Below are 121,896 nucleotides of genomic sequence, written 5' to 3' on the forward strand. Positions count from 1 at the left end.
GCTTGGGCTGACTTTCTGTGGTCAACAAGGACAGGGAGAACTTAGCCCAGGACAACCTGAAGCATCCCTGGCCCTGGGACCACTCACTCCCTCTGCAAGGATATCTCTGCTCTCCATCCACCAGCTGCTGGGAGTGGTGATGCAGAGTTTTAAACCAAAATCCGGAAAGATTCCCTTGCACATGGGGTGCTGCAAATGGCACGGATTCAGGGCCAGCATGGGTGGCGATCCCTTGCCTTTGGCATCTCCCTCTTTGCAGAGTTGAACCGAGGTGAACTTTCAATCAGTACCTCAAGTGTCCTCATTAGAGGCTACTTGAAGGCCCCGGGCTGGCGCTGCACAGCCATGCCAGCTCCCCACGGGAGACCTTTGCCAGGAAGAGGGCTGCGGGCTCAGTTTGTTTTGTCAGAACTGGTAAGTCTGGGAGATCAGCTTAAAGTGTTCCAGTTTGGAGGCCACTTTCTCATAAACTCTTAAGGAATCTTTTCTTCCAGCCTAACCCAATCCAACACATTTGTTACTAGGCTAAGATCCAGCAAAGAGTTTTATTTTGAATGCCAACCGCAAATTTTTATGACCACAAAATAAACCTTGAAATGTGGTATGTTTAGATAAGCAATGGGAATGCTAAGAGACTCTCAGCAAATTGAATCAAGAGGTGTGAACAGTTCTGCTTAAAGGACATTCAAAAATAATGGCACCAGGGCTGTGCTGTAACTTCCAGGAGGAAACATGCTGGAGGCAACAGTCAGCAGATCATAATGATGCTGGTTTGAATTATGGCTCTGCAAAGACAAGCTATACAGGACCAAGAGGAGGTGCATTATGATCAGCCCTGAAACAACGAGCTCCCAGGGAGTTCAGACCCCGAGGACACACCCCAAACTTCCTTCCCATGAGCTTCTTTAAAAACTACTGAGCAGCACAACTGGTTGTATCGTGGCTGCCTCCTGTTGAGCAGGGAGAGAAACCTTCTTCCCCTGCACATCCATGTCAAAGCAGCCTTACAGATCCCAGTGCATTTTTTTCTAAGCATTGTGCTGATTGGATTCCCACACTTCCAGATGAAACCCTCAACCTACTCCAGTGCTTGACCTGCTCACCACCACTGCCCATGTCACTACCACCAAGGTAGCCGGTGTTGGACCAGATTCTGTCCAAGCCTGTGTGAAGAACATCTGTCTGAAGGTAAAACTGAGGAGCAGAGATCATTTTGGTCCCTGGATAGCTACTAAGTCTGTGCGCTGTGTAGCCAGCTTGGAAGGGATATGACATACCTCAAACAGCGTGTGTGGATGGTGCATGTGGGCTATATCCACAGCTGTCCTACCCTCAAAAGCCTGGGCTGGCCACAGCATCACTCTTCTTCTCTAGGTGCTGCACTACCCAAGCATACCCAGACATGTCCAGGATTTCTGGACATAGATCAGCCCTCAACAAAACTGCTACTGTGGGTCCTCACTACTATTGCAAAACTCCACACATACTAAAGACTAAAGCTGAATAGTTAGAAATGCTCGAAATCTGCCCAGAATATATTTCCTGGTGGAAACGGAAGACATTTGCACCACATAGCCCTAGATGGAGCCGTTCCTGGGGAGGAAGAGCCTGCAGTTCTTTGCGCTGTCAGGATATCACAGGCTCTTGATTTTTGCTGCTGATGAACTCAGCCACCATGGCAGCACCCTGTGATGGTTCCCATCATCCTGATGAGCAGACAATGACCTGCCCTCAGGCAAACTTCTTGCCAGCTCGGGGCTGAACTGCAGCTGCGACACAGACCCAAGCCTGAGCCATCATCAATTTGGAATCCCCAGGGAGCTGGGGATGTTGTGGCTCATGTCCTCAATCTTGTCCTGTCCTCCCCTCTCAGTGCTTTCTTCCCTTGGGGATTCAGGGTAACCATCTTAATCTTTGAAGCACCCCATGGTCAGGCTCCAGACCAGCTGAACAAACCAGTAACAAGCTAAATTGGTTGTCAATGGTGTTGCTGTGAGAAGGGCAGAGCTCAGCTGTGCATTAGCAGTGCTTTCCCAGGGGAGTCGCTGGCGATGGGGATGAACTCCTCCAGGAACCATCACAGACCTCCCCATCGCGTGCAAAGGGCATTTAGCTTACCTCGGCAAGGCAAAACAACACAGTCTCAAATTAACAGAGACAAAACAACACAGGCGACTGCTCATCTCGCTCCCGGAGGAGAGGATAACACAACAAACACCCAGCAGATGCTGGCCACCTGGCTCCAATGTGGTGCACCGGCCTGCGAAACAAGACGTGGGCTTCTGACAGTCCAGTGTTTTCCCTTAACAATTATATTAGCAGAGGTGTTGGGGGAACAAGACTCAGTGTTGCTTACCCTCAAACTGAGGTGCAAGTCTCATCGTGGCTAATATATTAATTAAAGCACCAGGTTCTGGAGTCAATGTGATGATGGAGATGGCTCCACTCTTTAGATTTCAACCAAGTTTAGCCTCTGATGTCTGCTCTGAAACTGGAGACACAGTTTCTTAAATATTTTAACAAATCCATCTTTTGAAGTCAGGCCCAAGGGCAAGCTGGAAGCCACCCTAACGAGCTGTATTCAATCATCCGGGCCCCATGGACAGCTCCAAGACATATCAGGTATCCCGCTCTGGCAATGAGATTGCCTGGGTGTCCTGAGCCTTGTGTTAGCTTTCACTGTGAATTTTTCAGAAGAATTAACCTAAGCCTGGGACTCCTCTCTATTTTTATCATGTTCCATCACTCCCAGCAAGAACCAGACAAACAACCCCAAGAAATGCCTCGGAAAGTCTGGAGGACGAAAATAAATGCCCAGACTGTGGTTAGAGGGGCTGAGCTTGGCTGAGCCAGCTTGGGCTGGAAAACAAGCAAGCTGTTTTCTTTTAAAATAACACTGGTGCCCAGAGGGGCAGAAACGCCATCCCGCAGGATCAGGGCAGCATGGATCTGTGAGGCGGGAGAGAAGGACAGGTCTGGACAACCCCAGCCTCAGCGTGCCCGGAGAGTGAAACTGCTGAAATCCTGGTGTTACATTAAGCAGCTTCTTTCTCTCCCTTTCTGCCTCCTCCTTTCCCTCCACTTCTCAGCCAAGCCTACATCTGGATGAACCAAAAATAGTCTCAGAAATCCTGTTTTCACCCAACTTCAGCCACCCACGGGTAGAACTGGTAGCAGATGTGGGACACGGTGGCTTTGCAGTAATGTAACCCAGAGAAGACTTGGGCTTGGCTTTCTGCTTCTCTACAGAGTTTCTGTGCAACCCTGGGCAGGTGGGCATGACACGTCACCCTTTGGAGTCCCTCTTCCTTCACGTGGAGGTGGCAGCACCATTTCTTTGTCCACCTTATCACCCCAGTTGCTGAAACTCTACAGGTTGAAATAAATAAAATGAATATGAAAAAAACCAATAAAGTAAATGGAGTCAAAGAATTGCCACACAGATGTCCTACAAACAGATTCAGTTTTAGTTACAGAATTAAGCAGTCCACAGCCAGAGCTGGGCTCAGGGAAGAAAAGACACACGGACCTATGCTGGGCATAGGGAGCTCTCCAGAAATAGCTTGATCTTTTCAGGGTGAGAAACCCAGGTGCTGGGGTGGGATATAACCCTGGAGGAGCTTTTTAGAAACTGAGGTCACAAAACAGAGGAGAGAGGAGGCACCAACATCTCTTTACCGAGGAAAAAGGATCTCTAGGTTAGTAGGTACTAAAGTCCCTGCTAAATCCTCTGCTGAGCACAGGTTTGACCTAGAGCTGTTCTTGTGAATATGGAAAGTGCCTTGAACAAGGATGGGGATGGTTCTACCAAGTTTCTACCTACCCCCAAAATACTATCTTGTGTAGACCCTGAATCATTTGGAGATCTTAGTAAAGGATCCAGGATGCTGGCTCTGGGTCCAGGCTACATCTCCAGCTGGTCTTGCTGGCAAAGCAAAACCCTCCTGCTCTTTATCTACTATAAATAAAGACACAGCCTACCTGAAGTCTTCTGTATTCTTGGTGGTTCTTAAGAAATTCGTGCAATCCTTAGTAGTCAAAATAATGAGATTGTCTCCTAACGTGAGATTTCCTTTGCAGGATAAAGTACACCTAAGGGCTGCTGATGTAATTCTCTCATACTAAGCTGATTAAATGCTGAGGAGTTAGAGCCTTTTATAATTTTATTACATTAGATTCCAGAGATGAAATGAATAGAAATGACCAGACACTGAAGGAGGCACAAATCTGTGTCTGCAGATTTTAGAGACTATAAATTACATTCGGCCAATATAGCTAGGTGTCTGCAAGAACAAATCTAATAATAGAGTATCCGTCTGTTCGACAATATGGATAAACTTGGGCTATCAGTATTGTACAATACTAAAAGGAGAATTACAAGCAAGGCCACAGAGAACAAGTAAAGGTCGTTGTATCCCAAGGATTCATGCCATCCCTTTGAGGAAGATCAGCAGCCATTAGTACTGCTTAGCAACTGACTGCAGGATATTATTACCACTGCTAATTATTTGTAGTGAGAGATAAAGGTTTGCTGGGCTGGACAGAGGATGCGACATGATAAATCCATCAGCCCTGCCCAAAAGGTCTGAGCTGGACCCAGCTGGACCACATCTGTATGTGGAACCTAGTAAAGTCCTAGATTTGACTGACTTTGAAGAGAAATAAGGATTGAAGACTCCGCTGAAGAAGCCCACATAACTCTCAAAATCAAGGCAGAAACAGAAAAATGCTTCAAAGTGCAAATACAGATGTGGCGTTGACTTTGGGTGAATTGACTCATTTCAGCCATCCTGGCACAAAACCCTTCATTTCCCTAGACTCTGGCTTAAACAAGTCAGCTGGGGACAGAGATTACAAATGAGGCATCTGCTTATTGAGTTCCTTTCCATTTTCCTTCACTAGGAAAGCTGGATTTATAAGTAGCTTCCAACCAGGTCTTCATGCACACTCTTGGGTCATATTGGCCATATTGGCCACACGACCTGGTTTGCAGTTGCTCAACTGGGTGATTTATGCAACTCATCAACAAAGCAGCCAGTGTGAATCGGACGACCTGATGCACAATGTGAAATTCAAGGGATATTCATGCACCAATGCTTTACATTTTTCTCCGGGCACCGCCGTCAGCAAAATACTCCAGTATTCAGATGAGGGTCCTGTAAAAGGTCAAATTGAAATTTGCTTGCATATCTGAACAAATATTTGTGAACAATTTTCCCCATTATTCTCTAAGCTTTACATATGGCCCGTTCAGCTGAGAAGCGTGGCCCTTTTTCAAATATTGCTAGTGACTGCAATGACTTAAAAACTGCCTGAAAGAAATTAAGAAGCTGACTATTCAAATGTATTTTCTGCAAACAAAAGTTTATTTGCTATGTATAGATAAATGCTGTCAGTGGGCTAATTTGGAAGCATAGTTGATTACCCATTGTAATGAGGCCTATTACATAATTAAAAGAGTTTTCTCCTAACTGCGTTTTCCTGCTAATTAACATTTTATGCCATCTACAATGGACACTTTGGGCTGCATCAAAGACATTATTATGCAATTTTATCCTAAGAGCAGTCTATGAATTATTAATTAATATCAAATCTGTTGATTAAAGGGTAATTTGTAAGTAAGCCAGTCATAGCTAGGAATATGCTTTGCCCATAAGTATTCCCCTGAAACATAGTCCAAAATAATATGGACTAAACAAAAGATAGAAGATTGGGGGTGTGAAACATGGGAGACTGGAATAATTTATGAGAACCTCTGATGTTTTTCCAGAAATTCCAGTTGTTGGTGTTTTAATTAAATAACATCTTCTAAAACTTTCTGTCATGTCCCAGCAGGATTCATGAAGTGAAAATGATAGAGTCCTTGTTCTTTGTGAAAGTCAAACAGCAAGAGAAACCTTCTGGACAAATTCACCACAACCTGGAAATTTAGATCAAAAAATACCCGGGCTGGGGGTGGAAGCAGCAGATGTTGGCAGAGATTGGAGAACATCTACAGAAATGCATTGGCTGCAGCATCACCTTAAAAAAAATAATGTGGGCCAGACCAAGGCTGCAGTATAAACGTGGGGAGGGTTGCCTTCCTGCCGGTCACTTATTCAAGTGCATTTGTCTAAATATAAGTTCAGCTTGTTAAACCAAGTTGTCGAATGGTTACTGGGCAAATTCCTGGCTTACTGGGGTCAAGAGCAGTCTCCCTTCAACGTGACCCAATTCATCATCTGAATTGCCCACCACGGGCGATAATCAATGCACTTCAGGTCCCGCAACATTGCATCCAGCCCAGCTGCACCCCCTGCACCTCACCCGTGATGAATGGGGGGCTCTGGAGGACAACGTTACCCCCTGGGCTTGCCGAGCTGCCGGCTGGGAGCCACGGTCACCCTGAAAAGTCAAACCTTGGGGCTTCATCAAAGACCAGGCATCCCGCGGGACCAGAGCAGGAGGCTCGGCCGCCATGAAGTCAGGGCTCATTAATCACACACACGGGGACCGACATCATCTCGGGTCTCGGAGATGAAGGCGCAGCCCGATACACCCTCCCCCAGCCCCAGCATCTGCTAGCTGCTGCAGCAGCCCATTTATGCTCTGTGATCAGGCTTAAATTGGCTGCAGCTCATCCTGAGGTCAGGAGTGGTGGTAATATCATCATCGTTATTATTATTATTATTACCATCATCATCATCATCATCATTTTAATATGTATAATATACATTACTGTTGTTGTTGCTATTATAATTGCCGCCATTATTATTATTATTATCATCATTATTATTGTTATTATTATTAATCATCAGCCCGGTGATGTGCATGCTATAGCATAGCTGGAGCTACCCGAAATGCACTCCACATGCTGCACAGATTGTGTCTGGGCAGGGAGAGGCAACCAGACTGCTTTTCTCCAGCAAATGACTGCTGGGAAAAACAACTTGTAGCAGTCTTGTTTACCAACATGAGCAGGCTGCAAGAGTGCTGTGTGTTACCACGATGGGCATGCTGCAGTCAGGCTTCGTGCTTTAATTATAATAGGGGAAGGGGAGAGGGAAGCACTGGGGGTGATGGTGGTGTTTGCAGTGTGGTACAGCCCTGACTCTGTGCTCACGATGCGTCTCACACCCAATGTGATCAGAGTGGCACATGACTCGGGTGAGGAAAATAGTAAAGTGGGTCATAAATAGAAAAATAGGTCAGACAAACAGCCATGCTTCAGCTCTTGGACATCCGCAGATGTCTTGGATGGAAAGGGTGTTTCTGAAGGCTAAAGGGGGGATCCATGACATCTCTCCCTCAAGATCAACTCCAGCATATTCCCACCCCCAAAAATGTGAAAATCTCCCAGATTCCTGATTCAAGCAGATCCCCAACCCCAGAGGTGAAGGCCCTCTCCCTTCTCTTCACAACAGCCGCTTGTATGGACTCACCTTCTGCAAGCCTGTGCCCTCACACAGCCTGGCCAGAGGCACGTTGTTAACTCCTGAAGTACCCAGGAGCGCTAATGAAGCCCAGAACCAATTAGTCGTTGTCCTCCTCCCAAATGAAACACACAGAGAAAATAACTGTTGGAATTCATAAGCCCTTGGATACAGCGATGATTAATGAGAGCAGCTAACTATAGAGACCTGTAGGAAGATACAGCTATGTTTACATAAGCCGTTTTCATTATGTTTTTCTCATTTTGACTTCTCCCATTATTCTGGAAGGTGTGATGAAGAACTCCATGCAAAAATGAGGCCAGAGAGTTCCTGAAGTTTATGGCTTGTAGAGAGACTCTGGAAGGGTTTTCTTTACAAGACCGGGTAATTCTGAAGGCAGACTAAAGGAAAGGGGTGATCACATCATTTCTTTACAATGTGTGTAGTTGCCTCACCCTTAGCAGGAAGTTTTGCACTTTGAGTTAGCTGACAGGTCCTATCTCAAGTGAAAACCCCAGTGCAGAAAGTATCAGTGACAGCAGGTCTCCCAGGTTTGGGTCTTTTCCTTTGGTCCCCAGCACCTACAGCCCTGCTGTATCACAAAATCTAGGAGGTGCTCCCCCAGACTGAAGGGACATTCCTCTATACCCATCAGTGCCACACCAGCACTCGTGTTTTCTTTGTGGGCACTGCACCATTTGGGGCTGTGTGAAGAAGACATCTTTTCTAACACATTTCTGGCCATCAGGACTGCAGAGGGAAGCATGAAAACATTAACTGGATGTAAACAAAGGCTCAAACAGTGGAGAAAGAGCCCCTTCACTGCTATTTTTCTTAGATTTTAAAAGCAGTGTCTCACCTGGCTTATTTCTGCTTTTTGACTACGAGAAGGTGGAGAGTATCGGGGTTCCTCATTCACCACCCTGTGTAACTCTGGCCTCAGCATTTCCACTCCTCGCTGATCGTTCTCACAGTGAAACCAACCCATTCATTTTTAAAGCCATGAAAACGCAGACAACAGCTGCCTCTCCCATCCTGGTAAGCTCTCCGGGCAGTTAAAGCCATGCCATATTTCCTGCTTCTACCAGACTAGGCTGTGGACTTTTTGACCCTGGCTGTTGGCAGAAAGCCAGCCCATCCCATGGACTACAGCATTTTACTTTTTTCAAATAAATGTTTCACATATGAGACACTATAAATATTCAAGCAACTTACTGCAGATTTACCACTCTCTGTTTTTCTGATATCAGCACTGGTGCTCCAAGTTCAGCCCCAATCCAAATTAATACACAGCGGTAGCTTTGCATGTCAATTAGAGGGAGAAGGTTATTTTCTGACCCGACCTCTGAGATCAGGTGCTAATGCACTACAGAAAAACACAGTGATCTATCATCCCGACTCCAGCCAGGACCACTTTTTTTCTATGAGAAGGGCTTGCAATAACTTACTCGACACCATCAGTCATTTCTTGGCCGTTCTCTCAGGGGCATTCACAGCGTTACGTCCAAGTGCTGCAGCACCAGGAGTATTCAGCCCCAGACACTGATTGAACACAACACCTTATTATTCATTTTACGCTAGTAGCTTGGTACCCGGGTCATGGAGCAAGACCCAGCCGTGGAGAACAGCAGACCTCATGCCCTGAGACTTTGCGGTTTGAGCATATGCTGTGTTTTGATGGTGGTGCAATAAACGCTCCTCTCTATGGAGGGGTTGCTGGAAAGGGCAGCAGTAAAGGAAGGAAAAGTGAACTGGTAATGAATTATGTCTGGAAGCAGTCAAAAAGCAATGTTTCTGAGCCATTCCACTGCCTTGTGTCATGTATATTGGAAATCACAGTCTAATCTGTTCTCCTGCACAGATCAAGTGGGGAGGCAGCATCAAATGATCCCTGGGACTAAAGAGATGAAGCTGTGACCCCAAAGAATGAGCTACCCATAGGGACACAAGAAGAAGGGAGGAGGTATCCATCATTGCCATCTCCTCCTCTTTCTCCTGATCTCCTCCTCTTCCTCCCTAAGCCCCAAACCCTGCGCTGGCTCCACGTCTTAGCAAAGAACTGCGACTCTGCTCTCCTACGTTATTGCAGCCCCTTGTCTCGATGGTGAGCACAACCCTGTGCCCATGTGTGGTCAGAAGAGGCAGCATCTATCGCACAGAGCAAGAGATGCTGCCGTCAGCCTCCCCTGAGACATAAAACAATCCCTGCCCTGGTCCCACGCCAAGCTGTCTGCACAGTCCAGGCTGCAATAGCAGCATGCGTCGGGGATTTGTCCCTGCCTTCACGGGTCCTGAGCTGGCTTGCTGGCAAGATGTGGCTGGGCTCACTAGAGGCCAGGATGAGCACCGCTGGGCATAGCTGCAAGGATAAGCTTCCAAAAGACCTGCTGGAGCCCGTCGCAGCTCACAATATCCTTTCAGTGGGAATATTTGATGGCGAAAAGGAAAAAAAAAAAAATCTTAGTTTTCCCCCATAATACCTTCATACTTGCCTCATTTCCCTCATACTTGCCTGCTCTTTCCCTCCTTCCCTGCTCCTTTTTCAGAGTACCCAACACTGAGAATCGATGGCAGCCTGTCCCTGTGGGTAACATGACCTGGGAAGGACACCAAAGGCCTGGGAAATATTTCCAAATACCGGCCGCACCGTGTGGTCTGTGCCTCCCCGTAGTAAAACAAATCTGCTCATCCGAGATGCTCCAGAGAAAACAGCGGTGGGAGATGGTTTATGGGGGAGGAAGGACCTCTCTGGACAGAATGGTCACTAACACCACTGCAGCTGAGGGAAAACAGTGTGTGCCTCTTTGCTTCCAGGAGCAAAGCACCATCCCAAGTGCCCTTCAGGGTGGCTCAGAGCCTTGTTTGCCTTCTTTCCCCAATTGCATATTCATCTGATTAGTTTGTAAATCCCTGGAGCCTCGTTTGTCCAATTAGTGCTTGCTGAGTCTCTTGCTACTGGCAAATAATAGGCTCTTCCATGCGCTATTGCATTATCCAAAAGAAAATTACTTGGCAGCTGAGAACCGAGGAGTCTTAGTGCCATGAGGAATTGAAGGGAGGAGATGCGGCTCCTGCACCTTAACTGGCCCCGACATAAGCCCTGAATGGATGGAAGGGCTCAGCCTCAGCCCTTGCAGGGACGTGAGGTCGTTTTGGTTCTGACTTGGTGTTCTGAGAACTGGGATTTGAGAAAAACCTGCCCGATCCATCCATACCCAACAGCTTTGCAAACAAACCAGTTAACTTCATGCCTCTTAGCCTTCACATTACAGGTGCTGTAGTATCCCACAGCTCCTTAACGGCATTTCTTGCTTTGCTCCCCATTGCAGCTTACTGTTGCTGAAAGTTAATCTGGGAGCCTCCCCTCTGGTCAGACCTTTTGCAGAAGAATAAATCATTTGAGTGGGTTAAAAAAGATTCCCAAGCATTTGAAGAATGAGAACTTATTTTTATGGAAAAAAAAAAAAGCTCTTTTTTTCCTCCCCCTTCCTTCTACTGGTGCAGTTAATCACTCAGTGAGAAGGCTGTTAACACCACCAAAAACCAGTACCCTCCAGCCCACCAAACAGGTGGCTGTTCCCTGTCTGCTGAGTGTAATATTAGCATGAGACCAGTGAAAATTGAATTAAACCCTAACAGACTGCCCCGTCTCACCTTGAGCAAATCATCCTACTTTATTTACCTAAACCTCACCAAATCTGGTCCATGCATTTCTGGGTACCCCTTGGGGCAGAACTGAATGTACCAACATCAATGTTGGAAACACGGGTGGAAATTAAGCAGCAGACCTTGACAATTTGGGGCTGGGGCACCTAACATGGCAGCAGGGCATCTTGCTGGAGACCCATCACTTGATATGTTAGGGGGGAAAAAGCAGGGACAAAAATGTAGCATCCAGAAGCAAGAGCAAAGAGGGACATAACCAATGAAATCACCCATGCTGGGATGTAGCAGGACCACAGAGCTCAGGTTTTCTTTCCTCTAGCCTGACATTTAAGCTAGACATATATATTCCTTGACAGAGGTTTGTGAGCAATTTGACCTGTGCTAATTCTTCGCCCCCAGCTGGGAGAGAGCCACACACCAGAAATCAATCTGCCTTGCCTCGATTTCTTGTCCGGCTGTGTGCAGTTCCTTAGGAAGAGGCAAACGTGTCCTTCTCTGATTTATCATACAACTTTAATAAGCGCATTTTATAGTTTAGGTCATATCCTTTCATGAGTCTCATTATTTTAGACTGGTTTTATAGCAACAAAAATGTGCCATAAAAGTGTCTTTCTCCAGTGAAGTCAACTAGCCCTTCAGTTTAAGCTCCCCTCGTGACTTGGAAAGAAGGAATTTTGTTTACCGGTGTTGACTAAGACACCAGGATGACAATATAAGTGCCTAAAAAGGTGTGTAAAGTAATTGCAGCTGCAGTTGGAGTCTATTGAGTGTGGCTGTAACATCGCTCATTCTCCCAGGAGGGCTTTGGATGTGCTGTCTATTTACAGCTTGCCAAATCCTGTCCCTGGAGAAGGCTCTGTGCTCACAAGTCTGTTTTTCCCTTGGCTAAATTTTGGCTTTACAGAGGCATAAAGGAGAGCAGAATTGGGCTTGGATCTGCTGGAAGACTGTTCATCCACAGACCAGCTTGATATCAAGCGAATTCAAAGCTTCATCAGGCATCAGTGGGCATTGGGTCAGACCCTTAGTTCTTCTCCGACTAAAACCAACATTAGAATTGGAAATAAGCCAGAACCAGAAATACTTGCCCAAATTTCAGAACAGGCTGAGTCTGAACCCAGTTCCTGAAACCTGGAGTTTAAACTAAAGCAAGGGACTGATCTGAGTATAAACTCTGGATCAAACCCACTTGGATTTAAGGACAGCTTGGCACATAAGTTAACCCCACCACGTGGCCTCCTTGCTAGATAAAAACAAGACCAAAAGTCAAACCATCCATACTTGGCTTTCACAGAGGGTCAATGACTTCCTTTTCCCCACATCACTCCCTTAGCTGTCCCGCTCCAAACAGATGAAGTACCTCAGCCTGAAACCAAAACCAAACTGAAATTCGCACCTCTGCAGACCTAGGGGAGAAATTAGCAAATCCTTGGCCTGTGGTGCCTCACAAAGTCTAGATATTTGGACTCAGACTTCCACCTTATTTCTGTTAAAATCTGTGTATCCCCAGTGTTTCTCTACCTGTATGACCATGCTTTGTGCTCTCCAGGTGAGTTTAGTAAGCCCTACTGCCTAACCTTAAACTAAATCAGTTTAAATATGGACTTCCAAATTTGCGGGTTCTCATTAAGAGGACTTTGATTTGGGACACTATTTGGGACAGCAAAGTTTGGGTACGATAGAGGTTCCCCATCACTTTTTGCTCTCCACCAAGGCAGGGGATCAGCCCTGACCACTTTTTAGCACTAGTGGAAGAAGCACATCATTGCACAGAAGATATTTGACCCTACATCTCTTAAAATGGGTGGAACGCTAATGAAGGGAGGGAGGAAAAAACCACATACCACCTTGGAGCAAGATTAGGAAGCTGCAGAGGACTGGAGGACACAGAGAGGTGAGCCAAAACCTCCAGAAGAACAAACCTACAGGAGGTCCATGGGTGCAGCCCCCAGGCCTCCAGCACCAAGCCCCCTCCTCCTGCATCCTGGACACCACCACAGCTGACCAGGATATCACAGACATTTCAGGAGACCTTTCTGCCACGATGCAGAATTGCACCCTGAGGCAGCCAAGGAGAGACACGGGACCTTTCAAGCAGGAGACCATGGTGCGAGATGGGGACAACCCCATCCTCTGACTTCTGAAACCATGTTTCCAGCTGGACAGACAGATAAGAAACAATGACTTTTATGAAATTAAAAATGAATTTTAAAATACATCCCAAATTAGCAAACCTGAACCAAGCCAGACTGAAGGATTAAATAAAATAAGACAAAGGGTGACATTGTCTGTCAACCTGCTCAGGGCAGAGTAAATATTTGCATGCTAAGTCTATTTTGCTCTTCCAGCACGCATCCCCCTGTCAGCACATAAACCAGGAAATTTCGCTGCTCAGGTGTGCTCAGAGGTCTGCCTTCACCATGAGAACTTCACATGGCTCCTGTTTCCCTCTTTTCTTTGCCTTACTCCAGAAAGAAATAGACACCCACCTGCAAAGGACACATTTCCTCAATTTTCTGCACCCCAGACTGAGGTGGGGTGTGGGGATCAGCATGGACAGGACGAGCTATGTATCACCCGTGTCAGCATGGCTGATGGGGCCATCGAGTCACAGGCTGAACCCTCCCCATCCATCCATGGATCTCTTTCAGCTAGGAAGTATTTGGTCTTCTCCATCCCACTCATTCAAAGATCCCTCTGCAAGAAGAAGATGAAACCCGCAGGAAGGGGTATTTGCTCCATTGTTTTTAAAGTTTCACATATTCTCTCTTTCTTGCAAGCACAAAAGCTGGAAATCTGCATTTCTAGTCAACCACCTCCCAAAACTGTCCAGCAAGTAGCTGAGGACATGGGCTCCTCTTTAATTAAAAAGTAGCTGAGCTCATAATAGACATAACTTTTACTTGAATTGTTCTACGTGAATTTCCTCACTGGAACTATAGCCACCGCTCCCAGGCTGCACCTACCTCAGAGAGGCTGCAGATGTTGTCCTCTCTCCTGGTTGAGTTTCCTTCACCTTCTGCAAGGGGAACTCTAGAGCAGAGATTGGAGAGGAGTTAAACAGGGATTCATGGACTGAATTTGCCTATTGAAGAGTCAGCTGGAGGAGTATCTGGCATTAATGCACTTTTAAAAGTACTAGATGTTTTTTTTTGGGATCCTGCTATGTTTGCTAGGAGCATCACTGGGAGTGACAGAGGTTGACCGAACTGACCCCTTGAGTGGGGTCTGGTTTGGCCATGCAGTGGCCACCCTGGCATGACACAGTGAACGCAGCAAACAGAAGCAATCTCTGGCCCCAGGGAACAAAAACATGGCTGTAGTGCCTGGATCTGGTCTGGGAACTGGTTTTGCAGATGCTGGGTGAAACATCATCCTTGATCTGACACAGATAAAGCTATCAATCAGAGATGGCCACTCACCCGTATTTAAGAGATGCTGCCTGTGACAACTATTGTTTAGGGGTCCTTGCTCTACAATGGGACTAAGACAACCTTTCCCAGGCAGTGGGAAATGCCCCACTATTGCTTTTGCAGACAGAAAGGAGATGCTCTGTTTTATTTCTATATTCACATAGTAGGGAAAACAGGCAATAAAAATTTCCCATATGAACTGATAGGTATACATGCATTCACTCCCAAATACTCTCCCTTCAGCAAAAAACAAGACATGTATCTGCCTTTGAACCACGCACTCAGCATCACACGGCGATTATTCCTTATGAGCCTAAAGAGGACCTGAGTGAGTCACAGCTCCATTGTGGAATCAGTTTTGTTCTGTTTTGTAAATACTTGCTCTTGAGCAATACAGTTACTTTTGTTGCGCCTGCAGACTGGCTCCTTTGTGGAAGGCGTCTCATTGTGTGCAAGGAGATAGCTGCTAAACTGAGAGACACAAAAGGCCTCAACAAGCAAACACACACCTATGGAGAGTGGTCCAGGCCATGCTGTGCTGGCCACTCTGCACTTGCAAATCACACGCTGCATCCCAGCACGAAGCACCGACGAGCAAACCTCCCGAGAGCCGCTGCTCTCCCTCCAGAGGTCTTCTTCCAGCTCAAGCTTTTAATTAGGTGGGTTAAACACTGTTGTCTCTGCAGCCATCGTTGCCATCAGCCTCTGTTTTGTCAGAGGAAGAGAGGCTGAGTCCACCCAACTTGGATCTAATTGTCAATTGATGTCATGAGCCCACTGCTGCCATCACAGACCCTCTGGCAGGGTTGGCCCAGGTGCACTGTGCACCAACATGTCCCCTGTCCGTGGCAAATTGCTTTAAGGAATAAAAAATTCACCTAGTTTGTGCTAAGAACAGAGAAAGCCTGTTCCTAATGCCGCATTAAAACACTTAGCTTAGGGTTGTAACAGGTTTTTCAAACATTTCTGGCTCCGGTAAAACATTTTAATAACACTGATAATATTTATCATGTGGTTGGGGATGTTTGGGCTAGAACAAGCCGTAACTCCAGCTGGCAGAAACCCCAGGAGCCAAGTAACTCCTCTCTCTTCACTGTGAGCTGATGTCCCTCGCACGTGCACTCCCCAGACCATCCCCAGTGATGGGAAATGGCACTAAGCCCTTTGGGAAAAGTTTTTTTAATGGCCTAAATGTCTTAGGCACATAATGCCACATAAAGCCACGGAGGCTTAAAGCCAGATGTTTTAATGCAATTCCAGCATGTACCAAAGCGAACAGGTTCCCGTGAGGGTTTGCACAGATCCCCAGGGAATTACCCACTAGGAAACGGTACAACAACTCCCAGGGCACCCCCAAAGCAGGCACTGAGCAGGATGGAGAGGAGGTGATGGGTCCAGAGAAGCCATCGAAGCCACCACCCCACTCTCCAAGAGTGGGTGCTCCTGCTCCAGGGGCTGCAGCGATTTCCTAGACCTCTTATCCTGCCAGTACCTTGCCAAAAAGCCTTACATTAATCAATTCTTTATTAAGACAACTATCTCAGCTCCCTAGGAGATGTCACTCAAATGGTAGCAGTGCTTGTTGGAACATGCGGCCTGATGGTGGGAAGTGGGGGTTTAAGTAAACAGGATATTCCCTGCGGACAGCACTTGCATCTACATCCCCCAGCAGGCAGGAAAGAGGCAGATTCCTGGAGCAGAGTATTTTCCACTCACTGATAGAAATAGGTGGACAGTCATGTTATTCTTTTCCTCTTTCGTAAGCAAAGTTTTAGGTGGGTTTCTCTTTTTTTTTTTTTTTTCATTTCTCTCAGACATTCCAGATTTATTTCGTTGATTTAATAAAACATCTGAGTGTGCCAGACCTATTTATTGGGGTTTTCACCCTGGCCTCAGGGTGCTTGATGTGTGTATGTCTGCTTGTGCATGTGCAACAGCCCAGGATGATTTTTACACTGCTTGAAAAGTGCTCACTGGTTAGAAAGGACTCCGAGCAAAGACATTAGTATAGCTCTGTGCGGTGGAGGAAATAACACCGAAGGGAAAACTGTCGGCTGAAAACCCAAGTCACATAAACAACTATGCATACGTCCCCCTTTTTCTTCTATACCATTAGTTAAGGATTCACTCACAGGGCATAAGCAGCATCAGGTAGCTGTGTGCAAATCCGTTCACTTGCCTTCTTCACCTGTATTTCTAATTTGTAATTTCTAACTGCTGCCAGGACCCTCAGCCTAAAACAGGAAGCTTGATACAAGCACAGAGCATCACCCAGGTTCCTGCTAGCACCATCACAGCCACCCCATCGCCAGCTCTCTGGACAATCAAGGCTCATGGTGCCATTCATGGGGTTGCAGGAGACAAGCCAAGGGTAGAGGTCAGGTCTACGATCAGGTCTCCTGCAAGGTGCTGCAGTGTCTTAACCATATTGTGCTACTCCCGGGACCGTGCAAGGTATAATTAAGCTGTAAGACAATCAGGAGAATGTGCTTATTAGGAGATGATCACACTCCCAGGATATCAGCGTTGTAGGCCTGCCCAGGGGGACCCAAAACCCTCAGGTAGGTGATTAGCAGCTGATAAACAGTCTGGCTGTGATTTACCATTTTGTGTGGTAACTGAACCAGGAGGGATTGGGCAGGGGATTTGGGGGACTGAAGGCAGAAGGATGGGATGCTTGCTATCCCATTTAGCCATGTGTGTGATGCACTTGAAACGACATCTCCTGGAGTAGCACACAGTGAAGTCTGGGTTAAGCTACTGACTTTTTTTTTTTTTAACTATAAAAGCAGGAACATTCCATGATGGATTATAGGACTTCTACAAGCAGGTATCCTACAGTGTCTATGGAGGGAATTAATTTAGCAGGAAGGGGAGGGATGGGAGGTTGAGTACTGGGAATTAGAGCCTCTGTTGGTGTAAAACTGGCTTTGGTGGAGCTGTGCTGATTTCACAGAATCACAGAATCATCTCGGTTGGAAAACCTTGAAGATCCTCCAGTCCAACCATGAACCTCACACTGACCATTCTCAACTCCACCAGATCCCTCAGCACTGGGTCAACCCGACTCTTCAACCCCTCCAGGGATGGGGACTCCCCCCCTGCCCTGGGCAGCCCATTCCAACGCCCAACAACCCCTTCTGCAAAGAAATACTTCCTAAGAGCCAGTCTGACCCTGCCCTGGCGCAGCTTGAGGCCATTCCCTCTTGTCCTGGCGCTTGTTCCTTGGCCCAAGAGACTCATCCCCCCTCTCTGCACCCTCCTTTCAGGGAGTTGTAGAGGGCCATGAGGTCTCCCCTCAGCCTCCTCTTCTCCAGACTAAACCCCCCCAGTTCCCTCAGCCGCTCCCCATCAGACCTCTGCTCCAGACCCTGCACCAGCTCCGTTGCCCTTCTCTGGACACGCTCGAGTCATTCAATGGCCTTTTTGGAGTGAGGGACCCAAAACTGAACCCAGGAATCGAGGTGTGGCCTCACCAATGCTGAGTACAGGGGTAAGATCCCTTCCCTGGAAAATTTATCACAGCTGAAAATCTGAGTTGAGGTAGGAAGGAGCAGCCAGCAGAAAGGCATGGAAAACTTCTCTGCTAGAGGGTGGCACAGCTTTGGAGCAAGGGCTCAGGATGGCATCTCCCTTTCCAGGGGTTTTCAGGGCTCAGCTGGACAACAGGAACCAGCAAAATCCCACTTTGAGGAGCAGGTTGGATAGGAGATCCCCCAAGTGTCCCTCCCCACCAACACTGGAGTGATCCATCACTCTGTGTGTGTGGATCGCTCTTGAAGGACACAACACCGTGTGACTTCTTCCCTATTAGTTTGTCCCCAGCTGTCCCACAGCACTAACCCAACGTGGTAGCACAGTCCTTATGCACATGCAAAAATCTTTACCGAGAATGGTCTGTCAACACATCTAGACCAGAAACCCATCCTGGGTCTCCCTTTTGTCAGGCCCAACCATGTCAGTTGTCCCCTTGTCAAAGCAGAGATCCCCATGGTCCTTCAGCAAGCCACTGACCCTTGAATCTGCTGCCACACAAATCACTATCAATAACAAACCCAACAACAGGCTTATGGGTGGTACAAAGCACACCAAGGGGCTTTCAATCCACTTCCAGTGGTGCAAGAAGTGGGGCTGGAGTCCTATGGGCTGAACACCAAAAAAGCTGGGTACAACCAGGGTTTGCAGGCACTCGGCCTCTGCAGCTGGGGAATAGCTTCAGAAAAGCTTGTGGCTCAGCAGATCCGCTCCATCTCTGCTGGCCGCCACACAGCAGCACTCCCCATCCTCGAGGCTGAGCTTTTTGGAAGGTGCAGCTCCCCAGCCAGCGCCCGAGGCTGCAATTTTGAAAGGAATCTGAAGCAGCATTGAATTTCACTGGGATCTGAGCCCCGGCCCCCTCAGGTCCCTTTCCAAACACCCAGCCAGCAGAAGCAAACATGGCTCTGGGAGAGCAGCATCACTTTATCAGCAGCAACACCTCTTATAGATTGCTGCTGGCCCTCCAGCTCCACGTACCTCAAATACTCTGCTCCCAGGGCAGCCAGGTCCAGCAGGACATCCTTCCACTCAGGATCCATGTACCAACCGACCTGCTGCTGCTAATTACGCTTGATATTAGTGCTGTCAAGAGCTCGTAAGCCTGTAATTAGGAGCAAAAAGAGGAGATGAATAGGTGGCAGAGGGAAGACTGGAAAGCATGAGACGCTGCAGGTCAGCAGGCAGGCTGGAGAACATGTGCAACGAGAGACCTCCATGGGCATCATTAACCTGGATCCTTTAATTGGGAGTTTGGAAGAAGCCTTTTCCATCTGTCTTTAAAGAAGGAGGGCCAGAGCTGCCCTGAGGAGGCTGGAGCAGGATGACTACCGGCCCCTGCGAGGCTGGCATCAGCTTGCGTGCAATGATTTCCATCTTCCCTCTCTGTGAGCAGCCTCCTGGACGAGGGACACACATCACAACATGTCCCTGGCCCCTTCCCTCTCCCGTGCTTGCTCAGCCCAGCAGCCCCAGGGGAGGATGAATTTCCATTACTGTTTTCAAGTCTTGCTGCTGGTTATTGCTTACCACTATATCAGCCATCAAAGTTCCCATGAAAACAGTGAATAGGACACAAATTGCAAATTAGGCTTTAATTAGAAGCTGGCACCTGCTTTCTGACCAAGAAATACAATGAAGACATCTATATGTTGCTATGGCAGTCCAGAAACATAGATTTCTGTTTCAGGACCCTTTGAAGACAAATTTACTCAGCACTATAAACTTGTATGCCAAAGTGATTAACACTTTAATGCTAATATCAAGCTGGACCAGTTACACACATTTTATTCATTAGAAGGCATCATTTTTCAACTGTGTCTTATCAGTATGTAAATGAGATTTTGAGTCAGTCGTTGTCTGCTCCCAAAAGCACAGCCAAAGTGAATTCAATTAATGCGATTTACATCCCAATGTGACACGCGAGGGTGTGCAGGGCTTGATAAGGCAGCCAGATGGGACCTGGGCTCCCAGCAGAGCCGTGCCATCGCCCTCCGCCTCCTCCCAGCTCCCCATCTTTGCTGGGCACCCCTGAAACAAAGACACCTGGACAACCCCAACCCAAATTTGATTCTTCCCCGCCTTGATGGTCCTACCGGCGTGGGACATCCCATCTCCTGTCACCGCCGCGCCGTTGGAGGCGTTGAGATGACACTGGAGCCACCAGTGCCAGCCCAGGGTCATGTCAGGGTAATTAAGGACAAACTCCAGCCTTTCTTCTCAGCTCAGGCAAACCCTGTAGATGTGCAAAACAGCAGTTAAGTGGCTTCCAGTGCAAGGACAGACCTTCATGAGATCCTGGCTTCCCCCTTAAAAATCCCTCTAGCTTTTCCCTGATTTGGGCCGAAATCCTGATGCTGCCTATGCCAGGGCTAGACTGGAGGACGCCTGCTGCTTTCAGTGCTGGCACTACACCAGCTACAGATTTTGGTGTAAACACCACCGTAGGATTGATGCACACAGGCTTGGGCACTGCTCAGCTAGCTAAGGGGAAGAAGGACACTTACTCTCCCCCACACACACACTGTACAGCATCTCTGCACATGGTCATTTTAGCCAGAAACGTGAACTTCATCTCATAGCTCAGGATTTTATTGCGGGCCCCACTGTTCTTGACACCTATTTGGCCAGAACTGGCTCAGAAGTAGGGAAAACACAAGCAATCCCCTCCTGGGAATGGCCTCATGGACATCTTGCCAGTGCCTGGTCAAAAAGGGATGTGGCTGGGTCTAAGAGTCATCCCAAAAAACCCTAGAAGTAAGGCTCAGTGCCTGCTCTTAATGCAAAACACAGCAATTTGCCCAAAAGTGTTACTGATATATATGGCATATGCAAGAACACGTAACCCAAGAGCCTGGGAGGGGGAAAAAAAAAAAAAAAAAAAGAGACTTTTCCTTAAGTGACTGAGCTTCATCTGAAAATTAAATAGGTGTTTCTGCCCCTGCTCGTGCCAGGACACTGGCCAGACGTCGCATGGAAGCACCTCCTTGGCTGGAGGTTTAGAGGGCTGGGTGCAAGGCTGAAAGCCATCATCGCGTTACTCGCCAGGCCAATTTCTGCACAGCATCGTAAATTTTCTTCTGAAGGAATGAGCCCTTGCTAACATTTCCGAAGCAGGCAGTATTTATGGCTTTGTTTATGCTGTGCTGCTTGTATCCAGGTAAATCACTGATGTCTCTCCCGATCCCAAAGTTTACCCCGACCCTGATCTGTTCTTTGCCCACTCAATTTGGATGCTCGTGTTTGAGCACAGGGTGAGTCTGCAATGTAAATGCAACACGTGGCTCTGAGCAGGCACCCATCCCAAGCCGGCAGCTCCGCATGGCTGGGAAACACAGCAGTTGAGCAAAGCCCACACGGCTGTGACAGCTAATTAATCCAGGGAACGTGCAGCCCTGCTGTCAGGGGGAAATGCAACGCCTGGCTGCACAGGAAGAGCCAGGAGAGCAAAGCGGTGCTTAGCTGATGCTGTCACCAAGAGCTGCCCACCCTCTGCTTGCAGTTCTGCAGGGAGATGAATTTGTCCCCAGCATCCCCAAGCTCACCCTGCCTGCTGCACCCTCCATCCCCTCAGGGATACCCTCCCTGCCTCTCCTCTCTCACTTCCAAAAAAGCCTCTCATTTTTTTTTGTGGTTGCATAGCTCATTTTCATGATTGAATTGTGCAAGGTGGGAAAGCTTTTCCAGGCACCTCCCTGTCCTCCCTGCTTCCCTTCAGCTCCCACCCAAGCATGGATGCTCATCCCCCACCTCCCAATACTCCCTGGCCCATTTCCACCTCCCGCATCCCTGCAGCCCCATCCCCACCACCACACCAATCCCACTGGCTCCCCCGCAGCAATCCCCCCACCAACAGGGATCCATCCCAGCTCAACTTGATTTCCAGCCATGGACTTTGTGGGGCAGACCCATTGGCCTGAGCTCCCAGGCAGGGAGCTACCACTAATTTGTTGTACGCCACTCTGCAGCCAGCCAGCAGTTTATCTCACCTGTGAGCAAGGTTAACATTTTTCCACAAATAAAACTTCCCACAATAATTATTCACCTTAACAGAGTGATTGTGGAGGGAGGCAAAAAGACATTTCTAGAGAGGCGAATTCTGCCTAGGAGCTGGAGCAATCCCCACGACCCCAAACACAAAGTCAATTGTTGCCCAAAATCTTTCTTTGTAGGGTTCAAAGGACAGGCAATAAGCAAGCTCAAATTATTGCTGGGCCTTAATGAAGTTGCATTCAGCCTGAGCAGAATTGCCTGCTTATTCATGCAAATTCACTGTAACCAGCTTATGCACATCATCCAGCGCGGGGACCTGTGGGAGATCGTAGTTGCCTGGGGGGAGATTAGGAGAGGAAACTCAGGACCTTGTATCACCATGAGCAGCTAAGGTGCTTCCAAATATCCCGATTAATTCCCAGATTGGTCCCACATTAAGACAATATAATAGGTCCTTATTGTCTGAGTGCATCTGACTGTTCATGATGGGCAAAGTCCCCGAGCACTTGGAACAGCCTCCAGCTGAGCAGCCCTACACATCCAGCCAAGGAAAAAGAGCATCACATTGATCAGCCAGTTCCTGGGCCTTAATCAATACTTGCTTTGACTACGTGGAAATGCTCGTTTATCTGTCGTGTGCAGATAATAACGAGATTGTCAAGGTGGCCGGCTGAATTAAATGCCAGAGGATGCTAACAACCCCCGCGGTGCTGGCATCAGCGGGAATTCTCATTTCTCATTCCTGCATGGCTGCAAATTTTAGCTACAAAACCTCGGTGGCTTGCGCTGGCTGGGGAAGGCATCCACAAGCCGCTGCTTGCCAGAGCACACAGGGGCAGGACTGTGTTTTGCACAAACCAGAGAGTCTCCCACGGTTTGCTTTAGAGAAATTTGGGCACCTGGTGCCAATGACCCTCACCCAAGTACCCTCCCACGCACAGCTGCAGCTCTGTCTTTGGGAGAAAACTTGCATGAATCTCATATCAGTGAGTCCAGAGCCCTCCCTCCAATCATTCAGGTGGGACTGACCTCATACAAGATGGACTTCTGCCCCAACATTGGTCACTAAGGCCATGCCTGCGCTGGAGGAAACGGGTGCTGGCAGCTCACCTTGTCCTAAAATAGAGGTGCAAAATGGGTCAGTGAACCCATCCAGGGTTCATCTTTCATCGATGGGATGAGCCGAACATGGAGATTTTGATGCAGGTACCCAGGGGGGCTCCTCCTCTGGTGGTTGGTGGCCATAAATCCAGAGACACCTGCAAGAGCAAAGGGTGTGACTCCAAGGGCCACAGTTTAGTGACAGTTTTTAGTTACTGTAGAGTAAATCCGGAGTGACCCAAGCACACACCATCACTCACGTGTGTCTGCAGTTTTCCAAGCGATGGCAGAGTATGGCCTTGATGATGGAGCCCTGTAGGAAGAAGCAGCTGGAGGAGCTGCCCAGGACTCATGGGATGGAGTGAACAACTTTGGGCTGGGAACCCCACAAATCTCATTAAACTTTACATCTGGTACAAAAAAAAAGCCAACAAAAAAAGGAGATCTAAGCGCATTTAGCTCAAGGATGGGGTGTGTGGTGAGCCCATTCACCAGGGAAAAGCCAAGTTCCTACAAAATAGATGAGCAACACTTACTCTTGCGTGGCAGGAGAAGAGGCAAACCAAGCGATTATTTTGTAGCTTCAGGAAAGAGGGGTACCTTTGGAAATGTGTTATTTTTCCGTTTGTTATTTTCCTATTTAATGAGGCTATTGCAGGGACACAAATACCAACTTCCTTTTCCTTATCAGCTAGGGGAAAAAAAAATAACAGGCTGCTGACCCCGGTTAACTCCTTCCCGCAGCCGCCAGTGGCCGGGTGCTTCATGCACGTTAGCTGCATCCCCTTGAGGTCAGTGGGTTACGGCTCTTCCCAAGGGTATCTGTTTCAAACAAAAAAAACCACCCCACTGCCACAAAACAACAGCTGAAGTGAACAAGAGGACTCGTTTTTAACTGAGACTGTTAAAAGTATTGAGTGCCGTGAAAGTGAGTAAGAGCCAGGAGCAGCTTTGTGGCCCTAATAACTAAAAACTGGCTCAGATTGAAGAGGCTAACATCTTCCTGCTGGTGATCTCATAACCAGCATGGGGAGCAGGATGGGCAAGGAAAAGTCTTGTTAGTGCCTTGTAAGAGAAAGTTAGAGAAATGTTAATCGCCTTGTGTCATCCCACCAGTTTTCTGCTGTTTCACTGGCATGTAGTACTGCCACAGCCCACCCAAAATCCACTCCCTTCCACTAGACACCTTCAAACACCCTGAAAACTGCAGGGCTGTGGTGTTGAATATCTAAATACATGAAGGACTACAGGTGAAGGAGATATTTAGTAGAAGCTGGACAGAAGATGGGTAGAACAGCCAGGGCTCAAACCAAGACCTTCCTTCACTACAGCACTGGTCCAGGCTGCCCAGGGGGTGGTGGGATCACCATCATTGGTGGTTTTCAAGACCCTAAAATACTCCATCCCCATTGCATTTATCCTTCCTACCCATGGAAATGCTTCAGTCACACGATTTGTATCTCTCCCATGAGCCCGATACCACCAGCCAAATGAAATACTGCCACGACCCAAGCAAGTCCCACAAGGAATTTCTTGCAGCCAGGGCCAAACTCCAGCTAATCTAACAGAACGACCCGGCTGCAAAACATACATGTGTGGGTATAACCCTAGAAAACCAGACTTAATTAAGCTTCTCACTGGCAAGAGTTTTTAATTGCATAGCAGCAGCCTGGCTAGAGGCTGGGTAATTTGTGAATAGCTGCAGGGAGACTTTCTGTGCTCACGCTGCTGCAGCACACAAGCCCATCCTTGGCTCAAGAAAGCCCAAAGCAGCAGAGGAGGTCATTGCTGTACAAACGTAGACCCAGAGCCAAGGGCCTGGCACCTCTCCCCAGCCAAATCCTCATCTCCAGCCCTTGGTTAAGGTGAAACCCTGGAAGGGTTTGCAACCTTGACTTCTCCCACTGGTCCTGAGCAACCTTCCTCTGGCCCCACATTGTTCCAAGGAGGGTAAGAGACCTCCTCTGTCCCTTCTCACCCCAAAATACTGCTCTGGGGAGCACTCCTACATGGTAGGCATCAAACCCATTGCTCTTCCCTCTTTGGGTATTTAGGACTGGACGCACAGAAAGGTTTCAGTCCACCCAGGATGGAAGTGTTGGGTGAGATCAAAGGTCTATGTGCGTACAGACCCAATCTCTGCTGGTGCTCAAAACCTCAACCCCAAAGGAAGAGTGTGTTAGCAGTATTCCTGCCCGTGTCATAAATCACTGTCCCACACTCTGCTGTGCCTAAATTCCCCACCTGCCCCCACCACAGAGCCGGGAACTGCTCTCACTCCGCTCTCAGGCCAGGACGCCCCATCTGCAGGTTTGCACAAACAAGATGCACTGAATCCTCACACTTTTTGTGTTAAAAGGAAATGCACAGTCCCTGTTCCTTTGCCCTCTCATTTTCAAGGGCTGGTTTGAAAATTAAGCCACATTAACCCCTAGCTATGTCTGGCTGCCGTGACCTCCCAGGCTCATTCCCACCATCCATTCCTAATTGCATCCCGGTGCCTGGACTTGTTCAGCTCAGCTCTCGCAGTGGCTTGTGGCTGTGGTTACCTGCAGCTCTTCTAAATCCCTGCAAGGCTTCAAGGTTGGTCCCTACCCAGAGAGAGGAGAGAGGAGCAGCTCCCTGAGCCGCAGGCGGCAAACACGACCTTGGCGTGGCATAATTATTAAGAAACGAGATGCTGGGGCTCATCATCTGGGAACAGGGAAAGGGAGATGCTCCAGTGATGGAGTTGAGGGAGAAGCAAGAACTGCTGGGTCAGCTGAAATCCTGAGGATCTCAGAGCCACTGGCCACCAGCTGCAGGCTCAGGTACCGACTGACCCTGTGCCAAAAGCCCTGCCCTATGGCTGCCGAGTCCAATGCTGCATCTGCACTGCTGCCCCCAAGACCCCCCCCTGCTCCTGAAACATGAACGATGGGAAAAACTCTGCTTTGCAGAGTCCACACAGAGGAAGAGGAGGTGTTGGCTCATCTGGGTGCTCTCCTCCCCATGAGGAGGGATGGGAGACACGGGGACTCATCTCTGGGAGACTGGGAGCACCAGCTACACCCAGAACCCCTCTCTGGGTACCAGTAGGGTCATCCCAGGACCCATTCTTCTAAACCAGGCGATGTGCATGGTGATCCCAACCTGCTCGGCCAAAACGAGCCACCAGTGCCCCGGCCCCACATCTCCTTTCACCACATGGTTTCAGGTCCCTTCCCCCAGCCCTGACGCTACGGGATGAAATTCAGTCCATGCCTGCCTCTGAGCTCCGGGAAGATTTCCAAATGGCACGACAGCATCACGCTGGGGGCCAGCTCCAATGTGCAGCTGCTTCTCACCCGAGACACTGCTCACCGCCCAGTTCCTCCAGGATAACACTATTATTCCTCCATCCCCGAAAAAAATGCAATCACATCTGATGCCCACTGCACTCCCCTGCCCTTAATAACCGATGCTGCGGCCAGTGGGGATGGTGCTGCTCCCCTGGGGCTGCCACCACCTCCCTGCTGCACCCTGGCTACATCACACACGGGCCAAAAATGGTCAATGTTAAGTTTGGCATCGGTCTGTAGTATCAAAGCCTTCCTGGGGTCACCATCGATTAGTGCATTGGCACAACAGGGAGATGGTGGGAGCAAAGATCTTTCGGCTCTGGTTTCTGCAAATAAGCAGAAATAACATCATTTATGGGAAACACCAAACCAGAGAGGAACATGTTTTTGCCTACAGGCTGACCCTGCCTGCTAATAAACCCATCACTGCACAACAATCTGCCTTTTCCAGCTCTTGGGGATTTTATTGTAGGCACAATCCAATGACAAATCCAATGGGAAGTGGGGCCAGGCAGCCAGGGGATGGGACACCACCCTGGTCCATCCACCCAGCCCAAGGGCAGATGCTGCCCAGGTCCCTTTGCAGAGGTTAGTTCTGAGCATCCCTAGGACAGGCAGCACCGTCACCCTTCACTTCCTTGGCCCCAATGATCCTCCCCTCCTGCCCCCCTCTTCAGGCACCCACCTCCAGCCCCAGCACACCATACATTCAGTTCTCCATCCCTCTGCAAATCCCACGAAGATTTTGCATCCTGAGGGGACAAAATACCTCTGTTAAAAAAAAAAAAAAAAATTAAAAAATTAAAAACTCCATGCTTACGTGACAGGTAAGAACACACCAAGCGCACAGCGCAAGCGTTTTGTCCAACATCGTTCCCTTCCAGTGTCTGGCCCTGATGCTCTGTTGAGGCTCCATCACAGCTTAAAGCTAAGGCAACTCAATGCCCCTCTGCATACAAAAACCAAAACCCACAAGCCAACGCAGGGTCCAGCACGGTGAGAAAAGCAACACAGAAACCCTGCAAACACCAAATGTGCAGCTGGTTGCTGCTGCAGGGCTCAGGCTCACATCAGCTCCTCTGCCCTGGGTATCAGCCTGGCAGCACCATCCTTACCCAGCAGAAACCTGTTGCTCTAGATAAATAAGCCAGCTCAGGTCCAACACTAAATAAATAAGCCAGTTCAGATCCATCAGGCACCATCCCTGGGGACAGTGAACCAGCCACAGTCCCACTGACCCAGCACTCGTGGCAGAGGACTCGGAGGGTTTGATCCCATCTAAAATGCCTGTTGCTAGGAGTTTGTTTTGGCTTTTTTTGGTTTAGGGTTTTGGTTTATTTTCCTTATTTCTTTCCATACTTTCCATTCAAAAACAAGAGCAACAGCAGACCTTTTTAGGAGCCGAGAACAAAATAGCTGTAAAATTAGGTGACTGCATCTGAAAAGATGCTGTCTGTGTTGTCTGGGCATTCGGCAGTGCCCCTGCTTCCCTTTTGAAGTGTTCTTGTAAAACTCCATTATTCCTCACTCAAACACACAAAACAACAGCAGTGAGGCCCCTGTTGAAGGAATAATATCTTTGCTTCCATGACAGCACTTTGCCACTAATGTTTTATTGCCTTTAAAGCTCTTCGCAGCCTCCCTTTCCCCGTGTCCCCCCACTTTTCATGTACCAAGGCATTTTGCAACTTCCAAAGGTGGGCACGTGGGCTTTGGCAAACCTGCTGTCCAGCCCTCAATCCTCCCCGGCCGGCGGGCTGAGCCTTCACAGGGCCTTAGCATGAAGTGAGACTGCTCAGCCCACCACAGGAGCAGGGCTTTAATAGATTAAAGACCAAAAGACAGCTCCTGGGGAAAATCATTCCTCTGATTTCTACCATTTCCTGGGTTGAATTTAGCTCTCCTGCTCTAAGCATCCAGCAGTAACAGAGTAAGCCCCTGCCTTGCTCTCCCCACCACTCTGGAGGTAGCAGGATGGCTTCATCCTGCATTTATTTCCCATCTATTTTCTGAGGTTTTCCAAAGGCAAGGAAATCTTCTCTCCCCAAGGGAGAGTCTGGGAGATTACCCAGGGAAATCTTGTGGCAGTTGGAGGCAGAGATCTACAGTGGGATGGGACAGGACGCCCACCCCCACCCACACACCTCCCAACGCTGCCTCCCCTTCCTGCATCACCCATCCAGATGAAAAGTCACCAGGGTTTCCCTTCTAATGGCAAAATAAAATTAAAATATTCCTTAATCAAGTAATAGCATTAACAAAAAAGACCATTAGCATGGGATAACGCTATCCCTGACTCCCCATAAATGCAGGGAGGAGGAAGGTATTTATTTCCAAAGGTGGAAGAAATGAATCCTCCAAACACTTCTATCATGGTGACATAATTTACATTACAGCCTGCAACCAGTGGAGATGTAATCATGTCACTTGATAGATGGCAGGTTGCCAATTGCGTTATTGACCCGCTGAGTCCAGGCTGTTCCCAAGCATCGCTTGCCTTGGCCAAGGAGGGATGGGAACATCTTATCCACCCAAGCACATTTTGCAGGCGCACAAGGCTCTTTCAAGCCTGTTTCTTTTCACGGCAGCATTCCTGCTGGCCGGGCCCCATCCATTTCAACACCCTGTTAAAACGCGCTGTTTCTGAAAGGACATGTGGCAGGCACAGAAATTGCAAATGAGGTTGTAGCCACCTGCTCCCACACAATGCAAACTGTATTAATGCAGGACAAGGGGGCACCTCCACCGCAGCCGGCTGCTGCCCACCTGCCAGCCACGCTGCCGGGAGCCCATCGGCCGAACCAGCGCAGCACCGATGCTCCCACAGTGCTTGGGGGAAGAGCCCTGCACTGAGGGGTGTTGGGTCCTGCTGGGATCACCTCGCAGATGGTCCTTCCGTGGGCTGCAGAATGACTGTCCCCTCGCCTGGGCGATAAAAACTCATTAGCCAAAAAAACCCCCCAACAAACGAGATATTTATATGTCAATGGTACTGCTCTTGTTGATGTCGGAGCAGGCGGCGTTGCCATCGCAGGGCTGGCTCTTCCAGGCATCAAGTAGCACAGTCGGCACCCAGCTGTCCTCCACCAAGCCCTACAATCAGGCAAAGCATTAGGATATATTTTAAACCCCTCGTTTATGACTGCTGCACGGTCAAGGAAATGCGGCAGGGGGTTGGCTATTTCCAGGGAAGGAAAGAAAGTCCCACACATTACGTGGGCAGTCCTGCAGACATCGCCTCCCAGCAGGGCTCAGCCTCCTCTCCTGCAAACCATCCATCCCTTAGCGCCTGGGGCTGCTGCCCAAATTTTTCAGGCTGGCCAAAGTTTGTCACCCAATTCTCTCATCCACCTCCTCCAAAAGGAGAAAGAGCTAACAGCGACCTGCATCCCCAGGACTGCACCAGTCACGTGGGGGGCAGAAAAATGCAAAGCACAGTAATTATCTGTTGCAGAGCCCTGTTAATGATTAAGTTTGGGAGACGCTAACAATCAAGCCTATTGAAAAGACTACAAGGGTTTCAAAGTGTTTCCTCCGAACCATGTGATGGCAAATTGTTCAGAGTAGACGGCTCTTAATTCAAATGCTCGTTGTCATGGGGACGGGATAACACCCTCCTATTCAAGGATGCCACACAAGAAGCCTACTATTTGCTACAATAGGCTTTTTAGTTCAAGCTACACTTTATAAATAGCCAAAAAAAAAAATCCTAGAGATTAATATCAGCGCTGACCTTTCCTAGCACAACAGAGCCACAAGGCCAGCGGGAGCCGGGGCCAGAGGAAGAGCTGTGAGTGCATCGATGGACGGGTGGACGCGGGAAGCGGATCGCTGTGGCCCATGCTCTCGTGGTGGTGATGGGGCTCAGCCACGCGCGCATGGGCGGGGAATTTCTTTTTAATCCCAAAATGTCACTGGCAAGGTCGCCTCCTCCTCACGCTGAAGCTGAAAAGCAGCCTGGACGCTGCCAGGCACCAGCAGACACCAGCTTCTGCAGACCTCGAGGAGGACAGGAGTCCAGCCCTGGCAGGGAAACCCAGTTGTCACCAAGGACCCCGGATTCGGAGCAACATCCCGTAAGAGTGTTTGTACCAGCACAGGCCATTTCACACATCAAAGTGGCATAGGTCCTGCTGATAAAACCTCTGCTCTCACCAGTGTTATGGGTGGGAGCAGAGGCCTGAAGGTGCAGGAAGGCAGCTCCATGGTACAAGAAGAGGACGAGGAGGAGGACAACAACTGGATGTCCCCAGCATCACCCACCTTGATGCACCAAAGCAGACACCCACCCCAGACATTGCTCCAGCCTCTCCGCAAGCACATCCCTTGCCTCAACCCTCTGTACACACCACGCGGCAGCAGGACTGAGATGCCCTATGCCCACTGTCTGCTGATTCCCCTCAATCTCACCTCACCCCATCCCCTCGCCCCACAAAACAGCAGGACATTCATCAGTTCCTGCTACCACCCACCATAAGCAGAGCCCCAGGAGGCCCCAGCAGCATCCATGGTAGGAGGAGGCACGTACCACCAAAACAAGGGCTGTGGGGGTAAAAGTGAGAGGCACCAGCTTATGTCGTGGGGAAGTTCAGGGCTAAGCTGAATGAGAGAGGCCATCACTGAGGGTAGAAATACCATCTTCACATGGAACTGGAGTTACGCCAAAGAAGTTCCTGAGAAAAATCAAAGAAAAACAACAGCCAAAAGCATCTCTTACAGTATCCTGAGCAAGGTGGCACCTGGCCTTGCTGGAGTTGTGTGTGACTCAGGTTTCTATCACACCACCTTCCAGCCCCAGTCCCTCCACAGAGCCCACCGTACCCCACACCTGCCCCTTCTGTCTCACATGGCTGAGATCTCTGCCATGGGTCACAGCCCGGCACCAACCACAAACCATGGCCAGTCAACATTTGAAGGACAGGCAATGTTCCTCCTCATTGCTCCCGTGTGTAGGAGGACAGAGACCCACCTTATTTCCCTTCCCTGAGTCCAAACCAGACTGTTGAACCACCTGAAACTGCCACCAGCCTCCCTTTCCCGCACTCTTTCATGCTCCCCCCACATGTACCTTTGGAGGGCTCTCCAATAGCTTACAAAAAGCCACCAGGCTTTGCTGCTTCACCCAACACCTATAATCACTGGGACAACGGACTGAAGCAGCACACGTGAGCCCTGAGAAGATGCTAAATCTGAGTTCTTAGTGTCTGCTAATAACAATAATGCTTCAAACTCCTGGGATCCAGACCGGTGTCTGAACCCAGCTCCTAACAAGAAAAAGAGCAGCAGCCATTCGCCCAAATCAAACCCTGCTGCAGGGGAGGGGGATTGCAAAGCTGAAGCCTTTGGGCAATCTCCGCTCATTTGCTTAGAGCTGCCGAATTTGGGGCTAAAATTAGCTGTGGCATCAGCAGCTGCCGCATGAGCCGTTCGCTCGCCTTCTGCGTACAGGGGCCGGGGAAACATTTGTACTAAATATGAAATCAGTTCCCAGGAGCTGCTAAAACACGTTAGGAATTTCTGGAACAAATCTTGCAGGCTTTAAGAGCTTTGTTCACATTTGGGGTTGCAAACACAGGACCGACAGTCACATAGGATTTAATGATGGATCCCTATCATGTGTTTAATCAGTGGATCTCCTTGCCTCAGGACACCAAAGTTAGGTGGGCTCTAAGGGGGACAGGATAAGCTCATGGATGGTTACTAAATACATGGAAACCACACGCGGCTCAGGATATCCCATGCTGCAGATCACCAACAGCTGGGAGAGCATCGCTACTACCCTGCCCAGCCCCTGCGCTCTGCCCTGTGCTGGTGGCTGTTGGAGATTGGGCAGGGGCTTGTAAGGTTTTGGTTCCCACCCTGCCTCAAAAACCTTTTTTTTTTTTTTTTTTCTCTTTCCCCTTGGGCGGAGCACAAAACCACAAATGCCCCCGGGGCTGGGAGGTGGGCAATAGCACTGAAGGGCCTCGGTGTCCCCACCAAAGGGTCCCAACCTGCTCCTGCTGAAGGCATCTCTGAAAGCAACCCGGGGCTTCACGCTGCAGGAGACAACGGGCTGCGACAGCTTTATTGTTTCCCCTGATGAGGAAGGAGGAGAACTACCACCTTCTCGCGTGGGAGCAGTGCTGAAGGGGGAGAAGCGACCTGCTAGACGGATGACTCATTTCCATCGCCACCTCCTCCTCCAGTGCTAAGAACAGGAGGCAATCCTTCCCCTTCAGGCTCCCTCTTTGCCTGCAAGGGGAGGAAAAAAAACCAGAGATGCAGCCAAACCCCCATCCCTGCAGCCACAAAGGATGCGTACTGCTCCCCAGATTCAGCAGTGATGGAGCAAAAGTTCTCAGAGCATCACCCTTGGGTGCAGACTCAGACATCAGCATCCACCCATGAACAGGATTTCCCAGCACAGGGTTTCCCTCACAGCAGCATCTCAAGCCAAGAGGATGGGGGGGACAAACCTTCTCATGAGTGGTAGCATGTCCCAGCCCTCCAAAATGAGTCCCAGTCCCCCAAAATGAGCTCCATGGAGGCACATGCTGTAGCAGCCCCTAATGCAGGCTCCGTGCTGTGATGCACCTCCAGCTGCTGCAAGTTGGCTGTTGATGAAGAAAATCTCTATCCTCATTACCAAAACAACTGGGAAAAGGCAAGAGGGAGCATCACACATCTCCCAGGGGCTCTACGACTCGCTCACACCTCGGCAGAGAGGCAAGAGACAGCTCACACCTCTCAAATTCCCTTCCAGGCTGCTGTAGATGAGCCAGGCTGATGCTTGTCTCATCTTGCAGCTCCAAGCCACCAAGAGTAGACCTGACGGCGCAGGCAGAAGGGTCCTGCAAAGCCAAAGCTGCCTTCACCACTTGCTCCTGCATCTGATAACCGAGCTACTTAAAGCCAGGTAGGAAGAGATGTGAATCATCCAAACCCACTTAAAACTGGCAAGACACACACCACTGCCCTTACCATTGCTCTGTGTAATGTGTAAATATTTCAGAAAATTAATTAAGATGCTCTTTGTTAAGCGTCTATGCTGCAGCTCTGGGAGACAGAGGTAGGAAATTGCACAATTGTGATGCTGCGTTTTTATCAACCAGCGCACAGGATCCATTGAGAGCCACCACAGAAAGGAAAACCGTGCGTACGGAGTTGGGAGTGTTTCCTTCTGTCAAGTACCAACCTGTTTTAAAAGTCTTCCTGTGTCATTCTCCCCATTCAGCAGCTACAAGGAAAGAGTCAGGGATTTCAGATAAAAGAGGGGTACTTCTGTGGGAGAAAAATGATGAAACTAGAAAAAAAAAAAGAGTGGAAAACATTGAATAAAATCAGGATGCAGCAGTTCTTTTGGTCTACGTAAGCTTAGCTGCTTTAATCTGAGCCCTCGTCTCCGTTTCATGAGATGCCCGTCGCTCTGCTCACAGTGTACACAGTGCGTTTATTATGCAGCTGGTGAGCAAATGGTAACGGAATATTTTAATCAGATTTTAACAAAATTAAAGTCCATGCAACCCGAGTGGGAGAGTAAGGTAAACACCAGGAAGGAAGGTTTAATGTACCTTCCCATCCCACTAACTTCAGGTTTGCTACACGAACGAGCGGCGCTCACTCTGCTCAGCTTGGACAGCAAAGCCACGTGGCCCCACGTCCTCGCCGCCGCATCCACCCCGGCACAGAGCGATGCTCGGCGCTAGAAGGGTTTCTGCCAAGCACAAGCCTTCATCGCCAGCTCCTCCCCATCATCCCACTCCCCATGCCGACCCGCTCCCACCGCTGCAGATCACCCCCAACACTTAATCCCCCTTCCTCTCACTATTATTCCATCCCAGCGAAGGCATTTGGCAACGGTGAACAGGGGGAAGCGGAGGAGGAGCCTCCCATTTCCAGAGGGACTGATTAATGAAAGGTTTTTCTATTATCAGGTTATTGCTCCCCATTTTTCTTAATTGAGGTGGTGCACCTCCATCCTCTAAACTTCAAGGATGACAATAATTAGCACAGCTAGTCTTTATTACTCTCATCATCTCTCCCCTTCAGGAAGTACAAGATCTAACGTACCAGCGATGAATATGAAAACCAGCTTTGCAAGGCCCACGCTTACAGACCTTGCAAGCCGCCCTGCGATCTTGTAATGAGCGGATTAGCACAGAATACATATGTGGTCCTTTAAAAGAGAATATTTATTAAAAATACATCAATATATCACTGCTGGGGTGCACATGCAGCTTATTAACAAGAGACCCCCCTCCCGAGCTGGCTTTTGTCAGCAGCAAACAGAGCTGCGGAGATAAACAGCAGCTCCTGTAATTAAGAGTAGCCCTCCCATTAATGCTGGTTGCTGTTACAGCAGCCTACTGCCGACCACAGGGCCAAGAGAGCCGAGACAACAGCAAAGGCTGATCCTGAAATGTGGATTTAAGTAGTAAAAGATGAGCCTCTAACACAGATCTTAAGTAAAATGTAAGAAAAAAATCCATGCTTGGATTTAGCCGTCCTTGGCCAACGTTAGCTGCAAATTAGGAACTAGTGCTCCTAGCCTCGTGGGTTAAATACATATATATGATGCATATGTGTGTGTCTGATGTATATGTGCATATATATCAGATCAGAGCCCCAGTTGGCACAAGACACGCTAAACACACAGTCACGGGGGGACCCTCTCCTGGTCCCAGTCCTGTAGGATTCACCCCTTTACTCAGCTACAAGGGGTGAAATTGCTTCAGCTTCCAAAAGGAGCTGAGACACTGGTTACACAACCCTGCAAACAGCGACTTGCCAAAAACTATCAAATACCACAAGATTTATGATAAACTCGCCCCAACCAGCAACAACAAGAATCCCAGAGCAAAGAAAACTTGGGGACAGTTTCTCTTTCTGCCTGTACAGCCCCTCCAGCCCCCGAGCGCCCGGCAGCAACGTGTATCTGTGTGTTTAAGAGACACTTGTGTGCTGCAAAGCTCTTCGAAGGGCACCTCTCATCAAGTAGGCAGAGAGACATGGTCACAAAGTCACACCCTGGCCCTGCATCCCCCCCAAATCAGCACAGAACCCACCTGTCCTCCCCAGTAAAATAAAGGGGAAGAGGAGGTGGGGTATGTGCATGTATATATGTAAAAGAAATAGATACAATATCTGAAATATAAAAATATATATAATATCTAAAGTATATATAATAGATCAAATATACACATATATACATGCATATATAGATGTTTCCATTCCCCAGGAGTCCCATTTTTAGGCTTTTTCCCCTACAAACACATATTAAAGAGAGGAGTTGGGTTCTCCTCCTGCACCAACAACAGCTTTCTCTTGCTGTTTTTTCTCATCAGGTTTCAAAAAGAGCTTTGAGAGAAGAGAGGTATCAGTTTCTCTGTATTTCAGCTGGGGAAAGGTGAAGCTTATGGTAACGAAATGCCTTGCTGGGTTGGGAACAGGGACTGATCCCGCTGCTGTCATTCAGCCAGGAGGTTGCACAGCCTCTTTAATCCAAGACTGTCACTCCATCGCAACAGCCCAAGAGCTGGAGATTTCGGACAAACATCCTATAGAGGACAACTTACTGTTGGGGAGTCAACGTCCTGCTGTACACAGCTTTATAAAACCAGGGACCAAGGATACAGACCCAGGTGTTTTTGCAAAACTATTTTTTTTGCAATGTCTAACAACTGGTTGAAAGCTGATGGTCCCGTTCAGATTTCCTGAAGATCCAGAAAACATCTCAGCTTCCTCAGCCAATTTACAACTGCATCCATTGAATTAATAATGACCGCCAGGACTGGCATTGCTGATACAAACCCGCTCCCTCTGCTCCTGAAATATTTATTGATTTTAAAGAATTATATCCCAACGCCTCATGCAGCTCAGGTCGTTTTCGACAGGGTTGGATTAGGACAAGCCTATTTGCTTAAGCAAGAGATCAGGACTTCAAGGATGGCCCCAGGCAGCATTAACACACCACAGAAACACTGCTGGCTCTGAAAACAAGCTTTGAAACGGTCTCAGGCTATTTCTTTTTTGTGCTTCAAGCACATTTTCCGCAACATGGAACAGGCCCTGCTCGAGGACCTGCGTTTCCCCCCAGTTTAATTAGCTCCTCAATGATGCAGAGCCAGCTTCCCCAGGAGCCTAAAGATGTATTTTTAGGTGCAACCACTTCAAAAATAGAAGCATCCCTGCAGGAAGCTGAAAACAGCCATTGAGGAGCCACGTGCAGGTTGCACTGTGGATGCAGGAGCCAAAAGCACAACCTGCCCCCATCCCAAGCACAGGGGAGGTCAAAACAAGCTCCCTTTGAGCAGGGACCTGAGCACCTTCCCAAACATATGCTAATAAAACCAGTCTTTTGTACAAATCCGTGTCACACCACACCTGAAGCAGAGGTGAAGGGCCCTGATGCCGCACGTCAGCGCGAACACACGACAGGCAGGAGCTGCCCAGTGAAGGCTGGGGGCAGCAGGACATCCCTCCTCTCGGCAAATGATGGAGACAGGCTTAAAGAAGAAAATGCTCATGGCCATCAGGTTCGGGTTGTTTGGCAAAATTGTGCTCAAGCTGTTAGAAATCGTCATTGCAGGTAGTTCAGAAGGAATTTTTTCTTTCCTAGAAAGAACATCAGACAGGAAGGAAAAAAATAAAACTGTTTTTCCTCTTCTTCCAACTGAAAAATGGAAATCCAATTTTTTGAAGGATTGGAGGTGCTTTAGGTGTTTTGGCAAAGTCATTTTTCACTTACAATAGTTTTCAATTGACTTTTCATTAAAAAAACAAACCTCACTCTGGAATAAAAAACACAAGAGCAAGTTCTCTGGCCCCAACTCTGGCTTTTGTTTCTTCCATGAAAAAGAAAAAATTGTTTTGGGGGAGAGAGTTTCAGGAAAAAAAAACACCATTCCTTCAGGCTGGATAATTTCTTTCCCAGCTGCTGAGACCAGGGATGCCGGCAACACCTGCCCCCTCACAAGGGTTTTGTCGGTGGTTTGGTGTGCTGGGAATGAGGAGAGGTGGGTTTTGGAAGGGGGCACCTCCCCCAGTGATCACCCAAGCAAGTCCTGGCGTTCCCATGGGTTGTCCCTGTACTCCCGGTCTCTCATGTAGACTTAGGAAACTCCTCAAGGCCTTTACTGACCTGCTTGCTGTGGTGGATTCTCGCAGAGGACAACACCCAGATGAAGAACCGACTGGCTGAGGCCACCTCTCGGGTCTCTAGTCCTGGCCCCACAACAGGCAGATCTCCCAGCAAAATCAACATAATCTGTACCTCCAGGAAGCTAGTCCAGGCTTATTTTAAGCAAATCTGGGAGAGAAAATGCCCTCCATGAAGATAGTTGGCTAAACCTCTCTCCAAGGAGCACCCCTCACCCATCGCTCCCCGCCAGCTGCCTCAGGACACTGCGGCAGGGGAGCCCAGCCAGACCCGGCATGGGATCCACAGGGATTTGTCAGAGCAAGCTAAATCTCCAAAAGGGGATGAAAGAAAACCACTACTTTTCCAGCATTCACACTATCTCCATTTTATTTTAAAGCTTTCTAAGACTTAGCATCCCACAGCATTACCAAAGACTTTCTCCCCAAGACCTTTCCTCTCCAGCCAGGGCACAGGCATGCTCTGGAGCCACAGGGAAGATGATGCTTAACCAAACAAATCTGAGTAAATCAAAAGGTCCAGGCGATGAGGGGAAGCTCCTGCATGGTGCTGTCCATTCTTACCTTGAAGTTAGACTGCCTTTGTTAGTTGCCTTGAAGTTAGTTGACTTTGCGTCCTGGTTAAGTTTAGCCAAGACACTGAAGTCAATAAGGCAGGCAGAAATGGTGTTTCTCACCTTCTGGATTCTTCCTTAGAAACTCCCACCCGGCCAGCAGCAGCTCTTCCCGCTCACAGCTTCCACCAGGATCTGCAGAAGAGCCCCCCAGTACCACCCCACTGCCCGACACAAAAGGCAGAGCCCTGACAAAACCAGCCTGGCAAGAGCCTCGGTGACCATGGAACGGCTCAGGAATATTCACAGCTGACTGCGAAGAGCACTGCAAGTGCTGCAGAAAAAGGCCAAGGTCACACACTAAGCAAGGGGGACACGGTGACATGGACCACCAGCATCCCCACAGCACCAGCAGTCCCGGGGAGAAAAACACAGCTGCGTCATTGCAAAGGGGTTTTATGGCAAAATCATTTGAATTAGAATTAAAGTTGCATGAGATTTCTTTTTTAATCACAATAATAAATAGCCAAGTGAGTCATTGCCTGAGAAAACCCGACAGCAGCTACTAGATGAACAACTTAGTGCTCGCGTCTGCTGGATACAGCTGGGAAAGGGTGGGAGGTTCGTGCTTAGGGACGAAGCAGCAGCACAACTTCAGTGAGAGTAAACAGACAGCTCAGAGCCTTCCCCTGCGTTTCTCATTTCCATTTTGAAGGGGCTGATAGAGAACAGAGAGCAAGAGAAGCCAGTTTTGTACACAAATCAGGCCCAGCACCACTCGATAGCCAGCACCACGGCGGAAGGCGCATCGCACGTGGCGCACGGTGCACAGCTTCTCCTAGTGCAAATCACCCCGGCCTTGTGATTAAAAAATAAATAAAAATCCATTGCCGGTATCTAAACATCCCTGTTTGGGCTTTTTCCAAGAAAAGCGTCTCTGTATCCATTAGCTATTGTCTCCCTCTAGCGCGGGCAGAGACCAACCTGCCTCCTGCCGTGGCTGCAGCTCCCAGCCTGGCTGGAAACCAAGGGCTGAAGCTCTGCAGAGAACTGGGGGCTTGCGGAGGGTTGGGAAAACATGCCAAGTACCAGCTCTACCTTTGCATTGATGAATCAGCTTCCCACACACTTTTTTTTTTTTTTTGGGTCTTTAGATTTTTATCTCAGCAGATGCTCAGAGCAGGAGGGATCTCGTAGTGACCAAATCGGAACGGTAAAGCCTTCCAAATTTGAGATGCAACTGCCAACAACCCCATTTTATCAAGGGCTGGAGAGGACACCAAGATGAAACAGCATCCATCCCCCTTCCCACTGCTCCTGGGGAACCATCCTGACCTCTGTTCACCCTTCACAGAGGGGATTAGGGTTTGCTCAGCTGGGCTTTTCAGGGGATCTTTTTACAGCTGCTTTTAACACCTCCACACACCTCCCAAACCAAAATAAAAACGTGTACTTAAATTACAAAACAAAAGGTCTTGCATCCTCTCCTGGGAGGATTTCTGCCAAGAGAGAAAAGGAATGACACTGCAAATCTCTCCCCCTTGAAACTAAAGCACTGCAGCAGCACCTTCACTCCCTGCTCTGCAGTTTAACCCAACAGAAAATCCAGATCCTGGAGACATGGCCACACCGCCTTTGCTCCTCCAAAGGCTCTCCAGGCACTGCCATCCCTTCTAGGAGCATTTCTTCCTTGAACAAGGCACCATCAGCATTTGCAAAACCACCTTTTTGAGGAAAAAGGGACATGACTTTACCTGGAAACCCCAGTTCTCACTGGGACATTACCTGTACCAAGCTCCAGCCGAGCTGTCGGAGGGGGAGGCAGGATGAACAGGGAAGCTCCTCAACCTGCTCTGCCTTCACGGCGCCACACTGGGGATAGATAGAAGTGAATCCACCCTGCTCCACTTGGTACCTGTGCAACCCGGGTCTCACCACCAGCTTTCCCAGGGTCTTGCAAAGCTACTGCCCCACCTGAACGCAGGGAAGGAGGCTCATGATGGAGGGAATTCACAGAATCATCTCGGTTGGAAAAAACCTTGAAGCTCCTCCAGTCCAACCATGAACCTCACACTGACCGTTCTCAACTCCACCAGATCCCTCAGCGCTGGGTCAACCCGACTCTTCAACCCCTCCAGGGATGGGGACTCCACCCCTGCCCAGGGCAGCCCATTCCAACGCCTAAAATTCACTGGTGCCCGTCTCTGTGTGCTCTCCAACCAGCAACGCCCGTGGCAAGACACACAGAAAGGCTCTGGGTACCCCCAGGCCAGTTACCCACATATACTGGGAGAACTGTTACCTGGTGAGCCCAAGGAGGATGTGAAACAGCTCCTCGTGAAGATTCCTGCCGTCCATTGCCCTTACTCCTAAGGGGAAAGGAGAGGAGCAAAACCACAGCTGAGACTCAGATTCACAGAGCAGACAAAGGAGAGTATCTGATCCAGGGGAAGGCTGAGTTTCCACTCAGCTGCATGCCACAACACAGCTACAATAGCAGAAACTCGGGGCTGCTCTCCCACACAACCGCCACAGCCAGCACCTGCCTCCGTGGCCATGTATTTTACTAAGTGAGAGCTCCAAAAGAAGAAGAGTTTCCCAGCTGGGGTGGCCATGAGGACTCTCCAGACAGGCAGGACCGTAATCAGAACACCACCACAACACCCCCAGCCCAAACTACCATCACCAAAGCTCGTGGGTTATGTTCAGAAATAGTTTCCAAACAGTCAAACCTGTATGGATCCGTTAAACTGCTACTTACCCCAAAAAATAGGTGCCTAGATGTCTGCCAAAGGATGAGCCTTTGATCATAACCTGGGCAAGTGTGGAGACCCTCCAGGGTTCAGGTTTTCCTTAGATCTAGTTGCAAGGGGTGTCTCTGGCACTAAGAAATACTTTCTACTTCAAACCTATAAAGCATTTGAGTTTTCACTCAATGAAGTAACAACTCAGAGGAACGTGACAGTTTAGTCAGTACAGTTGAAACCCAGGGGCAGCTTTTGTGAAGAAATACAGGTTTTTCAGTTTTCTCTCCCTCTTCTGAGCTATTTCTGAGCTCTCAACAGGACTTGCATCATCCAGGAAACCACTAGATCCATGTCAGGAAGTAACTTCTTCACCTCCTGTCTGGTCAAGGGGGGTTGGTGAGCAAGGACAAAAATATTAACAAAAAAATCCCACAAAGGCAAGAGCATGAAAAGCTCGGGGTGAGCAATTTGAACCACTTTACCTCTACAATTAATCCACTTTGTCCCCCTGTTCTGTTGCCTTCCCTCGGATAATCATGTTCTCAAGTGTTATCAAAAACTAACCAGCAACATCTCACTTCGCTTATTGAAGCACCTCCCATGGAGCTGAAGGGTTTCTCTAAGACACACTTAAAAACCCAAAGCAGAGCAGGGCCACCTGATCTCCCCATACCCCCAGAATCCCTGTCCCAAAGACCCTCCCCAGATGTGTTCCCAATGTAGCACCCAGTAACAGAGCATCCAACCCCCCCCAAAACTCCACCACAGACTCCCATCCAGGAGGCAGCTCCAGGGCAAAGGGAGATACTCCACACACCACTGGCAGCCTTGTCCAACACTCCCACCAAAGCTGGCTCTGCCATACAATCCGGTGTTTCCAACTGTTCCTCCCCCTTGTCCTCCCTGATTTTTCCCCAAAGAGGATATAGGACATGGAACCACAGTTCACATGATGGTTTGCTGGGACTTTTAGTACCTTTTCTTCAAAAGGAAGACTTGCTCTGAAGTTTGCAAGCACCCCAGTTTGCCTCTTCTCAAGCTTGTGCCTCGTCCTCTGACCAAAAACAAGTACCCCAAGTGCAGCCTGATGCTCATTTCAGGGAGGGGAGAGGTGGAAATGTCACCTGAGTCATTCACATTCAGTTAAAGAAGAGAGCAGGAACACCTTGAATAATAGCATCCCTTTATTTGCTGACACCATTACAAAAACTGATTACATTAGCAACCAAAAAAAAAAAAAAAAAGGAGTGTTTACTTGAGGTTGAAGTCAGAGGCAGCTAATCCCAAAAATGTAATTAAGTAAAACAGTGTACAACATCAGTATTAAAATGTTATATCCCATTGGTGACTTTACCACGTTGGAGTTTTCTGAACAAATTTTATTGAGCAAAATAAGATAAAAGATTATGAGTTTACTGTCTCTCCAGGAATGTAAAGGTCTAATTATCCAAACAGCTTTGTTTTTATTATAAAACTAAACTCTGGAGGTGTCTACAGAGTTGGGTTTTTTCTTTAAATCAGTAGTCTAACAAGGATTAGAAAAGACAAAACTCTGTTCAGTGTTTCTGACGAAGTAGAAAGGGTGAAAACATAAATAAGGCTTTAATTTGGCAAAATATAATACAATGCCTTCTGCTATCCTCAAATTAACGATTCCCCCGTGACTTCATTCTGCAAGAGAAACACAAAACACCACATCAGCCCAGCAGTTTCCAAAGGGCAGCGCTGAAGCAAACCTGCGGCTCGTGCAAGCCGCTTTGTTAGTGTCAGCCCATGATGAAACCCTGAGGAACAAGCCAGGGTGGTGGGGGCCAAGCAAGAACAGCCTCCCAGAGCAGGTACCACCTTCCTCCCACATGCACTGAGCCCATCCTAGAAGGCTGGGCTCACCCCACCAGCAACCTTACTGGCCCTTAAGACCAGCTCTGCCGCCCACACTGTATTACAGAGGTAGGAGCAGAAAAAAAAATACCTAAAGCAGGAAAAAACACAAGTCCCCATCCTCAGTAGATGAGAGGGAGTTCTGACACCTCTTGTAGCAGCTCATTCAGTGCCAAGGCTTTGCTGCCTCCCAAACCGAGCAGTTCACAACCCGCCTTCAGAGCCGGCTCAGAGCAGAGGCTTCCTGAGAAAGTTTAGTGTCTCGAGTTTACCTGACCATTAGCTAACTTTGGGTCATTCAAGAAGTCTACCAGCATGATGCAGTCAACCACAAAGGCCCAGGTTTCCAAGCTGGCCGTATATTAAAATAAAAGCCTTGTTCATGCATCTATAATCGGATGAAGAGTTCATGCCAGACTGATGCTTCAGATACTCGTATCCCCGTGACCACAGCAAGCCGCTGCTGCGAGCTCAGTGAAAGCCCAGTGGGTTACGTTATATCCTCCATCCCAAAGCAATCAGAGCACTGAAGTGTAAACATTTAGCTGGGATGAAGGAAATAAGGCACAGGCACCTGGAGAACAAAACTCTGGGAAAACCTGCTGCGTGAAGCAGCAGGTAGGGGAAGGGAGGGAGAGAGTTACATGCCAAGAGAGGGACGTGGGATGTAAGATCAGTCCCAGCTAACTGAAGTATGGATCCAGAAAGGAACAAATGCAGTGCCTACTAGAAGCTTTTTGTGATTTGCACATAGAAAGCCTCAGATTTTGACACCTGACTTGCCAAATCTGAACAGGGTCCCACCATCACAGAGCAGTGTCCTTCCTGACAGCTGCCCACCAGTTCAACTAGACGGTCACCAGCCGCACCTACCTACTAGCTGGTAGTGTTCTCGTCCCTTTGACAGCATTTGGCTTACTGACACGAGCAGCTTCTTGAGATGACCTACATCCTGGTTAAGATTCCCCGCCACATTTAGTCTTTTATCAGTCAATTCCTGGAAGAAGTAAAAAAAAAAAAATCATTAAAAACTCATTTACAATCTAATTACCAAGAAAGCCTAGAATTAGATCCTCCGTACAAAATTACAACTCCTTGTGCAGATGGGAACAATTCTTGTAAGTCAGAGGGTTATGGCCACATTTAAAGAGAACATGTTTCAAAGTCAAGAAACTGTTTCCTGTTCCAGGGAATTACCTGCACGCGCCGAACGCCGGCAAGAGCATCGCTGACCTCCAGCTCCAACCCTCCCTGCCCGGGACTCCACTTACTCACTGCTTCCCGGAATTGTGCTTGTAACCACGGCTGATCCAGCCTCAGAAGTTATTACCCCCCGAGCCTGCAAACCCCACGTGGATGAGAGCCCATGGTTTATAACACAGGCTGCTCAGCGCAGCGACGGTGCGCCCAGCGGGAGGGATGACTTCTGACCCCTGCAGCTGTGACAACAAGGCTGCTGGACCACCAAGGGCTTGGTCTGTAGCAGGGTTTGTGGGATGGTGTCCTCAGCGGTACGTAATACCCAAGCACAAGGCAGCTCCAAGCTGTGAAACCATTTGGAACAGCTGGCTGGAGATCCACACCTTTCCCCTCGCAGAGCGCAGTGCCGATGGTCCTGCCCAGGCCCAGGACGTGCTGCCTGCCAGCCAGCCCACAGGTTCACCCGCTGCTCCGAGCCCCGGGGAAATTCCTGCTTGCCAGTCACACCTGCACTTGGATGAGGGCTTCACAAAGCAGTCTAAGCACCAGTCAACACCAAAGGAAAAAAGAAAGCTACCAAGAGCTAGAAAACCGGCTTCCTGCACTGAAATTAAAATGCTGAACTTGCTTTTCTAAACAAAAGTGCTTTTTTTTTATAAGGAGTTCAACAGTTTATTAATAGGGAAGTGTCACAACTGGAAATGGACTCTTCCCCTCTTGCGTGCCCTCCTCCCCAAAGCCAGTCTTGCTGAGCTAACAGTGATATAATCCCTGTTTTATTACCTTTATTGATTAGCTCCTCCAGAGACATACAAAGAACTCCACACCTAAAACACACATTACTACTCCTTATTCAGCTCGTAATACGGACGTGAAGATAACCTGTAGGAGAGCTTTCCCTTCCAATTTTAACAGCTAAAAATAAGCAACTCTGCCTTGGTGTCAGCAATACAGAAGTACCCAATTCTCAAGCAAGCGCTCAGCATCGGCCAACCCCACTCCAACTGAAAGCGGTTTTACTAACAGAATGAGACTGATGCATAATGCTGTTGCAAATCTCTCCCTAGAGTTTCACGGAAATTAGAGCGAGTTCAGAGAAGGCCACTTTCCCAGCTCCCATTTGGCTGGAAACGCTGCTAGACTTGCTGTAACGCAGAGCGAGCAGTAAATCAAACTCAACCACCTGCACCATTACAGAAACTACTCTGGGCTCCGGCAAGAGAACAAAGTCATATATTACAAAGCTCTTACTTGAGTGCAACTGGTAAATATTTTTCTACTGTAGAAAATCATTGGGAATTTGTATTAGGGTAGCCTTAACCTATTTTACCCTTATTAAAGTAGAAAATCAAGACTGAGACTTCGCTTCGCAATCCTGTACAGATTAATCATAGAATGGTTTGGGTTGGAAGGGACCTTAAAGATCATGTAGTTCAACCCCCCCGTACCATGGGCAGGGACACCTTCCATTAGACCAGACTGCTGAAAGAATAAAGGCAAATGCAATTATCATCCCAGAAAACAGATGAATCACAGCACTGACCAACAGTGCCGGGTATGAAAGCGCATGTGCATTAGCACAGAAACCACCACACGAGCAGAAGCAACGAAGGAGCTTTTCAATTCACTCTCATCTCTGGGAAGAGCTCTTCTCTCCCTTATTTGCTTCCTCTCCCTTCTCTTTTGTGGCTTTACTAATCTCAGGCAGTTTACTCATGAAGTATAGACACATCCCCAACCCTCCTGGGGCCAATCCTGACCAGCTCCCGATGGATCTGGGCTCACTACAGTCATACTGCAGCTTCTGCTAACCCAGGAGCGCACGGTGACTCAGGGGAAAGCACATCTTTGGGACATGGGGATGAAGAGAGGAAGAGGATAGTAGTGGGGAACCCCCTGTGATCACAGACCTGGTAGCTAAGACGGGTGCTGAACTGACAGATTCCCCTCCATCATGCTCTATAGGTGCATCACTTCCCCTTTTCAGTGATGATTTTTACACAGCGATGATTTTTACACTGAGATTTGGGGTAGGGGGGAAAGCACATTCGATTTCATATAAGCCTCAAAGTAAGTTTACTGCCTAAGCAAGCTGCTGAATATAAATTACTTCCTTAAAGCATACTAAAAGGCACCCTTTAGTCATCATCTAGTCCCATAACTGACAAGGAAGCTGATTAGAAAAACTAAATGGTCTATTTTTAAACAGAAAGAAAAGGAGTCTAAAGAAAACACAGAGAATATGTTTGAGGGTTTACACAAGCATCATTTCTCAATTTTGTGGGTTGGTTCCAGTACGCAGAAGGAACAAATACGCTCATTTTCGAGCATGTGTTTTCAGGTCCTTCTTAAAAAAAGAGACACTGTTGCTAGGTGGAAGTGGCTGGAAGAGTTTCTTTTTTAATCTCAGAGCTATTTTAAGCCGGGTTTTTAGGCTTCTGGGGAGACAGCTTTTTTTTTTTTCCCCTAAAAAAAAAAGGCAGCAAAAAAGAGCTTGGGGAAGAAGATAAAGAAAACGTTCTAATTCTAGCCTCTGCCAATGGCTACCTGTCAAGAGAGCTGTTTAGACAATTAATGTATTTTTAACTAATGAAGGCTTAATTACAGGTTTATTAGAACTGTTTTTCCACACTCCTCTTCAGAATAAAACGACGGATATTCTGGAGGAAAGCTGGTTAGGGTTCCACAACGTGCCCACGCTGTTACAGCGGAGCGATGCATGAGCCAGAGGGGTTACGCAAGTTAAGGCTAAAGCAGTTAAAATCAAACCAGCACATTCGGGCCACCACAGGGCACATCTAATGACACCTGGCTCAGGAGGGCTCACCAGTGTCACCAGCCCCAAAATGACTGATGGTATCACCGTTCTGATGTACCACTTAGATAAGCCATGAAGGCATAGCAGAGAGGATGCAGTTTGGCATTGGTTTGAGGAGGGCTCTTCTCCTCCAGCCTGCTGCAGACAGGGACACAGAGCACCCGATTGTCACCATCACCGACCGGCCTCCGGCTGACAACACAGGAGAGGGCTGGACAGAGCTACCATCCCTCCCAGCTCCCAGGGTTGGGACACCCATGGTCTCGCAGGCCCAGCGGCATCTCTTGCTCAGACACAGCGAGCCCACACCACGAGGGCCCATCAGCGTCTGCGACTGATCGCTCTGGGAAAGCCATTTCACTTCGGCTGACAACTACAAAGGCAAAAGCTTTTCTACAGTACTCCTCAGAAGACTCCTTGCTTCCTCTCACAGTTGATGAAGCTGCTTACTTTCACAAGCTAAAAAGGAGTCGATATGAATTATTTGTCCTATCAGCAAGTGCTCCTCTCCCCCTCAAATGACAGCGTTTCCTTCCACTCTACTCACAAGAAGAAAATGGGTAATGAGTTCCATTGACACCACTTAGCTGTGTAAAACGTGCTGGGAAGGCATCTGCTTTAGCCATCCCCTTCCCAACTGCCTTCCAGAAAGCTGTGCTGAAGCTATTTTGAAGCTGGTGTGAAAGCTCTAGTTTCCGGAGATGGAGAAGCCCAGTTACTAAGCCACAACTCAACCACTTGTACACATGGTGTCTTTTTTAGGGCCAACACTCAGGAGTACGAGCTACACAAGCAGTTCAGCAATCATCTGTGCTAGCAGGAACCCACAGGCTCACATGAGTTACCTCCAAGCGTGAAAGCAGGCCACCCCAGACAGAACCCACCCAATTCCAGACCTTGTGAATGCAATGCCATTACTGAAGGATATAAAAACCCACCACTGATCTGGGGAGCCTCCCACCCACAGCACGAGGCAGTGCTCAAGTCTGTTGCTTACAGAAGCTCAAGCTAGCAAGATTTTGCTGCTGGACCACACCAAGGTCGGCACAAATTCCCAGGAGCCAGGACCAGCTGAAGTTGAATTCTGGCACCTACCAGTGGCTAACGACAGGCTCTTGCCCACAGCTACAGAGGCCCAGAGGGGTCAGTGTTCTGGCAAGAGACATTCTCTGCCTTGGTGTTACAGGACGTGCAAAACTGCCCACCACCTTTGGCGTTAGAGATGTCAGCAAGTGCCAACCCAACAGTTAGTGCTTTAAGCTCATTTAGTTATCAGCAGATTTATTTTTAGCTTCCCTTCTTGAAGGGACAAGTCTGGGGATCTTCCCGCTTTTGCCCAAACCAAACCCACTGGAATCTCAGATCTCATGTGCAGAATCTCTCCTCTTCCTCCTTGCAAATCTGAGCCATGGGAAGGAGGTCACGATCCAGATGACAGCACAACTCCCAATGCATCCTTGGGATACAGCTCCAGGACACCACCCTGACAAGCTGTAGGACAGGCAGTTTCATCAAGCCTTAATTTACCATCAGCAGCACAGATCCTGTTCCTGTGCTGGACCTCACTTCCCAAAGTTCATACTCTGCATGAGATTTGCATTGCCCCTGAGCATGGGCTCAAAAGAAACACTCACCGACTCTGTGCAAACGTCGCTGTTTTCAATAACATTGGCATCACCAACAACTTTTCCAATTTCTCTCTCAAGAGATGCCAAAGACTCCTGGGCCTGTAGGGGAGAAAAGCAACAAAACAAAACCCACACAAACAGGGGAGGCACAACAATTAGCAAAGGCTGAGAAGCAAACCCCCATCCCTGCAAGAGCACTAGAGACAGAGATAAAATACTGTTCAGAAGGAAATCTGTTTTATGCCAGATTTGCTCAGGGGACCACCACATTTGCCAAGATTGACATGTCTCCTTACAATCAGCATGTTGCATGTCAGCCTGCCTGCATTTGAGAGCAATTCTACAGGGAAGCTTTAATAGTCTCATGTCAAGTTATTAGGCAAAAACTGTGCAGGAAAAAATTTTGTGCAAGAGTAGCAGTGCTGACAGCTCTCCAAAAGCCTAATCATAGATCTGCATTTATACAGAATATACCATGAACCATGGACATCAGCACAGCTCACTTGATATGTCAACATCCAACAGAACTGTCCTGAGCAACTTGTTTTAAACACCTTACAGCAGGTCTCCTTTACCTTCTCACCTCCTGGCAGTGCTTTTGCGATCATCTGTCTCTGTTCCAGGACAAGACTTGCCCCACCAACAACTCCCCCCTCTCCAGCCCTGCAAGAATTCAGCCCAATTTCCTTACTATGCATCTACTGCAGAAGGAACAAGGTGTTATATACACAGTCTGGAGCCAGAACTCAGCCACTCTGCAGGCTATTCTTGTCTCCATTTATCAATTCTCCCGTGAGAGGTTTGTTTCTGGGGTGACAGACAGCACTGAGACCTCTCAGGCTTAAAGATTTCCCACTCTAATCTATCTTGCAAGAGCGGCCATTGAGGAAGAGCAGAGGTAACCCACCTGCTTGTCTCATCAAGCTTGCGCAGAGCTAACTTTAAAGATTTGCAGTCTCCTGGGTTATAGCCGATTTGTAACCACGTGCAAATGGGCAGATGGCTTGTAAACCACTTGTAACCACTGTCATTTGAGACTGGATTTAAAAGCTTCAGGCTGTGGTGTGGGTGCAGGGCTGTGGAATGGGCTTTTCATTAGGCTGGGTTTCTCTAAATAATTATTTGTCAGCCCCAAATAACCACTTGTTCCCACTGGCATAGAATTATCATGAAGAAGAGACTCTTCAAAGATTAAACAGAGCTGTTAGTTGCCTTTTTATCATTTCAGACATGCAGGTATCTTGCATGAGCTCTTACACCCACAGTCCCAGTCACTTGGAGAACCAGTGAGGGGAGCGAGACACCCCAGCAGGCAGGCAGCCTCCTCGAACTGCTCAAGTCACCAGGTTTTCCAGCACTGCAAAACTACAGATCTTGAGGGTTTTGATAATACCTAAATCTGCAACTGTTAAGGGTCTCTGCTTACCTTGGGCAAGTCACCAGCTACCTTCTGCCTCTCATTTTGATCAACTTTGAGTTTTGATAGTGTTTCATTTAGCTGCGTTTTCAGCTGCAAAATAGTAACAAAGAAAATCAGTTTTCCTCACACACACAGAGATTTCATTTGTCTGTCCCACGGATTAACCCGGTGCACACTGACTGCAAAGGGAGTGAGATTACTAACAATTATTGCGCACACTGGATTAGTCAACACATATGATGAGGTTTACAAGGACAGTCAAGGAAGAGAGACTTCATCTGTAAAGATAAATGTAAAGAATGGAAACTACAGAAGAAAAGACATCAGCTTCATTACAAGTGTTTTCAACTTCTAAACTATACTGCCAGCAGGAGTATTAGCAATACTGACAGTACATAAGTCTCTCCAGCACTCTTATCACAAAAGTCAGCCCAGACTTCAACTTAATTCACAGCAAATATGTAAAAATGTAGATTGTCATCTTCCTAATTCAGGCTAAACAGTCACTTTACTGCTGAATAAACTAAAAAGCTCTACTTGTCATCTTAATAAAGCACCACTTATTACAACTATGTTGACTCAACCAGTCTGTTAATGTCACATTAAGGCATGAATCACTGACAGGGGTGTATTAAGTTGTCGATTGTGTTTAGATTCAATCCTAAAAAGTGAAACTATTTCAGTCAAGAGGGATGAATACTTTGTACTGGCTGCCCTTAAACTACAGCCTTCCAGAGGATATAAACATTTTTTAAAGAATATTTCGATTGCTCTTCAACACAGCATACAGAACCAGACACAGCACTTAAGGCTTGAGCCTCAAATAGGAGTGCTAACAAGAAGCTCGAGTGCCAATTTTGTTGGATTTGTGCCTCTGAAGTGCACTGTGCTAATGTTCACTATTCCTGCTGTCAATCTTCTTGGGAGCCAGCAGGGGATTAAAGAAGTGAACAATAGGCTACTCAGAGCCCTGAATTCTCACTGATTCCAAACCTACACATTATATTTGTCTCACCCTTGGAAGATTCCCCCCCTTTGGAGCACCTGGACTGGCGGATGCTGGTTTTCTACATTTTGGGGAAGCACTGTTAAGCTCCTCTGCCGTTTCAGCTTCTCTCCTTGCTCGCCTTATAAATCAGTGGGAAACGTATTTTGAAATCCCACCATTTCTATTCCTCAGCCTCCTTCCTACTGCAAAAACCCCTCATACACACTGGACAGCATTCCTGAGCCATTTGCATGAAGGCAGCTGTTTACCACCTCCTCACGCTCCTACCAGCAAAGCATCATCAGACTGCAGAGTCAAGCTGCCCTAGCAGGGAGCTCAGCTTTTTAAGCTTTTGTTGTTACAGACATAATAGATTGTTGCCTCTTATATTCAAGAGGTTGGCGTTTACTGATTAACTCTAAGATATGCATTCAATTCCCATTTCCCTTGCTTTCAAAACGAGAGGCTTTGATTGCTGAGGCAGGATGCTAAGCAATGCTGTACTAGACTTGCCAAGCATACTATTAACTTAAGCAGATTGTTATTGTGGTGAGTTTTTTTAAAATCAACTATTTTAACCCAGTTACATTAGCGGCAGTATCCTGGTGAGATCAGCAGCTCAGCCTGTCGTGAGAGGTTGTTCCATCAACTACTCTAAAACCCCACAAAGACGTGGTGACAGAGACAACCTTCCTCGATTCTGGCTCAAAAGCAAGAAAGTTCAACACAAGCAGAGGAAGGATCTGACTGCTCCTGCAGCCTTAAAAAACGTGTCATTTAAACAAGTGAGAAGTGAAAGGGCTCAAACTGGAAAACCATGCATCTTTGGATCTGTATGTCTGGTTTCGGTTAATCCAACTCCTTCTTGAGAAAACCTGGTACAGGAGCTTGGCTGGAGAGCATTTCTAGACAAACACAGTGCATGCACCAAAGCCAGCACAGCTGTTCAGCCACATCAGGATGCCAGCTGCTGAGGCTGGATACTCTGAATTAATCTAACATTGGTTTTGGCCAATTTCTGTACATACAGAGGAGGATGGAAAAGGTTCTGCACAGTCAGAGCATGGATACCACAGCTGCACCCTCAAAAGCTTTGGAAAAAAACCACCAGAGAATAATCCTCAGGTTAAACCGATAAGAGCACAATTTCTGTTGCTTCAAGGACATTATATTTGCTGTTGCGTACATCTACACTGTAAAACATTGATTCTCAAGGAGTTTCAGGAATGAAAGTCTTATAGACTTTGGAAAAAGTCTTAAGAACCAGACATGCTATTGTTAGGAGCAGAGAAAGAGACAAATTGTAAAAGTCAAGACTACATAAATGATTGCAATGGACAAAAATATCAAGCTGAAGAGGTTAGCAGAACAGACAGGATTTGAAATAAGTCTCCGCTTCGTAAGTATGCTGGGAGCCTAGTTTGTGCCCAGCAGAGAACAAGCTTCTTACCAAATTTAACTCTTCATTCTGTCTTACTGCTTCAGAATATGAATCATCAAGTTTTTTCTGCAATTCAGTCAACAGATCTTTGAGCTGAAATGAAGTTTAGAGTTTTAGGATTTGTCTCCTTAGGATGCCCACTTTTCTTCTGCTCAGTTATTAGTGTGTCGCTCTACCCTAAGGTCACAAGCATATAAACTCCTCAGCCACAGGGGCTAAGCATTAGATTAGTTCGCCAGCCAACTGGTAACCAAAAGAAAAAGAACAGTTTGGTCAATGATGTTTACCTCTCTGACTTCTGAAACATAAGTAGATCGTTCTATTTCTGCCTTTTCTAGTTCACTTTCCAAATGTTCTCTCTCTTTTTTAAGCTAGAAAGAGAAAAACAGAGTTAAAACAGACGGTTTTAATGCTTTCTTGCAGTATCATTTTCTCAATTTATAATTAGCTATAAATTTCTGTCAAATATTTCATGACATTTAGAGAGCATTTCAAATCCAGTGATTGCACAGCACAGATTTAAACTGTCACACTTAAAAGATAAAAAAAGAAAAAGCATCAAGCCCAAGATCATCAACAAGCAGTAAACTGCTCAGTCTCACAAGAAGGAGCCCAGTGAGTGAGCACAGAAGTAAAAAAAAAGGACAATTCCCAGTACCCAGCTTCTCTGCTTCTCAAAAACACTGGCCAAAAGATTCAGTTTAAACTGCAGCACAGGCTGCATTACTTGCAGGAGAGAAGTCCTAGGAAGTTCAGACTTACAGCGTAAGTTTAAATCACGTTTAAGTAACAGAAAGCTTCAAAGACAAAAAAAAACCCCAACACCTGCACGTACAGTTTCAACTTCTTTGATTTCTTCCTTTAACCTCTCTACCTCGTGCTCCAAAGAAACGACTGAAGAACGCATCTGTGGTTTTCAAGAAAGAGAAATGTATCATTTAGTTGGGGTGGTTTAAGACAAACTCTCCATATACAGACAAGCTTGCTTCTACGATTTAAACATATTAAGGATGAAATCACAGCGATCAAATAAAATAAGATGCTCGCTCAAATAATTCAATATACTGAGTTTCCATTAGAACACCTCTCCTACTTCTCCCAACGTAAGAAGTTCTTTAACATCTAGAGCTTAGATGCCCAAAAGATTTGGAATATAAAGACTAAGCCAGCTGCCTGTTGGCGATGGTAAAAGAAATACCTTTCCTAGACAGGGAAGACCGTCTCCATCCATGTACGATACGTAACCAAACCCAGCATATTTAGCCTTATTAGAGGCTGCGTAAGTGCAGCAGATGGTAGCACATCTATAGTTCAAGATCTGACAGCCTTTTATAAGCTCCTCAAACAAGATGTTTATAAGTCATCTATCTGTTTGCTCCAGGCTCATGCTCTGGCACTCAAATTTACTAAGCAGAACCACTTTAGAAATAATTTCTTTCAAAAAAGCACTTTGACCTACTTTAATTCTAGATTAGGAAAGAAACATAAAAGGCTTTTTTCTTACCACTTTTGCTCGCAACAGAGCCTTCCTAAAAAGGAAAGCTTTACAGACAGTTTCAAGTGTAATTAGTTGACCATAATGGATTAAGCAGTATTTTAACATCTTCCAAAAAATTGTTGTGATTATATGATGCTTAAATTTTAGCATAAAGAGTCTGTATCTGCTCACAAATGGACTTTGAAAAAAAAAAAAAAAAAAGAGAGGTGCTTAACAGAAATATGGTCCGAGTTGCTAGGATCAGAAAAATATATATTCCTGGGCACATTAATGGGACACATATACATTCCTAAATCTTTGGCTTCTTATCCCATCAGCATTAATACTACTATTACTACGTGCTATTCGGCTGCCTCCTGCACCACCTGTGAAAGACTGTGACACAGGCTTGTCATAATGGTCAAAGACCTTATACCTGTGCTGTTCATTTGTTCTTGCTTCTCTAAAGATGGCAACAGGAATAGTTGATGTCTTTAGACTTATGCGACTATTCCTCCACTTTTTAGTTTAAATGGAAATACGTTCTTCGAAAAAATAAGAATTACTCTTAGCGTGAAACTAAGTGTCAGAGCACCAAAAATACTATTGTTATAAGAAGGGATTATTCCTATTATACTGGTTGCAGACTTCACCTTCCTCGTGCACTGGTCACGCACAGATCAAACCAGGCAGCCAGGGCTGTTCCACACCTGCCTTCACAGCGCTCAAACACACTCTGTGACTTCAGGCAGAAACTGCCTGGCTGCCGCAAAAAGCAGATCTTCAGAAATACCTGTTTAAGTTCCTTCTGTGATTCTTCAACTTTTATCTTCCATTTGCTTTCTTCCTCTTCCACACTCCTCTGTAGCCTTTGTAAAATCCCCTCCTAAGAAGAGAGTAGGGTTTGAAAGCATACAGCAGAAGAAAGGCAGCTTGCAACATCACAAGGCACAGGCAACCAGACATCCTGCTTACCGTCTCCGCCAGAACCGATTTGTATTTCTCACACTCCAGTTGCAGCAGTACGTGCATTTCCTCGGCCTCCTTCAACTTCTGCTCCATAGCCTGGCAAAGGAGAAAAGGGACCAGATGAGTCACGTCGCAGCTGGCGGATTTGAGTTCTATTATTTATCTTAGCTCAACAGGCACGATGGTACCATTCACACTGGCAGGTCTGTCTTTCCAACCCAAAGACATCAACGGCAAGTGCAATGTTCACCTACAGCTCTCAATACTCAATTGCAACCTTTATATGTGTTACTGCACTAACTCTGAGTTACCCGAAAACAAACGAATGACTTGCAAAAGAGAATTGAGATTTTGAGTTTCAACACACAATTCCACGAGGCCCTTTCCAAAGATGCAAATACACTTTTGATTTACAAGATGCAAACATCCATAAACCAGTTTTCTTGTCACCTGTTCACCGATTTGAACTTCACAATCCAGAGCACAATTTGCAAGATTTATACCAGAAAATGTCACGTGCCATACACAAGGAAGCTATCCACCATTTGTGCCTACCTTGACATCTTCAGATCCTGAAGCCTCTCTCAAGTATTCTTTAGCCATCTTTTCAAACCCACATATCCACTCACTGTGGCTCTGTTGGGAAACGCATTCGGTTAAAGCTGAGAATAACCTGAATAAATCTATCTTCAGGACATTTGCCTCCCAACTGCAGGCTTACAGAGTCGTGTTTCAGTCCCCTAACTCCCCGGAGCTAACGCAAAGCCTGACAGCAGTTGTTGAGCTAGTACTGCAGGCAGCCGAGCTGACAGTCGGCGGGCAGCAATCCAGGAGCGTGAGGTTGTGAGACACACACAGTTCACAGGGGCTTGGAAGTGCTGAAATACAACTGGGTGACAGAGGTCTCCCCACAAGCGTCAGGGCTCTACAAAAAGTATTTCAAGACTTAAGGGAATCTTTGTCAAAATCCCTGAGCAGTTAAAACAGACGCTTGCTATGTAATTCTATGGACCTCACTAAGAAGACTGTTTTATAACCTTATAGAAAGTCTTTTTTAAGACTATTTCTAGTTCATCAGAAGACTGACTTTAGCACATTAGAGAATAATTTTAAATATGGATATTCAAAACCTCTAGACATTACAAATGAAACAAAGATGCCATTTTTCCAGCCTCACTTCCCATCATTCACACAATACAAACCATATGAACCCAATGCACTTCCCTCGCGAACAACTGAAAGCCACCAAGAATATAAAAGTGGAAATTGGTGGTTTTCAATGGAACTTTGGGAACGAAACAAACCCTCCTGAACTGTATTAACTGGCACTGAGGCAGCACAGTCCCTTCAGAAAGGGGGGCCAGCCCTTATCTGCATAACTGCCAGGGAAGATATGGATCCCCATCACGCCAGACAGTGAGCAAACACGCAGACAACCTTAAAATTTATTATCTTGGTTAGACACAAGATAACACAGGCAGATGAATCAGATGCTGGGATGTTTAAAAAAAAAAAAAAAGATAGTAACTTGTTCCTTGTTTTAACACTTTTCTTGAAGTAACAGTCTGAAGCTTTGCCTCTCTGCTGTTGGCAAGGACAGGTATTACCAGCAGAAGACACTCATGTCCCACTGCAAAAGCCTTGGGGCAGAAGGGACTGTGGGGAACTGCTGCAGACTGCCCAGCACAGCAGGACTAGAGCTCCCCAGCCCCCAGCAGTAGGGTAGGAAAAGTCCCTTCTCTTACCACGTTAGAAGGAAGAGAGACTTTAGGGAACAGCTTCTGGAGTAGCTCACGCGTCTCCACCTCCGCAGCTTCCAAATGCTGCTGCTTCTCCTAAACCAAGAGAAGGGCTCATGTGAAACTGGGCAACATGCTCCACAGACCTGGCAAATAGCCTCTTCTATGCCTAGAGTAACTTATTTAACCCAGAAAGTCATTTTGTTTAAGTGAGAAAGGCACTATAGTCTCTAAAATTGCCAGTAAATTGCTTCAAAAATTGACACTGAATTGCTTCAGAATTTGGCCTTCACATTTGTTCGTGCTTAAGCTTTTGTTTTCTTCCTCCAATCTAGCCTGTTTGTACAGAAATTACACCATCATTCGCTTGATCACAACACAAACTACACTGTGCTGAGTAACTGCATCCACAGATCACACCAACCCTGCCACTGAAGTTGAGCGATCCCAAAACCAAGAAGTTTGGTCAATCAACAGTTTTTTAAAAATCTGTACTTATTTTAAACAGTTTTAGGTGGGAAAAACATCACCATAAGTTAACATCACCACATCAAAAACAGAGAATTAAAGTCAAAAGGAAACTTTGTGTTAATGCACATTTGAACCAGGCCAAGAAAGCAAGACTGTATCTTCTAAATATTACTGTTAAGTACTCAAGAGGGAGACCCTTACATCCTCCTTCCCCAAGCTTGGATGCAATGGGAAATAATTATTAGAGCTGTGTGACAATCTCGAGGTTTTCTTTGTCATTGCTCTGCAAATATACATACACAGAGCCAAAGGCACCACAGATCTATCGTTCCATTTATTTAACGTTAAAAGCAAACCAGCCACAGGCAATTTGCTTGCTGTGCTTGTGGCAGATTGGTTTAATTTAGCCATAGGACGCTCAGGCTCCCGTGTAAGTTTAAATGCGGAAAGCCTGAAACCCTGCGCAGAAGGCAGCTTTCAGCAAAAATCCTTTGCTAGTGTTTGGGTTTGTTTTTTCTCTTTGACATCAGTGTTACTGCGCCTTGCTGCTCTGAGTTCCTCTGCTGCAAGAGATCGGTGGCATTAGTGGGTTGAGATTCAGTGACAGAAACGGACAGGAGACATTAGGTTGTGAAGCTGCGCTAAGTGTGTTAGTTTTCAGCAATTTAGGAACCACCGAGAAGTGGCAAATGGCTGTTTGATGAAGTCTTCCGACTGCAAGAGAAAGCAAGCAAGCGTTAGCACACAGCAAAAGCAGGTACACGACTTCTCTGAACGCGGGGCCGAGCGGAGACATCTCCAAAACACAGACGCACAATCCCAAACCGGAGCTCCTCTGCTTCTAGCTACCTGACTTGTGGCTTTATTTTGATGCTTTTTTTAATAAAATCTGCATGGTGACAATTAACACCAGATCAGGCTCATAGCAAACCCAAGCTCCTTTCAGAGCAATTCACACCCTGTATCATTTTGAACATTACCTCTGACGGGACCTGTCGAGCTTCATATGCTTTCAAGGACAGTATTCACAGCTGTGGTGACACCGTTTTGCTGAGAAGTTCCCAGGTTTTTAAATAATAATCTAGTTCTAGTTCTTCACGGGTCCAATAAATTTATTCAAGCACAGTGAAAGCCCAGTAGATGAAAGCAGGTTGCTCACCAGCACAGTTTTTATTCTAGAGCTCCCCACAAAGAAAAAACGATTCACAACAGCTCTAACAATTATGCAAACAGAAATCAAAAATCAGCATGCCCACAAACTAAGGATAAAAAAAAAAAGAAACCTAAAGACAACAGGAAGAAGCAGAGGTGAGAGTATATGAATGATCACTCAGAACAGACTATTTAAATTGCAGTAAAAGTTAAATGCCTCCATTTCATTTAAAAAACCAGCTGCAGATCTGCTTCTAGCTTAACGCATCGTTTCTAGCAGTTAACATTACAACCTTGGCAGTCTTGTTCACTTTGTCCTGCAGCAATTTTTCAGTTGATGCCAATGCTTCCATTGCTTTCCAGTTTTTCTCCCGAAGGTCCTAATCATTTTTAGAAAGAATGATTTCAGTTCAGCCAATATTCAAACTGTTTCCGCTTTTACTTCAGAGATATATTTTGCATTACATTCCACCATTTGCATTTAAATGCTGGTTACTGCAAGATCATTTTGCTGGGTAAGATGACATACACTAGCAAAAACAAGTGTGATGTTCAAAGAGTTTGAATGAAAAGGGGAAAAAAAATGCCAATTTCTGCCCAACCTGCCCCCCTGTCCAAAACTGATCCAAGTGTTACTGCAGAGCGTATCGCTACAGCGATCCCACACTTTGACTGCACTTGTAAGAAGAAAGAGGGAAGTTTTCAAAAGTAGTGAGGAACACAGACACCAAACCACAGATTACACAACAGAGTGTTAGGCATGTCGCGGTGCAGAACCCAGCATGGACCCCAGTATACATGGAGGTGTACACATTGATGCTCCTGATCTTGCAACCAGATCTAGCTGCGTAGCTCCTTGGGCCTCAGCACAAACCTACTACGCCAGGGCTGATTTTATAAACACAAAGCTCAGAGCCTTGGTTTGCAGCATTTACCCAGGCAGCTCTCTCCACTGGACCCAAAGAAAACTGGTTTGCTGCTCACCAGCCCTCCTGGGAGGTTCTGGGATCTCACCAGTGGGGAGCACGCCCCAGATCCGCATGGAAACACCACCGCGCCGTGCTGCGCTCCTGCATCTTTCTTGGCGAGGTCATCAAACGTGTACTCCACAAGATGTCAACGTGCAAGCTCAGTTAGGAGGCTCAGAGCTCTTATAAAAAGAGCCTTGCAGCTCTTATCTAGGAAGGATGGTGGGCCTTGCAGGGAGATTACAGTGCTTGGGATTTAGATTTTTTTTTTTCCCCGACCCTCAAAGCAACCTTTCTGAAAGGTTGTATTTTTAATTCACCACACAAAGTGGCATCCAAATCCTAGCATGTACCTATGTTATTTTTACTTTACCACTTTCACTTGCCTGCTATCCTAAGGGTTGTTTCACAGGACATAAGAACAAGATTGGATAAAATTGTGATGTGGAAAGCTGGGATCTACAGGCACGGTCTGCCTTCAGCAGTAGCCAGATTTCTGCCTGCACCACAAAAGGGTACTTAGACCTTGCAATTCCCCAGGAAACAGGCATGCGTATGCTCTACCATTCCAGCTCATCTGTCTCCTGCGACTACTCAGCCACTTTCCCTCTACTTTATTTCAGCTCTTAAGCAACACTATTTGCTCAAAAGCTCACATCCTCAGTATTTTCCTGGTGCATCTTCCTTACACTGTCCCACTTTTAAGCAATAAAGCTTATTGCACAGTATTCACTGGACTTTATAGGCTATCAAGGAGAGATAGGTGAGCTAAAAACCCTGTATTTTAACAGCTTTCTTCCATACAACTTAGAAGATGTCATTCTCTTGCCCTGCACAGGTGATGTATAACAAGGAGGTAACTTCACAGCTCTGTGATGGAAGATACAATCTTTACTTCCACCAAACAACCCATACTGCAGCATCAGCAGCTGCTGTGAAGGAAGGCTCACTGTCCCTCACCTCCTCAGAAGATCAGGATTAGTTGCTCTTAGGAAGAGCCAGATCCGAGAGCCCTGAAGGTAATGCCTCCTCCCATGTCCACACACAGGGACCGTAACTCAGTCAGAGCACAGCACCTTTCATCCTCCCATCCTCCCTCCCCAAACTCCTCCTTCCTCCCCTGGCAAAGGACGTGTTTCTGAACAGGGCTAACAAAGCTTGAATCCAAGTCTGAGAACTTGCTACAGGATGTGTCCCCCACCAGCAAGTCTCCTCCCTCTCATCAAATCAGCAAGTTGTCCAAGAGCTCACAAAACCTGGAGCAGTAAAATGAGGTATGTTTAGTCACTCCCAAGAAGAGAGGAGTGTCCAGGGGACACAATACAGCAGACAACTGTCAGAAACATGTTCTCAGCAGAATGCCTTAGGCATTGACGAGTGCAGTGCACACAGGTTTGGCTGTTCTTTGGGGTTTAGGTTGTTGGGGTTTTTTGGGGCGTTGGGGAAGAATTTCCTTACGTTGTTCTTTTTCCTCTGTTGCTCAAAAGCATTTCTCTGAGAGGCGAGCTCATTTTGGAGACTGGCGATTTCCTTCTCTTTCCCTGCAACCCTGAATTAGCAAAAAGAACCATAAACAAGTCAGGAGACATTTAAAAAGTTTCAATTGAAGCACTGACACCCCTTCACATACACTAACGTGCCTTCCCTTCCAGCAACACACTCTTTGAAAAGCTGCTCTCACTGACTTGGCAGCACCGCTTGCTTCCTACTGCTCTGTGAACTGCGGGCTGCCAGAGCAAAGCCCGTTGTAAAGCTGTTGTTTGCCTACAACAGGCATCTGCACACATTTATCAAGGCCACGGAAAGGCAACGCATTAGATGAGGATAAGTCAGCCAGCCCACACTAGTACAATGCCACGGAACAGGCACTGCCTGCTGGATAAAAGCATTCTTTTTCAAGCACCTAGTCCACAATTTATAAGTCATTTAACTTAAAAGAAAAATAAATCAGGCAGCCAAAAATGCATGACAGTGGTAATTTATGTAGCACAATATAAGCCGGTATGGCATTAGCTTCCACATAGTTCTTTAGTGCGCTTCAGCTTTATGTTTCAACACATTTTTACCCCTGAGATTCTCCCTCGGAAGAGATTTCCACCAGATGATTTTATAATATGAACAACCCTCTACTAAGATGAAGTTCCAAGAAAAAAGCCTGTCACTTTTGCTTGAAACACCAACATTTAACTCTTCAGACATACAGCTGAGCTGGCATGCATTTAAAATTAAATCAATCATGACTTGCTTACATTGTGGGCACAACATATTGCAAGCACTGTCTGCAGAAGACTGCAGCTGAGAATTATTAGCGTGATCAGAACCTCTATGTTCAAGTTTTATTAGATAGTAAAGATCTGGTTTTACTGGCCACTTCTCACACATCAATATTGTACATTTGGCATTTATTTCATCTTTTAAATTTCCTGAGCGATAAGTGAAATGAAGCGCTTATTTATCACATGCAACTTCTGGCAGTACTCACACTTGCAGAAGCTCCTCGCTTTGGACAGCCAGAGATGCCTACAAACAGATCAGAAACTCATTAGGAGCAGATCAGCACCAAAGACTGGTGCAGAGGGCGTGATCTGCCTTGTTAACAGGCACTGCTGCAACACTAAGCAGCTGCACTCTTGGCCTCCAAGGGAGTCTTGTCCAGCCTCCTTCAGCCAGAAGCCAGGCTGTGATACAGTGTGTAAAGACAGGGGTGGAAAGCTAGATGAGAACACAGCAGGCGTAAGGAAGAGCACAAGGCTGCAAACTCACACGATAAAGGGAAGCAGAAAGAGATATGCAACCACCAGAAAAGCTGGCTTTGTGCAATCCGACCCCAAAGCTGCCCCTGGATTTCAATGGTCAATACAACTACCAGTTTTCCATGCCACCCATTCAAGCTACCACCACCCCCTTCCACTTCACTCAGTAATTGGAAGCTGTACCTGTTTGCAATTCTCCTGCTTTAGTTCTTGAAGTTGAACTTTAAAAGATTCGTTTTCCTTTTGCACATCCTGTTGAAAGAGGAGGCAATATATACACATGTATACATACAGATATACACTCACAAAACATACACACTCCTTACAACACAAGACACTTCTATCAAAACTTTACCTGCAGCTGTTGTACTTGGCTTGCAATTTCTCTCTCTTTTTCTTCCACCACAGCTTTCAACTTCTTCATTTGTTCTTCTTCCCCTTTCAACCTGCAGAGATGGTTTAGAAAGAAAGAAAAAAAGGGTAAGAATTTATGCTAAAAAGGGATGGACGCTCTAGCTGGGACAGTTTTCAGCAGCAGAAGATAAATGTCTTTTGTATGCTATATATAACAATCAGCCAAAAGGAGAGCACATGCACACACTGAGAAGAAACCATTACACTATGGCTCCAAACCAAGAAAGCTAACAAAAATACGTGCCAGCTACAACAACATGTATTGCAAACACTTACCTGCTAAGAACTGGCCTGAAGCAAGCTATTCATTTCATACATCAATCAGCAAACACATTTAGTCATAGCTGATCCCAACAGCGTTCAGAGCCAAAGTGGGAGAGAAGCAATTGATCACCTGAGCAAATCCTGCAAGCCAGCTGGGTGTGAAGGTGCCAGGGACAGTCTCCTAAAGGTGAGGCTGCCTTAGGTACCATGTTCTGGCTATACAGGAGCTCTGCTGGGAGGGCAGCACATTACAAGAGCTGGTTTGAAGACAGAGCCCTTTTTGGCACAGTTTCATACAACCTTCTTCTGACTTAGAGCAGCCAGACAAAGCAGAGTCAAAACAGAGGAAAGTCTGGCAGCATTTCTCCATAAAACAGGAGCTGGAGAATTGGCTATTGCATCTCAGACTGAAAATGGCAAACTGTATCTGTTCATTGCTTTTACCGACTCAGCCACAGGCACTTAAAATCCACACTCTTTTAAACATGCTAAACAGAAGGAGAAATTATCACTAGACACAAGAAGTAGCAGCAATTTCACTAGTTAGTAGAGCCCTGGGCGATCATTCACTTTCACAAAGTGTATGAGCACTACTACTTAGGCACGCCAGGCAGGGACGCCAGACGCTTGCTATTATACACAGCAGCAGACGCGCTGGCTGGTGTACGTCCATCAGCACTAACAGCTTATTTTAGCAAAGCCCATAAAATTCTTGAAACCAATTCATACATTCCAATTTAAGATAAGCGCCAGCACTGAATGCATATTATCAGCAGGCGCTTGAGAAACTGCTACTAAGCATACTCACAGGCTCTCCAGCTCCTGGACTTGGGATGCAGCAGGTAACTGAAAAACAAAATAATTCCCAACTTCATTTTGATGGCACAGTAAAGTTTTCAACTTAACAGCAACTCTTTGCACGAGCAGGGGCACCGCACGGCTTGCAAGATACTCGCCAAAAAAATACCAGGAATTTTGCATCAGACATTGCTCCAAGAATATCTAAATACAATGGATTTCAGGAGCGCAGCTTACACCAAGCATCCCAAACTTCACACCAGCCAATTTCTCTCCATTACACCTTTCCCCTGGGATAAATGCCTGTCTAGACATCCACCCAAAACAAAAGCACAACTCAGTTTCTCCCCTTTATCATTGATAAAAATCGCAACCGAGCTGGAATACCACGTCACTGGAAAAACCTCTTCCATTAAGTAACAACTGGCTTCAAGGATGTCCAGTTGCCTGTTCTCAAGTCCAGTGCAGGAACTAGAAAGCCAAAATATTCCACCCAGTTGCAACTTCTGCAACAGATAAAGGCAGGAAGAAATCACAGCAAAGTCTGACCACTTCAAGAGGAGCTGCTACGTTCAGTTACAGCAAGAGTTCCTCCATGACCATAGCCCTGGAGAGATGCTACTTAAGTCTGGCAAGGAGCTACCTACGACACAGCCATGATTCTGTCTATGAGCTTCAAAGTTTTCAGACCACCAAAGCTATTCATCACGCACAGTACCATTCAGGTTAAAGAAAAGCTCTCAGACCTTGTCATCTATGTAAAACCTGTTTTGGATGAACACAGTTGAACTAGTGGGCTCTGCACTGTAGACTACCAGTTTAGCCAAGCAGGATTTAAAATAGCTCTGTAGGTTGAAGCCAATGCAAACCCTTTGCGAGAGGTAGAGGACAAAACCAACATCTTCCAGTTCAGTGGAGTAGCACTCCCAAACCACATCCACTGTGGAGGCCGTACCTGCTGGAGCTGTTGCAGGTTCTGCTGTTCTAACTCCTGAACTTTACTGGTTAATTGTGCAATAGTATCCTTCTGACCCTTTGGACAAAAAAAACCCAAAAAAAACAAAAAAACAACAAGTTTAGAACTGTTAACATAACTTTTCCACAGCCAGAAATACTGCAACAGAACTTATTTCCCTTTAGAATACCAAGGAAGCCTACCTGCAGCCATTCTCCTTTCTTAACAATCTCTTTCTCCTTCTCTTCCAATAAGGCCTCCATGGTTTTCACCTGCTTCTCCTTTCCTTTCAACCTGTACAATTAAACACACACAGACACACAGCATAAACCCTTGCTCTTTTATCCATCTGGAAAAGAGACATCCTGTGCTTTGCAGCACATAACAAAAGCAGCATATGCGATCAATGGCACAAACACAATTCAGCCACTAAAAACCAACGTATGAACACTTCCACTTCAGTCTGGATTAGCAGGAGAAGCCCTTGATCAATGGTACTTCTCGTTAAGTGAAAGCAGACAAATTCTGCACTGACATATATTGCAGGAATTACACACACATGTGCTCTCCTCATCTAAAAATACTTTCTTCCCCCTTCCCATTGGGAACATAAGGGACTGATGACCATGGTGGCTAAATTCTCACTTACCCACCCAGCTATGGCACAGATATTTCCAAAGTTTGCCATAGTGACTTGCCTATATCTTTCCATCCTGTCTTGAATTTAATCCCTTGTAGTTTAATTGGGGCTCATGAAGCCATGCAGCACTTCAACTTGTTTGCTGCCTCAGACGGGACCAAGTATTTCTAATAAGGACACACGTCTGCTAAGGTCAGGGCTAACAGCCTGGATCATTTCAGTGAAGTGCAAACACAAGGCAAGACCATTTTAAGTTAAAATAGACTGGAGCAGGGAAGCAAGGGGTGCACAGGGCAGATCAGACATGTTAACAACTGTACTTACAGAGTCTGAAGTTCTTTGACTTGTGATGTAATCGACACCTAAAGAAAATAATCAGTACTTCAGTTCAATGCACATGGGAAAAAGACACATAAATGCTATAAACTGCTCTAGGGAGAAACAGGGGAAACTCATTAGACATTATTAAGACAAGCACTATTTGTTACAGTGATGTAAGCACAACCACACTTTTTTTTTGGTGGGAAAATAAATTATGAGAAGGCAAGTGTCTCCACTATTTACTTTCTCCACATATTTTAAATGTGACTTCCAGAGCAGAAAAGAAAATCGTGCAAATGGGAACACAAGCAGGCCCACTGGAGCACCCTTCCACCACGAGAGACAGAGGAAGAAGCAGACACTGATGATGACAACCATCTCACTAGCAACTGCAGCTCAAATCAGAGATCATCCCTGGTCAGTTCGACTTTTGCACAAGCAAGTGCTTTTTAGACGCTCTCTCCAATGTCAGCACTCCCTTAAATTCCAATTCTAAGGCTGAACATGGATTGAAGAAATGAGATTTAGTAGGAATACTTCCTTTGAATTTTGCATAAAAGCCTGACAGTGGCTGTGCAGATACTGGCTGTCCAGACAGCTTAGTTTAGTCCTCTACCACAACATGGCAGGAGTTTCAGACATTCCCAAAAAACTATTCTGCTTGCAGGAGACCAAAAGGTGCAAAATATACCACCTTTGGAGCAAGAATCCCTCACATGTAGCTCTCCAGAGACAGCAACTCTAAACTGCATTTTGTTCTGGGCTCTGTGTCAGTTCCAGGGAAGGAAACACACACAAGCAATTCCTCCAGTTCCTGGGAATTTGCTTTGGAGGAAAAGCCCAAGACGGAAACACAATCTCTGAAGCTTTGCCTAAAAAGGACAAAACTTTAACACTAGGGAAAGAAGAAAAGGGGGTGACATGTTGGAATGTAGCTAGAAAGACTGAAAAACAAACAAACAAAAAAAACACCACACAAAAAAAAAAGAGCATAGACCAAAAAAAACAACCCACACACCCCACACAAACAAGCAAGCAAACTTCCTGACAGCACGATGGATTAAGCTGCCTGCAGAATGGGCTCCCTAAGGAAACGTGGGTTCCCGCTGTTTTGGATGCTAGGCAGCAAACATGCCAAAAAAGCCAATACTCCTCCATTTCTGCATTCCTGATAGCTAGAGTAAAACTTACTCTGCCAAGACAGGCTTTCTTTGGACACTGGAAAGAAAATAGTCTGAGATTTACCTGGAAACCAGACACTCTTTGGGCCCGTAGTGTTGTTCTAGCAACACAGAAAAGGAGAAGCACCTTCAGCCCTTGAGATTTCTGAGTTGCCAGCCTCAAAGCATGTCCCAGGGTTTCATGTTTACCACAGGAACAGTATGCAATATGCCCAGCCAGAGCTACAATGCTTTAAGTTATAGCAATTCTTGCCAAATTTCATACTAAAAGTCCAAAAAGCTCAGGCATCCAGAGGAATGTGGTTTCTGAAGAACAGCAGTAGTTATACTACATATTTACAGCTTTATATTCAGGAATAGTGTAGCTCTACCATTGAAAAGTTCCCTTTCCCAATGACATTCACCAGTGAAAGAAAACACTAGAACAGAAATGAGTGAGCAGGCAAGGCTGTTTCACACTTCTGGCACTAAGGTATTTTACCTGTTTCTCCATCTCAAGCTGGGAATTTCCTACTTCTTCTTTCAGAGCCTCTATTTCCTGTGTCAAAGCCTTTTCAATGACAAAACAGACAGGATTGGACAATGGAAACACAAAAACGCCACAAAAATGGATGCTACAAATCCATCACTATAGAATGCCATGCAGTAACAAACAAATGGTAGTCGGTGGCATAGAGACACAAAGGCAGGCAGGTATTGCAGAGATAGATACCTGAACAGTCTTCTCCTTGTTTGCTACTTTAAGGATTTCAGCTTGTAGCAGTTCTTCCACTGATTTTATTTTTCCATCCTTCTCATGGATCCTTAAAAAGAGCAAAGGAGCAACATTAGCTGGCTGAACAAATGCGCTATTTGAGCAAATACACAAGCTTTGGTTCTGTTACCACATCACCAGCCTCTGGGATCACAGTGGGACCAAGCAGGAGAAACAAACAGGAGGAATAAGACTGGGAATAGTGCAGAACAAGCTGGCTTTATATAACCAGTAGTTCACATGCTAAATAGATACAATTACTGTCTAAAAATGCAAGTGAAGGTATCCATAGTCCCTGGAATGACACACACTTAACTTCAGCATTCACTGGACATTCCAGCCAAGTATTTATCAACTTCAAATATCCACACAGACAGTGAAGAAGCTCACTCCTTTCAGAGCGCCTACTGAAGAAAAACAATTATCTGACAATTCAGCGCAATGCCTCATCTAGTCAAAGTTAGGCTTATGAAGTTAATTGCTTAGCAGAGAAGCAACTGGATTTTCAAAAAGGTATTGACCTGACATGACGTGTTTCCAAAGTGATAATGCTTCCTGCCACACACACACATACACTTCACCCATTTAAAAGCAATTCATTTCAGAGAAGCAAAACACTTGTAATCATGGAATAAAGACAGACAGAAGTAACAATCAGAAATTAAATCCATGCAGTAACTTACACTTTCTGAAGTTCTTCCACCAGTGATTGGAAGGAAACCTGTTTCAAAAGAGCTTCAATTTAGAAAAACAGAAGAGAGTAAAACAATCTGCAAGTGTTGAGGGGTAAGGAGAGCTTGAGTACTCCGGCACTAGGTAAACTAAGTAGCAGCCTATTGGCTTCATCTATCTGGCTGCTCCTGAGAAAATTAGCTGTTGGTCTGCAGTTCCTGGCAAACCACTAATACCAAGTCTGCTGCAAGTTCCACAAAAACAAAAGCAAACCCACACCATCTTTACCAGGAAAGGCTGAGGTTCAGGACCAGCTAACCTTTTCATACTGGCACTACTGTACACCTCTCCATAGTTACTGTGCTTCTCCTTGCCCAGAAACGATTTACTAGAAATTAAGTGCCCTCCTGAGCTGTCCAAGCAAAGCTGGATGTCAAGGAAAGGCACTTCCCGATCAGCACCGAGTGCACATCAAAAATTATAATACTGTGACCGTGTCACTGAACAGAGACTTAAGCAGACGGGGACTAAATCACACCTGCACAAGTGTGGGTTAACACTAGAAAGCTCAAATAACCAGCAAAATGAAGCTGATACAGTATGAGCTGCCTACCAGCTAGGCTTGCTGCACGAGGCTGCTGGAAAAAAAAAAAAGCAACCCACACCCATATCAGCATGTGGCAAACTCAAATCAACCCAGAACCACCGCTGAATTGGAACCTTGACATCTGCACGTTTCTGACACTTACGCAAAGGAAATATTTGACCAAATATCAGTTCCAGACCAATGCTGGAAGAAAACAGGATGCTTTGCCAACAGGCTTCAAAGATATCTTCACCTTTTTCCCTTGACTTTTGCAACCACAGCAAGATTCTTTTAGATTTAGTTTAGGTGTAATAGAAGTTTTAGATGAAAAGTACTACCTGCTCCGATTGCTGGATTTGCAGACTTTGAAGTTCTTTTCTCAAGGATGAATTTTCCGTTCGCAATGCCTTTGAAAGCAGACACACAGATAATGAAAGACTCATTTGGTGGGGAAAAAGTGTTAAGCTTGACAGAAAAGTAATTTCTTTTAGAACAACTGAAATACTTTGAAACTCTGAAAGAGACCCCCTTCTGCAGCAGCTGGAGCCAAAGTATTCAATGGACTAATTATTCATTACGGACAACTCAGAGTGGGCTTCAATCTATAGGAATCCAGAGTCCAGGGAAACATCAAGGTGACGTGCTCACACCTTTGGCTGTTTAGTAACCTGACAGTCTGCTAGTGTGCAACCCCTCCCCAGTACAGGGGTGTCAGCGATGCACCTGGAATTTAGGGACATTAACAAAGTGAGCATTGTCTTGGCTATGTCTGGGTAGAGAGGACACAGCTTTCCAGCAAAACCCATCTGAAAACAGACAGGGATTTCTGTACTGGCTTTCCTGTCTTCTCATCACTAGCTTCCTTAAAAACAGAAGAGGAAGGAAATACCTTTAGCATCATTCCAGAACTGTCACTAGTTTACAGTCCATTTAACCCTTCCGATTACCACCTAAGCAAACACATGCAAGAGTCCCATACTGCCAAGTTTTCACAAAACACCCTTTCCTAAAAGACAGACTTGCTGCAGATTAGGCTAAACATACAGCTCTAGAGATGTATTCACTTTATTCCAAAAGACACCAGGTATGCATGCAAGCAAAATCTGCTCTAGACTAAGCAGAGAAGCACTTGCAGTCTGCCATCAATGCTCACACTTAGTCTATCTTACCAAGAAGGTTTTAACCTTGACTCCATGAGATGCTTTTCCTACTCAAAGGGAATTATCTCAGACTGCACTATGAGCACTCAAACATACACTTTGCACAGGAGCACTTAATCTTCACTTCCCCATAAAAAGATAATACAAGAGATTTTACCTTCAGCTCCTCCTCTTTATTAGCCACCTGTATGAGTCCTGCCTCAAGCAGCTCTTCAACTGTCTTGATTTTATCATCCCTCTCTCTCATGCTGAGAAATCAAAAGTGAGTATTAGGAAAAAAAGTTAACCTTTGAAGGCAGTTCATCTATCAACAGTAATCTTGTTGCCCACAAAACTAGATCTTTATTTTAGCCTCTGATTCAAAAGAAAAAAAGTTTCTTACCTTCTTTCCATCTGCTCTAACAAGTCTTTGTTTGCCTATAAAAAACACAATAGTGTAATCATTAATGGGATCAATAGCGGCTTGGGATTCTAAAAACACAAATAACTGGAGAACATCAACTTAACCAGAAGCTTAGTTACCACACCAATCCAAAAGGGAAAATAAAGTAGGGGGAGAATGTCCACAGGGCATGTGTGTCCACTATTGATGCTGGAAAGATGTCAGTCTCTCAGGGGAGGCACAGATCCAGCCCAAATGCCTTGGTAGTTTTACACTGACGGACTACAGGTGTTCTGGTGACAAGATGCCGTGGGACACGGGGTCCCAGTGATCATAGGGAGTATCAAGCATGCCAAGTACGGTATGCCATTTAATCCATAGCAGCCACCTCAGTACCTGAAAAATCTGCCTCTCAAGCATTTATCAAAACCACAAGCTTCACGTGAGGCTCACTCAGCAGAACATTGTGAGAGACACATGAGAAACATAAGCCAGCTACAAAGAAAAGTCAGCCCCACTATTTCAGACACCAAGTCAGCCAGACCCAGGAGAATAAGGCTGCAAAATCTGGTTCTCCACCAGAAGAAAGGGAGCTGCTCCAGACAGGGAGCTGCTGACTAGCAGACACTAGTGCAGAAGAAATAAGTTTCCTGTCCTGCAAGTCTTTTTCCAGTGTTTCAGGAAGTCTTCTCGTTCCACAATGGTACAAAGTCAGGGGTGTTCACAAGAGCTCTCCCAGGCAACACTCGCAAAGGAGATGGGGCTGAGCAACACGACAGCTTTGAACCTGCAGCATCCTGAGGGAGTACCAGTCCGGCTGGCTGCAGCAGGTGGGCCATGGGCAAAAATATACAAGAGGAGGGACAAAAGCCATCACAATGCAAGCTTTCCATTCCATGGGTCTGTTCTTTGGTTACTACTGGTTTGAGAATTCATTCCAGGATGGAGAACATGTAGGATAAAGATCTTACTCTGGTGTCTCCACAGCCCAGTAAGAGCCCTCTCTCCCCTGGAAGGGCTGGTTGTTCATGGGAATTCTTTATTCTAGAAAAATTGCCAATAAAACTGGGGGAGGATGCAGAAATAAGTTCTTGCTTGTGTTAAGCTACCATTCTTCAGGGGAGGAAAAAAATCCACATTTTGTTTGGACACTTGTGACTGGGTCTAGAAAACAGTCACAACTGCCTTAAATGAACCCTCCATGGAAGAGAAAATACCTAAAAAGCAACAGGCTTTGACACCACGCAGCTCAGCCTAGGGCCAGCTTAAGAAAAAAAAATACTTAAGAAGCTAAAAAGAACAGAAGATCTTTCACACAGCCTCAGCAAACACCGGCTATACCTGCTCAGACAGGAGAGTCTGCAGCTTCTGAACTTCAGCTTGTAAAGTTGTATTTTGATCCTTGAGAACCTGGAAAGAAATTTAATCATTCTATCAGTTCAGAACTGCAAACCCTAACTATGGCATTTTCATAACAGCAGTGAGGCAATTAAATAGCACAGAAGTCGTTAGAGTGAGTTCTTTGGAAGCTACAAGATTACAAAGAGGCCCTTCCCCTTCTTTCTTGCTTTTCTGTATTATTACTGTTGTCCTTATGTTCCCATGAGAAATTCAGCTGTTACCATCTTCATTCCCTTGGCAGAGAATCAGACAGTACCAAGTGTGAGAGGCAAGAGAAACTGCATTTTTCTCCTCAAGCAGTATCAGCATCATGTCAAGATTTGATAGCTTCCTCTTACAAAACACTCATCTGGCGAAGCAAATGGTCTGGGATCACCTCTAGTTCTCTTCAGCTGCCTTAACACAGAGGATGCACAGCAAGGAATTGGCAGTCCAGCAGCAGAGGTTTGCTTAGCTCCCACACTGCAGTCAACAACCATACCACAGACCTTGCCCCCCCTCCAGCATTTCTCCTCCATGCAGCAGTCACAGCAGTCCTTAACAGGCTGCCTGTCTGTATTTTAAAATCCTCTTCTATTTATTGCTTTTTGCTTTATAAAGTCTTTAAAAAGACTTGCTTGGTGTTTTACAGAAGTAAAAAGCAGGACACATGATTTGTGCTTCGGACCCAGAGCCTTACAGGGACAACCCAAGTGGGAAGGGACAGCAATGGCGAGGATTAAAGGAATTGCTCTGTTTTGAACATGGCTTCGCCCTCTTTCAGGCACATGGGAAAAAAGCAACACTTCCTCAGGTGGAAGCATTTAGTACAGAGCTGCTCTGGCTTATGTTTGGGATCAAAGACAGGAGGAAGAAGAGACTAGAAGGGCACATAATATTCATGCTGAGAGCACACTACGGATTTCCACAGTATCACTATGATGGCGATCTGTGTTCAGTTCTCTATTCACTCCCCAAGAACTGCTACCATTGCCTCCAGATGATTTTTGCCATTACTTAGCACTGAGTTGATCTCAGCACATAACCATCCACGCTTTTAAGGCCTTTTCCCTGGGTAACAGTTACTGCATAACCATCACACTAAAGGAAGTTCAGATTATTCCTCCTCCTTGTATTCATTGTCACCACTTCACCTGCCATTTTACAATGTTCCACCACTCTGAAAGCCCCGAGAGCGTCACAAACTTGAGACTTGCCGACTTACTGAAGCCTGTCATCTCCTCCCACTCCCCTTTGCAGACAGTTTATGCAGCCATTACCCAGTACACACTTCACTGAAGATTCAGTCAATAATTTTATTACAAAAATCAACAGAAGTTGTACTTTGTTTCCTATTCTCCTAATTGAGCAAACTTCTTCCCTCATTCTCTGACAGCTTAGAGAAACTACGGAGCCTTGCAAGGGACTCTCATCAAAACCTCTTTGAAAGTGACACTTTAATACACGGATCAAGTTTACCACCTGCTTGCTAACACCTTGAAGACTCCAGGAGACTCACGAGGCGTGGCTTCCCCTACAAAAGCCTGCTGCCTCTGCCACTCCCCACCAGCAAACCTACCAACTTGACATTATGAGATTCAGAGTGAGCGACCTTTCACCAGCAACATCAGAAGAGCAGCAGTACCAAACATGGGCTTTAAAGGAGTTAAAAGATGGAGTCATCACCTTTCCTGGGAAGCAGGTCTATTTCTAACAGCTAAAGTTCAGAAGAAAAAGGCTAAGGTGGCAGAGAGCAAGGAGGAGTTAAGTTGTTCTCTGCGCACACCATCTAGAAACAAGTACCAGCTTTGCTGTGCAGACCCCAGATGTCAGATCTAGAAGCTTCGGCAATTTAGCTGCAGCCTTATGAGAAACAATTTGGAAGACAGCAGAAGAAAAATAAGCATTTTTACACCTACCTTGACACGAAAAAAAAAAAGACCTGACAACATGATAATCCAAGCAACAAAGGCACATGTCAAGGCCTTGAAAGTCATATTAGAAGATGGGATGCAGGAAAACCATATAGCTTTTACCGAACACAACCTCCTCATGCAGATTTCATAAATCTCACTCTTCACAACTGCAGACGCCGCACTTCACTTGTGTTATCCCCTCTCTTGCTCTGCTGCACAGTCTGTTGCTACTACTGTGACAACTCACATTGCTCTTGCCTTGTGAGCAGAATACTGTAATTTACCTTAACACCCAAAAGTCAGTTCTATGTTACAAATCAACTTTCAGTTGTATGAACTGCTCCACCAACTCTGAAATCTTGAAAACTTAATGTAAATAAGCACAAGAACAGCTATTCTGTATCTTACCTTGAATTCTTCTTTTGTATTTGAAATCTGAGCAAGTTCTTCTCGAAGCTGATCTTCAAGAGTTCTTATTTTGTCATCTTTGATGTGAATGCTGAGACACAGCAGAACAGTTAAGTATGTTTCCTCATCCAATTCTTATAAAAAGCATCGATTCAAAAGAACGTAAGACTGACAAACATTGTTTATCAAATGCCAGAGCTATTTACCTTTTCTGCATCCTTTCCAGCTCATGTGCAGCAGCAGCCTAGATATAAAGAGGATTAACACAGACTTAGGATACATCACATGATTCAATCAACCTTTCATTCCACAATATTAAAAAGCTAGAACAAGTCATTTGGCCTCTCGGCACATGACTCACCAGCAAGAGTGAAAGGGGTTAAGCTTGTCTTCATGCCCTCTTAAAACACCAAAATATACCAAGCAAACATGCAGTTACTCAAAGGGAAGAAGATCTCCAAGAGGTTCATTTGACAGCCAGGATTATCTCTAATTAAACACTTCATTTTCACCTCTGTAATGAACAAACCACGTAGCAGTAACAGAGGGGCAGCATTTTGTTTGGTTCTAAAAAGATATGTGGTGAAAGAGAGAGGATTGTGTGCTTTTGGGGTTTTTAGACGGATGCTTGTGACCCTTGTATATAAATTCCAGGACTGCATATTCAAATGCAGTTGTGTTCACTCCTGCATGCATGCAAATCTAAACCAAGCAAATTGCTTCAGTAACGTGGATATCCAAGTAAGAAAGATTTTGCTGGTAAAGGAAGGGTAAGAAATAGGCCTCCCACCAGCTGCAGGAACTCCAGGGAATCACGTATTAGCCTGATTCGGTAGCCACACACCTTTAATGTGCTTAAGCACAGCTCGCTTAGAGCCAACCAACCTGCATTTGCATTTATGACAGAATAGGTAGTGGGAAGAGAGTAAAATTAAATATTTAATGAAACAATTATTTTACCTGTTCATTTGTCAGAGCCTGTAACTTCTGTACTTCTGATTTCAGGGATAGGTTCATATTCTGTAAGACCTGAAGGAAGGAGGAAAAGAAATATATTTGAATTTTGCATAGAGACAGTACTTCAGGTAAGTTCACTCTCCAGTGCAAAATATTTCAGTTTACTTTTAGAAGGACTCTAGAGATAATAGCAAGGAAAAACCTCAAGCTTTCTTATCAACAGTTTCCCAGCATCAAGCACTGGTCTTGCCTAGAAGAGCAAAATCAGCACACTTGTAGCGGAAAGAGCTGTTTCTAGACCCAAAGGCAGTTGCCTTGCAGGCTTCATTTTATACACACAGACAATAAGCCTCTCCCTGTATCAGCTGGCATTTACACGTGCTTTTATCATACCTTGAGCTCTTCCTCCTTGTTGGTTAAGTTGGCATGTTCATTGCCTAATGAGTCCTCCATCTGCTTTATCTGTTTGTCCTTTTCTGCAATCCTGCACAGATGAGAAATGACGTATCAGTACCAAAAGATCTTGGATGAAAGCAGCATGTGAAGCATCAGGCTAAACACAAAATACACGCTGGCCCTTAAGTCCAGCTCCTACCCTAAATCCTGCTTGACAGTACACTTTGGGTCCAAAAGCTTTTCCATCCGTTTTAAATGTTGCGTGCTTGCCAAAAACTTATGAGACATTCTCTAGCTCTGAAACACAACTACCACCCCATCTCCCAAAGGAAGAAGTCTCCTGGCACAGCCATATAGCCCAAATATTAAACAGTTCTCATGGTCACACACATTCCTGCACGCTGCACTGATCCCTGTACACAGGCAGCAGTAAACAAGAGAGGAGACATGGCTTTCTGTGTAGCATATAGAGCCACATACAACAGACTCCAAACCTGAGGCCAGACATGGAAGGGAAATCCGCAGGAAGCAGTTTCCCAGCTCCCAAGTCATTCCCATGGCGAGAAGTTAAGAGCACAGACAACAACATTTCCTTCACCAGTCCCTCCCATATGCACAGCACGTGCACAGAGGAAAGGTGGCATGCATTAATAGCCAGTAACACCTCCCAAATACCAGAGGAAATGAATGCTCACACTTTGTGTAGTTCTTCTGCCAGGACTGAAGCTGAGGTCTGCAGAAGGAAAAAAATAAAATAAAATAGCTGAAGGTAAAGCAAGTCAAAGTATCACCTACAGTGAGCCAGGAATAGCATCTGTAAAATTTGTCTAGTTATTTTAAACTCACACAGGATGCTTCCAACTATTCCCTGGCTAAGGAAGATTGAAGGAATACCAGCACATACCAGTGTCCCTTCCCCTTTGGCCTAAGGCAACAGAAAAAAAAACGAACCACCTTATTTGCCCTCTACCAGATTCAAACAAGCCACAGGGACCACCAGCACTTGTCTCCCAAGGATTAAGTGCATTACGGGACATTCTGCTGACAAATCACTCGAATTTAAAAAAAGGAAACCCTGCACAGTGCATCAGGACTTGTGTTAGGAACAGAAACAGCAGCAGCAAACCAGCAAGTGGCATTTTTTCACCCTGCAAAAAACCTCTTCTTATGTGGTCACCTAAAACAGGGCAGGAGAGACCCATCACACTGGTTATCAAGGCATCAAGGGACCTCTGCAGACTGTTTCACAGACAGTTTGGTAGCAGCTGTGGCAGAACTTCCATGTTCATTTTGTGCTTCGGGTACGTGATTCTCCTTATCCAGCCTCACCCTCCCCCAGAATCCTGGATCTCGCAGCGCTTGTGCCCAAGGGACCCTATCGCAGCTCCCATACTGCCTTACCCAGATCACACCACAGAGAACAGCATGGGGGGTGGGGGGGGAAATCAAAAGGGAACAAATAGTTTCAGTCCTCCTTAATGACCAAAACAGTTTCATCAACCCTGATGTCCAGAGTAGTATTCAGTCCAACCTCGCTTCCCCAAAGCGCTATTTTCACACCTACTGTCCACAGTGGAAAAATGGCCACACATTTTCCTGGCCAGTGGGGCTACCCAGGGAAAGCACACACCTCCTTCCAACAGCCCCTTTCTGTAACCCAGAGCTAAAAAGTAAAATTTTGCTAGGGATTTATTTTCAGAACCCTTTTAAAGGGCTGGAGATGAGAGGAGTAGGTCACGAAGATGCTGTAAATCCACAGTGCCTTCTCCTGCACTACTCGCCCCACCCAATGGATTAAAGCACCTCAAGCAAAGCCAGATGACAGATTTTCAGTCTGATGTCGTATTTAATCAAACTGCATCAAGCACATCCATGATTAAAAGAATGCAGCCCCCAACTGCACAGAAACAGTCTCCACTTGTGCCCACAGAAGTTACAGCCTTTGAGCTAATTCCTGTGACCTATATCTACACGGAAGCACCTTCAGCCACTCTGATGTTTTACACAGGGTTTACAATAGAAATCATTTCTCAAAGAAACTAGTCAAACAATTTTAGAAATGAAAAGAACTGAGAAAGGTATTGTGCAGATTTAGTGGTTTTTTGGGTTTTTTTCTTCTGCACAAAAATTATCACTGGAATGAACAAACAGCTTTATATGGGAGATACCAGAAGACTCTGTTTCAAACCCAATGTACAAGGGAAAAGCATGATCAGGTGATTTACAGGAGCACTGCAAAAAGACCAAAGAACCACAAGACAGAATTGTACACATGCAAAGCTACAGAAAAACAAACATTCAAAAAGGTATTCTACCCTTTGGTTACAATTGAAAGCCACTACAGGAGGAAATACGTGGATTTTCCCCCCCCAAAAGGACAGCAGAAGCTTAAGTTTTAAACCAGTTTTCGAATATGAGAAAAGAGGATGCTAAGATCTTTGCTTTCAGCATTACATAACTCATACTCAGCTACAAAAAAAAAAATATGACTTTTAATGAAAATTCACAATTCATGACTACAAAAGAAAGTCTGAGAACATGCTGTACCTGGGCTGCCATTTGTGAATGAAACTTCTGAAGCTGAGCATTCAAAGCATCATTCTGCTCTATCAGCTCCTTGTAAGAGAGCACAGAAAGAAAAGCAGGCTGAGATCTGCAGCTAGTCAACTTTTGCTAGGATTAGCTCTTAGCCATGATTACGTTAGTAAGAACAGTTTAGCATTTACATGTCAGACACTTTTCAAAGACGCTGTTTTTCTCCCCACTAAGATCAACCAGTTTGAGTGGAAACATAAGAACCTGTTCTGTATCAAAAGAAAAATATTCCCTGCCCCACTGTATGCCATTTGGTTTCCCTGAAGCCCTCAAGAGCTATGTCCACACTGCCTCTCACCACCTGATGCCAAGAGAGAGATCACTCCAGAAGAGCTCACGCAAACATCAAAGGTACACAGCCGCTCTTCCAGGGTGTTCCCCAGACCATAGCGTCATTTCACAGCTTGGGAAATTGCCTGGGTCAGCACGTTTTCCTGACTTGCCCGGAGTGCTTCTCAAGTCTGAGATGGCCCCAGACCTCCTCACAGCCCCACACACAAGGTCTCACACTTCATAAGCTGCCAGATGATAGACTGGCACAGTTTTCTAATTCTTTATTCAGTGGGGAAGCTTTACTAAAGTAGCATTTCAAGGATATTACTGTGTTTCCATAGGCACAAAGTGGGAGGAAAAAAACCAAACCCTTAAGGCATTTGAGCAATATTACCTGCACCTGCATTTGCATGGAGTCCTCCGCAGTAGCTCTCTTTTGCTCAGCCTCCATTAACTGCAACATCCTCTGCTCCAGCTGCTGTTTTGACACCATTGTATCAGTAAGTTTACTGTGCAAGCTCTGGATTTCATTGTCTTTGGCCACAAGCTTATTCTGCACATCTGTAGCAGAAATGTCAGGATTTTAATTCAGAAGTAAATATTTAACTTTGGGGGAAATAATTTTTACTGTAAACAGGGAGGCTGATTAGAAGCCTCATTCCAGCAAGCCAAGGTTCAGCTCTCAGCGGCATTCAAACTAAGTGGTATCACAACATACTATTTTCCCAGGGTGCTGAAGCAGTACTGACTTCACCTGAGCTTTAAGCCATTTACTCAAAAATGCCCTTTTTTTACAAATGGCAACAGCCAAATCACTGTAGTAAGCATTATTTGGGAATTCTGTGTTACATGAGAATTTTGTGATACATGCCTTGTTGTGCTGCTTCATGTTCTGCTGTTCTTTTCCTGAGATAAGCCTGGATTTCTTCCCATCTTCTCTCTGCTTCCTGCTGCTGGACCTTCACATTGAAGAGACAGGTGATGAAAAGAAGTTTAACCTTTAATTTATTTTTGAATTCAGAGTGCATCTCTTCAGTGCTATTCCCTAAACATATGGCAATGAAGTAAAATTGTTTCTTGCTTCCATTAGGGCACATCAGAGAGACAGAGTGCCCTGTAATCCTCCTCCTAGAGTAGTTTAGCCTATTAATTTGAAAAGCAAATTGTGAACAGATTTCATTATAGGCTCTTAACAGGATGGTTTCTGTAATATGAAAGTGTAGCATCTTTGCCCTGCAAGTTCAGAATTAACACTAGAAGCCAGACTAGCCACGCATCCCATAAATCTGCACCTAGTAATTAAAACATGTCTCAAGTCTAGATACCAACCCTCCACCTGCAAGGTCTAGAGGCAGGGAGAACGTCTGCTAAGACTTAATTGCAAGTATGAAAAAAATAATTAGCTCTGGATTGGCATCCTCACCTGAAAACACTAGCTTCCTCTTCTGAGAAAAATAAAAGAATATACAAAAGACCTTTTCTTCAAAAGAAGAGAGATGCATCCAGAAGCCAGTCCATTTACATTTTAACTCTTAAAAAAAAAACTATATTTATTTAAAAATTTAAACATACAATTAAGCAAAAGCATGTAGTTTCAAATAAAAATCACACAAGGAGTGTCATCTGGATGAACCACTGCAAAATATCAAATCTTGCTCGAATTGTACACTCATAGAAAGCAAAGTTCAACAGCACTAGTTGTTAAGCTTTTTAAAGATATTTACCTGGAAGGGTAAGTTTCACTTCACAGGACGGTTTGCAATCACTCAAAACCCAGAGTACTGAATAAAACCATTAAATAAGCCCATAGGCTGACTCAGCCTATCTGGTAATAGATACTTGCGCATATAAAGACGACAGAGAGATTTAGTGGTCAGGGAAACAGTAAAGCAATTCTCACGCACCACACATCCCACCCAACTCAGAACTTGGCTCAGATAAAGCCTTGAGCGTAACTCGACAGGCAGAGAAAACCCAAGTCACCTTCAGCTGAGCAACTGCCTGCTCTGCATTCTTCTTCTGGAGCTCCTCTTGCTGTAGCTTACTGCTCTTCTCTCCCAGCTCATTCACCAGCCTAGCATAATCCTGGCGCAGTTTGTTCAGTTCAGCCGACTGCCTAAAAATAAACATTTTCACAGCTTTTTTTTTTTAAACAAGAAGCAAAGGCCATAACAACAGCTACTCAAATATCAACATCAAGTCCTATATTTGCAGCCAGAGGGCTATACTGGGTGGGTTTGCTTTGGGTTTTGTTTGTTTGTTTGTTTTTCACACTGCTTCATCCTAGGAAAGGGATGAGGGTCAGGTACTCTTGGCCATCAGCACAGCACAGCAGCTACAACCCACTGAGTCAGAAACAAAAGGTCAGCAATAAGCCACAAGCATCAGTTCCTTTAAAACATTTGCAAGCTGATGGGCATAATTTGGACAGGCTCATATAAACTAAAGAGGCTCAGCATAAAGCAAGGTCTCACATGGAAATCCGCATGCCTTTCTTCTTCCCATAAAGGATTATTGATCTCAGACTTTCTCAAGACTATTCCTCCTGGACTACTAACTGCACGCATCTCTCTGGCCTATACGTTGCCTCCTGGCCTTGACTTAACTTATGAAGGTATCTGATGCACTCTCTCACTTAGGGAGAGAAGATGCATTTCTCTAGCCCAAGGGAAGAATTTTAAAAGGCTCCCCTTTGTGTCTAAGCAAATAAGAAGCATTTTATTCTTATCTTAAGTTTGCCTCAATTAAGGATTTTAAGATAACTGCCTAAGAGATAATGATACTTCATCTCTACAAATAGGACACTTAAAATCAGGGTATCAGTACCCTTCTCCAAGCTCTTGTTATATCGACCTGCCCTGGCAGGACAGGCGCAGGCAGCAGAACACACCTCTGCTGAGCTGCGCCTGGCAGGGCAGAAGCTGTCAGCAGGAAGGTCCCTACAGAAGCAGCATCTCTGCAAGAACAGTGTAGCCAGAAAAGGAAGATGCTGAGCCCTTTCCAAGTCCTGACAGTGGTTTTGACATTCTAGTCTCCAACAGCAACAAATATCTGAGAGCATATAAATGTCCACTTTGCTTTGTACAGGCAGAAGCCCACTAGCAGCAATTCACCCGTCTGATACACACCTTACGGGGGTGCTCAGCTTTTACCACAATACATACAAGCTTCTCTGCCAGCTCAGGGACAGCTTAAGTCATAACTTACAAAAGACAAAACCTTGAGATGCCTTTTTGTTCCTCCAAACATTTGCAACACCAGCAGATAAATCCAAGGGCCATGCCAGTGGTGTCGTTAACTGTAGGGTGTTAATATTTTTTTCTTATTGCAAGGCTGATTTAGAAATTTAGAGCTGCTGTTTTCCCAAGAGACCAGCTTCAGCACCTCTCCTAAAGCCCCAGGGGAAAGGATACATACCCTGCCAAAAACACTAACTGTGGCTGAGCATTTCTGCACTTCTTTCTGTTAAAGCCTCAGCACCCACTCTCAAAAATCTCAAGCTTCAAACTGATAAAAGACAGTAATCTGTTTGGAAAGCCTTGGCTCAATGCAAATACAAATAGCTCCCTCCCCAGCCCAAAATAACTGTTCATAGTTTAACCACAAATTCAGAAACAGCCAAGGAGATAGAAACAAAAGGAGCAGAAGCCAGAACAACCCTTCAGGGAAGGCTTAAACACACACAGAGCTCCAAGTAGCTGCTAACATACTTGCTCTCCATTTGATTGGTAGAAGTACTGACAGCATCTCTCAGGATACCATTTTCCTGCTTCAGGTGGCTTATTTCTGCCTCCATCTGCTCACGGAGTTGCTGGAACTGATGGGGAAAGAAAGATCGATTCCAAAAAAGATTAAACTAAGGAGCAATAAAAAACTTGTAACAGTAGATAAGATACCACAATAGTTTAAGGAAGTAAAACTAGGTGGATTTTTTGGGAGAGGAACAGCTTTATGTCCTTCCTCACACACCCACTCTTAAATTAAACTGTGCAACTCAGACCTTCTTGCTCAGATAAAAGCACCAGGTTCCTTTTATACCAGTGTATCAATCTATTTATTACAGCAACCTTTTTCGTGTTTGAAAGACTACACAAGTATTACTTAGCACACCAACTGCTCAGCTGTATTACTTTAGGTATTTGTCAATAACTGGAAATTAATATATTATTTTTCCAAAGGGAAATAAAATAAATGTACTGTGAATTAACATTAGAAGTTTACAAAGCCTTTAAATAAAGCAGAAAAAGTATAAAATAAGTAACAGTACACAGGTTATAGCATGTAAACTGCAAAAGGCTAGTCCTCATCTAATATTCTGAAGTCAAGATTATGAAATAGATCCTTTATTTAGGCAATACTATACTTTGATTGCATTTTCAACATGGTTCCAAACCGAGGCAGAAAGAAGCCCTGAGAACCCAAGGCTGCTTCAGAATAGTGCAAACTATATCAAAAGACAGGATTCAAAGGAATAAAAAAAAAGAAAACAGACCCTGCATATGCAGACGACAGCATAGCTGTTCTTACAGCCCAACAGCCTGCTTTGAAAATCCTCGAGCACATGCAGCTATAACGCTTTCTTCCTCTACCAGTGCCAGTCTGTAGATATAGCCAACACCATTTCCAATACCCAGTTTCATCAAATGGCTGACTCACCAATAAGGGTTTTGTATATAAAAAAATCCAAACAAATGTTTACATAACAACCACAGCAGGAGATAGCAGTCACCTCCAGCTCAACACCAACACACACAACAACCCGGTCCTTGGATGTTTGGGGGAGGGTGGGGGTGTCCCATCCCCTCACCTCCCCCCCCCCCCCTTTTTTTTTTTTAATGCCAAGAGATATACAAGATCCCAACAGAAGCAGGGGCACAAATCCCATATAACTGGAAGCTTTGACAATTAAGTTTCTGCTTCTCCGCAATGCTACAGCACATCAGCAGGGGGAGCAGAACCTGAGCACTGGTTCCTCTGCGCATCCTTCCTCCAGCTTTGCCTGCCATAGCAGCAAAAGCCACCCGGTCCTGCCCACATCTCCTTCACCCTCCCCGGCCACCAGTAGGACCCTCTCGTTATGCAGTTGTCTATATAGGTTCAAAGAAAGTTGTCCCTGCTCAGGAGAACAGAGTTCTGCTCCAAAACTGCAGAGATGCTACTCTCCAAAGTGCCGAGACAGAAGATAACAGTATTAAACTGGAAAGTTCCCATGCTGGGCTTGATGCTGTGACATTTATATAGGAAAAAAAATATTAGAATATGAAATTTAAGCACCAAGTTGATATAAAAGGAGCCATTTTTCTTAGTAAACTTTAAGTTAAACTTTTTAATCTGATAAAAAACTCTTCTGAGGTCACTCCATTACAATGAAACTTCAGGACAGAGTAACAAGGGTCTTAAAAATAAGGCAAGTGTCAGCCCTTCAAATATTTTCAACAAAGCACTCTCCCAGGCAATTACATTCCTTGTATACTATGCTATGTTGTCACCCTGTACTACAATTTTCAAAGTTAGATTTATCAGATAGTAAATGATCATCAGCATTAGTGGCTCTCAAGCTGAGTATTTCAATTAGATTTTACATTTTAATTGAGTAAAATTTCAGCAGAATACCACAAAGGAAAAAGTAACTACATCAGATACAGGCTGTCTAGCTAGCACTGGTCTTTTACAGACTGCAAAAGTCGCCTATGAGAACACATTTGTCTTTTAAGTCAAGAAACTGTCACAAAGTCTCCCATCCCCATGCAGATGTGTTACCCCCAGCTACCAGCACACTGCATTCAAGGCTCAGGGTGACTAGTGAAGCCCATTTCTGTGTGAGCAAGCAACAAATGCTGCACCCTGGCTAAATCAACGACTTCTCAGCACTGATCTGCTTGTGCATGAACGTCAACTCAAACAGTTTTAGGTAAAGCACTTACCTTTATCTTCATCTGCTGAGATTCTTGGTAGCTAACATGTATTTTACTCTGAAAAGTGCCGTGCTCCTTTTCTAGGGCGTTGATACGCTCTCGCATTTTCGCTGTAAGCAAGCCGTTTCTCTCCTTTTCTGCAACCAGCTCCTTGGGTGAGAGTGAAAGTAAAAAGGAAAATAAGTCATCTACTGCTCTTCTCTACAGTCTAATAGTTAGTGTTTTAAGATAACTAAAAACATAGCAAGTGTGCATCAAACCAAAGTCAGCAGCAATCTTCACTCAGAGAAATTACAGCGTTAGACCTGACCAAATTTCCAGCACCTTCATGAGGTTTTAGTATCAGCATACTTTCACATTTATTAAAAAGGTTTGCCAATTTAAACACTGATCTTCTGTTGTCTCAGAAGAGCTGGAGTCTTACTTCTATTGAGTTTGGCCAAATGACACAGAATCCTAACAATTAAAATCGCAGATATCACACAAGGCAGAGCTTAGATCTTCATCCCAAATTTAGCAAAACAGAAGAACGTAGGTAAAGAACAGTGGCAAAACAACAGAGCGTTCTAGAGCAAATAATTGCTTTGTAGCAGGTTGTAAAGCCAAACGTTTTGCCAGAGGAGATGGGGTATTAGTACCCAGCAACAGCCTGAGAGGCCCTGAATCCCACCATCATGATGCTATATTATAGCTTTCAAATGAAAATACACATTGCTATTTAGATAAATCATTTATTAGCCAGTAACTCAACCCAGACACCTGAGATTCATAGAGCTACTCCTCTGCAACATAAATGCACTTGCTGTAGTAAGCAAAAACATTAAGTGCAGCTTTCAGCAAGCTCCCATCACAGAATGAGATATTTGTACTATCTAAGCTTCAGGTATCTCCAGCTACACAGCACAGCACGCAGCTCCTTACAGTGCCAAGGAGCCCTGACATATAATTTAAGTCCTCTAAATTATTAGCCTGAATACCCTCCATCTCTACCATCCAGTAATTATAGCTTTTCCCACATTTTAATTTAAATAAAAGCTATTCTCTCTTTTAGATCCAACTTACTGGCTTCAGGAGGCTGCTCCTTCAGAATGAATTAAATGACACGAGTTCCCAAGCCCATGTTCATGAAGGCATTTAGGAACCTGACTCACACCAGAAGTTTTAAGTTAGTTCTGCAAATACAGTGTAAAAGCTCGATACAAAGCCTTCTCCGTGTTATATTTGCATCTGCTAAGGCACAACAAAAAGAAGGGCACCAGGACATACTGCAGTTTCCTTCTATCCCTCCACCAATTCCACCATCCATCCGCAGTCCTCACTAACTTAGCCACCCTGTCACGGCAGTGCCAGAGATCCCGGGAAGATTAACTTTCACCTAGCTTGTGTTTTGCCAAATACCTCTGAGGTCAGGCACCTCTCGCTCTCATTTATCCTCTCCAGTTATCATCTTTATCAACACCCTTGCAGGAACATCTCTGCACCTCACAGTCCCTCCGTAGCTTTTGGCAGTGTTTTCAGAGAAACACGTTAATTAGAAGATAAGAGCTTCTTGTCAGTCAAGCTGAGCTTTTCCCTTGTTTATCCTGATACTTCAGCACTGCGGCAACTTTGCTTTTACCCATCTTCTCGCAGCTTTCAGGAACGCCCGTTTATTTCTCCTTCTCCCTTCCCTCTCCCAATCCAGACAGCAAAAACCCCCTATGACCCCTACTCCTCCACAGCTCCTGCCTGCCTTCACAAGCATCACTTTGCAGATGTTTCTTCCCAACCACATCAGCTTCCCTCACACCCAGGCTCCTTCACACATTCCCTCTGCTTCTTCAGCAGCAGACGCCTCCCCCTTTCATTCTGCAATACCGAGCCAGTTTCTTTTTCCCTGCCAAACACATCACAAGTCCCTTCTCCCTAGTTACATATTGTGTCCCAAACCTCTTGATCCCACCGCAGATGCACCTGTGCCCTGCCAGGAGCTCACACAATACCCTTCTTCCCTTCTCATCTCTAAGGCTCCCAACTCCTGTGTCCTCTGGCCACTCTGCTCCCATCTTTAGCCACCCAGCTTTCTGTGCCCGACTTTCACCCCGCAACACGATCTTCCTGAGCCTGATGTCCATGTGCTTCCAAACTAGCCAAAACAGAATCCTCCCCCCAAAAGGCTTCAAATTCACTCCGTATCTGCCTAATTATTTGTTCTACCGTAACTGCTTTCCTCTGAAAGCTTCACCAAAAAAAATGAAGTCAAGTTTCATACTAGTCTTGACAGTTGTGCATCAGCATCCCTGTAAGCCTAAAGCAATCAGAGCTGCAGCTCCAGGGGCTAAGCAGGCAGTCTACACTTTCTGTAGCTCCCTTCTTGAAGAAAACTGATGATTGTTGTGCCCAGAAGCACACAAGCATGTGAATGCTAGAATATGTACCAAATTAAAACTGCGATGCAGAAAAGGTGTTTAATATTTGCATCCACAGAACCATCTTATACTCATGAAGGAAGTGTTTTTAAAGTAACCTTCTGAAAAGAAAAACAGTCTCAGCTTAAAAGTCTCAGTAAATGAACTCTCTGGAAAAACTACTGGAAAATAACTCTGCATAAATACATTAATAGCATCATAAAACCAAACATAGTGTCTCAGTAAGCTTTCCCAATATACAAAACTCCACCTTTCAGTTTATACTAAGCTCAGTAAACCAGCATTTGCTGGCTGCTAGTCCTACAAGCCGCTGCTCCTCTCCCACAGCTCTCTACACCTGAACCTCTTTATATTTACCTGGGTTAGCTGCTTGCACTGCTCCTTCGCAACGGCTGCCTCCTCCTTCATCGCAGCAAGCATTTTCTCTTTGTCTTGTAGCTGATGTACAGCTGCAGCCGACTCAGCCTTGCTGGCCTGCAGCAAAAAAGTACAGAAAAATTATCATACACACCAGAAGTACTTGCAGAGCATGCTAGCAGGCAGCAGAGCAAACTTGAGGAAAAAACACTCCCTCCTGCCCCCAAATCGTCTGTCTGCATGGCATACATGGCACCACCAGTACCCAATTCTGCTGCTAATGGATCCTGCAGCACCGATTTCATTAGACAAGGAAATGCATTTTCAAACGCACTGAAACCAATTATGAGAATAAATGGGCTCTTAAGGTGCTTCCACATTGGAAGAGAGCTGCTGTGGTGGCACTGGGGAAAACAATGAACACCCATTAAGAGAAATAAAGGAAAACGACGCAGAGATGCTGAATCATTCAATAATTGAGGTTGGAAGGGACTTCCAAGATCGCCTGGTCCAACCCATGCTCAAAGCAAATCCAACAAACTTCATCTCTTGAAGTATCTTGCTACAAAGGAACGCTCATCTGGTCTCTCCTTCCACTTCACAGGAGAGCCTCCAGTTGACATAATTACGCTTCTGCTGGCATACTGACACGGAAAGTTTCAGAGATACTACAGGGAACAGAACAACAGAAACAATGCCCACAGTCCTGCCACTTGTATACTGGTCCTAAAAATGAAATAACTGCAGTAAGGGGCAAACCTTCTAAACGTTTGTGCTCATACTTCACTCAATGAAGTCTGATAACTGAAGCAGCAAAGAAGTGTCAGGCCTATAAATGGACTCCGAATTTGTCTGGAAGTTCTTTAGTTGTACTGTGTATGTATGCAGTATGAAAACACACTGTCAATGTCTTTCATGAGCAAGAAAAAAATACAGTAGAAAAAATTTGTAGAAAAACATTCACATTTCCATCTACAGAAACTTACATTTTTTGTTGTATACAAACCCAAGAACCCATTTTGATCCTAGCTGTTTAGCTTTAAAACACCAAACCTTCCTTTAAAATAAAAATACAGCCAGCAAGCTGGCTGCTGTTCCAAATAAAACAAGCAGTACCATTGCAAGCGTACCGCTATTGGGTTTTCAGTCAAGCACTGAAACAAGTGCCCAGAAAGAATGCGAAGTCTCTGTCCTTGGAGGTTTTCAAGATTCAGCTGGACAAATCCCTGAGCAACTTGCTCTAAATTCAACGTTGAACCTATTCTGAGCAGGTGGTTGGACTGCATGACCTCCTGAAGTCCCTTCCAACCCAAATTGTGTGATATGTTACTATATTGCATTAACTGAATTGACACATATCCAGTTCTGCATTTCTGTTCTGGTACCATATTTGCAGAAAAATACAGAACTGCAAGACTTCAAGTGTGACAAACAGGATGTTACGAGCACAAAGTGACAATCCTAATGAGTCATGGGAGGGAGGAGTAGATATTTGTAAGATATTGGGACCTCACCATTCTCTTCTGTCTTAATACAAAAATGAAAAGAGAACTGCCAAGCACTGGCACAGGTTGCCCAGAGGAGTTGTGCAGCCTCAGTCCCTGAAGTTTTCAAGCCAGACTGGATAAAGCCCTGAGCAGTGTGGGCTGACCTCAAGACCTGGCCCTGCTTTGAGTAGGAGGTTGGACTACAGACCCCCTGAGGCCCCTTCCAAATCTGAACTGCCCTACAATCCTATGAAAAATATCCAAAGCAGTCAGCAGACTAGAATGTATGGACTTGTAAGACAGAGACTTGCAAGACACAGAATTAGCTTGTCAAGTGCACAGCCACAGCAGCTTTTTCTTAATTTCTGCTACAATTTATCCTATTTACACATTTGCAAAAGATCACTCCTGAAAAGTCAGTCACCTGATAAGCCTTCCCCCATGCCCACACACACACACATCAGCTGCAGCAGCAGTCCTACGTTATATACCTTATTCTCCATGGTTATGTCTGCTCTTTAGGAGCGGTCAAAAGCCATCAGCCTGTCTAGCCAGCCCATGGGATGGCAGATGGCAGCACACAGACATCTGACAACTGCTTTCTGCATGCAAAGCAAGCACAGACCAGCTGGAGAAAAGAGTCTTCCAAAGACAGAAAGTACAAATCACAACAGAACATCGATATAGCTAATTTGACAGCATCTCTTCAAATTTCTGCTTATTTAATAGTCTTGTCTCCCCCCTCCCCACCCCCCGCATCATTCACCTTTTGCAAGACATCATGAATTGCACCGGATTTTTCCTTTAAGACCTCCACTACGCAACGGGCCTCATCTTCAGTGAAGATCATATTCTTCATGGCCATTACAAAGTCTTTAAATTTTACTTCAGCATTCTCTGCAACACAGAAGGGAGAATATATTTACTTTGGACTCCATACAGAATTATTTATTTTGCCTCGAAACAGCATGTGATGGGGTATCATCATGCATTATATTTAATTTCAGTTTGAAATGCCAAGTAGTAAAAGGTCATGAACATTCAGCAAAAACAACATATCTCTGATTTAAATCCGATAACAATGCGCCAGCTGACAGTTTTGGGAAAAAAATCCCACCACTTTGTTTGTACAGTTGGTAACATTTATAGTGTTACTAGCAAGAAGACAAAGCATAACACAGATTTTGGAGAAAAAATAGCAGGAATGTGAAAACTTGAAGAGTCCTTTCTAGTGTATTATGACAGTAATTCAAACTGAGCTCTCAATTTAAAGGACAGCCTGGCTCCACAAGCAATATGCAAATGACAAGATAATGAATTTAAGAACTGGCACATTTCTGATTACAATATACGGAAACCAGAAAAATATTCCCTCAGTCTAAGTTTGGAAATGAACTACTGCTAAATGAGTTCAGCAGTAGGAAGATAAATCTGTAAGTGTTTAAAAAGACACAAACAAGGAAACACAATTCAACACAACTATGCTCTTACAGGAACAACAAAAAAACATTTGGTGCATAAAAAAACAGGCTGCATGTACGTAGGTCATTAGGTGGCCCCCTAACTTAAGTAAATGGAAGCACAAGACCAAGGCATCCAGTATCTGTCAATCACCGGTGCACAAAAGTATGTGAAGGGACTGGAGAGAAAAAAAGAGGATAAAGCTTAAAAGTGATGCTTGGTTCAGAAAGTGTCCCAGAGCTTATGGAGAACTGTCCAGGTCTCTCACCACAGGTGCTAAACATGCCATTGAAACCAAGCCACACCTCAAACTCAAACCTCTCCAGTTTGAAAAATAAATGAAGAACAAAAAAGTAATACTAAGCCTAAGAGAAATTATCGAGCATAAAAGCAGATCACTGAACAACAGAGTGCAGGGAGATGGGGGGAAAGTGCTGAGAAATCCGAGCACACTCTCTCCTAGCCTAAATCTCCTAGTCTTGGCCACAGACTTTTCAGCTCACATCACTGCAGCACTGACATCATCAATGACGCTGTTACCAGGAATATGCCAAAATCCCAAGACCCCAGTCCAGTTAGCCAGGAGTCTATGGCAGCTTGGCCTGGACCAGCCAGAGCCCTGTGCTCCCTGAAGACAGGAAGACCTTGCCCTTGCATCCAAGAAGCTTATAATTAGAATAGGGGAAGATTTCTATATCGGGAGGGCAAATCCCAGCTGACACAGAAGAATTAGGAGCTCATATAGAAGGTTACAGCTTGCAAAGGAAATGAGAAGGGACGAGTACATGAGAGGCTTTGATGCTGCAGAGCAGTAACACACAGCCACCGAGTTAGAAGCTCAGGAGGAGTCTCGGGCAAGTGGGAATCCAATGTAGATACCTCACAGAATTGCCTGGAAGCTTTCAAGTGAGCATTTTAGAAGTCTAAAAAGAGGGTACCAAGCAATGCAGTGAGTGACCAGGCAGACAATGTTGGAGAGCCAGCCTTCTGCACAAACCTGAGCAGGGAATCACTGCTCAGTCACTCGGCTTCTCCTCTCTGGCTGCCCACCAATTTGAGGGTCTCAGCTCATGGCTCAGTAAGCCTGGCATGCTTTCAGCAGGTCAGTGGCCTATTTAAAGTTTAAAGGTGGGATACAATGCTCATGAATCACTCCAGGCCTCTGCGGGAGAGCATGAAGGAAGCTCCCCTGTCCCAACCAATTCCAACTGCATTGAAAGGAAAATTCAAACTCTTTCTGGAAACCACCAGACTATCTCCACTACTCAGGTAACTCCGTGCTGCGCTCCGAGACGCGCTCTGGCTGGTCAGCCCCAGCTGCCTCCATGAACGGGCGTACAGGCTGCACTCCCAGTCTCAGACTCCAGCAGCCCGTGCTGAAAGCTCTTGGTTTAGAGTTCATCACTGTTAGCGATGCCTGAACTATCTACTGTAAACTAGCTCGCATGCATCTGTGTGGTCTGTGATCACCCGTTTGCTCACTGCGAGGACACAAAAGCCTACAGTCAGCATTAAAAGGATTCAGATGGCACAAAGCTCTCTCAACAGTGCCAAAGACAGGGGAGAAACGAGTACAGACAAGAACAAACAAGTGTCCTGTAGCCACAAATGTTTTCTTCAAATCACTTCTTCCTCTTAAGAGAGGATTCCCCTGCCCACATACACAGCATGTTTTCCCTGTTCAGGTTTGCAAGCAGGCTACACCAGAGACAGACTGTATTATCACTTTCTTACCTTTATCCGTTTCATTCTTCAGTTTCTTGCCGCTGCTCTTCTGGATCCCCTCATTCACGGTTTGTTTTGCTACTTCAACCGCTTCTCGCTTTTCCAAAGTGGCAGTGTCTGAATTATCCATCAAAGGAATATAAGTAGTTGCTTGAATAAGAGGTTCATCCACCAAAACTGTAATCAAAAGTCCACAGGATGGGTTATAGCTTTGTAATAATTAATGTCAACATTTTTAGAAAAGGTGCATAACATATTAGAGAGTTGGATTAAATCATCCCTAACCCCAATAGTTAGTTATACTGTCTATTTCTATTACCCTTCACAGCTTAACTCATTAAAGCTCTTCAGGTAAGTTCATTAAATAAAGGTCTCTAAAGCATAGTAATTTAATAGCTTCAATTAAATTTCAATTTCCAAAGCTGCCTTTTGTCATTTTAACAAGTGGCAGAGAAGAAACTTTACGTTTTGACTTTCATTTCACTTTAATGAGAAAGTTGCACATAGCATCAATGAGACCGGTTTACTTGTGGCTGCATATGAAATCACTGAGCATCCCTGAAGTATGAGCAAAGTCTTTTGTCTCTGTTCTGTTAAAATCAGGTACCTTACTGCCAGCATTTTCACCCAGATTACATCACCTGTGAACTAAACCATTTAGGCAGAATGTGTGGTAGGGACAGCAATCAAGCTTATTTCACATGCAGACTCAGCTGCACTTAATGAAGATATCTCATCTGTCAGAGCAGGCTTTAAGCATCATTAATATTCAGAGAGGTACCCAGAGGTACTGACCGACCTCAGGTCTCCATTCACACAGCACTGTATAAACATGGTGAGGCTCAGCCTCTGTGCAAAGAACTTTTCAGCCCACGCTGCCAAGACAAAAGCAGGGGAGGGGAGAGCAAGAGCAACAGATCAGGGACAACAGATATGGCCAGCAGAGCTGCATTTGCTGTTTGTCCAGCTCCTGAGCTGCTAGTCCAATGCTGCCTGAAGTATGCAAGATGTTGTGCACAGAGCCATGCCCCAGCAGGAAAGCTCACTGACCCAGCCAGCCCAGACTGAAGGGCTGATGGACAACAGATGTCACACAGCAAACCAGAGAGAGGAGGAACTGGGTGGGATGCAAGGTTCCAGGCATCGGTGCAAGACAAATACACATTTCTGGCTGCCAGAGAGACAGTTATAAAACATTTTCACATTCTGGCTGCTGTTAAGGAACAGAATAGGCCAGATGGACCTCTTTGCATCACCTGCTAGAGTCTTTCCACTGAAGCAGCCAAACACCTGCAGGTATACTGCAAGTTCAGAAATGAGGAGAGCTCTCCTCTAGCACTAATATCCATCACCTAATCCAGTTACCATCCCTACCTTTTCTCTTCCTGTCCTTATTGACATCCCCTCCTCATTTTATTCCCCTCCTTTCAAAATCTTTTTAATATCAGTGAGACATTTTGCAATGTCAGTAACATCTGAAATCCCTATAGTACTGTCTTGGCTAATCCAGATGCCCACTACAGCTAATTTTTGCTCTGTCGTTTTGGAGAGGTGGCTTTAAAAGAAAACAGCTTGCATTGAAATAATGCATGAGCTATTCCCGTGTAGCACTAGCAGCTTAGCTTTAATGCTGGCGGAGCTGGTATTGACACTTATTTGCCACAGACAGACAAGTCTGTGGTCCATAAAATGGCCACTCAGAAAAGGGCAATGGATGCATGGGGAAAAGCACAAGAACATCCATAAGAGGTAATCACTGCTAGGTTCCCCACCAGTAGGTTTCTTTCAGGAATAACTTTAAACTTTTTCAGTTGTTGTAACATACAGGAACACTACTTGGAACCCCCTCCTGGTCTGACTAGGGCCTACAACTGATCTGGACCCCGATGACCTGACCCAAGTATAAAGGAAACAGTGACCAACATTGTCTACTTCAGAGCAGTCCACCAGCTGCCAACTTCTTCATAACTGTCCCAGTAAAGAAGAGTTTTGAGAAGCTAACAAGGTGGCCTCACAGAACTTCACGGTCACGCTCTTCCCAAAAGCCACAGACACAACAGCACTCATTGTAAAAAAAAAAAAAAAACAAACAAACCAAACAAAAAAAACCCCAAACCCAAAAAAACACCGCCAAAAAAACCAACCAAAAAAACCAAAACAGAACGGAGGCACACTGAGCCAAGAGGAGACAAGAAACAGCATCTTGGCAGAGAACGAAGGATGACAAACAGTAAAGGCCTTGACAGCAAAGATGAACAGTTTATCGTGGAGCAACAGCTAGCTAACAAAAGGACAATAGGGGAGGAACGTGGTCAAAGCAACTGGCTAAAAAAATTGCCGTCTTGTTTGGGACAGATGACTGCAGCAGTTCCAGACATGCCTTGCTCAGAGCAACTCAGAGCCTGCTCAGTTTATAATCTAAGTCAACACATCACTCCTCAATTCAAGTGTGGATGTTTGGATCCAAATGAGCTGAAAAAGGTTCACAGCATCATCCCATGTTCAGTGGTACCAGATGTTCAGAAAATAAAAGTATCTCAGGCTGAACAATCTCTCCTATCTGGAATTCCCACTTTTCAAATTAGGAGAGTTATTCTTCTGAAAGTTTCTTTTCCAAAGGAAGAGAAACTAAACTACGGATGGCAAAAAGGTTTAACAGTCAAATTTATGTGAACTAAGTCATAGTTTGTATTCTCACCATTATCAACTTTCTGCTTCTTTGCAGAGACTTTCTTCTTTCCCGATACATTTTCCTGCTTTATCTCCTGGTGGAGCAGCACTGAGTCTTGCTTTTTGGCAGGAGATACAACAGAATCAGTCTTAGTATCTTGATCATCTGTAACAGACAATTAAGACAATATGCTCTTCTGTATATTCTCATCATCACTTTTAAATCAGTAAATCTGTAATAAACAAAGTCCACTCCCAGAAAAGAGAAACCCACGTATTTTAAACCAGAGCACAAAGTTATCCATACATATGTACACACACGCACTCACAAACACATACACTTCCGTATCTGATGAAACCCCAAAGCAATAGGAAGGTTTAGCAGAATCAAGAGCCACAGCACCTAGTGTTTTGACAGACAGAAATCTTATCTGCAAGCAGAACATACGGCAACGCAAGTAACAGTTTAACAAATCCAATCCAGGTTTTACTGCAACAGCACATGTTACCCATATTAGTTTCTCGTTTGCAGGAAGTATTTTATTCCCCACCATGAACCCACTTGGGTATTTTACACACACACCCCCAATAGCTACTGGGACTGTGAGAAGCAGAAAATAAGTGTTTCACATTAGGGAACTGTTTTTTTCAAAAGTTGTTTCTATGAGAAATTTTTTTATCTTTTTGGACAGCCTGTGCTATATAATATTCTTGTCAGAGCCGACACACACAATCTGGGGTTATGGTGTTAGCTCCTGTAATCAAGGATAAGAGTTAGTTGTGGCTGCCCTCAGAACAGTGCTTGCAGACCACATTTTAACCATGCCACAGAGATTTTTGGAGAACACCCACAAACAAGATTTGATATTTTTTTTGTTGGTAGTGGGTGGGTCTTTTTTCTCCCTTTTTTCAGAAAAAGAAAAAAATCCACCACATCAAGCAGCAATGTTGTTCTTTTTCCTCACTCCCTGGAGCAAACCTATCATGCCTGCATCTCAAAGGGGTGATTTGCAAATACCTCTCTTTTCACTTGTTTCTGAAAGTGGGTATTTTTATTCTTTAACTTCTATTCATAGTCAGACCACCACGCTGAGACATATCGACTCATGCTGAGGATATGGTGAAGACAGTCACAGGCAATTCTACCTACAGTTTTGGTTCTGTTCTAGCTTGGATTTTTCCGTTTTCTTTCAGCATCAGTTTCATTCAATTAAGAGGTGTAGCAGGTGGGAAGCAGCTCTAAGTGCTTCTTTCCGTGAATCAGCCACCAAACACTTCTTTGTACATTAAGCCTGCACTTAAACAGTGATTTATTTTACACAGTCTGCTATGAGGTTTCCCTAGATGCCCTTCCTTATCAGAGCAACCACTCTTAGGACTCCACTTTTTCATAGCTTGACATCAGAATGCGCACAGCATACATCTAACAACTTCTTTCAGATTATCAAAATTTTGACAACTTGAGAGCAAAGTAGCCAAACCATAGAGCAAAGCAGAGATACAAGCTACTCTGTTTCACTCAACAATCTTTAGCAGAAGAAAGCAAGGACGGGAGGAGGAAAACCAGAGCATTGCTGCCAGATGAAAAACAGGGGGAAAAAAGCAATAGCTCATAAAAAGGAAAAGGTTAGAAGTGAGCTTTGCCCCGTAAGAGATCAGGCAGAACAGCTGAGAGACACTCTGTGGCCTTGCAAAAAGCAGAACACAGTTTTGGCGTTCTGTGCAAGAAGCATATGCAACATCAGATACCCATTCCATTTTTCTGCTTCTTCTGCCCAGGCTTCTTCTTAGATGCTGTTGATTCAGATGGTGGAGTGGGCTGTTTTGTAACAGGGACTGGATCTACTTTCTTGCCTGAAGACTTGGATCCTTCCGACTCCTTAGTTACATGATCATCTTGAACGGCCTTATGCTTCTTCTCCTTCTTCTTCCGTTCTCTAACGCCAGTAGATGCTTCGGTCACACTCAAGGGAACAGGAGCGACGTGCTCTTCATCTGTACTCAGGGCATCAGAGAGCTTAAAGTCCCGAGGCGTACTTTCAGAGTCAGACTCGTGGATGTTCCCGTTCTGAGCCTCTTTCTTCTTGTTCTTCTTCTTCTCCGTTTTCTTTTTATCAGTCTTGGTAGGTGGAAACTTTAGGTCCCTTTTCTGTTTTGCAAGGACTTCATCATATAAAGTTTCTTTCATGAAAAGCCAGAAGAAGAGGAAGATGACTGTAATAACCACAGAAGGAATGAGGATGATAAAGTAGGTAGACTCGTAAAACTCCATTGTGCTTTTTCTTAGCTATATTTAAAAAAAAAACCTATAGAGGAAAAAGAAAAAAAATTAGGTTTTGAACAGGTTTTCCTTGATATTATTTCCCCCACCAATTATAATAATAAAAAGAAGCTTTGTCATTGTTTCAGAGAGGCCTTAAAATAGCTTTTAATAAAATTACCATGCTATATCAGTCATGGAACAACTTCTAGAATCATTTACTATTTGCTTCAACGTTGCTAGCCTGGATAGGAAGGAACTCCAGTTTGCAAGACCGCTGATCTTGGAAAAGAGAAATTCTCCTCTTTCCTTACTTTTCCTCATCTTTCTCATTCTCCCTTCCCAAGTAAATTTCATAAAGTGTTTTCAGAAATACATGAGACAGCACTTTCAGAGGCTGTGAATTAAGAACCAGTACATGCCAAGCAACACTTGGGTATTTTTACCATAAATCAAACATAACAAATTAAGATTTTTATCTTGGCAAGTGGGAGTTAAATTTCAACTTCCTTCTGTTCCCGGATTTATGACAGCTTCAGAAGTAGAATGAGGAGAAGAAGGGAGAGAGCCCTGAATTTTAGTCAACCATGAAGAAACACGTATTTTCAAAACTGCTTTTTGAAGTCTAAAACCCAGCTTTAAATTCAATAAAATTCCACACATTTATAGGAAAACTGGAAGATCTGTTACTTATTTTGTGCATGTAACAGTATACAACTTCCAGGGCGCTAACAGACCAGATGACTCGGGGATAATTTGCTGAAAACACTATTTATGCTCAGAGCACTACTCTTTTTTTAAAGCAGGAACCAGATAGTTTAAAAAAAGTCAGGATTAAGCTAAAAAACTACTTCTGGGGCCAAGACAAGACCAATTTTCCCATTTCACAACTAATCACTGTGAAAAGACCTGGATTTTTTCAGGAAGATTTCAAATCTTCCCCAGAGTGTTTGTTCCAAGTGCAAAAAAAAAAAAAAAAAAAAAAAAGCACGAACCATTGAAAAACACAATTCAAAACTAATTAAGCAAGTGCAATTCCTGATTCATAAACTCAGTTTGAAAGCCACCACGGAAAGTACATGCTTCAGCTACGTTTTCCTCTATACATGAAAAGATGACTCTTCAACACAACTATCCCCTGGGAGACCCATTCTCTTGGGAATGCAAAGCAAGTGATCTAACCCAGTTTATGTCTCCCATAATCTTTGTCACCTTCTCTGCAACCACTGACCAACTGCAGCATCCCCCAACACAGCCAACGCGTGCAAATATCCCCAACACCACGTGGGGAAGCTTATATCGTTAGTGACTCTGGGCAGAGTTTTACATCAGCCGGCCCTTCTGCTTCTCCTCAACCAACTTGAGGAGGAGAGCTTCACACAGGCTTAGACATAACTGAGATGACCCTAAAACAGTAGGAAGAACTGCCCCACACCTTTTAAAGCACTATTGCTTGGAGTATTTCCACTGCTGCTTAGAAAAAAATATCAAAAATAGTATCAAAATATCAAAGATTGTATCAAAAATAACGTGGCCAGCAGGGACAGGGAAGGGATCTTACCCCTGGACTCGGCACTGGTGAGGCCGCACCTCGATTCCTGGGTTCAGTTTTGGGCCCCTCACTCCAAAAAGGCCATTAAATGACTCGAGCGTGTCCAGAGAAGGGCAACGGAGCTGGTGCAGGGTCTGGAGCAGAGGTCTGATGGGGAGCGGCTGAGGGAACTGGGGGGGTTTAGTCTGGAGAAGAGGAGGCTGACGGGAGACCTCCTGGCCCTCTACAACTCCCTGAAAGGAGGGTGCAGAGAGGGGGAATGAGTCTCTTGACCCAAGGAACAAGCGCCAGGACAAGAGGGAATGGCCTCAAGCTGCGCCAGGGCAGGGTCAGACTGGCTCTTAGGAAGTATTTCTTTGCAGAAGGGGTTGTTGGGCGTTGGAATGGGCTGCCCAGGGCAGGGGGGGAGTCCCCATCCCTGGAGGGGTTGAAGAGTCGGGTTGACCCAGTGCTGAGGGATCTGGTGGAGTTGAGAATGGTCAGTGTGAAGTTAATAGTTGGACTGGATGATCTTCAAGGTCTTTTCCAACCTTGAGGATTCAGTGAAAAAGAAAATAGATGTGCCTACTGAGCACAGAGGGAATAAAGTCCACGTAGATGTTGCATGGTGCAGGGAGAGGCCAGGCACTCCTTGCTTCTGGGCAGACAGAGGATTACTCTTGAAATACCTGATAGTATTACATTTAAGGTTGTTTTACCTCAACTCCTGGCTGTGCTGGAAGCCGCTATCATAAACTGGCTTGCCATCCTGCTACATTGGTGAGAGTTTGGTCTGGAGCCTGGCTCTAGCTTGTTACGTGTAATAGTTTCCAGGCAGAGAAGAGTTACTGTGATAATGTATTTGTACAGTGTATTGAGCAGCACAGAAAGCAAGGAGTGGGAACTCTAATTTGGCTATTAAGTTATTCAAATAAAAGACTAACATTTCAATACACTAATTATTCATCAGTTGTCTTAATGTTAAGTCTCCTCCCAGTTTGTATTTATTTTCTGTGTGAACACAGCTCATCAAAAAGGCCTGGGTCTAGAATTACACCAGCACAGAAAATTTCAGAAGGTCTAAGAGGGATGGAAGGAAAAGCTTGTCTTTTAGGGAGAAAAAGCACAGATGCTCAAAACTAAGCTGGAGCTTTCAAAATTATTAGTTACAGCTACTTGATAAAATGAGCTCCCTGCACTAAGTGATCTAATATTAGTCATCTCTTAAGGAAGCATATCTTGAAAATTGGTCTCAGCCAAAGTCAATATTGAATGCTTACAGGAGAAGTTAATCCCCAAAGTAAATATGTAGTTAAGCAGATTTTTCACAGGTTGATCATTACGATACATTACTGCAACAAGTACAATACCCAACCACAGAGAGCCCAGAACAGCCCACCTCTGCCTTGCCAATGCACAAGCACGCAGCTGGCCGTGAATTCATCCAAGTGCTTCAGCCAAGCCAGGACTATCACACCCTTGCAGCCATCCCTACGCATTTCCCAGCACCCAACACCAGATGCTCAGGTCAAATCACACACTCAGCAAAACACAAGCTGTAAAGGTTCAAGACATCAAGTGTCAGGAGGCATGATGGTCATCAAGGCAGGACCAAGTATAAGCAGAAAATGACTGTTGGTTTGAGACCAGAGAGGCTAGACACATTTAAAAGCTTCAGCTGCTTCAAGAGGAGCCGTAAATACATAATTATAACAGCTAGTTCGAGTGGGGAATATGTACTGGACTAGACAAGGTCTGATCTCAGAGCTGGCCAAGCAACGTGAGCTCTGCGAAGCCTCTGCCCATCGCCCTGCTCTCCCCTCCCTTCATTTCCCTCCACTTGTGCAACAGGATGGTTCGCACCTTACGCCAGATCCAGAGCACAGCGTTGCAATAATAAGTGGACTCAATTAGCGCTCCTGTTCTCCTCTTGCTCATCAGGGCGAGGCAGAGCGTGAGCCAAATGAACACTTCCACCCCAAACACTGATCAGAGGCATGCAGATTTAATGTCTGAAGTCCAGCAAGGAATTTCACATACGCAAATCCAGACTGTCACATAGAAGCAGGGTTAAAAGACAAACAAGTAAAAGCCTCAGGATGTCACTAGAATTGATTAAGCACACCCGGGAACACCAAACAAGAGCTCTGCTCTGATGGTAATACACTAATTTCCCATCTCAGCCCAGCATGTGCAAGGGCATTTAAAAATCACTTCTAGAAGGATACCGTTGCTGCTGGCTTACAGCAGAATGCCAAGATGACATCCTTCACCATCCGCCCCTTGTCAAGTCATCTTTATAAAGTGGCATTCTTGCCACAAGGTAAATAGGCAGTGTTTTGGCTCACACAGTTCCACTTGTCCTCCGACAATCTACAACTACTAAAAAAGTTTCTCTGTTCCCATTTATACTTCCGCATTACATTGCTTCTGTTTATATGGAGTTGGCTGATCAATTTATAGGGAAAAAATTCCATGTCATACAAAAAGAAACGGGACAGAGAAGCTCCTTTCATTAAACCAGAAAAAAAGAAAATCCTACATTAAAACACCTTCATCTATCAGCTTAACTGCTCCTCAGGATTTAGTTTTACCATTCCTGTTAGCTACGGAAACATGAGACACTGTCACAAAAATATTATTTCTCCCCTCTAGAAGTGATGCAAGGTGACTTTTATGACCCCCAGCCCTCCCTAGGACAACTTTCTGGGGTAGCTGCATCACCTCTCTACCCCCACAAAGCTGCCATCCCCAGGCAAGGCACACTTGGTAGAAATTGCACATACACATCCCCTTACTACTGCCAGCAAGAGGCACAGCAACTTTAGCTATCTTTAAATTTCCAAGGTATTTGGTTATATACTCACCTTTCATCTGTATTTGATATTTAACCTGATATTTATCAGGCACACTTTTTAAAGCCTGGCTGCCCAGTGCCCACGCCAGGCTCTCCACTTGCAGACACGCTCCTGTCTCATTCGTAAATTCAAGAACTCGCAATATCCCTTGAGTCATTCAGAAAAAGGGGAACAAACCGCATCTGTCCCAGCCTGCACGCAGCCTTGGTTACTGTTCCCATCCTGCGTTTAACAAAAGAATTGCACTTTCGTTCCCCTAAACAGAGCCCATGCCACAGAAAATAACTATTTCTGAACTCCAGCACGGTATTATTGCCTGCACCTGACTTCCTCTGCTAGTTAACACGGTCCTGGATTTTGTAACACACCCTTCGCTTTTTGCACTTAAATCTCAAGTTTCACCCTGCACAGATACCACATTTCACAGGACATTCATTCAGTTTAGGTCCAGGGGATTAGCTTACTTGAAAAGACAAAAATAAATTATAGCTCTATCTGGCTAATGAGTCACTCATAGCTTAGCCCCAGCACGTTAGAAACACAGCTTCTGTAAATGCCTGGGTCCCAAGATGTACATAATCTCCAGGGATTTGTGCCTCTTTGAAAAACTAACATTGAAGAGGAGAAAACAGAGGTACCTAAGGTATTTTTTTAAAAAAAATACTCAGCAGTTTAAGAGATACCACATATGATTTAGCTAAGGCAACAGCTTCTTTAATTGATTTATTTTCCCCAGGATTTTCTCAAGCTGGCAAGCGGACTAAGAGAAAGCCCTCACATTGAACAGTCACTAGAAACACAGCAAGAAGTCTCCGATGAGTATCTGTATCCAAGAAATCCCTCAGATAACAGTATTTTTTCCTTATTCTACACACAGTTACCAACACACGCCACATCAGCCAGCTGCAAAGAGGAACCTCTTGAAAACTGCTTCACTCCCAAGCTCATCGCTCATCTTCCCCCAGAGCTTTTGGCAGAGGATGCCCAGCAACTTAGGGCTAGACAAGGCAACCCAGATCTGCCACAGGTAAAATATAAAATGAAACAAGGCGTTTAGCCACGCCGTGCCTACTCCTCATCCATAGTGGGAACAACTAGCGCTCTGTGACTTTTCACAAGCATTAATTAACTAAAGCACTGAGGGGCTCAAGCTCTAGGAAGGCGGGCTGCCACAAAAACCTAAAGGCAGTTCATTGAACATCAGCATTGCTAAAGAAAAAACTGCAGAGTTAGAATTTAGGTTGGCTTAGTTTAGGTTTTTTAAGCAGCCCTACACGTCACTGAAAAAACATGTTCTTCAGGCCCCAAGATGAGACACGAAGGACAGCAGAGCTGCCTCACACTGCCTGGTGAACACCAGCAAGGAGGCGACTACACCTGAACACTGGTTTTAAGACAGGAAAATAAGATACTACATATAAATCTCACCTGCCATCTATGTAAGGAAAAAAGGCACAGCTTCCAGTAAGATCACACACAATCTTCTCACTTGGCACTTTTTAAACTGTACAAGGCAGAGGCATGCACAAAGCACCCACCACCTAGAAAAGCTGAAGGTCTAAATGGCCCTGCCAGTTTTGAATCCAATGGCAAAATTTAACCTACTTTTTTTGTATTTAAACTTTTATAGCAATATTTCCATGCTCTGTTTACAGAAGTCCTCTCAAAACTAAGACTGGGGGGAGGAAGCATAATAAACATCAGTTCAAGCTCCAAGTTTCTTTCATTTAAATACTTACCCTGACAGCATCATTTGCGCAGCAACAGAAGAAAGCTGTAGACACTCGAAATTACAGACTGAGCCGCTCATGTACTAAAGTTACTCTTCTCTGGGAAGAAGACCTGTTCAAGTGAAGCTCAACAGTGCTTGACACCCCCTACAAACTCCTAACAGCAAGAGGAGAACGAGACTTGTCAATAAATCTTGCTCTTCACTTGATTACGCTGACACAATTAAGCCATTTGCAGAGCACAATCTCAGTGCTTCAAATACCCTCTAGGTAAATATTTTCCATTCCAAACATGCCACTGTTTGTACCATCTGTTGGGCTCTGCTGCTCTCAGTTGCTTGATGTTAGTTAACACAGACACACTATTTATTAAATTCCAGAAAAGAGTAGCTTTGCTTCAACAAAAGCCTTTACTTTCAGGTTTTTTTAATAGAGCTTTAGAGCTAACACCTGACAAAATGCAGCAGCGGTGCTCAGAGCAAGCCAGGCACGATACAGCTACGTGACGTTGTCACTGCTAGCTGGCAGATGACCTCGCTCTTGCTCAAGCACCAGCAGCGGTGAGCGCCCAGGTACCTCCCGCAAGGGTTTGCCAGGAGCATGCGGGAGGTTTCCACCGCAGCCCAGCCATCCAGGCAAGTTCAGACAAGATAAGGCAAGGTAGGGATTCACCATGCAGCAGCTGACACCCTGAAACCACCTGGGCTGTGGGATAAAGCCCAGAGTTGGAATTAGCATCAGTGAAAGTGGAACGAGCCACCTCGCATTTATCCAGGGATAAAAGCACGCACGCCCGTTGTTGGCACAGAGCAAGGAACAGGCTGGAAAACCACACTCTGCCCTCCTGCCCAGCAGCTTACTGAATATTCCGAAACCACACAGGCCCTGTCACACCAGAAACCCATGGGGTTCACCAAAGCATGAGGATGAAGACACCAGTATCAGAAATCGTGTGCCAGCAGGACTAGGGCAGTGATTGTCCCCCCACACTCGGCACTGGTGAGGCTGCACCTCGAATACCATGTTCAGTTTTGGGCTCCTCACTATAAGAAAGACATTGAGGGGCTGGAGCGTGTCCAGAGAAGGGCAACAAAGCTGGTGAAGGGTCTAGAGAAGAAGTCTTGTGAGGAGCAGCTGAGGGAACTGGGGGTGTTTATCCTGGAGAAAAGGAGGCTGAGGGGGAGACCTTATCGCTCTCTACAACTCCCTGAAAGCAGGCTGTGGTGAGCTGGAGGTCAGTCTCTTCTCCCAAGTAACAAGCGATAGAAGAAGAAGAAATTGCCTCAGGTTGCACCTAGGTAGGTTTAGATTGGATATTAGGAAAGATTTATTCCCCAAAAGGGTTATCAAGCACTGGAACAGGCTGCTCAGGGCAGTAGTGGAGTCACCATCCCTGGAGGTATTTAAAGGACACGTAGACGTGGCACTTAGGGACATGGTTTAGTGGTGGACTTGGCAGTGTTTGGTTAATGGCTGGACTCAATGATCTTAAAGGTCTTTTCCAACCTAAATAATTCTATGGTTCCGTATTATTCAGGACTGAAAAGTCCTAGAAAACCAAAACATTTCTTGCAGTATTTGTGGGGCGATGTTACTTGGGATAAAAGCTGGCACCCATCAGGGCCAGAGGAAAGCATCCTTGGCCCCACCAGACCCCAGAAACTGCAGATTTTCCCTTAAAATCACTAACTTCTAACACACACACACCCCCCATTACCTCCAAAGTCAGAAGATAACAAATTATCTTCACACTACCTTCTTCCAGAGTGCCTGTAAAGAATCAAAGGTTTTCTTCTTCCAGCAGGAGACGGCTGGGGAGGACTGTGCCTGAAGAGGGCTCTCAGCATTACTCAGCAAGTCTGCATCTTCCCATCGCTATTTTCCAGGGAGTCCCTGAGGCTTCCCCAGCTCCTTCCTTCACGCGCTCGTGTACAGACACGCTCTGCCTACACCACCACAAACTACTTGAGAGGCATTTAAACAACCGAGCAGCAAGCTCGCAGTCTTTTGGGTAAGCGTTTCCCCTTTCCCTGCTCTCCTTGCAAGCAGAGACCAGATCTGACATTTATTCTTCACACTCACTTCTGTTCACGGGGAACTGGGAAATGATACTTCTCAAATATAAAGGAAAAAAATTGCCCAACACATTTTCTCACAAAGGACCAAAGAGCAGCAAAATCTAAACTAAAGGTTGAACACAGACACTGATTTTCTCAGCTTGTGGTTTTGCTCGCATCCCAAGCGGGCAGCGATAACAGCCAAGGTCACTCGCTCACACAGCAGCTCCAAACAGCCAGAAGATCCCCCATTACATCGGTACTATCCATCTTGTGCGTTACATCAGAAGGCAGAGTTCAACAACAAAAAACACTGCACAAATAGCCATATGAATACACCAGCATGAACAACTCTGCTGATGTTAAGGCAAGGCAAGATGTCAGTACAGCCGCTCAGGGAGGCACTGCCTCTGCAAGATGGGCAGCAAAGTCTCACTTCTCCAAAGCTGCCAGATACAAGCCAAACCCAGCCAGCAAGGCAGTTGTATCTTTTAGCCATGTTCTAGAAAAGAATTAAGTTTACATTTCTAATAGTCTCAACATACCAACTCGATTAAAAACAACCTTCCCTGTTCTCACCACTGCACTGCCCAGCTGCACTGCAACGCATGGCGCTCACAGGTTTGCTCAAGGTATAACAATACTTTTCAATAAACCCAACATCGATTAACTCCTTAGTTCTGGCTTTGCAGGCCATGCTAGAATTTGGGTTTTTGCCAAGGCCATATTAATGCAGGATTACATACTAAAAATAAGAGACAAAGCTTGCAGATTAATGGCCAAAGCTGAGTTTAGATTATCAGTCTGAGCAGCAGTTCCACACGTCACGTAGTTTTCAAGTATCTAAGGGGTCTCCTGCAACACAAACCCGTCCAGCAGCAAGAGCCAGGTACGGATTTAAGCCAGGACTCTTGAATCAGCCAGGCAGAAGCATTAAACACACACAACCACACCTGAAATCTGTTTGTGCCCAGCACCTGGATGGGAGAGACGAATCAAGCCATGTCTGTTTTGTTATTCCGATTAGCTGTCTGGAAAGTTAACAGAGGTTTGTACAAGCCAAGTTGATGTGACAGTCCATAGCAGCTCGGGTTTACCACACACAAAAGCCATTTACACAAGTTTAAAGCCACTATGCACCTCAACAAAGGCTTTTTGACATCTGTTGTGGTCTATTGTATAAATATATATTCACAGTATAATCTTCACCTCGGATCCATAGAAAGCCCGAGAGCACAGCTACCATCCCCTGAAGCCAGGAGCAGATATGATACTATAGCTCCGATGCTGAGCGCTGTACAGCCCGGCTGGGTTTGCTCAGGGTTTTGCCATGGCTCTTCCAGCTAGCCCAGCACCCTTTCCTAGGAGACAGGGTTTTTTCATTACCAGCACAACTGTTTGCACGTCTTTTGGCTGGGGTCACAAAGCTGCCCGTCAGCCATCTCATCCCTTGCTCCATCTGCTGTCATAACCGCATGCAGCGTCGTTCCCAAAGCTGGCTCTGCCAAAACAAGGCCAGGCAAAGGGACTCAGCTCTGAGGGTATCAGGCCATCTTACTCCAACACAGCTTAATCCTTTTCTGACAGAGGAATAACTTGCACTAGCATAAGTGTATTTATTCTGAGACTTCTGCACCTACCCCTGCCATGCTCTAGTACTTTAACTCAATTAAAACAAGCTATACAGCACCCACAGCAATTACACAGTTGACTCCCCTCTAGTCACAAATGAGACAGAGCCTCAAATTCCAAATAAAAAAATCTGAAGATCATCTCTTGAGAAATTTGGGGCTGCTACAACCCTTTCACCTCTTTACATCAAATTGAGTCTCTGCAAGCACGGAAGGATAAAGGAAAGCAGGTACGAGCAGTAGCTTCTCAGGACTCAAATTCCTCTCATACTTTCACAGCAATCTGCAAAGAAAAAACAGCTGGAATGAAACCTTTTTCCCTTTCCCAGTGTATAGGGTAAATATAACTATCTAAATATACATTCCTGTATTATGTATTCTTGTTTATATTTTAAAAAATAGATGTAAAATAAGGAGACAAACAAAAGAAAAGGTCTTCAGTCCAGCAGGTTTTTTTTTTGCCTTGGCAGATTGCTGTGAAAGTATGAATGGCATTCGAGTACTGGGAGGCTAATGCTCATTAAAAAAAAAAAAAAAAAAAAAACAGGTTTTTATATACAAAAGCTGCAAATAGTTAGGGAAAAAACTCAAGTGTATTATCTGCCTATGCATCCCAGAAGAGGTAATTACCTCCCTTGCAAGCCTCGCAGAGCCCCACCACCGCCGGTTTTTCTCAGGCTGCCTGGCAGGAGCAGCACCGCTACCCATGCCTCACCTCCCAGGGCAGGCACAAGCTGTCCTCTGCTTCAAATTCAGGGCAAAGCAGATGTCCTTAGAGCCAGAACGACAGGAAAACCATGACAGATTGCTAACAAGGACGGCATTTTGTTTAGGGGACGTATTTCTGAAGTTTGCACATACCTACGAAGAGGTTTGTCTTAATTTATCGTTTGATTCTCCGAATTTCTACTCAACTTTGCCCTTAACCATATTGGTCAGACAACATTTTAGCCTACTTACTTGAATTTCTCCAGACACACATGAAAGTTTTAAACCTACTGCTTGTTCTGTGGGTCTCCAGATCACCCAGTGCTAAAAGCTTTTCTCCAAATTTCTCACCAAAGCAGCAGCAGCAATGGAGAAACAAAAAATACCCAGCCTTGAAAGGTTAGCAAGTCACTCAGTGCAGTGTTTAAGCAGATCTGTATTACTGAATTTATTAACCTTTGTACCTCCGCACCCCAATGGTGCACAGACTGCCAAAACCATCCTACAGCTGAGCCATGTACAGCCTAACAGGGTCACACTGGTGTTTTCACCAAGTTTCCCCTACACTGGTCTCACAAGATCTCAAAGAAGGGGGAGCATGTGTGCACAGAGGTGATGGCACAGGAAGAAACAAAACCTCAAAATAAATGAGAGGCTTTTGAAATTTTCCTATAGCAATGTATGACCGAAGTTTCCTGCAAGATCATATTAAAATTCATGGTAGGAGTATTAACCTTGTTCATATTAGAATTTCTTTCCCCTACAAAAATAAATCAGGCAGCAAAGATACTCTTAGTATGAACACCATAAAAGTGACTTTATCCAGACTTATTTTTAAATGTGTATTTAACAGATGAGAACAGAAGTCTGCCAACAAAGACAGGTATTAACCCAGGAGAATCTATTTAGCTTCAGACTTCTTAACCATACAAGACTTTACTGAAGTATTCGCCCGCAGTCCTTTACCCTGTTGTGAAAGGAACAAAGGAAGAGGAAATGACTAATCAAAGCAGCAGCACATTAATATATTTCGGTATGTGGAAAGGGAAAATCGTAGCGGGTATTTTTAACATTCCCAACAGGAGAAGGCACTGCCATACGTATGCCAGCAGCCATGGAGGCTCCTGGGAGGGGGAGAGAAAGAAAAAAAAAAAAAGTGAAGTTGTGTCCTGAAGAGGAGTTCTGTATTTTCCATTTCCCAGCATGAGCTCTGCTGGAAGCACAGCGCACCACGGTGCAAGTGTGGTTTGTGAGCCGGCTGACAATGTCTTCGCCTAACAACATGCCTGGAAAGGAGGCACAGCTGGGGCAAACAGCAATGCCTCACTGATAACGGGTGCACTTTGCCTTGAACTGCAGGAGAAACCCAGCCTGGAGAGGTTCTCCAGAGGGAAAAGGCGAGAGTTTCTTGGAGCACTGCCACCAGCAGGCACTCTGGCAAGTCCTATAGCCACCCACCTCTGCTGAGCAAGGGATGCCCTCACCCACGGGCTAAGAGAGAGGGGAAGTTTCTCCCTGCCCCAGGTGGCATCCGGCAAGTCACAGCTCACCCACATGCCACAGAGCACAGCCCCATCCCACACCTTTAGGAGCTTAATTCCCCCAAACTCCTCAAAGCCTGCACACGCAAAGGGGCCAGGCTGCCAGCAAAACACTGCACCTTCAAGTCTTTCCTCACAACTACTTTGCCACTGCACCTACACAAGCCAAGCCACCGACATCCCAGTATAACTGGATTTAATAGCTGGTTTTTAATCCCACTCTCCCCCCACCAGCTGCCTCCATGGGAAGCTCTTTGGGGCAGCCACGGTAACAGATTTGCTCAAGGAAACAGGGCAGAAGCCTGAAGAACTACTGTGATAAAGCCAAAATTAGAGCTTTCAAACCCCTTCCTAAAAGAGATCAAAACCAATCAATCTAGCAACAGCTATGGTCATTTGTGCAGTGGGATGGCACAGCACAAAAGCACTGCTCGCTCAGTAAGAGAGGAGCTGGACCGCTGCCTGTCTGTCCGGCTGCAATTGTTCCCGCACTTCGTAATTAAGGGCTACAATTCACCCTTTTTCTAATGCCAAACCCCAAAAGACTCGTTGTAACAAAACCATTTTAAATACTAAACGGGAAGCTAGCGCTGGACCAACCATAGTCATTCAGATCCCTCTAGCTCCAACACTGTTGAATGCAAAAGATACAGAGAAACTAATATTTAATGTTCTTGCAGAGGGATTTGTAATCAGCCACCCTGTACACAGCTCGAAGCCTGAAGCTTAAGCAGGTCTTTACCCTGGTATTGCAAAATGACAAACCCGTTCATTCCACCAACAAGATTTTCCCATTATTTCTGTTCAGTGTGCTGTTTGACAGAACTATACAAAGAGATTGGACCACTGACAAAAAAAAAAAAGCTTCGTTAACCTCTCAGTGACTCAACGATCCTATTGTTCAACAGCAATGGACAAAAGGAGAAGCCACAGCAGATGGATGCTCTGTTTGAATTCCTAGAGGAAAATTAGATTGACCTGAGTTTGAAACAGGCTGCAAGTTAAAGGAGAGTTTTTAATTCATAGAGGGAAATCAAAACTCTTAAGTGATTGTGAATCATATCAGATCTAGATGCTTTCATGTCATTTCTTGTAACTACCTGAAGATACTATATACTGCACACATTATGTCTAAGGAGTTGAGTGATTTCAGTTTTCTCTAAAGGGAAAGAAAGTGTGATTGCTGCATCAAAATTACTGTAAATGTGGCACAGACCTAGCTAAATGAGGGCATCAAAAAGCAGCATTTGAAAGAAGATCACCCTACCCCATTACCAGGCTAAATTTTGATAATTCTTCAGCTGGAAAGGGAGATGAAATTAACAGGGAAGATTTTTCTTCCTGTCCACCGCATACAGAATAGTGAAAAAAAAAAAGGTGGAAAAAAGTATCCATCAGTTAAACAACCAAAGCTCAGAGTGGTAATAAACTTTCAAAGATGCCAGGAGTTTAAAACTCAGGGGTATGCCATTAGTTCTCAATCCCAAGATTTTAAAAGGGCAACTTCAGTTTAGGCTAGACAATAGGAGGAATGCAGATGCAACATATAGAAGGCAAAGTTCCTGTAAGTTGACAGAGGCATCATAAATAGAGTCATCATCATGCACAGCACAACTACCAAACTAGGACTTTGGATATGTGAGTACTATGAGCCTCTCCAGGCTGGAATTGCCTCCTCTTCAGCCTACACAGCTGGGTAAGCACTGCATCACCATGCCTATTTTTGTTTTTAATACTGTATACCACAGTCGTGGTTCAGAAAGACACAAAAACATCGGAAAATTCAAACAGCCAGGCTTGAGCAGGCATTACTTGCTCCCCTCACTTCCCCAGTACAGGTAAAGCTCCACTGCTCCGAACTACACCCAAGCAAACCCAACAGATCAGCTTCCTCCAGCTCATACCTTGCAGGGTGGGGTTCAAGCCAGAGGACAATGCTGGCATAGGAACAAATGGGTACTAACAGGCCATGAACGCTTTTTGACTTCAAGTTGGAAAAATGGCTCTCAGTCATCAATCCAAGGAGGTGCTCAGTGCTGTAATGGTGACTCTGCAGCCTTCGTATAGAGCATGGCTGCCATTATTTTATTTCGCCTGGCCATACAGCAGCAGCCACCTCCTCCTCACCACTCCTGCCACTTAGCTACAGAGCTGAACCAGAGCCCTAGGGCTGCAGGGAACACGTTTTAACTGATGCTAGAGGCATCTATCACTCTTTTGCTAGTAGCAATCAATGAGTTTTAATCCATAGTCCCATTAGGAATGACACCTGCAAAAGAAGGTTGGATTTTATTACAACTAGGCATTAAATTTCAAATCATTTGCCAGATTAAAATGATGTTCATGCTGTATTTATAAAACCCTTGAACACAGGGAATGTGCAGAGGTACATTCAGGACTAAATTCAGACCACAGAAGCTTACGATGATGAGGAGCTTCCTACAACACTGGTATTTTGACTTTCAGCTCCAGCACAAATTAGCACCAGCTGAAGGCTGAACAGACTCCCATCACCAAGCCTTCCACAGCAGATATGAGTTACTTTGACTGCTCTATAACAAAGCTGTCCATCAACATTTATCTTAAAGTATATTATCACACAGGCATAAAGATAACGCTTCTGTATCCAAGCCGTATATCTTAGGCTGTAGAACATGGTGCTGTTGATAGTCTTAGAAATAAAGTTTCAGAACAGTTAAGGAACAAAGAAGCTTTAGAAGCAATCCCTACAGCACTGGCACCGTACAAGTCACCCCAGTGTATTTTGAAGTATAAATTGCATAATGAGCTGGAACCTTTAACTCAATTTAAAAGCACAAGATGAAGTTTAAGAAGTTACTGCCAAACTGTGGTTGTTTCTGTACTGAGAAGGTGAAGTGTTAAGGTTCCCCCTCCACTCTCCTTCGAGACACTGCACATAGCCCATTTAGAGGGCAGCACTAAGAGCTCACCTCATCATCCATCCAAAACACCTCCTGCACTACGACAGGGACCTCACTAGCTATAGCTCCACCAAGATACCATCCTTTCAACGTCTACATTGAGCATATGTGCTCCTAAACAGTAGCACCACACATTCCTCTCCATAAGGTTTCTTTTCACCTTGTTAACCTCTCTGCGCTTCATTTAGCAGTCTGCTGAAGGTACTCACACATAAACGATACACAGCTAGTGTCATCTCAGCACATGGACCCTTTAGGATCCAGGCAAGCAGCTTAAGAAAGTCACATGCACTCAGGAACCAGCACAGTATTTCGGCAGACTCCAAGGCAATATTCACATCTTCTCTTAAACACCCACAGCAGGACACTAAGCTCAGCATCAGGGAGAAGGCTCCAACTCCTCCACAGACTTAACACACTTGATTTACACCTGGGCCATGCAGTGAAGGAGCTTTCTTTTACCACCTTCCTCACGTAGCTGTTGATGCCCCAGATGAGTGATGCTGAGGCTTGCTGATGTTTCTCTGAGCAGCAGCAGCCCAGCAGACCCCTCAACGCTCCTTAGCCATACTGGTCCCAGTTCCACAATCCAGCCCACCGTGTAACCCCAGATACAGCATAATGGCGGGAGTTGGACACCACCACACAAGAACCATCCGAAAGATGTGTTCAAAGTGCATCTCTGCGGGTTTCCTGGTTTTCTCCACTTGCATCCATAAGGAATAAAGCTTGTAAGAGTTTCCTAAAGGGACTTCAAATATGCATTTCACTGTTTTCAGAATTTTGAGTTCAAGTCAATAACTCAACAACCCAGAGCTCTCCCCCAAAAACGGCCTCATCACACATGCACGCACACCCGCCCCAACGCACTCAGCTTTACTGATCAGCACAGTACTGATTTGAACTCGAGGAACATGCCAGGTTGTTAAAAAGGCCTAAAAATGCTCAGCAACAGAAATGCAGAGTAATTGAGGTCACTTCTCTCATGCTTCTCTGGGTTTTCACTCCCCTTGCTTTGCTGTCCCACAATCTGCTCCTCCTTTGGCATGCGAGGATTAAACACAAACACTTCACTGCAACCACACAGATCTAAACTTACTTACCTCCAACTTTGGTTACACCTCAAGCTATTACTCCAGTAGCCTGTAATGGGGAGCAGGGATTAAGAAATCTACTTAGAAACAGGTACACCAGACCTGAAGCCAAGAAATTCTTCTTTTGACACACAAACAGCATGGAAAAAAGGTAGAAACTGGGAGATCGAGGGCGGGGGGCTGAAAAGGCAGGCTCGGAATGGAAACATCTGACCAAGAATTTTCACAAGCCTTTAAAACTTCTGAAACCTAACCCCTTCACTAGCCCTTTTCACATGCCTCAGACTGCAGACCACGTTACGCAAGTCGTTAATTGTGCCTCTGCAACCCTCCCTCCCACCCACGGCGCTCTGCACCTCGCCGAATCCATGTGTTGAAGTACACCAAGGCAGAGAAGTGTACCTGTTCCTCCCACAACTAGCTTGGTGCACTGCCACCTGTGCAGAGAAAGTCTAGCTTTGTTGTGCATCTTGAACTAGGCTGTAACCCATTAAAAGCCACTTGAAAAAAAAAATCTGTTTTTACATACACACACACATTAAGCTGTAAAGAGGTTTACTAAATTTAGCACGCAACCCAATCCTAGCAGTAGTGTAGCACAGGCTGTAGATATGGAAGTGACCTTAGGTGAAGGTAAGAAGGGAGAACTATCGGTACCCCTGCTGAACTGCCGTGGGAAAGCTCTGGGAACCCAATAAAATCCTAACCCAACCTCCATAAATCCTCCCTGCAGCTTGGTGGCTTCCAAGGTTTTGAGATGCTACCTCTGCCTCTCTTCTGGACAATGCTTCTCACTGTCCACGCTGGGACGGGTTTGGTGAGGACATCTTCTCAGCAAACATTAGCACAAACAACTCCTCCTCGGTCAGAGTTTGAACGTGGAGAAGCGAAGCTTTGATGGACCTCCACCACCGCTGCTGTAAATACAAAACAAGGCAGCGTAATGAGAAAAAGCAGCACACTCCTTTATCAGTCCATCAGAGCTGAAGCTACACATGCTGCCAACAGGTATTTACACAAGCAAAGGTCAGTAGGTGTGACACGGGATACAGCATTCACCCGTAAACTCCATTTTCTGCCAGCTTCCCAGCACCACACCCCACTGCAGACGCTGCCTGGTCCAAGAGGACAGGCTGAGTCTCTCCAGAGAACAGCAAGTTAAAGGAGGCAGAAAAGTTCCCACCTAGCCCCAGGGGAAAGGGCCCTTCCCAGCTCAGCACCGCTAAACTCGGATCACTTCCCAGATTTGAAAATGCCCTGTGAAAGATCCATTGGGTATGATCTGCTGTAGCCATGGTGCTGCTCTCGGGAATACCTGGAGCTGAAATGGAGAAGGGCAGAAGAGATGCTGCAACTGGTTTCACATACTTGTCTTTAGGTCCATGAACAGCACAGCATTAAGAAAAAGGTAATGCTTACATGAAAGTCAAGCTGGGATGCCCCACTCAACATAAGCAATGACTTTGTGGAGAAAGGAGCACTAATCATCACGGCAGCCTTTCACAGAATCATCTTGGTTGGAAAAGACCTTGAAGCTCCTCCAGTCCAACCATGAACCTCACACTGACCGTTCTCAACTCCACCAGATCCCTCAGCGCTGGGTCAACCCGACTCTTCAACCCCTCCAGGGATGGGGACTCCCCCCCTGCCCTGGGCAGCCCATTCCAACGCCCAACAACCCCTTCTGCAAAGAAATACTTCCTAAGAGCCAGTCTGACCCTGCCCTGGCGCAGCTTGAGGCCATTCCCTCTTGTCCTGGCACTTGTTCCTTGGTTAAAGAGACTCATCCCCCCTCTCTGCACCCTCCTTTCAGGTAGTTGTAGAGGGCCATGAGGTCTCCCCTCAGCCTCCTCTTCTCCACACTAAACCCCCCCAGTTCCCTCAGCCGCTCCCCATCAGACCTGTGCTCCAGACCCTGCACCAGCTCCGCTGCCCTTCTCTGGACACGCTCGAGTCATTCAATGGCCTTTTTGGAGTGAGGGGCCCAATCGAGGTGTGGCCTCACCAGTGCCAAGTACAGAGGTAGGATCCCTTCCCTGTCCCTGCTGGCCACGCTATTTCTGATTCAAACCAGTTTGGGAGGCAGGAAGAAACATCGCTTTCTGGGACCAGACCTGGCCTCCCACCCACACCACAGCAGAGACTCTGAAAGGAAGACGCGTGCGGGAACAGCCTCAGTCCCCAGAGAAGAGCGATTTCCCCATTACCGGCCAGCACAGCAAAGCCGGGGCAGCATGCCCTGGGTGCCAGGTCACAAATGGGACCATCAGCAGCTGGTCTGATGGTGACACCTTGGCATTTTCAACCACAGGTGCTTGGCCTCAGCTTTCCCTCCTGTTAAATGGGAGGATAAGTGCCCTTCATCCTACCTGTGCACCAGGCAGGTGGACAATACCTGTGTGAGAACCTGGCTGCAGGGCAGAGTGCAGGCGCTCAGCAGAGAGACATCCATGTGAGCCGAATGCAAGACATCAGCTTTAAATACTCCTGCCACCCCGCAGTCCCCACCAGAGGCTCAGGAACCATTCACTTCCTCCAATAAATTGGACTTTTTTCTTTGTACTCACCAAGTACAGACCTTTCAACTTAAAACCCCACAGCAAATAAGCTGAGAAAAAAAAAAAAGTAGTCATAGCCAGTGGTCAGATTAAACCAGTAACAAAGTTATCAGCTGACTGATATTATAGGCTCTCTTATTAGTCAGTCACAATCCGGTCCAATCCTGGCATGCTCCCCAAAAAGCTGCACCTTGTGCAATAGCTTAGTCATCATCTTCCTTGACAGCTACGCACTTGCAAATAGATTACGAGTCCACTCACATTTTCCCATGAAAATTTTCCCCTCCGTCCTACTACAAGCAGGACAGGAGCAGAGTGCTGCTGAGCTGAGGAGCAGGCAGCTTGCCCCCTCACAGGAAAGGAGACAGTGCTTTTATCTCCTGGACTCAACAACTTCCTTCCTGTGAGGTTGCAGGCAGACAAAAGACACCTTTTCACATCACAAACAGGAATGAGATGTACTAAAGTTTGTCACATCCTTGAAATAAAATACCCTCTTCGGTCCGTACAGAAGAGCATAAAGCAGAATTAAACCAGCATTTCCACAACAAGAAACCCTTGCAGGGTGGGATTTGGAAGTAAAGGAATAAGGGGTCCAAAATAATTCAGGTGCAATTTATATTGCCTCTGGCCAGTGACACAGCAAAACCGAAGATAACAACACTGGACAACGCTGGACCAAGGTACTTCACCTCCACAGGATGAGAGCTGGATTGTTTTTAGAAGTGCCATGAATCACGGGCATAAATATACCAAGCTTTAAAAGCCTTCGACACCCACGTAATTCTGAACTCAAGCTTCATTTTCCCTGGGTCATTCAACACACGCTCGACGAGCTGGACACGAGACAGGCAGGCTGAGAAGGTTTGCTATTCAATAATGTGCAATCCAAAAATGAGAACTTGTGTTTTGCTGGACATCAACACAACTCTTCTGAGACGGAAAAAGCCCTCCCTGATGTTTAATCAGTCATTCAACTACAACTTGAAGGAAACCAGGAGTTTTGCTCTATTTCCTCAACTTTACAGCATAGAAGAGCTTAAAGACGTTTCCTGCAGCAGGGGAGTGGTTAGCGATGTACCGGCTGCTCTGGAGCAGAACAGTGATTTGCAGGATTGCCTGGCTGTGAGCAGATCCAGACAGGGCAGCACAGGCAGCAGGATCAGCCGGGAGGGAGGGTGCTCAATGTGAAAGAGCAAAAACCTGCAAGGAGTGCTGCTTTCCATACTTTACTACCACTGAAAACCCTGCACACCTGACAGTGACAGCAGCAGGAGGGAGCTGTTAATGCTAGCGGAGGACAAGGCTATTTATAATAAGGCTTATTAGTACAAGAAAATTAGTAGCTTGCCCACATTACTAATTTACAGACACTTTCTCCGAGTTATAATGCAGCCTCAGTGATCTACAAGCAAAGATGAGGTTTCATTTGAGAAAGAAAAAATGCTATTCTTCTAAATAAGTCTTCTTGAGAAGAAAAGGGGAAGGAACATCATCTACTTCTCTTCAGTAACAGGAATTTAGAGCTGTGAATTTTGATAAGCAGGGCAGCCACAAAGCACTAACAAAAAACAAAGAACACTGCAGAAAACAAGGAGGAGAGCTACATAAAAGTCATTATTTTACTTCTGATTAACCCACAAACATTACAGTTGCTATCCCTCTCCCCTCCCTCCCATCCCCCACACATTGCACAGCAAAATTCAAGGCTTGAAGCTCCCAGGCTACTTCTTTGCATCATATAGTTGCAAGAAGACATAATATTCTTTATTTGTGAGAGTCAGAGCAGCTTTCCACAGTTTTCACATGCATACATGCAACAGAAACCATTTTTTTTCCCGTTTTCAACAGTATCTTAAGAGAATTACTTAAAAAAAAAGTATCACCTTTAGTTAAATGGGAAGCATTAAAAAGGATCATGAGATTTGCATTCTTTAGCACCTCAGATTATTACAGTTTCCAAAACCATGACTTCCCCTTCCAACTCCCCACCAAGCTCCAATTACAGAATGCTCATATTTGAGTGGATTTTGGCATTTCTCATACCAAGACACTGGAGCATCCAGGCCGACAAGATGGCAAGGCAGCAGAATTTATGCATTCCCAGCAGATCTCCATTTAATTTCACTGTATGGATAGATACTGCACCGAGCCTGCACTCTGCCCAGTACCTATATTTAGGGACTGAGCTGACCTGACAGTGCCCCCATAAGCTCATTTGTTAAGATTCACTTATTCATTCCAATATAATCTAATTAGACTGCAGCACTCCTGCACACAGTCATGGCAGTGACCAAGAGAGGACAAGTTCAAACACAGGAAACCTGGCCCAGATGCTACTTCAGTTCTCACGTGGCGGGGGGAAAGCAAACCCTGGCAGAGGAATGGCAGGAATTGCGGATGCCTGCGTACTGTCTCCCTGCTCGGAGCAGCAGCTGGATCCACTCTGCTTCTTCAACCCCCGCCCCCAGCAGCTAAAGGCCAATTCTTCAATTGGAAGAAGCAGCAGAGTCCAGATCAACGTACGGTGCTTATCGATGCGAGGGCTGCTGCTCCTGCTCGGAACTCACTGGAAATAACAGCCACCACTAAAAGCCACGGGGGCCAAAAAAAGCAGGAATCCGAGTCTTTTGGGCAGTGCCCAGACCAGCAGGCACAGATGTGTTCCCAAACTAGAGACCACAAGCATCAGCCTGGAAAAAGTGCCAACAAGCCCACACTGTAAGAAATTACTTTAAAGGCTCCATTCTGGCAAGAAATAGGAAGATTTCAGAGCTCAGAAGTACCCCCTCTCCTGCAACCAGCTGTAGTTCAGGCATGCGAACAGGAAGAAGCTATTACATTTCTAAAAACATAAATAAATACTTTTTTTTTAAAGGGCATCATATGTTTTATTTGCTTGGACATCTTGTATAACAGTGAGAGGAGAAACAGATTCCTGAGAGTCATGAGCTGGTAATTCTCCAATCTATCATCTCCATAGTTTATGCACAGTCATTAACAAGAAGTGATTTGTCTGGGACAGATTTAGCCCAGCAACTCCCTGTCTCGTTAGCCTAAAACAATCGCCCGAGGAATGTCAAAAAGTTTGAGAGCTTAGTGCAGCAAGTAGGCCCCCCAAAAATATTCATTTTTTTAAAAATAGTCCAATCCTGCTGCTTTACCAGCACAGAACAGGAAGCTTAAGAGCTAAACACAGATGCATAAAATTCCCTTTATATTAAAAAGGTTTTGATGGGTAAAAGGCAAGAGGTTTTCAGTGACAAGGAAATCATGCGAATATTGATAAGAGAACAACAGGAGAAGACTTAAAGACTTTGACTTGTTTAACCTATGAAAACAAGTGGTCAAGAGGGGATTCGACTGCTCCCTCTAATTACATCAGGGAGGGAAAACAACCGCTTAAACCAAATGGCAACACTAGAACAAAAACAAATTATACGAACAGGCCATAAACACCGTCAGGATGGAAATTCAGCAATTGCTCTAAGACTCAGAGGAGGCTCTCCAACAGCTCTTCCGCGGAGATAGGGGCAAAGACTAAACCGATCAAGTTTCACACTAAAAGCAGTTACGTTACGAAAGGCATCCGCAGCACGGATGGGTGCTATAAACGGGGAAACTAAACTTGATCAGGGGCTCTCTTCCGCTCTCGGTTTCTTACCAGCCCGCTTCTGCCACGGCTTTTGGAGCAGATAGTGGGAATGAAGAATTACCCTCCTGTCTTCTGCTTCTTCCCCACCCCTCCAGGACAGCACAGGGGGCATTCATGCTATTTACTCAGGCACGTAACTGGGGTATGATCAGGGAACTAAACTTGGGAGCTGAAGCTCTCGCAAAGTCAATGGCGAGAGGTGGGTGTCTTGGCAGCAGTGGGGGAAGGGATTAGGAGCAACCAAGTTTGAAGCTTAAAATAAAACACATGTCCTCTCCCCCCATGTCCTTATGCTTAAGGGTCTCGGCCAAAAACTTATTTAATCTATACCCATCACCTCTGAAATTCACAGAGAATTTCCATTTCTGAGGGATTTTGTTAACCCTGGGTTTACAGTACCGACAGTCAAGCAATGATTAGACATTTTTGAGCCGTAACCATCTAATCTCCAAAAGTAAGCACGGGTGATGCAAAAAGAGCTGTTACCGAGTGACACTACAGTTTTCTACAGGCTTGAGCAAGTCTTTCCCCTTCCTTTAAGGGGTTTCAAAAACAAAGTAGCTAGCACGCTAAGTTATCCCTAATAAGGGTTTTATGACCGTGAGGGATAAAGGATCAAATTAAAAACTAATTGTGTTCTTCATATCCTACTGCTGCTACTTCTGAGAGCAGAAAGCATCTTCCTGAGACTGGCTAGATAAGGGAGAGTAGAAAAAAAATCTGACAAAAACGGTATTTGGTAATAACACTAACAGAGAATTAATGTTTCTATCCAAACCCCAACCTTTCCCTGCTGCAGTTACACACAAAAGTTATTTTAATCACAGTATGCAGAAAGCAGCATCAGCATATGAGGCAAGAGAAAAAATATGTGGTAAAGCAAGTTGCATAGCCTGTTCGCAGACAGAAATTACAGTGCAGTTATAGGCAAGAGGTCCACAAGGCAGAGAAACGCTTCCAGCCCAAACCAAACAGAAGGACATTAGCAATCCACCAAGAGAACAGGGAAGAAAAATATTTGAAAGAAGGTGGAACATGGGAACTGAATCCCCTTTTTAACTTTTGCAGCAATCAACTCAGACTCTCCAGCTAGGGATTTTTGCCTTGTCATATGTAAAGAGATGTTAAATAGAACTTGTCAGTTACGTCTGCTAAATACCATGTGTGCTGTTGGACAGAGGCAGCAGTGGAAACACCAAAGAGAAAAAAAAAAAAGGGAATTTTAAACAGAAAATAACTACAGCAGAGTATCAGCTGAGCTCCTCTTCCACAAAGCAAAAAATTATCTTCTTTTGAGTTTTTCTAACAGTGATCTCAAAATACACAGCAGAGCCTTTGAGAAAAAAAAAAGATTATAAATTGACAAACCTAAAGCACACAGGTGTAGGCACATCACTAGAAAGTAGCGTTTGGCATTCCCTAATGCAGAAAAGATGCGACACAACGTTATTCTCAATAACCCCCTACTTCATTAAAATACTTCATCAACTGAAATTAGTTGGGTACAAAAGACGTAGCTTTGACACCTTAACTTTTCTTCCCCCCCAGTACACCAGCGGAAGGCTTCCAGCAAAGGAGTAAGCTGTGAGTAGAGGAGGAGAGGCAGGGGTGAGTATTAACTCCTCCAGGGTTAACACAGCTGCATGCAATCCACACCCCTGCTGTACTAAAGGGCACAGGCAATTTTAAGAAATAAAATAGCCCTGACAAACCTCTGAACGAGGGAGAAAGTGTATTTTACGGTGCGTGGTTAACACCGCTACAGGAATACAAAATGGGCCAGACTGTTTTAAGCAGCGAAGCGCAATGCTTCGTGAAAGTTTGCGAGGCCACCCGGGCGCCGCAGCATTGGGTTCATTCAACCTTATCCAGGGGTCGGAAAGCCACGGGAAATTCGTATAAATCATATTTTGGGGGGGTATATTTTTGCTCAGCCGCCCTTCACAGGTTCGTGCCTCTGGCAGCGGGGCAGGTAACGACGCAGACCTACGGGAGACGACCGATACATCATTTTTTTCCCTCCCCCCCCACCCGTTTTTCTCTGTTAACTTGAGGAAGGTGACTGGGGGATGCGCTCGGGAGGCGCCGATCCCCCCGCACACCCCTCCCCGCGCTTCCCCGCGGCTGCGGCCACCCCACCGCCCCACGGCCGCGGGTGGGAGCGGCTTCTCCCCCGCACCCCCGCGGCGCAGCCCCCTCACCCTCAGCACCCCCCTACCCCAGGCCGGCGCCGGGAGGGCAGCGGGGGCCGCGCTGCCAGGACCGGGCCGGGTTCCGCCCCGCCGCCCACCTGCCGGTGCCGCCCGCCCGCCCGCGGCCCGGCCACGCCGAGGCCTAGGCCCGCCGCCCCTCGCCGGGCAGGCCGCGGGCAGGCCCCGACCCAGCCCCGGGGTGAGGGGAGGGGGGGGTGGGCCGGGCGCTCCCCGGGCCGGGACTCACCGTGAGGTTTGCCGGGCCGGGCCGGGCCGTGCGGAGCGGCGGGGACGGAGCGGCGGCAGAGCCGGTGCCTGCGCGGCGCTGGCGGGCAGGAAGGGAAGGAGGGAGGGAGGCAGGGCGGGAGGAGGCGGCTCCGCACGTCCGCCGCGTCTGCCGGCCCCCCCCCGCCCCCCCCCTCCGTTAAAGGCGCGCCGCCGCCTCATCCCCCCCCTCCCCACCCCGCCCGCCTCCCCCCGTGGGGATCCCCCCCTCCCAGCCTGTCCCACGGACGGGGTCACCCCTGCCAGAGCCCACCCAAGGGTGGGGAGCCCCCCCCGGATACCCCTAGAAGTGGGGTTCCCCCCCCCGCCCCGGGCCGCCTCCACACAGGGAATCCCTCATCACCCACCCAGACCACGCGGGGCTCCCCAGGGATCTCCCCACCCAGACCCCACCCATGGACAGGGATCCTCCCACCCAGGTTTCCCACGCGGGCGAGGGCATCCACCCAGACCCCACCCAACCAAGCGTGGGAATCACCCCCCCCCCCCCAAAGACCTCCCCCCCCCCCCCCGGCATCTCCCCACCCATGCGTGGGGACCACCCCACCCCACCAGACCTACTCCACACAGGGATCCCACTGCCCAGACCCTCCATGAACAGGAGTGTGTGTGTCCCCCACGAGGATCACCCCCCCAAACCCCCCACTCTCCCTAACTAACCCCCCCCCAGGGCCAGCCGGCTCCCACCGCACCCCCCTCCACCTCCTTTGTGGGTGCTAACAGGGTGGGCAGGCGTGGGGACCCCACGGGCCCGGGGCAAGTAGGCCCAGCGCACCCCAAGGCCTCCCCGGGGACACAAAGGACACCAGGACAGCTCCCCTATGACAAGAAACATGGGTTGCCCCTAAATTTCCCTTAATTGCCTTAAAACTGCCTGGATCTGGAGTAGCCCTGCTCGCAGCACGCGACGTCCCAGGGCTTGTTCAATCTGCAATCAGGGGGAGCTTAACTGGATTTTTTCAGCTCTGACTTCTTAAAGCCCTGACTATTTCTTC

At 45.8% G+C, this 121,896-nt stretch overlaps 1 protein-coding gene across 13 annotated transcripts; it reads right to left on the reverse strand.

Annotated features, from left to right (window-relative positions):
• Window positions 1-42,050: 42,050 nt before the first annotated feature.
• On the reverse strand, window positions 42,051-120,959 carry KTN1 (kinectin 1). 13 transcript variants are annotated; one of them, XM_074821065.1, is made up of 45 exons: window positions 120,864-120,959; window positions 112,976-113,128; window positions 95,714-96,165; window positions 93,888-94,025; window positions 91,199-91,366; window positions 88,770-88,900; window positions 86,517-86,633; window positions 83,761-83,901; window positions 81,547-81,653; window positions 79,820-79,952; window positions 78,708-78,795; window positions 78,231-78,397; window positions 77,516-77,584; window positions 75,664-75,701; window positions 74,966-75,056; window positions 74,576-74,644; window positions 73,822-73,859; window positions 73,616-73,706; window positions 71,253-71,321; window positions 69,912-69,946; window positions 69,687-69,777; window positions 68,708-68,776; window positions 67,795-67,832; window positions 67,070-67,160; window positions 66,839-66,907; window positions 65,180-65,217; window positions 64,419-64,509; window positions 64,216-64,293; window positions 63,271-63,308; window positions 62,140-62,230; window positions 61,968-62,036; window positions 61,514-61,551; window positions 60,490-60,580; window positions 58,357-58,443; window positions 56,447-56,536; window positions 55,257-55,337; window positions 54,708-54,797; window positions 54,526-54,618; window positions 53,091-53,162; window positions 52,543-52,626; window positions 52,265-52,348; window positions 49,833-49,916; window positions 48,413-48,505; window positions 43,634-43,757; window positions 42,051-42,550 (listed from the first exon to the last, which is right to left on the reverse strand). In XM_074821065.1, the coding sequence occupies exons 3-45, from the start codon at window positions 96,129-96,131 to the stop codon at window positions 42,546-42,548; spliced, it is 3,987 nt and encodes a 1,328-aa protein (XP_074677166.1). In that variant the 5' UTR covers window positions 96,132-96,165; window positions 112,976-113,128; window positions 120,864-120,959; the 3' UTR covers window positions 42,051-42,545. The 13 variants fall into 13 exon arrangements, with proteins under 13 accessions (XP_074677166.1, XP_074677160.1, XP_074677163.1 ...); XM_074821059.1 differs by having other exon boundaries at window positions 95,609-96,165; XM_074821062.1 differs by lacking the exon at window positions 77,516-77,584 and having other exon boundaries at window positions 95,609-96,165.
• Between the last annotated feature and the right edge of the window lie 937 nt (window positions 120,960-121,896).

Source organism: Strix aluco, chromosome 4 (assembly GCF_031877795.1).
Source record: "Strix aluco isolate bStrAlu1 chromosome 4, bStrAlu1.hap1, whole genome shotgun sequence".
In the NCBI taxonomy this organism is placed as follows: domain Eukaryota; kingdom Metazoa; phylum Chordata; class Aves; order Strigiformes; family Strigidae; genus Strix; species Strix aluco.

What these genes read in the sequence shown, in the direction of transcription:
- KTN1 (XM_074821059.1), bottom strand. Translation starts at nt 96,131, where the DNA reads ATGGAGTTTTACGAGTCTACCTACTTTATCATCCTCATTCCTTCTGTG. An exon ending in AAATCAAAGAAGTTGAAACT is followed by an intron (nt 52,627 to 53,090) that starts GTACGTGCAGGT and finishes TTCTCTTTCTAG; the next exon opens with CTTAAAAAAGAGAGAGAACA. An exon ending in GCGACGTTTGCACAGAGTCG is followed by an intron (nt 43,758 to 48,412) that starts GTGAGTGTTTCT and finishes TACTTCTTCCAG; the next exon opens with GAATTGACTGATAAAAGACT.